Raw genomic sequence first — 144,179 nt, 5'->3', positions numbered from 1 at the left:
CCTAGCAAACTAGGATAGATGATAAATGATGATTGATGATAGATAGATAAATAGATAGACAGATAGATAGATGGATAACCTGGCCCAGATAGACCTGCTTTTTTTTAAAGATTCTGGTGCTCAAAGTGAGCAAACCCAAGTAAGGAGCATCCCTTTTGGTAAAGCTGTCCTGGCAGAGTCAATAGTCTCTATGTGACTGTGTTAAATATTACAAAGGCTTGGGTTGCATTTTCAAAATGTAAAGAGCTGGAGAGTCACACAAGGATTCCAAATCCCTATTTTTTCAGTCCATCATCTGTTTCCAAAGGCTCACAAGGGAATTATGAAAACAGGAAACTCCAAAATGATGTAAATGCCTTGTTGCCAACTGGACCGGGGGCCTGAGTCCTAGCTGATGTGGACCAGACATGTAAACAGGGAAGACTTCAGTTGCCCAGGAGATTTAAACAGCCCAGACCAAGAGCAGCACAGGAGCTACCCTGGCCTCTTCCCTATGGCACACACTCTCACCTGGGGTGGGGGCTTGGGGGAAGGTGGTGCTAAGGTCTTAACAACTTGAAAAACAGGAAGGATGAACCCAGGAACAAGAGCTCTTCTCCTGGAGGCTGACAGCAGCTGCTCCAAGTCATCACCCCCTGTACCCTGATCCGTTCCTGTCTGGCCTTCCCAGAATCAGACACTCCCAAATGGGAGGCAGCTCCATGCCCTTTGTACTGCTCCAGAGCCTGGAGAGTAGGATTCCAAATGGGAGGAAAACAATGCAAGAAAGAAAAACCAAAGAATCAACATTATAAATATGTAAGTGCCTTCAAACTCCCCTAATAGTACCCTGTCGCTGGATATGGGTCACACTCCACTTTCTCAGCAATGGAGTTGTGGTGGGGGAATGGAGAACAGAGAAAGTAACCTGGGGAAAGCACTTTATGAATGCAAATAAGTCATAGGCAGGCTTCCCTGGTGGTCCAGTGGTTGGAAATCTACCTGCCAGTGCAGGGGACACTGGTTTGATCCCTGGTCTGTGAAGATCCCACATGCCATGAGACAATGAAGCCCATGCACCACAACTGATGAAGCCCACTCGCCCTAGAGCCTATGCCCTGCAGCAAGAAAAGCCACCACAATGGAAGCTCGAGCACCGCAACTAAGAACAGTCCATGCTCACTGCAGCTAGAGAAAGTACCTCGTGCAGGAACGAAGATCCAGCACAGCCAAAAATAAACAAATAAATAATAATAAATTCTGATAAATAAAATACTCATTTTTAAAAGTCATAGGCTTCAATAACAGGCTGTCAATGCTTTTTCATTAATCAAATACTGAGAACTTCTCTGTGCCGGCCACTGTTCTAGGTACTCTTTCTTATGTTCTAGCTCTAGGACCTCAGAGACTGGCAATAATGCTTTTTCTTACCTCTCTTCTGATATCTTATTGTTCACTCTTTGTATAATTCTTTTCCTGTTGCCTTGGGTTAGTGTCCTCTCCTTCTTTCCCATTTGAAGTCCTCTGGGAATACAGCTATGCTACATTAGCTAAGCAGATTGTCAACAGCTCCCAGCCCAACACCTACTCATAGCACAAGCCGGTTAAACATTTATGGAAGGAAAGAGTGAAGGAAAAAAGAGGAAAAGAGCTTCTTATGGCTTTCTTCTGGAGACTTCTTACTTATTCCAGGGAGAATTAAGTTTCAGTGATTATTGGTCATACATTTTGAACTCTCCACCTCACAACTGCCATACATTTATACTGTGAACCAGTCCGACTGAAATGAACTTACATGTTAACTGTGTCATTTTGCAGAGCAAAGAAAAAAATCAGGAATAGGCTCCCAGAAATAGACCATACTGCTACACCACCAAGAGTGATTACTTCAGCAGCAGACATTAGGGTCTCTGGACACTGCATGCCCTTGATTTATCAGAGGGGCTTTCCCAAGTGTTATTTTCATAAACAGTCAGATTAATATAGGGGCTTTTTCTTGCATTCATTTGGAAAAATCTTGTCCTGATGTAGTACATTCAAGCTCCACTGCCCACAAAGAAGGGAAAATCTTTCTTCTGAGTTGTTACTCCTAAGACTTCAATCTCCCCTTGTCTAAAGCACAAAAAGCAAGCTTAGTTTTGTTTTGTTTTCCTCAAAATATAGAAAGCACTTCAGGTCAAAGAACTAGAGAGGATGTGAATACTGACTGTATTACATTTTTAGTTACTTTTGCTGCAGCTAAGTCGCTTCAGTCGTGTCCGACTCTGAGCGACCACATAGATGGCAGCCCATCAGGCTCCCCTGTCCCTGGGATTCTCCAGGCAAGAACACTGGGGTGGGTTGCCATTTCCTTCTCCAATGCATGGAAGTGAAAAGTGAAAGTGAAGTCGTTCAGTCGTGTCCGATACCTAGTGACCCCATGGACTGCAGCCCACCAGGCCCCTCCGTCCATGGGATTTTCCAGGCAAGAGTACTGGAGTGGGGTGCCATTGCCTTAGTTACTTTTGGTTTCCTTCTGTTCTTACTTTCTTGTGGACTTCCCCCACCCTTCATCCCTTTCCTCTCAAATGTTGTTCTGACCTTGAAGAAATAGCTTCGTAACCTACCTACAGTCATGAGAGGCCCACCAGATTCTCACAGCCGTAGAGCTCCATCAGGAGTCGAGATTTCTGGACTTCCCTGGTGGTCCAGTGGTTAAGACTCTGCCTGCCAATGCTGGAGACACAGGTTTGATCCCTGGTACGGGAACTAAGATTCCACATGCCAGGGGGAAATTAAGCGTTGTGCCACAACTACTTAAGCCCACACGCGCTAGAACACATGCTCCACAGCAGGAGAAGCCACCGCGATGAGAAGCCCACGCTCCATAACTAGAGAGCAGCCTCCACCCGCCGGACTAGAGGAAGCCCGCGCGGCAACTAACACAGAGCACAGCCAAAACTAGATGAATAAATAATGTGTAAAAGAAATCACAGTTTCCCAGCTACAAGTCCAAGGGGTCTTCCTGGGTGCTTTGGGCTCAATGCTGGCTCTTCTTCCACCACAAACTACCCAAGACGGGTGGTCATCAGTGCCATCCTTTTCCTTTTCCAGCCACCACCAACAACAAAAAGGGCCTCTTGGAACGCACCCATTTCTTTCCCAAATAATTCTATTTAATGAATTCCCTATTAGGCCAAATCCAATGCCCTGAAATATCTGCCAAGCACGTCATGCTGCACAAAAGGGGGTTGAAAATAGCCAGCAGCTGGTTTGAGGGAAGAACACGTGAATAGGACTGACTGAGGCATTTCCCATCCATGGCCGGAGGTCTGCCACGGCCTCACTGTGTGCAGCTTCGGGCTGAGTTATGCATCACATTGTTCATGTAAAGAAAAAGCGACTGTTCTCCCCGAGCGCCCCTTCCCCGCTCCGAATGGCTGTGACCAACAGCCCCAAGACCCTAATTGCCACAGCCTATTAGAAATAATGAGACTTACATGGCAGAAGCCAAGGGTAAAAGCGACATCTCACAACACGAAAGGTTAATATCAACATATACCGCTAGTGAGTGCAAAGGGCACATCAATTGGTGACTCATTACTGGGGGCTGACCCATGGGGAAAGTGTCATTCAGCAGAGGCTTTCTCAGGATGCGGCAGCAAAAGTTACAAAAGATAAGGACTTGCCTGTGGAACGCGCTCAACTAATGAGAGCTGAAAATTGTTTGAAACATCCCAATGACCTCACAGATGGGGGATGCTGATTAAGGTAGCTACATGAGGCTCCTTTTTTTGTCTGACAGCCCATTGATAAGCTTTGGTGAGATGTGACTAACAGGCCGTGAAGGTGTCTCCATCTTCTCTGACATGGTCCATGCTTTGGGCAAAACAAACACGAAAAATAAGTCCAAACTGACACACATGTTTGAGTTTAGTTTCCAGAGACATGTTTTGGGAAAAGAGCACTGGTGGGGCCGTCAGCTAGGATTTCTTCATGGCAAGGGGGTTTGTGACTCCTTGCGTGACTAATCGCATGACTGCGCTGGGGGTGAGCCAACGGCAAATTTAGGTCTTGAACACTCGACAAAACAACCCCACTGTTCTGTGGGCAAAATTCTATGGGGCTTCATGTGCAATTAAATGAAAGCCTCACAAGGGTCTACACCTTAATCATTCTCAGTGCTGATATGTGGCACAAAGGAAGGATTTTTGCCACATCAGAATGCATCCATGAAACAGTGGAGAAATGGAACCAGATTTTTGTTTGCTTTGTCCAACATTTACTGAGACAGAGACATTTCACAGAAGAAACCCTAAAGTTCTCTGAGTCTTCATTTAATGTCTGGGAAAAAGACCCACCTTTGAAAAAAGACCACCTTTATGGATGCCCTGCCCCGCTATTTTGTACTAGAGATGAAGATGAGATCAAAACTCTTACAGTTCGTCTCAACTCCTTCTCCAGCATAACCGAAGTAATACCTGTCCATTTGCCACTTCATTTAAAATTACAAGAATCACCCATGTCTTGCAAATATAGTAATATAGCCTTATCAGTCCAGTTCAGTTCAGTTCAGTCGCTCAGTCTTGTCTGACCCTTTGCAACCCATGGACTGCAGCACGCCAGGCTTTCCTGTCCATCACCAACTCCCAGAGCCTATGCAAATGTATGTCCATCACGTCAGTGATGCCATCCAACCATCTCATCCTCTATCGGCCCCTTCTCCTCCCACTTTCAATCTTTCCCAGCATCAGGGTCTTTTCCAATGAGTCAGTTCTTCACATCAGGTGGCCGAAGTATTGGAGTTTCAGCTTCAGCATCAGTCCTTCCCATGAATATTCAGGACTGATTTCCTTTGGGATTGAATGGTTGGATCTCCTTGCAGTCCAAGGGACTCTCAAGAGTCTTCTCCAACACCACAGTTCAAAAGCATCAATTCTTTGGCACTCAGCATTCTTTATAGTCCAACTCTCACATATAGTCCAACTCTCCATAGTCATACATGACTACTGGAAAAACCATAACTTTGACTATATGGACCTTTGTTGGTAAAGTAATGTCTCTGCTTTTTAATATGCTAATAGCTTTTCTTCCAAGGAGCAAGTGTCTTTTAATTTCATGGCTGCAGTCACCATCTGCAGTGATTTTGGAGCCCCCAAAAAATAAAGTCTCTCAACATTTCCATTGTTTCCCCATCTATTTGCCATAAAGTGATGGGACCAGATGCCATGATCTTAGTTTTCTGAAGGTGGAGTTTTAAGCCAACTTTTTCACTCTCCTCTTTCACTTTCATCAAGAGGCTCTTTAGTTCCTCTTCACTTTCTGCCATAAGGGTGGTGTCATCTGCATATCTGAGGTTACTGATATTTCTCCCAACAGTCTTGATTCCAGCTTGTGCTTCATCCAGCCTGGCATTTTGCATGATGTACTCTGCATATATGTTAAATAAGCAGGGTAACAATATACAGCCTTGACGTACTCCTTTCCCGATTTGGAACCAGTCTGTTCCATGTCCAGTTCTAACTGTTGCTTCTTGATCTGCATACAGATTTCTGAGGAGGCAGGTCAGGTGGTCTGGTATTCCCACCTCTTGAAGAATTTTCCACAGTTTGTGGTGATCCACACAGTCAAAGGCTTCAGCATAGTCAATAAAGCAAAAGTAGATGTTTTTCTGGAACTCTCTTGCTTTCTTGATGATCCAGCAGATGTTGGTAATTTGATCTCTGGTTCCTCTGCCTTTTCTAAATCCAGCTTGAACATCTGGATGTTCACGGTTCACATACTGTTGAAGCCTGGCTTGGAGAATTTTGAGCACTACTTTGCTAGCATGTGAGATGAGTGCAACTGTGTGGTAGTTTGAGCATTCTTTGGCATTGCCTTTCTTTGGGATTGGAATGAAAACTGACCTTTTCCAGTCCTGTGGCCACTGCTGAGTTTTCCAAATTTGCTGGCATATTGAATGCAGTACTTTCACAGCATCATCTTTTACGATTTGAAATACCTCAACTGGAACTCCATCACCTCCACTAGATTTGTTTGTAGTGATGCTTCCTAAGGCCCACTTGACTTCACATTCCAGGATGTCTGGCTCTAGGTGATCATACCATCACAGTTATCTGGGTCATGAAGATCTTTTTTGTATAGTTCTTCTGTTTATTCTTGCCACCTCTTCTTAATATCTTCTGCTTCTTTTATGTTCTTTTAGGTCCATACCATTCCTGTCCTTTATAACCTCATAAAAACAGCTTATTACTGTATTAAATAAGATGATACAAGGGTTTTTATAAGAATACTTAGGAAAATTTTTCTCAAGTTTTCCTAACTAGTTGTACTAGTTATCAATTGCTTCATAACAAATTATCACAAAACACTGTGGCTCAAACAACAATTCACTTTTACTATTTCACAAAGTCTCTGTGGGCAACCTCACAAGGTTGTAGTCAAGATGATGACCAGTGCTGTGATATCATGTGATGGCTTGTCTGGGGATGGAAGATTCACTTCCAAGCTGGCTCACTCATGTGTCTGCCAAATTAGTGCCTACTGTGTTACAGAGGCCTACCAGCTTCTCTGTAGAGCTGACTGAGTGTCCATGGGACATGGCAGTAGCTTCCCTCAGAGCAATAATCCAAGAGAGAGAAACGGGGAACTTTCATAACATAGCCTCAGAAGTCAAGCACCATCATATCCAGTACCCAAGTAGTTATGCAGGTCAGCCCAGTTCAGTGTGGGAGGGGATTATTTATAAGTGTGTCTATCAGAAGCAAGAATCTTTGGGTAACGTCTTGATATTTAGAATATTAAAAGTATTCCAGTTTGATTAAAAGATATGAACAATATATGTTGATCTACTCAACCAGAATTCTACAAAAGAAACAAAAACAAAGAAATCCACAGCAAATTTTCTGAAGAAAATATACTCCATTTGAATAAAATTTTGTTTCTCATGCTAATTAAAATAAATCTATATATTATTCCTGTAAAGCCAAAATGAAGAGATGAATTAAGAGATTATTCAGCAGAAGCTGATTTTAGATTTGAAAAAAAAAAAAAAGATTTTTGCAAAACAACTTACTTTTGACTTAAGAGCAGGATCTTTGACCTAAAGTATCTAGAAAATTTCAGAGCTGCCCGTTTTCAGTAGATATCTATGGAATAGTCTACAATCATTCACCAGTTTGCCATGTACGGAGAATTCAGGAGTAATATAGTAGAGAAAATCTAAACTGGCTAATGCTAGAATCCATTTTAGGGAGAGACCCATCTCTTTAGAGAAATGGACTTGGTAAACTTATTTAGGAAAAATGAGTCCTTGTGAGTATGAATGTGACCAAGGTTTATATATGTTCTATATTTATTAGAACTAAACTGTTATAAAATTTATCAGTATTTTATTTCATGAAAGAAATTCTTAAACACTTGATGAACCAGTTTAAATGAATCAACTTATGTCTTTATAAAATATGTGGTACACTTGTTCACCTAACTTGGTATTATCACAAAATTAGATATTTCATTCTTTCATTTATATTTAATTCTTATTTTCTGAATAAGAATCAGACTTTTCTCAGGCTGCTTTTGTTTCATTTCACTTCTATCATCAACACTAGAAGTTAGTCTTCTTTTCTAGGCTATGTTTCATAAAAAAAAAATATATATATATATAGAATTTTCTAAGATACAAATGAACTTACCTACAAAACAAAAACAGACTTGCAGACGTAGCGAACAGTCTTGTGGTTGCCAAGGATGAGGGAGGGTGGGAGACAGATGGATTTAGAGTTTGGGATTAGCAAATGCAGACTATTACATATAGAAGGGGTATACAACAAAGTTCTACTGTATACCACAGAGAATTATATTCAAAATCCTGTAATAAATCATAATGGAAAATAATCTGAAAAAGAATATAAACTTATATGTATAGCAGAATCATTCTGCTGTACATCAGAAACTAATACAATATGGTAAATCAACTATGGTGTGAGCTCAGTTGCTCAGTCATGCCTAACTCTTTACAACCCTTTAGACTGTAGCCCTCCAGCTTCTCTACCCATGAGATTTTTTGGGTAAGAATATTGGAGCAGGTTACCATTTCCTCTTCCAGGGGATCTTCCCAACCCAGGGATCAAGCCCGCATCTCCTGTGTTTCCTACATTGCAGGCAGCTTCTTTACCTGCTGAGCCATTGGTGAAGCCTATACTTCAGTAAAACAAGTTTTTTTTTTTTTAAAGAAGGAGAAAAGTGGAATTTTCATTACCTCATAAGAGTTATTAAATGCACATGAATGAGTAGAGAACGCGAAGATTTAATAGGTAGATAGTCAGCTGGGCTCACCCACAAATTCAAGACTCAAATTCCTGGAAAATGACTCTATGTTGTGTGTTCTCAGGATCACAAGTGAAGAATTAAAGTCACAAATGTTAAATGCACACATACCAAGAGTCTACTATCTACCATATATCTTTTAAATAAAAGTAATAAATGAGTTATTTATTTACAAGTAATAATTTAAATACTATTAAAATTGCTCATTTAATAGATCCACATATATTATAAAGCTAAAATCTAGATCCAAACGACCATCAATACATATTAGATCTCTCCTTTCATTTAAATAGTCAAGATTATCTAATTAGTGATGTAGTTTTAATAGTAATAGAATGTTCTCAGCCCAATAATGGAAATCAAGAAGTCAAGAAAAAGGCATATTTACATAAAGTAATAAGGTTAGTATTAGTCATTTAGGCTTGAGATACTTGTACATGAAAAGACAGAGAGGCCCAAAGGGAAGGTATCAATATGAACCCAGCACTAGCTCAGTTGATGGGCTGAGCATGAAAATAATCATATGCTGGGGAGGAGGGTAGTAGAAAAACTAAAATGAAAGTCACTGGCCAGTGCACAAAGAGATTAGGACCCAGCAAGAACTTTGAAGAGCCAGAATCTAAGCCCAGATTTACTAAAGACCAAAGTGTGTATTTTTTTTACTCTTTGGAATAAAATCCAAGAAAGTCTGTATGGCTCACTAGATAGAGTCACCTTCAAGGTCATAAGCCAAGCATTTAATTTTAGTCTATTTCTCTTTGGTTATGAAGTAAACAAGCCTAAGCTATTACTGTTTCTTTGGCTCTAAGGGCTTTATCATAAAAAACAAAAATGGTTATTTATGAAACTATTCTACCTTCTAGGACAAACAGCTCCAAAATCTCAGTAATTTACATATTAATCTTTAATTTTGTATCACACAAAGTTCAATGTGAACACCCCTGGTGGAGTAGCTTTCCTATTCTTCAAATGTTACTTGGAGATCCATGCCCCTTCCATTCTTGGGCTATCACCTCTTTGACATGAGACTTTCAAGTCACCATGAAAGGTTAATAGATACTGTTAAAATGACAATGCTGTCCCAATTCTCCCCACCATTCAATATAATTTCAGTTAAAATTCCTACAAAAATTTTTGCAGAAATTGACAAGCCAATTCTAAGATTTATATGGAAATTCAAAGAACCTAGAGTAACCAAAGCAATTTTAACAAATAACATAGTTGGAAGATTTATTCTACTTGATTTCAATACTAACTATAAAGCTATAGCAATTCAGACTGCTAGATATCATTTCAGTTCAGTTCAGTCACTCAGTCGTGTCCAACTCTTTTTGACCCCATGAATCACAGCATGGCAGGCCTCCCTGTCCATCACCAACTCCTAGAGTTCACTCAGACTCATGTCTATCGAGCCAGTGATGCCATCCAGCCATCTCATCCTCTGTTGTCCCCTTCTCCTCCTGCCTCCAATCCCTCCCAGCATCAGAGTCTTTTCCATTGAGTCAACTCTTCGCATGAGGTGGCCAAAGTATTGGAGTTTCAACTTTAGCATCAGTCCTTCCAAAGAACATCCAGGACTGATCTTCTTTATAATGGACTGGTTGGATCTCCTTGCAGTCCAAGAGACTCTCAAGAGTCTTCAACACTACAGTTCAAAAGCATCAATTCTTCAGCACTCAGCTTTCTTCACAGTCCAACTTTCACATCCATACATGACCACTGGAAAAACCATAGCCTTGACTAGATGGACCTTTGTTGGCAAAGTAGTGTCTCTGCTTTTCAATATGCTATCTAGGTTGGTCATAACTTTTCTTCCAAGGAGTAAGCATCTTTTAATTTCATGGCTACAATCACCATCTGCAGTGATTTTGGAGCCCCAAAAAATAAAGTCTGACACTGTTTCCGCTGTTTCCCCATCTATTTCCCATGAAGTGATGGGACCAGATGCCATGATCTTCGTTTTCTGAATGTTGAGCTTTAAGCCAATTTTTTCACTCTCCACGTTCACTTTCATCAAGAGGCTTTTTAGTTCCTCTTCACTTTCTGCCATAACGATGGTGCCATCTGCATATCTGAGGATATCATTTAGGGATGGACATTTAGATCAATGGAACAAAATAGAGTCAAGAAATAGACATCCATTTAATATTTGGATTGTTTCCAATTTTTGACAAAGATGCCAATGCAATTCAATGGAGAATGGAAAGTCTTTTCAATACATGCACTAATTATCCATGTTAAAAAAAATAAACATCAATCCTTACTCCCTGTCATACAAAAAATCAACTCAAAGTGTATCCCATAGCTTAATGTGAAACCTGAAAATCTGAAACTTGTAGGAAAGGGAAGAAAAAAAATTGAGACCTTAGGGCAGGCAAGGAGTTCTAAGACATGACACCAAAAACACTAATGATAAAAGAAAAGATATTAATAATTAAACTTTATCAAAATCAAAACTTTTGCTCTTTGAAATGTGCCAATAAGGAAACAAAAGGGTAAATAAAATACTAGTACAAAATATTCACACCACACATCTATCTGATAGAAACTTGAAATGATATGAACAGACTCCTCACTAAAGACTATATATAAATAGCCAACAAATACATGAAAACATATTCAACATCATAGTCATCAGTTGTGACATACGTATAACAATGCAAATTAAACCACAATGAGATACCACTACACACCCATTAGTTTAAGATTAAAAAGACTAATGTATCACAAATATTTGTGAATATAGGGAGGAATTGAAACTCATACCCTGATGATAGGAATATAAAAATGGCCCAAACACTGCCAAACAATTTGGCAATTTCTTAAGTTTAATATATACCTGTCATGCAACAAAGTCATTTCACCCCTAGGTATTTAACCAAAAGAAACAAAATTATATATTCACACAAAGATTGTGCATGAATGTTCTTGGCAAATTTATCTGTAAAAGCCAAAAGTTGGAAACAATCCAAATATCTATCAATTGGTGAATGGATTAATAAATTATCATATATCCATGCAGTAGATACGGTATGTACTATTCATCAATTAAAGACATGAATTATCATTATATACAATGACATGACTGAATCTCAAAATCACTATGCTAAATGAAAGAAACTAAGCAAAAATAGACATTTGAGCTCAAGAATCAACTCCACCTGGCTATGCAACATCAAGCAACTGACTTATTATCTACGTGCTTTAGTCTTCTCACTTGTTAAATAAGAATAAGAATAATAATAATATTGCTACCATTTATTGAGTCTTTACTATGTTTCAAGGTCTTTACTTTCAATGTCCCATTTAATCCTCAAAACCCCATTATATTTGATATAATATATGTTTAGCACTTACCATTATACTCAATAAATTGTAGTTATTGTAAGAAATTGTTATTGTAAGTTATTACTTTCTTACTAATTTCTTATTGAAAGTGAAAGTTGCTCAATCATGTCTGACTCTTTGTGACCCCATCATGGCATTCTCTAGGCCAGAATACTGGAGTGGGTAGCTTTTCCCTTCTCTAGGGGATCTTCCCAACCTAGGGATCGAACCCAGGTCTTCCACAATGCAGGCAGATTCTTTACCAGCTAAGCCACAAGGAAGCCTAAGAATACTGGAGTGGATAGTCTATCCCTTCTCCAACGGATCTTCCCGACCCAGGAATCGAACCAGGGTCTCCCATATTGCAGGTGGGTTATTTACCAACTGAGATATCAGGGAAGCCAATAAATAAATGAATCAATATATGTTGAGACTTAGTTATGAGAAAGACCCAGTGGAATGTCCTGTAGAGAGACATAATGATGAATGAGATAGTATCTTACAATCCTATCCTCCAGAATCTTACAACCTAGACTTGGAAACAAAACATATACACATAAACTATAGCACAAGATAGCATTAAATAGAGACAAACACAGTATTATGAGAGAGGGTCATGGAAAAATCTCATAGAGAAATACAGTGTTTAAACTGAGCCTAGAAGGAAGGTGGCGTCTCACTAGGAAAAGCTGCTGGGGATGAGGAAACTTTGGGTATCGTAGCATGGAGAAAGAAAGCAGGAACGTTGAGAACAACAGCAAGCAACACAGCATTAGTGGAGTGCGGCTTGTGTGAAAGCGTGTGTGAGCAAGCAGGGCCAGATCCTGGAAGGTCTGGGGGAGTTGGCAAGGAGTGGGTTTCATTCTGAATACATAGGGTACTTGGGGTTTTTGGAGATAAGAAGTGATATCGTATTGTTTTAGCAGGATGACTACAGCAGGGATATGGCTAAAGGAGGAATGAGAGGCGGGAAGAGCGACTTAGAAGTGTTTGTGATGAGCTAAGTGGAGCCTGAACAGGGATGGTGGCTGAAAGAATGATAGGTATGTAAGAATTGATTCTAAAGTAGTATCAAATTGATATAGTGACTAATTCAATTGCACCAGAAGAGAGAAACAAATCAAAGGGACTCCAAAATGGCAAACTTGCTGGACTGGAAAGATGGGAAGACCATTATTAGAAGTACCGAAGTCAAGAATAAAAGGATATTTGAACAGGATTAAAGGAGTGCTAACAAGAAACAGGAAAAATGGATATTTGGATTACATTAAAATTAACAGCTCTTTTTCATCCAAAAACACCATTAAGAGAATGGAAAGCAAACCACGAGTGGTTGAAATACCTAACAAAGGAATGACCTCGGGAATATACAAAGTACTAGTATAAATCAATATGAAGAAAATAACTCAATAGAAAAATGGACAGAAAGATGTGAACAGGTAGTTAACAGGATGCCTTGCAAATGCACAATACACATGAAAAGCTGCCTAACTTCATAGTCACTAGGGAAATGTAAATTATAAACCATAATGGGATAACATTGCATATCTACCAGAAATAAGTAAATTTTAAAAAAAATAGGCAATACCAAACGCTGGCAAAAGTATGAACCAATTGGATTTTCATACATTTCTGGTAGAAATGTTAGTTGATATTGGAAGAACCACTTTGGAAAACCATTCAGCAATTCTACTAAAAATGAATTTGCATCTAGAGACCTAGCAATTCCATTCTTAAGCATGAACACAAGAGAAAAGCATATGTCCACCAAGAAAAACTGATGTGAATGTTTAAAGCAGCATTATTCACAACAGCCTAAAACTGGAAACTACCCAGATGTCTATGAAAAACAGAAAGAGTTTTAAGAAATATGGTATATTTGCATAATGGACTATTATTTATTAATGAGAATGAATAAACTATCTCTACATGTAACAACTTGGAATGATACTATAAACATGATGCTGAATGAGAAAAGACAGTCACAAAACATAAATATGATTTCATTTAAGTTCAAAACAGAAAAACTGAACTATTGTATTAAAATCAGAATATTGGTTATTTTGGAGTGGTTACTTGGCGGTAATGACTAGAAGGGAGCAGGAGTGGGATAAAGGGGGTGCTCATAATGTTCTGTTTCTTGATCTTGGTTCTGGTTATAAGGGTGTGTTCCCTTTGTGAAAATCTCTTGAACATGAATAAATTTCTGTTCAGTTCAGTCACCCTGTCATGTCCGACTGTGCAGCCCCATGGACTGCAGCACGCCAGGCCTCCCTATCCATCACCAACTCCCGGAGCTTGCTCAAACTCATGTCCATCGAGTCGGTGATGCCATCCAACCATCTTATCCTCTGTCATCTCCTTCTCCTCCTGCCTTCAATCTTTCCCAGCATCAGGGTCTTTTCCAAGGAGTCAGTTCTTCACATTAAGTGTTACACATTATAAATTTCTGTTATATATTAACAAATATTGTATTCCTTAAAAAAGCAAGTTTGGAGGTTAGATGATGCATTCAGAATTAGAAATGATGATTTTTATAGAAATACAGATGCTAAACAAGCAAGAAATGTGAGTCTATGTTAGGAGATGACAGGATGTTACTGGAGATAAATATATTTGTCATTCACTACAACAATCAAAGATAGTGATAAAGAGAAAGAAGAGAGAAAGCTAAAGAAAGACTTTTGGGGAACATTTACCCATAGGTACTGGAAGAATAAAAATAGAGGAGAAAATGATCAAAAAATGCATGCACATAAGCCAACCCAGAAGAATGCTTCACAGAGAGGAGAAGAGCAGATGATCAGCAACTACAAACGCAGTGCAGTGGATAAAAGCATGGGCTTTGGAGTCAGAGTTTCTGGGTTCAAATCCTCCATTTCCTTGTCTGTAAATTGGGGTGACAAATGGACATCACGTTATTATGTTAATTTATCTGAACAGTGGCTAACAGCCGGTGATCTAAACAGCTCCAGGAGGGTGAGAAAAGTGTGAGGAAAGACTGCTGGATTCAGTAATTACGAGAGTAATCGGAAGAGAGGAGAAAGCCAGACTGCAATGTATGGTAAGAAAATAGATTTTAAAAAGAGTGAATCAAAGTTCAGCAAACAGTGTCCAAAATGCTACAAGTGGATCCTCCAGCTTTCTAGCGTGACACCACTGTCAACTTCTTCAGTTTCCAAGTATTTATTTACTCACACTCCAGCCAGGAGGGTGGAGGCCACAGGTTGGCCAGAGTCTCCATTAGGCAGAGACCTCCAGGCCTGTGGCTCTGAAAGAACCACTGGTTTTCTCAGTTGTCTGAGAAGTCTGAAAGCAGCCATAACTAAAATTAAGAAGCCTCTCGAACAAAACCCATCCAGGAAAAGGAATCCTAGACAACTATCCGCAAAAAGGCTAACTCAACAGTTCCATCTCGAGTTTCTGTTCTTTCCTTTGTTATTTATTTGGCTGTGTCGGGTCTCAGCTTCGGCACTCAGTGCCTCTGTTGTGGAGCATGGGCTCCTCTCTAGTTCTGGCACACAGGCTCAGCAGTTGCAGTGTGGGGGCTTTGTTGCCCCTGCAGCCTGTGGGATCTTAGTTCCCCAACTGGGGATCAAACCTGTGTCCCCTGCATTAGAAGGGGGATTGTTAACCACTGAACCACCAGCAAAGTTCCAGTATTATTTCTTACAAGTGCATATGAATCAATAATTGTCTTCAAATAAAATAATGTTTCCTATACACCCTCTTTTTGTGTAACAAACCCTTTGATATTGAGAATAATGTGTCCAGACTTCCGTGCTTTGTGCTAAGTTGCTTCAGTCGTGCCTACTCTTTGCCACCCCAAGGACTGTAGCTGGCCAGGCTACAGTCTGGCCTGTTCATAGAATTCTTCAGGCAAGAATACTGGAGTGAGTTGCCATGCCCTCCTCTAGGGGATCTTTCTGACACAGAGATCGAACCCACATCTCTTACATCTCCTGCATTGGCAGGTGGCTTCTTTACCACTAGTGCCACCTGGGAAGCCCATCCAAACCTTCAGGAATCCCCAAATTTCAGAAGATGGACGTGCTCCCAAAGGCTTACTCCAACAGGCTTGCTCCCACATCACACTTCCTCTGGAATCACAGGTCGCCTGCATAGTCCCCACTTCACCTCACCACATTTTCACCTTTTGCTGGAGTTCTATCCTTCCCTTTATGTTCATTTCCACAGAGCCATCCTTATTTCCCCAGAATCACTGCATGCAGGGATGAATCAAGAGCTGTGGAGCTGCTTCACAGGGCAGTAGATGCCCAGTCCCGGACTGCTCAGATATTGGCAATAAAATGCCAAATGGCTGCAAGCACTAGTAAGAACCATAGTGTCAAATCTGGAGATGTCTAGGGCATGTCACATCACTTTTTTCTTTCTTTCTTTAAGCATGAAAAAAGGGGTCATTCATATACACACTACTATAGATAGATATATTGATAATAGATAAACTAATAAGAATATATTGTATACCACAGGGAACTCTACTCAATACTCTACAATGGCCTACGTGGGAAAAGAATTAAAAAAAAAAAAAAGAGTGGATTTATGTATAACTGATTCACTTTGTTATATACCTGAAATTAACACAACATTCTAAATCAACTACAATGTAAAAATAAATTTTAAGGGACAGGCATTAAATATCCATTCAGATGTGCCACAAATATATATGTTGCCAGATAGGAATTATTATTTACATTACCATATGTAATAGATAGCCAGTGGGAACCTGCTATATAATACAGGAAGTTCACCTCCATACTCTTTGATGACCCAGAGGGATGGGATGGGGAGGGGAAGGGAGGCTGAGGAGGGAGAAGATCTATGTATACTTGATTCACATTGTTGTACAGCAGAAACTAATACAACAATGTAAAACAATTATATTCCAATTTAAAATTTTAAAAATGAAATTAAATTTTTAAAAAGAAGAAAAAAAATTTTTTTAATAAATAAAGGAATTATTCAGAATTGAGGATGATGGAGGTCTTCTGCTTGTGGCCTGACTCTTTCAATCTGAAGTTTAACTATTTCAGAGCAAAGCTATATCCTAGATCTTCATCTCACTCCATTCAACCTGCAAGTTAAACACCGATCACATCCGGCTGAAAGCCTTTCATTCAGGAAAGATGTTGCCTTAGTCACCTCTGGCTGCTAGAACAAAAATACATAGACTAGGCAGCTTAGCCACAAGAGAAATTTCCTTCTACAGTCCTGGAGACTGGAATTCGGAGATCCCTGTGTGAGCATGGTTTTGTTCCCGTTAGAGTTCTGAGTTATAAACAGCTGTCTCCTCACCCTACCGGCAGGTGCAGAAGGGGCTAGACACTACGCGGTATCTCTTTTATCAGGGCACTAATCTCAATTCTTTTCTTGACGATTGTTTTTTTCTAAGAGAAAAACCAGAATCGGTGCCGAGCTGCTGTCAGAAGCTCATCATAGCCTCAGAGGGGTGAGGCTTGCTGGTGGCAATAGGGAAAAAATGAATGACTCTCCCTCCTGACTCAGACTGACTCGGGTCGAAGGTCCTTGACAGCGGCGGGGGTCCTCCTCAGGGGTGGGAGTCCTGGGCAGTGGCGGGCTCAGAAAGACGGCTTGGCGGCCCCGGAGCAGCTGTGCAAGGGGCCTCGCGGCTGTTGCTAAAGGCCCTCTGAGCGCCTCCCCAGATGAAGTCCCAGCTGGACGCCAGAGCTGTTTTTTTAACCTTAACAAGATCTGTCATTAAACGTTACTGGAGCCTGACTTTGCCTCTTTCCCTCCGGGCCTTGCTAGTGGAGGTCAAAGGTCACATTATCCTTCCACACAGGCTCCTGGGCCTCCGGCTTTTGTTTGCCAGACCTCATGGTGATGATGAGCAAGGAACCCCTGGGTCCTTGGAAGCCACACAAGAAACCAGCGAACCATGGTCTTTAACGAACGGCTCCTCCAAGGCCAGCCGGCAACAACCACTTACGATATTTACAGCTTTCTGTCCGTGCAGATTAAACACAGGCAACAAAAAATGGGACTCTTTTGTCCGGTAAACTTATGTCATTCCTTGTTAAGACAAATTGAGAACAAACCTAGATTTTGTTGGGAAGCACTTTTTGCCTCCAAGGACAGTCTTGGATGAGGATGGGAGGATTTCTGGGGACAAGGACATCTTGTGCAATATTATTATTAAGTGACAGTGTTTTCTGATAATTTCATAAATGGTTTAGCTGTACTGTTTTCTAGCAACAGGCTATATTCTCAGCCAAGGGCAATATTTCTCCCTCGTTCATTGGGAATTCATATTATAAACAGATACCTTGCGGGTGCATTCCTCAGCAGAGGGCCAACACCAAAGCAGCAAGAGCTTAGCAGCCTGAATTGCTGCTTTTTGTTTGAACTGTGAGCATCTTTCCATAAATACATCAGCACGTTGGGTGCTGAGAATGAGGGAAGTGCTTGGTTCACTGTCTTTGCAATCGGAGAAACCTGGGGTTAAGGGCAATGGATTTTAGCAGAGAAAAAAAATTTTTTTCAAAGAAGGCATTACTGTGAGCCCAATATATCAATTTAAGTGTTTTGATTCAAACTAAGTAGGAGATCTGATAGATAGAGTGCCTGAAGAACTATGGATGGAGGTTCATGACATTGTACAGGAGGCAGTGATCAAGACCATCCCCAAGAAAAAGAAATGGAAAAAGGCAAAATGGTTGAAAAAGGCAAAAAGGTCTGAGGAGGCCTTACAAATAGCTGAGAAAAGAAGAGAGGCTAAAGGCAAAGGAGAAGAGGAAAGAGATACGCATTTGAATGCAGGGTTCCAAAGAATAGCAAGGAGAGATAAGAAAGCCTTCCTCAGTGATCAATGTAAAGAAACAGAGGAAAACAATAGAATGGGAAAGACTAGAGATCTCTTCAAGAAAATTAGAGATACCAAGGGGACATTTCATGCAAAGATGAGCTCAATAAAGGACAGAAATGGTATGGACCTAACAGAAGCAGAAGATATTAAGAAGAGGTGGCAAGAATACACAGAAGAACTGTACAAAAAAGATCTTCATGACCCAGAATACCACTATGGTGTGATCATCTACGTAGAGCCACACCTCCTGGAATGTGAAGTCAAGTGGGCCTTAGGAAGCATCACTATGAACAAAGCTAGTGGAGGTGATGGAATTCCAGTTGAGCTATTTCAAATGATGTTGTGAAAGTGCTGCACTCCATATGCCAGCAAATCTGGAAAACTCAGCAGTTGCCACAGGACTGGAAAAGGTCAGTTTTCATTCCAATCGCAAAGAAAGGCAATGTCAAAGAATTCTCAAACTACCGCACAATTGCACTCATCTCATATGCTAGTAAAGTAATGCTCAAAATTCTCCAAGCCAGGCTTCAACAATACGTGAACCGTGAACTTCCAGATGTTGAAGCTGGTTTTAGAAAAGGCAGAGGAACCAGTGATCAAATTGCCAACATCCCCTGGATCATCGAAAAAGCAAGAGAGTTCCAGAAAAACATCTATTTCTGCTTTATTGACTATGCCAAAGCCTTTGACTGTGTGGATCACCACAAACTGTGGAAAATTCTGAAAGAGATGGGAATACCGGCCCACCTGACCTGCCTCTTGAGAAATCTGTATGCAGGTCAGAAAGCAACAGTTAGAACTGGACATGGAACAACAGACTGGTTCCAAACAGGAAAAGGAGTACGTCAAGGCTGTGTATTGTCACCCTGCTTATTTAACTTACATGCAGAGTACATCATGTGAAATGCCAGGCTGGATGAAGCACAAGCTGGAATCAAGATTGCCGGGAGAAATATCAATAACCTCAGATATGCAGGTGACACCACTCTTATGGCAGAAAGTGAAGAGGAACTAAAGAGCCTCTTGATGAAAATCAAAGAGGAGAGTGAAAAAGTTGGCGTAAAACTCAACCTTCAGAAAACTAAGATCATGGCATCTGGTCCCATCACTTCATGGCAAATAGATGGGGAAATAATGAAAATGGTGAGAGACTTTATTTTGGGGGCTCCAAAATCACCACAGATGGTGATTGCAGCCATGATATTAAAAGATACTTGCTCCTTGGAAGGAAAGCTATGACCAACCTAGACAGCATATTAAAAAGCAGAGACATTACTTTACCAACAAAAGTCCATCTTGTCAAAGCAATGGTTTTTCCAGTAGTCATGAATGGATGTGAGAGTTGGACTATAAAGAAAGCTGAGTGCCAAAGAATTGATGCTTTTGAACTGTGGTACTGGAAAAGACTCTTGAGAGTCCCTTGGACTGCAAGGAGATCCAACCATTCAATCCCAAAGGAAATCAGTCCTGAATATTCATTGGAAGGACTGATGCTGAAGCTCCCAATACTTTGGTCACCTGATGCAAAGAACCAACTCATTGGAAAAGACCCTAATGCTGCGAATGATTGAAGGCAGGAGAAGGAGCTGATAGAGGATGACATGGTTGGGTGGCATCACGGACTCAACGGACATGATTTTGAGTAAACTCCAGGAGTTGGTGATGGACAGGGAGGTCTGGCATGCTGCAGTCCTTGGGATCACAAAGAGTCAGACACAACTGAGCGACTGAACTGAAGTAGGAGACTAGAGCTCGCCTGATCAACAACCCTACTTCTCATGTGTATCCCAACCCACCGCCCATACCCGTGGGTGTCCCCAAAGAGACTCAGTAGAGCAGAGCTTGAAAACCACAGTTCTATCAAATGTGCCTGGACTGGTTGCTAGGAGAACTCACTGCCGAATAGACCTGTAAACCACAATGAGCCCAGGGAAGCCCCATGGTCTCACTGAGTCTGGCTTTCTCATCAGGTAAATATGAACCCCTTATTCCCTGGGCCCAGTGGGCCTGGAATCAATTTGGAACAGAGAGGAAAATCTGCCCATAAGCCCATGGCACCCCACCACTGCCCATAATGGTTGTTTCTTTTTTTTTGCCACAGGGATGAAACATGTGCCACCTGCAATGAAAGCATAGCATTCTAACTACCAGACCAAACGAGAATTTCCCTAATGGTTGTTTCTTAAAAATAACTTTATTGAGCTGTAATTTACATACCATAGACTTCACCCACTGAAAGAATACAACCCAATGACTTTAATATGTTCATAGAGTCAATATTAGAACATTTTCATCACCCCCAAAAGAAACGCTGTTCTCATTAGCAGTCAATCCCCATCTCTGCCCACCCCACATGCAGCCTTAGGCAACCACAAATCTACTTTCTGCCTGTATAGGTTTACCTATTCTGGACATTTCATAAAAACGGAATCATATAATATACAATTCTTTGCAACTAGTTTTTCCACTCATAATGTTTTCAAGGTTCATCACACTTCAGAATAATATTCTATTGCATAGATAGATGTATCTGTTTTGTTTATCATTTATCAGTTGAAGGACACTTGGACTGTTTTCATGTTTCAGCTACTTTGAATAATGCTGCTATGAACATAACTGAACATTCAGTCAGTTCAGTTCAGTGGCTCAGTCGTGTCTGACTCTTTGCAATCCCATGAATCGCAGCACACCAGGCCTCCCTGTCCATCACCAACTCCCAGAGTTTACCCAAACTCACGTCCATCTAGTCAGTGATGCCATCCAGCCATCTCATCCTCTGTTGTCCCCTTCTCCTCCTGCCCCCAATCCCTCCCAGCATCAGAGTCTTTTCCAATGAGTCAACTCTTCGCATGAGGTGGCCAAAGTACTGGAATTTCAGCTTTAGCATCATTCCTTCCAAAGAACACCCAGGACTGATCTCCTTCAGAATGGACTGGTTGGCTCTCCTTGCAGTCCAAGGGACCCTCAAGAGTCTTCTCCAGCACCACAATGAGGTAGTACTTTGTATCCACTAGGACTGCTGTGATCAGAAAGACAAACAATAGCAAGTGTCAGCCAAGGTATGGAGAGGCTGGCATCCTCACACACTACTGGTGGGAATGTGAAATGGTGTCACTGATTTGGAAGTCTGGGGGCTCCTCAAAGGTTAAATATATAGAGTTACCATAGGTTAAGCATAGAACTAATCCCAGGTATATATCCAGGAGAAATGGAAATATATGTCCCTTAAAAAAACTGTATGTTTTTAATGTTTTTTTTTTAACTGAACATTAAAAACATACAATTTTTTTTATGGACATGTATTTCCTTTTCTCCTGGATATATACCTGGGATTAGTTCTATGTTTAACCTATGGCAACTCTATATTTAACCTTTTGAGGAGCTGCCAGACTCCAGAACAGCGACACCATTTCACATTCCCACCAATAGTGTGTGAGGATGCCAGCCTCTCCACACCTTGGCCGACACTTGCCATTGTTTGTCTTTCTGATCACAGCAGTCCTAGTGGATACAAAGTACTACCTCATTGTGATGTGATTTGCATTTTCCTGAGGGCTAGTGCTGTTGAGTGACTTTTCATATGCTCTCAACAGGTCTGTATTTGTAAGATAAATAAACTGGCAGGAAATTTAATAGTGAAACATGTCAAGATAGATGAAACTCTGTAAGTATTCATTGTTTTCTATGTCTAAGTGTGCTTCTCATTTCAAGACTTGAAAATATTCTTAAGTTATGGGAATTCTCTGTCTCCCCCACGACCTCCTCCTCCGCCAAATTCACCTAACTCCAATACTATACCTTGAATTGAGCCAAACTCTACTGCAAGACAGATTATTTCTACAAAACTCTGAAAAACAGATGAGCTCCAAAACCCTGCCAATAATTCACTTTCTCAATAAACCATAGCATGCCAGAGCATCTGAATTTGACAAGGCTGCTGCTCTGCAGAGCCCTAGAGGTGCTCCTCACAATGTCAGCTACGTGTCTGGAGCCCCCGGAAGCTGGGCAGGCTCACTTTGTGAGGCAGTCTTTCCCAGCACACTTCTAACAGGACGCATCCCAGAACGTTGCTGTTTAGTCAGCCTGGAGTGATCTGCACTGACCTCAAGGCTCTGCATCTGCAAGATGGCCAAGTCGGGGGTAGGGCAGAGTGAGCGTCTGTTCTGTTGATTAGACGAACAGATCTCTTCTGTTCGTCTAACTGTTGATTTAACAGCCTTACCTGAAGCAATGCCCCCCACCCCCAGCATCCTCAGAAAGCTCTTTCTCAGCTATATGTGTGCATGCTAAGTCGCTTCAGTCGTGTCTGACTCTTTGCGACCCCATGGACTGTAACCTGCTAGGCTCCTCTGTCTATGGGATTGTGCAGACAGGAATACTGGAGTGGGTTGCCATGCCCTCCTCCAGGGGATCTTCCTGTCCTAGGGATCAAACCCACATCTCTTGGGTCTGCTGCATTGGCAGGACCCACTTTCTTTACCTCTAGCACCACCTGAGAAGTCCTACTCGGTCACAGTCTGTTACTAAAGGCAGCCCTGTACAGGGTTAGGAGCCAATGCTGGCTCTGGTACCCAAGTCCTAATGAAAGTCTCTCCCACCACCCACCAGCTCTGTGATCTTACAGATTTCTTCATCACTCCAAGTCTCGGTTGCCTTATCTATACAACTAATAAGACATTGCTCAAAGAGCTGTGAAAATCAATAAAACAATGTATTTACAGCATTTTGCAGCATGCTCAGGACATAGTAGGTCTACAACAATGTTGCTATTGTTGTTATTTTTATTACCAACAGTCCGTTAATGCATAAAGAATTTCACTTCCAGGTACTTACTATTTCCTCTGTCCAATATACTGCCCCATATGCTTTGTCCAAGTAATTCTTATTAATTTTCTGACCTAGGTTTATAGGAAGTTGCCTCTAGGAACATTCCCTTTGCTGTACCCCCAAGAGTGGGTGCCCCTGCCAGGACCTCACAAACACCCAATCTTACTCTTATTATGGTCACTATTACCCTGCCTCTAATTGCCTGTGTGCTTGTCTGCATCCTCCACCAGACCCTGGGCTCTTGCACTCGGTGGGAACTTCATAAATATTTGTTCAGTTTCTGCCTGCATCTGAATCCGAGCTATGGTCTCTTTGCCATCCTCAGTATCTCCACGAAAGGAAAAGAAGCCAATATTGACTGAGTTCACCCTGGGCCAGTACTGTCCATATGTTAGTTCATATAATGTCCAACAGAAGACTAGGTGGGGCAGGTATTCCTTGCTCCAAGGATGAGGAACTGTTGGCATGGGAGGTTAATTAACTTAATTAACTCCCCTTAACTTGCCTAAGGTCCCACAGGTACCAGGCTGGGACTGGCATCCAGATAGAGCTCCCTGCACTATCCCCACAAAGATTCTCCCTGTCTTCTTTAAGATCTAATTCCCAGTGATCCGCAGAGCTCACTTCAGTTACTGCTGGAAACAGGAACCACGTTTTGGGCTCAAAGAACACAGTTTCCCCTTACCCTTTATTACAAAAACACTCAGTTACTTACTAAAATCTGTTCCATTCGTTTAACTGATTTTGAATGTTTAGAAGGAGATGGAGTAAATCCTCTCTGGGGCCCTTTCTCAGGTAAGACAGTTCAGGTAGAGTTAGAAAGGGGCTGGGGTCAGGGATGGGTGCCTGGGGGAGAAAGATGGGGTAGACTGGTTAGAGGGAGGTGAAGGTTTGGCAGGAAACTGACCCTGCAAACCCCACACCCATTTCCTGAGAGGCTTTGTGGTCTGAGACGACTGTGCACCTGTGGGTCTGCATGCCACAGCATCCTAGGACCTTCTCTGTGCTGTCCCAGCCCTGCTCAGCAGGCAGGACTGTACATGCAAAATTGCATGGAATTGTACAAGCCTGGGGCTCAGGGGACAAACTCCCTTCCTTATCTGGAGACTCTCGTAGACGTGGCTCTTCCTAGGGAAAGACTATCACTGTGAATAAGGACTCTTTTAAATTTTTTTGGCAAAAGGAAGGACTCCAGAAGCAGCATGTGCATTGGCAGCACAGCTGCTATGAGCCAGCATCTGCTCGTGTAATATGATTGTTAGTGAACTGAAAAGGATCCTGCCGCTCTGATTTCAGGAAGCAAAGTGAAGAATTTATTTATTCCTTGGTTATTTTTTTCAACAAATTCAGATTGAACACCTCCTCTATGCAAAATAGAGAAGAAAACAGAAATTAAGTTATGGTCTGTGTTCTCTGGGCAGCATGTGGCGGGGGAGGTGATGTGGTTGACGAATTACACCACTGATGTGTCTCATGCATGTTAAGTACTCAGCAGGGGAACTTCTATTCTGAAAATGACAAAACATTGTTGAAAGAATTTATAAAATCTAAATCAATGAGAAAATATCTGTTTATGGGCTGGAAGATTTAATATGGTTAAGACAGCAAACTCCCCAAATGATCTACAGATTCAGTGCAATCTCTATCGGAATCCCAGCTGAATACTAAATTCACATGGAAACTCAAGAAAACCAGGATAGTCAAAAAAACTTTAAAAGTGAAAAACACACGCAAAACTAAATAAATAAATAAAGTGAAAAACAAATTTGGAGGACTTGCACATCTTGATTTTAAAATTCATGATCAACAGTATTCAATACAATGTATTACTGGCAAAAGGATAGCTAAATGGAACAATGAAATAAAATCAAGAATCCAGATCTAAACCCATGTATCTATACAAAAACTTGTACATGAATATTTACAGTGGCATTATTTATAATCGCCAAAAGATGGAAGCAATCCAAATATCCACCGATTGATGAATGGGTAAGCAAAATGTGTTATATCCATAGAATAGAATTTTATTTGGCCATACAGAAGAATGGAGTACTGATACATACTGTAACATAGATGAACCTTGAAAACAGTATGTTAAGTAAAAAAGAGTAGTCACATATAACAATATACATATTTTATGATTCCATTTATAGGAATTGTCCAGAATAAGTATATACAGAGAACCAAATGAAGAGGGAAATGGCAACCCATTCCAGTATTCTTGCCTGCACACATCTGAAGCCACTGAGCATGCACGCCCATAGAGAAACAAAAGTAGATGAGCTTGGTGTCAGGAGGAATGGCTACAGTGAAGGATGATAGCTAGTGAGGATGGAATTTCCTTTTGAGTTGATGAAAAGTTCTAAAATTGATTATGGTGCTAGTTGCACAAATCTGAATATATTACAACCATTGAATCGTATACTTAGAGTCTGTGAATTATATCTCAATAAAGCTGTAACAAAAAATCGAGAAATGAACATTGCCTTAGAGCACTTTATGTTCTTTTTAAAATATGGCCTCAAATTGCATTTAGCTAAGTTGTGCATTAGACACCCTTCATTCCACAGGATGGAAGTGCACAACTGACTTCTCTAGGTTCCCGTACCCATAAAAGGGGAGAGCAGAATGTTTGCACTATCTCTGACTTCAGTACCCAGACTTCTACTCAGGGTTTATCCATCATACACAGTGGATTCCTAGGAGTCCCTGTTGGTCTGGGTGAAAAATATAACTGTATCTTTGTGGCATAACAAAGCCTGATATTCCCAACACCCACCACTTGGTGCAGAACTCTGCCGGGAAGGAGATGGGAAATGTTAATGGGGCTCAAAATACTTCTGAGGAGGAAATTGACCAAGACTTATGCCTTTTCCCTCAAAAGATCAATGTTATTAGATCCTGTGTAATATAGTGAGTTCTTACAGAGGTTCTCAGGCAAGAAAGGACACCTAAAAGAATCTAAACAGGAAGGAAGGCGACTACAACAGAGACTAGTCTAGAAGAGAGATTGCCTCAAGAGCAGGCTCTTGGTTGGGGTGGGCGTGGGGGTGGAGCAGAGCCACCCAGGTGTCCCTCATGCCCCAAGACAGGAACAGGCAGAATGATAAAGAACATTGAACATCCAGTCTGGGAGGGGAGTTTGGGGAAGAATGGATATGTGTATATGTGTGGCTGAGTCACTTTGCTGTGCACCAAAACTATGGCAATATTGTTAACCAGCTATACAGTAGCTGGTTATTTTTTATTCAGTATAAAATAAAAAGTCCAAAAAAAAAATAATAATAACATCCAGGGTCATGGGCCTATAGGTAGAGGGACTCTTTCTTGAGAGGGAGAGTCTGGAATTTCTGCCCAGAATACACATAAGCATATCATACAGAATGGTACAACTAAGGCAGAGCTTTGTTTTCTGGTTTAGGATACTGAGATTTCTTCCTTAAGGAAAATTCTGCCAGCAGGCAAATTCTCCAGTGCCAATTTTAGTAAGGTGTTACCTGCTAATTAAGTAAAGATGATTATCTTTCACTGAAGACAGATTAGCATTGTGATATTTACTGGAAGCAGCATGAAATGGGTATCTAACTTTATTATTTCTGGGACAGAAATTAGAAATGAAATTAAAAAGGGTTTTGAATGTGGTCATTGCCATGGTCACTACGGTTGTTACTGAGCTGTGGCAAGTCAGCACATATACAGATAAGATACCCCAACATGGTGTGGGCCCCCAACATGAATCTGGTTCTGTCTACTTCAGGGCAAGATCTTCTGCACATTGCATGATCCATTCTCAAATTTCTCATGTACTTACTCAATTCACTCTCCATGTTCTTAATGTTAAATTCCCAAGAAACCTAATTTGTAATCTTCATTTGGCCTCATGATAAAAAAAACACACAAACACTGGTGCTGAAATCATGTGATCATAAGCATCTATAGATCTTCTAGAGTAAAGACAGTGAACTCTTTTGGGGATGTGCCAGATGTGAGTATTTTAGTCATCACGGGCCATATACTTTCTCCACCATTTTCAGCTCCACCATTGTAGCATGAAAACAGTCATAAACACTACATAAACACATGAGCATAGCTGTGTTTCAATAAAACCTGTTATACAAATAAACAGGTGGTGGGCTGGATTTAGTCCATAGGCCATAATTTGCCAACCTCTGTTCTATAATATCCTTAAGCTATCCTAAATTTTATGTTATAATTAAAATGCAAGCATAAAATTTTAAAGTGTTCTTGGGGAACTCTTGAACTCTTGAGAATGTGGATCAATGGATTTGTTTGAGAAAAAGTTGCCTGAGGAAGTCAGAATATAAACACACAGACCAGGAATGGGGAACCTTGGCTCAGTTTGACAGACAAAGTATACACCATGAAAATGACCTCAGATGGTCCCTAAGGATAGAGGCTTGGACTGGCTATGCCTGTGTCCCAACCAGATTAAGTATAAGGTCCTAGCAACAGATCATGCTCAATAAATGATCATTAAATGGATCAGATGAAAATCAATAGAGGACCTTCTAGTTCAAATGTTGACACTAACAGAGCTTGGAAGTCATAAACATTGCACTCACAAGAAAAAAAAAAAAACTAAGTAAATTGAAAACCAACAACTTTTCTTAGAAACATCAGAGAATTCAAAGCACAGGGCAACTCACCATCTTGAAATCTGAAGAGACAGGTACATATGGAAAACCAGAGCTTCGATCAGCTTACCTGAAGCAGAAGCCACTAGAGGCAGTGGCTAGTTGGAACACTTTAATGGCAATTTTGAATAATTAATAGAGGATGAGTGTGGACACCTTGAGATTTAAAAACTTCGGTGGGGGAAGGCAGGTTTTGAGGGTGGGAGGAAGAGGCTACATTTTCGTGGCTTTTACCTCAAAAATCCCTACCAGGTTCTCACAGTGAGGGTTGGAGAACAATCCCTTCCTATTTGCAGCAGAGGAAGGAGGGGAGTAACCACTTTTAAATATGCCAGGGGAAAAGTACCTTTGTGACATGTATCCAGAGCATTTTCCATAAGAAAGGCCTGTACTCCAAGGGAACTTGTTTTTACCAGAGCCTTATCTGACCTAGTAGAAGGGAAATTCAGTTCAGTTCAGTCACTTAGTCGTGTCCAATTCTTTGCGACCCCATGAATCGCAGCACACCAGGCCTCCCTGTCCATCATCAACTCCCGGAGTTCACTCAGACTCACGTCCATTGAGTCGGTGATACCATCCAGCCATCTCATCCTCTGTCGTCCCCTTCTCCTGCCCCCAGTCCCTCCCAGCATCAGAGTCTTTTCCAATGAGTCAGCTCTTGGCATGAGGTGGCCAAAGTACTGGAGTTTCAGCCTCAGCATCAGTCCTTCCAATGAACACCCAGGACTGATCTCCTTTAGGATGGACTGGTTGGCTCTCCTTGCAGTCCAAGGGACTCTCAAGAGTCTTCTCCAACACCACAATTCAAAAGCATCAATTCTTTGGCACTCAGCTTTCCTCACAGTCCAACTCTCACATCCATACATGAGCACTGGAAAAACCATAGCCTTGACTAGATGGACCTTTGTTGGCAAAGTAATATCTCTGCTTTTTAATATGCTATCTAGATTGGTCATAATTTTCCTTCCGAGGAGTAAGCGTCTTTTAATTTCATGGCTGCAGTCACCATCTGCAGTGATTTTGGAGCCCCCAAAAATAAAGTCTGACACTGTTTCCACTGTTTCCCCATCTATTTCCCATGAAGTGATGGGACCAGATGCCATGATCTTCGTTTTCTGAATGTTGAGCTTTAAGCCAACTTTTTTTTTTTTTTTTTTTTTAAGCCAACTTTTTCACTCTCCTCTCTCACTGTCATCAAGAGGCTTTTGAGTTCCTCTTCACTTTCTGCCATAAGGGTGGTGTCATCTGCATATCTGAGGTTATTGATATTTCTCCTGGCAATCTTGATTCCAGCTTGTGTTTCTTCCAGTCCAGCGTTTCTCATGATGTACTCTGCATATAAGTTAAATAAGCAGGGTGACAATATACAGCCTTGACGTACTCCTTTTTCTATTTAGAACCAGTCTGTTGTTCCATGTCCAGTTCTAACTGTTGCTTCCTGATCTGCATACAGATTTCTCAAGAGGCAGATCAGGTGGTCTGGTATTCCCATCTCTTTCAGAATTTCCCACAGTTTATTGTGATCCACACAGTCAAAGGCTTTGGCATAGTCAATAAAGCAGAAATAGAGGTTTTTCTGGAACTCTCTTGCTTTTTCAATCATCCAGCAGGTGTTGGCAATTTGATCTCTGGTTTCTCTGCCTTTTCTAAAACCAGCTTGAACATCTGGAATTTCACGCTTCATGTATTGCTGAAGCCTGGCTTGGAGAATTTTGAGCATTACTTTACTAGCGTGTGAGATGAGTGCAATTGTGTGGTAGTTCGAGCATTCTTTGACATTGCCTTTCTTTGGGATTGGAATGAAAACTGACCTTTTCCAGTCCTATGGCCACTGCTGAGTTTTCCAGATTTGCTGGCATATTGAGTGCAGCACTTTCACAGCATCATCTTTTAGGATTTGGAATAGCTCAACTGGAATTCCATCACCTCCACTAGCTTTGTTCATAGTGATGCTTTCTAAGGCCCACTTGACTTCACATTCCAGGAGGTCTGGCTCTAGGTGAGTGATTATCTGAGTCATGAAGATCTTTTTTGTATAGTTCTTCTGTGTATCCTTGCCACCTCTTCTTAATATCTTTTCCTTCTGTTAGGTCCATACCATTTCTGTCCTTTATTGAGCCCATCTTTGCATGAAATGTTCCCTTGGTAATTAGTCAAATTTAATCTCCTCTAGTCTTCTTGTATTATATAAAGTAAGGGGAAAAAAGAAATAAAGTAAGGGAAAAGACTAAGGAACCTTTCCGAAGGCCACAGCCCAGGGACTCAGGCTCACTAAAAAACTAAGTTCTAATCATAAGATTATAAATCACCTTCCCCTGCCTATAGCTAACCACTACATCAGCAGAGTTCCACCACAATTACAGTGGCATACAACCGAGAGCTATAAGACACAGATTCTACGTAAGAAGAGTTTAGGGAGACATAAAAACAATGTGAGAAGGAAAACAAGTAAGGAAACTAGAAGAAAATGAAGCCTCTGGCACTACAGCTGCAAAAGACATCAGACATACCACAGCTCACACTAAAAGCCTAATTATCTCAGTTTCTTTACCCAATATATCATGTCTGGATTTCAACAAAAAAGTAGATGATATGCTAGAAAGCAAGGAAAAACACAGTCTGAAGAGACAAGAAAGCATAAGAGATAGACTCAGGCATAGTGTAGCTTTCAGAATTACCAAATAGAGAGTTTAAAATAGCTGTGATTAATACATTAAGGGCTCTCAAGGAAAATGACAAAACATGCAAGAACAGATGGGTAATGTCAACAGAGCAATGGAAACTCTAAAAAGAATCAGTGAGTTTGAAGATAGACCATCCTCAAATAGAAATGCAAAGAGAAAGAATGATTTTTTTAATGAAACAGAATATCAAGGAACTGTGGAACAACTGCAAAAGGCAAAACAAATGTGAAGTGGAAACACTAGGAGGAGGAGGCAAAAAAGAAGGGAAAGAAAGAGAGAAAGGAAAAGAAGATATATTTGAGGTAATAATGGCTGAGAAATTCTCAAAATTAATGACAGACACCAAACCACAGATCCAGAGAAATTCAGAGAACACCAAGTAGGATAAATACCCCAAAAACTATACCCAAACATACCAAACTATAGAAAGCCAAAGATAAAGGTTAAAGAAGTTAAGAAAATAAGAAATCTGATTTGTAGAAGATCAAAGACAAAAATTACCACTGGACTTCTCTTCAGAATCCACGCAAGCCGGAAGAGAATGGAGTGAAATGTTTAAAGTACTAAAGGGAAAGCCATCAACCTAGACTTTTGTAGCTGGTGAAATTATCACTGGATACAAATAATGCTTAAAACTCAACCATAAGAAACAAACAACCCAATGAAAAAATAGGCAAAATATCTGAACACACCTCTCACTAAATAAAAAATACAGACTTCAAATAAGTGTGTGAAAAGATGACAACATACATCATTAGGGAATTGCAAATTAAAACAAACAGTGAGCTACTACTACATACCTACTAAAATGGTTAAAAAACAAAACAAAAAAACTCACAGTACCAAATGTTCCACATTAATGCAAGATGTTAATAATAGGGAACCTGTGCTGGTGGAGAGGGACTGCATATGGAGACTCCCTATATGATCTGCTCAATTTTTGTGTAAATATAAAACTGCTCTAAAAAAATGAAGTCTCCTAATTAAAAAAAAAAACAATCAGTGTAAAGTGGAGACACATGAAAGAGTCACAGAATAAAAACATGATAAAGATCAAATGGGTTTAGAGCTAGAAAAGACCTCATGATTGGCCATTCATTCATTACACAATTATTGGGTACTTCCAGAGGGTCACTCTCTGTGTGAGACGTGGCAAGTACAATGAAAACAAGATGGTCCCCTCACAATACAGTACTAAGTGAACAAAGTCAAAAGTTCCCACTTCTGATACATGTGTGTATGTATATGTTTTGGGGATGGAGGAAAACTTTGAGAGGATGGTCACTAAAACATTAACAGTAGTTCTTTCTGAATGGGCTTTGTTTCCTTTTACCAGTTCATATCATTTCACAGTGTTTCTGTGATATACATGCTTTGTTGTAATAAGAAAATAAAATAATAAAAGTACTTTTTCTTTTATTCTAAAGATGCTACTTTACAGAATACACCAAGGCAAAGGTGAATTTGGAGCCAGGATTGTGAAAGCACAGGAATTGGACAGGAGTGAGACAGTGAGTGGGGTAAGGTCATTTTTGGCAGGGGAAGTATACAGTGAGAGCCCTGGGTACTGCACAGGAGTATGTTTGGTGGCCCCAGAGGGCAGGAATGGGGCTTCTGTGGTGGATTTCACTCAATGACAGCAACTCTTGACCACAGCTAACCACAGCCAGCTTTGTGACCTGAGAGTTTTTAAAACTTGTTCACTTACACTGAGTTTCCTCCACCAATGTGTTCCAAATGTATTTCACAGAAAACTAAGTATCGGTAGGTAGGTTTCCTACTGATGCTTTTTATAAATACTATATTGAACAAAGAAAGAATACCACGATTATTGATAGCTGCTGCTGCTGCTGCTGCTAAGTCACTTCAGTCGCGTCCGACTCTGTGTGATCCCATAGACGGAAGCCCACAGACAGAAGCCCACCAGGCTACCATTCCCAGGATTCTCCAGGCAAGAACACTGGAGTGGGTTGCCATTTCCTTCTCCAATGCGTGAAAGTGAAGTCGCTCAGTCGTGTCCGATTCTTAGCGACCCCATGGACTGCAGCCTACCAGGCTCCTCCATCCATGGGATTTTCCAGGCAAGAGTACTGGAGTGGGGTGTGCAGAACCTATCAAAAACTTTTTTATTCTATGATATAATACATGACCCCCAAATAGAGTATACAATATTTCCCAAATTTATTTGAGAAAAAAAAATCAGCATCTCCACTTTGTTTCGGTGGGAGCAAAAGAGTTGTACGGAATTGGTGTCATCATTTGATACACAGTTTGAGAAGTGTTACTCTGCCATATGTCACATCAGTGATTCATGGGCCATGATTGATCTTTTTCATTTATCCCCTAGTATCTCCAGCACCACGCACAACAGGTAGTATAAAAAAGGCTCTCAAATATTTGCTAACTGAGTGAATGAACTTCATTAAGAAAAATTGACTTCTCAAAGCTCTACATCTTGTGTATCTCTTCCAGATTTTATTTACACTTCCTTACAGAAACCATCCCAACTTGATCAATCCATGTAGGTGTGGAAGAATTAAAAATCTAGATCCTTTCAACAGGACTCTCTCTCCCAAGGGTTTCTGACACTTGCAAATGAAATTCTCTTCCCAGCTGAGAGTCGGGAACAAATCAAGGAAGATGTGCTGGTGGTTAATCTTACCACTTCCCCTCCAACAAATTCAGCTTGCTTCCCAAGAGTCAGTTGAGAATGGCCTCCAAAGAAAACAACCAGTTGGATGATAGGAAGTGAATGCGTGACTGTCAGAGCAATAAAGCCTTGCCCTTTGCCTTACTCCATCAAAAGTTTAGCAAGGACATGCTTTCCCCACATAGTCTGATAACAGCTGTCCCAGAGGACAGATTGCACACGGATTACAACTAATTGGGGTCAAGAAGAGATCGCCTATAGTTTTGCCAAGAGCTCTTCTTGGGCTGAGAAAGTGTGTGTTCCTGCAGATGTTTTCCTGTCCCCTAGGAATTTGTCCCTACGCTCTATGGGCCTGTGTCATCGAGCAACTAAGAAGCTATTGATTTCATTTCTTCTAAGGGCCGAAGGAGTTCATGAGCCCCTCAACGTACAACAAAGGGAAAAAAAACTGCTCAGCCAGAATTTAAGCCCAAATGGTTCGTAATGTCCACGTGTTACAAAAATATAACTTTCTTGAAAAACAAAAAATTTCTGGTGATTGTACAATTTTTTGCAGAAGGCTGTTCAGTCTAGAACTATTTCAAATTCTCAAAACTTTATACATGCAAGGCAAACAAATTGAAAGCGAAGTCGCTCCCTTTCCTCTTATTTCTTTGTTTTTTTTCCTAAGATTAGTTGCAACCTCCCTGGTTTTCAACACACATGCCAGTGTCCAGACTACTCAAGGGATTTCCTCAGTCACATAGAGAACCTGGACTAAATTAGTCCAGAGGGATGTGTGCCATTTCTAAGTTTGTGGTTGGCTTCACTGTGTTTAAAGCAAAGGTTATTAGACACCAATGGTGTGCAGATTTTCTCAATACTCAGGACTGCCAACAGCAGAACCAGATGTGAACTATATCAGGAGAGACATGCGTGACAGCGTCTTCCTAAATGCCTATGATGAATTACAACCTGCAGAGGAGAAAATTGCAGCTGTGTGGTGCCAGGGTAATTTCCTCCAAATACCCCTTCCATCATGTTATTTTCTGTCAGGGAGAGCTAGGGCTCTGTTGTGTGAAATCTAAAAACCAGTGTTACGGACCTCAGTCATCTGCCTGTCCTACCTTGAGACAAGCCAAAAGGACCCCTAAAACCCAGAACAACCTCTTTATTCTCCTCCTCTATACTTTGCTTGAGTGCCCCCCTCTGGAATCCATAGCTCCAGTGTCCATCAAAATCTGGCTCAAACCTCATTATTGTCAAGTCACCTTCCCTATCCAGCCCCGCTCCCTCCGTGCTGATCCTTCTCCTTTATTTGGCATTCCTTGTAGTTGTCTGTAAGTTGTCACTGTTTCTATTGGTGGGGCCACTGGGAAGCTTAGCACTGAATGAGTACCCCGTAAAACAAGTGTGTGGAAAAGGCTCCTTGGTGTGCATTTTCTGCACTTCCTTCTTCCTACCTTCACTGTGAGGGTCACCCTTGATTTTTTCTTTGCTTTTCATCACTTCTAAGTTGTTACCTTGCTCTAATTTAACTATTTTACATGCTATCTTAAATCTTTTGTGGATCAAAACAGAGTGTCAACATGATTTTTTGGACCTTATTCAGTTCAGTTCAGTTCAGTCGCTCAGCTGTGTCCGACTCTTGGTGACCCCATCGACTGCAGCACGCCAGGCTTTCGTGTCCATCACCAACTCCTGGAGTTTACTCAAATTCATGTCCATCGAGTCAGTGATGCCATCCAACCATCTCATCCTCTGTCGGCCCCTTCTCCTCCTGCCTTCAATCTTTCCCAGCATCAGGGTCTTTTCTAATGTGTCAGTTCTTCGTATCAGGTGGCCCAAGTATTGGAGTTTCAGCTTCAACATCAGTCCTTCCAATGAATATTCAGGACTGATTTCCTTTAGGATGGACTGGTTGGATCTCCTTCCAGTCCAAGGGACTCTCAAGAGTCTTCTCCAACACCACAGTTCAAAAGCATCAATACTTCAGTGCTCAGCTTTCTTTATAGTCCAACTCTCACATCCCTACATGACTAATGGAAAAACCGTATCTTCGACTAGATGGACCTTTGTTGGCAAAGTAATGTCTCTGCTTTTTAATATGCTGTCTAGGTTGATCATAGCTTTCCTTTCAAGGAGCAAGTGTCTTTTAATTTCATGGCTGCAGTCACCATCTGCAGTGATTTTGGAGCCCCCCCAAAATAAGTCTCTTACCATTTCCATTGTTTCCCCATCAGTTTGCCATGAAGTGATGGGACTGGATGCCATGATCTTAGTTTTCTGAATGTTGAGCTTGAAGCCAACTTTTTCACCTTTCCTCTTTCACTTTCATCAAGAGGCTCTTCAGTTCTTTGATTTCTGCCATAAGGGTGGTGTCATCTGCATATCTGAGGTTATTGATATTTCTCCTGGCAATCTTGATTCCAGCTTGTGCTTCATTCAGCCCAGCATTTCGCATGATGTACTCTGCATATAAGTTAAATAAGCAGGGTGACGATATGCAGCCTTGACGTACTCCTTTCCCGATTTGGAACCCGTCTATTGTTCCACGTCCAGTTCTAACTGTTGCTTATTGATCTACATTCAGCTTTATGAACCTTTATGAACTGTGCTTTTCCTTTAGTACACATCCTCTCTGAGGGTCTTACCTCCCACTACCTCATATGCTCCTCAAAGGAAAAAATATTTCAGAAGCAAGTTACCATCTTCTGTTCTAGTTTTTGAAATTAACATTTTTTGTTCTTCTTTTGATTAAAGTATTATATGTACAAGATATCTTTATATATATTATCTGAACCCAGAGTTATCATAGCTTATTACTCATGAGGGCTTCCCTGGTGGCTCAGATGGTTAAGAATCTGCCTGCAATGTGGGAGACCTGGATTCAATCCCTGGGTTGGAAAGATCTCCCTGGGTTGGAGAAGGGCATGGCAACCCACTTCAGTATTCTTGCCTGGAGAATCCCCATGTACAGAGAAGCCTGGAGGGCTACAGTCCATGGGGTCACAAAGAGTCAGACATGACTGAGTGACTAAGTGAAGAAGTATTCATAAAGAACCATATGACTAGAAAAATTAAGTAGTTGGTTCAGTGTTGCCCAGCTAAAAAGGAGAAAGCCAAGATTCGAACCCAGGTCTACCTGACTCTATATCCCTGGACTCTGCATCCTCTGAAAGTTCCTAGCCCCAGAATAGATATTCAGTGTCCTGTACTAATTGATTGTTGAAATACAACTAGGAAAACTTGGTCCAGAATTGAATAAAATGTGGAGGCAAAGCTATCGAAAGTTGAACTTGTAAAACTCAGTCATCAAATGAACTGGCTTCATAAAAAAGACAGCAGAGACCCTAAGTAGGTCTCTCTGGGAAAGTTGAGTCAGACCTACAAAGGTAACCAAAATGTGTAGGGTGTGGGGTGAACATAATATGAAAGAGATACCATGTTTGGATGCAGAGAAAAGAGTGCATGGGGCACACTGGTTTACGTTTAGGTCCTGGACAAACTGATCCCACTGTGCGACCATCACAATAATTCTAGGGCTTCAGTGAGGGTGAAAGTGAAGTCGCTCAGTCGTGTCCGACTCTTTGCAACCCCGTGGACTGTAGCCTACCAGGCTCCTCTCTCCATCCCAGTAGGCTACAGTCCATGGGGTCGCAAAGAGTCGGACACGACTGAGCGACTTCACTTTCACTTTCAGTGAGGGTAATCTTGGTGGTTATCTCCTGAGGGAGGAGGGGTCTGACAAAATGGGATAGACAGACTTTTTACATCTGAAGCCAGAATGCAGAATCTTTGTTCACGGAGACTCTTCACACACGCTGTCTTCTCTGTCACTCTTTCCCTAACTCCTCCTCTGTGCTTCATTTTCATATACTACTTACCACATGGTTTTGTCCCAGTGTGTCTGGGCCTGTCTTCCCCACTACACCATCAGCTACTCAAAGATCATAATATAACCTTTTGGAAAATCACACATAGGTGCTTCTCTCCAAACTGATCTAAAGATTGGCTACAACTCCAACAAAAAGTCAAACAGAATTGCTGAGGAACTTAACCAATAATTCTCAAATTTATGTGGAGAAGCCAAGATCTCAGAATAAACAAGGCACTCCTGAAGAGGAATATCAAGACTTATTATAGAGCTAATGTAATGAACACAGTATTTACTGGCACAGATATAGATACACTGCCCAATGGAACAGACTAGAGAACTCTGTAGAAACAGAAAGAGAAGGAGAAAGGGGTAGGTCCCTGAGATATGATGGAGAAGGCACTGTAGATCACTAAGGAAACAACAAAATTCTTCAATAAATAGTACAGGTCAACTGGTTACCTATATGGAGAGAAAAAAAAAACTATAATCAGATCACACTACACAGAAAAATCAAATCCTGGAGAGTTGAAGACATAAAAGGCAAAAATCAAATTTTTGAAGAAAATGTTAGAGAACATCTTTAGGAACTCAGGGTGGTAAAGACTTCTTAAAACAAAACATGAAAGTACAAATTATGAAAGAAAAAATAATAAATTTGACTGCTTTCAAATTAAGAACTTCTGTTTCACAATAGATCCCATGATGAAAGTGATCAGAAAGCCACAAACCAGGGGAAGATATGTGCAATATATATAACCAATAAAACATACATAAAGAGGATTTCTTTTCATCTTCAAAGTCCAGTGATTAGATGAATAAATACAAAGCCAACAGCCCAGTAGAAAAATATGCAAAGGACAGGAACAGTCAGTTGACAGAGTAGTAAACTTGAGTCATCTCTAAACCCATCAAAGAACACTCGACCTCTGAGACTAATTAAGACAGCAGCGAGATGCCATTTTTCGCCCACTGGATTGGCAAAAATTAAGAAGTCAGACACTGTCATAGTCTTAGAGAGGGTGTGAGTCAACAGGAAGTTTTATATTCTGCTGGTAGAAGTCTAAATTAGTACAACTCCTTTGGAAAAATTAGTTGAATGTTCAAGTATTTTATAGCCTAGTTACTCTACCTTGAAGAAACTCTTGCACACATGCCTAAGATTCAAGTGATTCTACTTCTTTCTCAGTATAAACTCTAGAAGTTTATAGAGTTTTGCACAGCATTTATATAGAGAAATGTTCACTGCTGCTGCTGCTAAGTCGCTTCAGTCGTGTCCAACTCTGTGCGACGCCATAGACGGCAGCCCACCAGGCTCCCCCGTCCCTGGGATTCTCCAGGCAAGAACACTGGAGTGGGTTGCCATTTGCTTCTCCAATGCATGAAAGTGAAAAGTGAAAGTGAAGTTGCTCAGTCGTGTCCGACTCTTAGCGACCCCATGGACTGCAGCCTACCAGGCTCCTCCGTCCATGGGATTTTCCAGGCAAAAGTCCTGGAGTGGGGTGCCATCGCCTTCTCTGGAAATGTTCACAGTAACACTGTAATAATAACTGGACAACTCTTGTCCCAAAGTAGGTCGGTATAGTATAGTATAATAACATTTTTACAAAGCAAAATTAAATATATTGCCTGATGTTGTATACATACGTGCTAACTTATTTTTCAAAACCAAGAGTTTATAGCAATAAAATTCAGAATGGTGGTTACTTCTTGGGGTAGGCAGGGTGTGGTATAGGAAAGAAGCCCACCAGCTGATGCAATGGTATTGACCATGACCTCTAAGGCACACAGATCTTCCTGCTTTCCCTCTGCTTCATCATTACCTGTGTGAGAGTCACATTCTGTTGCCAGTATCAAATATGACATAATAATAATAAAAGGAAAAACCAGGTGGCCAGGCTTTTCTGAGCATATGGAAACAAGATTCTTCCATGATTTTGCCAGTGCCCACAGGCTCGCCAGCACCTAACATTAGAGGTGGATGGAACAGCGCGCTCATTGAGGCCCATCACTAATGTTACTGATGAGGAACCTGAGGCTCAGAAAGCCCAGGCAACTGTTCCGTGATCACCTGGCTAAACCAGGAGCCAAAGCCCAGTCTCCTGACACTTCCTGCCCTGTGCCCTGTCTCCAGGCCATGCCCTCTTGTCTGATGGATAATAAAAAGAATAGGCAACTCTAATCTTCTCTATCTCTGCCTCTCCAAGATCTGGCACAAAGCCTGACAATATGCTGGCTCTCAAAATATCTGTTAACCGGATATTAAGAGATTCTCGACGGTCTGTCCATGAGGTATCTCTCAAGTGATAAAAGGGAACCCTCTCTCCTGGTTCAAGAGCTTAAAAAAAAAAAAAAAAAAAAAAGATTCCTGGAAGCAAAACAGAAGAAGCTACCAGTCCTGCCATTCCCGGGCATTCCCAGAACCCACATGTGAGGGTACACAAGAGAAGGCAACTGAGGGAAGGGTGGCCCGGCACAGCCCGGACGGACTGCCCAGCTGCTCCCAGCAGGCCAGCCTTGCGTGACAGACTGCCTTAGCTTGAGGTGTAGGATTCACAAGAAAGGAGCCAAGCCCTGTGAATGTGTCTTTGTTGCCTCCGAGGCGAGGAGTTGCCAGGATCTGTGGTTTGGCTGTGGAATGAGCAGTGGGAGCACTTTCTCTTCCATTACATGTGCAATAACAGCCTGGCTGATCCCAGTCGTGTGAGTAAGTTCCTGGCAAGGAGAGCAGTTTCCATCTTACTTCACTGATGGCTTCCCTGAACCTCGGGTTTCCCCAGTCCCCAAAGTCTGTGTGGTGAAAGGCCTCTTAGGTATCATCATTATAGTAGTTGTTCTGTGGGGGATATTCATCGAATACTAACCATTTATTCATTCAGTTAAAACATTTTGTTGGAACCCTATTATGTTCTATATGTCTTAAACGTTCATTTGTTAATATGATGACAACTTCAAGTTGATCTTATCCTCAAATTACAGATGAAAAGAGTGAAGCCATGTGAGTTTTGATAAGTCCACGGTGGCAGAGTTGAATCAGTTATTATGGCTATGGAATAAACCACCCCGAAACATACTCTATACATTAAGCTTAAAATTCTGTGCAGCAACAATTTAGAATCTATCTGCAGAGCAACAACAGAGACACAGACATAAAGAACAGACCAGTGGACACAGCAGGGAATGGGAAGTGTGGGATGAACTGGGAGATTAGGATTCACATATATACACTACCATGTGTAAGACAGATAGCTAGTGGGAAGCTGTTATATAGCCCAGGGAGCTCAGCTCAGTGCTCTGTGATGACCCAGAGGGGCAGGGTGAGGATGGGGCAGAAGGGCAGTCCAAGAGGAGAGGATACATGTATACATGTAGCTGATTCACTTCATTGTACAGCAGAAACTACCACGACATGGTAAAGCAATTATATTTCAATAAAATTAAAAATAAACGATTGAGGATGGTTTCGCAGTCTTGGCTAAGTTATATCATACATGGTGGTCAGCTCTGGGTTGATTAGGCAAGAAGTCAAATGATTGACTGGCTGGTGACTGGAGCCCCTCAGGTCTCCTCCATGAAGTCTCCCATCTTCTGTAGACTTACTTGGCCTTGTTCTCACTGTGGATGCCAGAATTGAAAAGCAAATCACCCAGATTCAAGTATCATTATTCTTCCTTCCCTAGTTTTTCCAGACCTTCCCTATCACAAGAAGGCTGAGGCAGGGACCTTGTCTGTGACGACCTGGGCAGCCAGCCTCCTTCTCTAACTCTAACTTCCTGTGAATCTTACTTGGTCATTCACATTATACCTGTTTACATTTCAGCAGCTTTTGTCATTGCAATATATCTCGCCTGATCTTTGTATCTCTACCTTGGGCTCTTGATTTGATTACTTTTGAAATTAATTCCAAAACATTTTGTCATAATTTTTTCCAATAGACTTTACTTTTGAGAGAATTTTTAGGTCCATAGCAAAATCGAGTGAAAAGAACAGAGTTCCCATACACCCCTTGCCCCGACACATGCTTAGCCTCCTCCACTATCAATATCCCCCACAGTGTGGCACATGGGTTACAGTTCACGAATCTACACGGACATACCATCATCACTCAAAGTCCTTAGTTTACACCAAGGTTCCCTGATGGTGCTGTACCTTCTATGTGTTTTGACAAATGAATGATGGCTTGTAGCCACCATAATAGTATCATGCAGAATAGTTCCACACCCTTGAAATCCTCTGCACTCCATCTCTCCATCCCTGCATCCACACAAGCCCCTGGCAACCACAGATCCATTTTTACTGTCATCACAGTTCTGCCTTTTCCAGAATGTCATACTTGTTGTTCAGTCGCTAAGTTGTGTCCAACTCTTTGTGACCCCATGGACTGCAGCACACCAGGCTTCCCTGTCCTTCACTATCTCCCAGAGTTTGCTCTGACTCATGTCCATTCAGTTAGTTTGCTACCCAACCATCTCCTCCTCTATCGCCCCCTTCTCCTCCTGCCCTCAATCTTTCCCAGCATCAGGGTCTTTTCCAATGAGTCAGCAGGTGGCCAAAATATTGGAGCTTCAGCTTCAGCATCAGCCCTTCCAATGAATATTCAGGGTTGATTTCCTTTAGGATGGACTGGTTGGATGTCCTTGCAGTCCCAGGGATTCTCAAGAGTCCTCCAGCACCACAATTCATCAGAGCTGGAATCAAATGGTATGTAGCCTTTTCAGATTGGCTTCTTTCATTAGTAATAATATGCATTTAAGGTTCCTCCAAATCTTCTTATAGCTTAAGCCCATTTCCTTGTAGCACTGAATAATATTCCATTGTCAGAATGTACCACAGTTTATTTGTCCATTCACCTATCAAAGGATGTCTTGGTTGCTCAATAGTTTCGGCAATTGTGAAAACTCTTCTATAAACATCAGTGTGCAGGATTTTGTGCAGACGTAAATTTTCAATGCATTTGGGCAAAGGCTAAGGAGCACAATTGCTGAATTGTGTGAAACTGTCCAACTGTCTTCCAAAGCGGCTGGACCTGAGTCACTGCCATACAGCAGAAATCAGCACAATGTTGTAAATCCACTAAACTTCAATTAAGAAAGAAAAAATGGCTGTACCATTTTACATTCTCACCACCAACAAACGCCAGTTTCTGCGGCTCCATATCCTGGTCAGCATCTTGTGCTGTCTGTGTTCTGAATTTTGGCCACTCTAGTGTAATGTTGTTTTAATGTCATAATTTTATCAGCGGGACTGCGGTGTTTTTCTGCAGCGTGTACTTCATTTAACATTTGTTTTTCCTGTTACTTTCGTTCTTCCTTCTTCTAACATATTTGTACAAGACCCTATGGTGGTTCATTTTTTATTTCTTTTTATAGAAGCAGGTGATATTTTCCTGTAGCAGCTTTTGGCTTTCTTACTCATGTTATTTGCCTGTATTAGTCCACCGCTTATGCTGAAAATTATGACATGGAAAGAAGGGGAGAGATAAAGCACTTTCATAATTCTTTTCCTTTCAGTCCTTCCTTACCCATCAGGAAGTTGAGAACGTGGGCAGAAGGTGCACAGATCAACAAGTGAAAAGAACTAAGTTCATTGTGTGCAGTGTTTCTGCTGTTCTTTATATTTAAAGACAAAATACATCTGCATGTGCAAGCTACAAAATGTGAACTGTGTAATTTCAGTGCGTGATTTAAGGATGAATGGTAACATTCATGCTAATTCTAAATTTTAATCTTTCTTTTCTTAGAAAAACATTAACTAGTAAATTAAAAACATCCTAAGTTGGGACTTCCCAAGTGGCTGACTGATGAAGATGCATGTGCCAACGCAAGGGATACGGGTTCGATTCCTGGTCCTAGAAGATCCTCCATGCAGCAGAGCAGCTAGGCCTGTACACACAACTACTGAACCTGTGCTCTGGAGCCTGTGAGCTCACCACTGACCCCCTGCCGCAACTACTGAAGCCCACGCAGTCTAGAGCCTGTGCTCCACAAGAGAAGCCACTGCAATAAGCAGCCCGCGCAGCACAGCTAGAGAGTAACTGCCACTCACTGCAAGCAGCAAAAACCCAGGGCAGCAATGAAGACCCAGCACAACCAAAAATAAATTGAAAAAATTTTTAAAGACTGTCAATCTAGATTTTTTAAAAATCATAAGTCGAAAGAGAGAGAACACAGGAGAAAGAAAAGAGCTTTATATTTTAGGAACTTTAAGGGCAATTTTCCCCTGATTTTTGAACAAGGGTCTTGTATTTCCACTTTGATTCAGCCCTGCTCAGGAGGTTAGTGCTGAAAAGACCCTGGAGATTATCTAGCTCAGTCCCTTCATCAGACAGGGAAAATGAGGTCCAGAGAGGCCAAGTGACGTCTTGCTCAGGAAATGAAAAGAGAAGCGTGGGAGGGGAGGGCCTTCATCCATCTTCAGGCCTTGAGGAGTGAGCGAGGGGTTTACTGAAACACGCTAAATCCAGAGGGACCTACAACTCTCAGATCTGCCTTTGTCCAGGTTCTCTCACACCCACCCCTTCCCATGATGATCCCAGGGTTCCTAGAGCCAGGCTCAGCCCCACGGTTCAAGGGCAGTGGAACCAAGCCGTTAGTTTCTTTGCAGCTCTGCATATCTTGGCCACATTCCCACCATCCTGGATTCCCCCCCGCTAGGGATCACTCCACACATTCAACAGCCAGACAAGATCTTAACCAACAACGAGTCCCGCCAGCCCTGGGCACCTGGGGACTTTCAACAGACACGTGTTCTGTTCTTGGGAATACTCAGTTTCTAGTAAGGCCATAAGGCCTTCAAAAGTTTGGGAAATGCTGTATAGCTCATGGAACTCTTCTCAAAACTCTGTAGTGACCTATAAAGGAAAAGAATCTTTAAAAAGAGTGGATATACATACACATATAACTGATTCACTTTGCCGAACAACAGAAACTAAAACAACATGGTAAATCAATTATACGACAATAAAAACTTTTTTTAGGCTTTAAACGCTATATTTTATTTAAAATACAATTATATTGGTATGAATAAAAATTATGTAATCATAAATAGAATCAAACATATACATTCAGTTCAGTTCAGTTGCTCAGTAGTGTCTGACTCTTTGCGACCCCATGAATCACAGCACGCCAGGCCTCCCTGTCCATCACCAACTCCCAGAGTTCACCCAGACTCACGTCCATCGAGTCAGTGATGCCATCCAGCCATCTCATCCTCTGTCGTCCCCTTCTCCTCCTGCCCCCAATCCCTCCCAGCATCAGAGTCTTTTCCAATGAGTCAGCTCTTCTCATGAGGTGGCCAAAGTACTGGAGTTTCAGCTTTAGCATCATTCCTTCCAAAGAAATCCCAGGGCTGATCTCCTTCAGAATGGACTGGTTGGATCTCCTTGCAGTCCAAGGGATTCTCAAGAGTCTTCTCCAACACCACAGTTCAAAAGCATCAATTCTTTGGCTCTCAGCTTTCTTCACAGTCCAGCTCTCACATCCATACATGACCACTGGAAAACCCATAGCCTTGACTAGACGGACCTTTGTTGGCAAAGTAATGTCTCTGCTTTTGAATATGCTATCTAGGTTGGTCATAACTTTTCTTCCAAGGAGTAAGCGTCTTTTAATTTCATGGCCGCAGTCACCATCTGCAGTGATTTTGGAGCCCCCAAAAATATACATTACAGACATTATTTTTGATACTGTTCAGATTTTCTTATACTTACTAAGAAGCTATAATGCTAATGCTATTTTGTAATTAATTTATTTACTGAAGGATAATTGCTCTACATCTTTGGCTGCAAAGAATATAATCAATCTGATTTCGGTGTTGACCATCTGGTGATGTCCATGTATCGAGTCTTCTCTTGTGTTGTTGGAAGAGGGTGTTTGTTATGACCAGTGCATTTTCTTGGCAAAACTCTATTAGCCTTTGCCCTGCTTCATTCCGTATTCCAAGGCCAAATTTGCCTGTTACTCCAGGTGTTTCTTAACTTCCTACTTTTGCATTCTAGTCCCCTATAATGAAAAGGACATCTTTTTTGGGTGTTAGTTCTAAAAGGTCTTGTAGGTCTTCATAGAACCATTCAACTTCAGCTTCTTCAGCGTTACTGGTTGGGGCATAGACTTGGATTACTGTGATATTGAATGGTTTGCCTTGGAAACGAACAGAGATCATTCTGTCATTTTTTTTTTAATTTTATTTTATTTTTAAACTTTACAATATTGTATTAGTTTTGCCAAATATCAAAATGAATCCACCACAGGTATACCTGTGTTCCCCATCCTGAACCCTCCTCCCTCCTCCCTCCCCATACCCTCCCTCTGGGTCGTCCCAGTGCACCAGCCCCAAGCATCCAGTATCGTGCATCGAACCTGGACTGGCGACTCATTTCAAACATGATATTATACATGTTTCAATGCCATTCTCCCAAATCTCCCCACCCTCTCCCTCTCCCACAGAGTCCATAAGACTGATCTATACATCAGTGTCTCTTTTGCTGTCTCGTACACAGGGTTATTGTTACCATCTTTCTAAATTCCATATATATGCATTAGTATACTGTATTGGTGTTTTTGAGATTGCATCCAAGTACTGCATTTCGAACTCTTTTGTTGACCATGATGGCCACTCCATTTCTTCTGAGGGACTCCTGCCCGCAGTAGTAGACATAATGGTCATCTGAGTTAAATTCACCCATTCCAGTCCATTTCAATTCGCTGATTCCTAGAATGTCAACACTCATTCTTGCCATCTCTTGTTTGACCACTTCCAATTTGCCTTGATTCATGGACCTGACATTCCAGGTTCCTATGCAATATTGCTCTTTACAGCATCGGACCTTGCTTCTATCACCAGTCACATCCACAGCTGGGTATTGTTTTTGCTTTGGCTCCATCCCTTCATTCTTTCTAGAGTTATTTCTCCACTGATCTCCAGTAGCATATTGGGCACCTACTGACCTGGGGAGTTTCTCTTTCAGTATCCTATCATTTTGCCTTTTCATACTGTTCATGGGGTTCTCAAGGCAAGAATACTGAAGTGGTTTGCCATTCCCTTCTCCAGTGGACCACATTCTGTTAAATCAGATTGATTATATTATTTGCAGCCAAAGATGGAGAAGCTCTATACAGTCAGCAAAAACAAGACAAAGAGCTGACTGTGGCTCAGACCATGAACTCCTTATTGCCAAATTCAGACTTGAAGAAAGTAGGGAAAACCACTAGACCATTCAGGTATGACCTAAATCAAATCCCTTATGATTATACAGTGGAAGTGAGAAATAGATTTAAGGGCCTAGATCTGATAGATAGAGTGCCTGATGAACTATAGAATGAGGTTCGTGACATTGTACAGGAGACAGGGATCAAGACCATTCCCATAGAAAAGAAATGCAAAAAAGCAAAATGGCTGTCTGGGGAGGCCTTACAAATAGCTGTGAAAAGAAGAGAAGCAAAAAGCAAAGGAGAAAAGGAAAGATATAAACATCTGAATGCAGAGTTCCAAAGAATAGCAAGAAGAAATAAGAAAGCCTTCTTCAGCGACCAATGCAAAGAAATAGAGGAAAACAACAGAATGGGAAAGACTAGGGATCTCTTCAAGAAAATCAGAGATACCAAAGGAACATTCCATGCAAAGATGAGCTCGATAAAGGACAGAAATTGTATGGACCTAACAGAAGCAGAAGATATTAAGAAGAGATGGCAAGAATACACAGAAGAACTGTACAAAAAAGATCTTCATGACCCAGATAATCACGATGGTGTGATCACTGACCTAGAGCCAGACATCCTGGAATGTGAAGTCAAGTGGGCCTTAGAAAGCATCACTACGAACAAAGCTAGTGGAGGTGATGGAATTCCAGTTGAGCTATTCCAAATCCTGAAAGATGATGCTGTGAAAGTGCTGCACTCAATATGCCAGCAAATTTGGAAAACTCAGCAGTGGCCACAGGACTGGAAAAGGTCAGTTTTCATTCCAATCCCAAAGAAAGGCAATGCCAAAGAATGCTCAAACTACCGCACAATTGCACTCATCTCACACGCTAGTAAAGTAATGCTCAAAATTCTCCAAGCCAGGCTTCAGCAATATGTGAACCATGAACTTCCTGATGTTCAAGCTGGTTTTAGAAAAGGCAGAGAAACCAGAGATCAAATTGCCAACATCCGCTGGATCATGGAAAAAGCAAGAGAGTTCCAGAAAAACATCTATTTCTGCTTCATTGACTATGCCAAAGCCTTTGACTGTGTGGATCACAATAAACTGTGGAAAATTCTGAAAGAGATGGGAATACCAGACCACCTGACCTGCCTCTTGAGAAATTTGTATGCAGGTCAGGAAGCAACAGTTAGAACTGGACATGGAACAACAGACTGGTTCCAAATAGGAAAAGGAGTTTGTCAAGGCTGTATATTGTCACCCTGTTTGTTTAACTTATATGCAGAGTACATCATGAGAAACGCTGGACTGGAAGAAACACAAGCTGGAATCAAGATTGCCAGGAGAAATATCAATAACCTCAGATATGCAGATGACACCACCCTTATGGCAGAAAGTGAAGAGGAACTCAAAAGCCTCTTGATGACAGTGAAAGTGGAGAGTGAAAAAGTTGGCTTAAAGCTCAACATTCAGAAAACAAAGATCATGGCATCCAGTCCCACCACTTTATGGGAAATAGATGGGGAAACAGTGGAAACAGTGTCAGACTTTATTTTTCTGGGCTCCAAAGTCACTGCAGATGGTGACTGCAGCCATGAAATTAAAAGACGTTTACTCCTTGGAAGGAAAGTTATGACCAACCTAGATAGCATATTCAAAAGCAGAGACATGACTTTGCCAACAAAGGTTCGTCTAGTCAAGGCTATGGTTTTTCCTGTGGTCATGTATGGACGTGAGAGTTGGACTATGAAGAAGGCTGAGCGCCGAAGAATTGATGCTTTTGAACTGTGGTGTTGGAGAAGACTCTTGAGAGTCCCTTGGACTGCAAGGAGATCCAACCAGTCCATTCTGAAGGAGATCAGTCCTGGGATTTCTTTGGAAGGAATGATGCTAAAGCTGAAACTCCAGTACTTTGGCCACCTCATGAGAAGAGCTGACTCATTGGAAAAGACTCTGATGCTGGGAGGGATTGGGGGCAGGAGGAGAAGGGGACGACAGAGGATGAGATGGCTGGATGGCATCACTGACTCGATGGACGTGAGTCTGAGTGAACTCCGGGAGTTGGTGATGGACAGGGAGGCCTGGCGTGCTGCGATTCATGGGGTCGCAAAGAGTCAGACACGACTGAGCGACTGATCTGATCTGATCTGAATTGCTCTACATACAATAAAAACTTTTGATAAATAAAATAGATACTTTAAAAGAAGTTCAGGAAATTAATTGTTCAAGGTGCAGTTTAGGGGACAACAGGGAGTTGTCCTGAATCAGGATGCAGTATCCTGAATCTTCCTCCCTTGGACAAATCTGTTCTTTGAAGAAAAAGCAGTAGGGAAAAGAAGAGAGCAGTAGGAGGGCTGAATTAGGAAAGACCTGACGTCTTTCCCTGTTGTTCTCATAAAATCCTTGCTGGGAAGCTTGATAATGCTGATTCTGAAAATTTTAACAATTTCTTTCAGAGGCAACTGATTGAATAATATATATAACATGAGTCGTTTATCAGATGTCATGTCATCTGATATTCCAGCCAGCACCACACACACACACACACATTCTGCTTTCACTTCTACAGGGAATAAAAAAAAAAAATAGTTTTTCTCAAATTACAGTGAGATAATTTTACCCTCCCCTACATGCCTAGAGCCCAAGCCATTCTTGAAACACAGCACCGTTTGAAAGGACACCATGCACCATTTCATTCCTTTGGGTGAAAATGTGATTTTCACCCTCCACCCTCCCTTCGCTCCACCTTCATTAAAACTCCAGAAGGACATTTTCTTCAAGTGATGTTTTCTGGGATTTCTTGGTTTTCCCTGAAAAGTATTTATTGAATCAAAACATTTTGGCCTAGGCCATGGCTACGTGCAGGGGCAAAGCAGACTGGGGCTGGGATTGCAGAAAAGGAGGAAGAAGGACCTATCTCCCACCCCACTCCACTCCCCCGAGGCCAGGCGCCCAGGGACCACCACACCCTCCCCCAGCTTTCAGGCTGCTCACAGCTTTTTTGCAGTAAAAATGAGATGGATAACGTCTTATCCAGCCACCACCAGCCACAGGGTTTACAAACAAGCCCACAGCCTCTGTGTTGAGCCGGCAGCTTCAGGCTCCACGCACCCCTCACCCCCAGCCCTCCTATCAGCTCCTTCCCTTTGGTCGGGTTCTTTCTGTGCACCAGCTTCTGTGCGCTGGACTTCGGGATTCTCAGGTGATTCCTAGAGCTTCTTTGACAGGACTCAAAGCTCAGTCCTCCTGACCAGTTTCCCTCCTGCTCCAGCGAGAACCGGCTCAAAGGTAACAGCCCCTCCAGGCCTTCCTCATGATACGAGGCCCGTTCTAGCCCATCCGAACAAAACCAGGATCCCAGCATTTTATCTCCCCCTCGTCTTTGCTTCCTCCACTCAGGAACAAGGACATATTTTTCTCCGCCCCGTCCCCTACCCCAGTCCCTAGCGCAGGATGGGTGTATAGGCACACAGTAGGTGTTCAGTGAAGATGAGCTGTACAGATGAACAGTTCTCCACTGCAAGCACAAGGTTCTTTGTTTACTGAGCTCTGTTGCACAGAAACTCGGTTAACATACGCCGTAAAACTTCGATTTCAGTTCGATAAATGTGTCTCAGCTGTGTTCTCAGACCCCCGCCCCCATCACGGCAAAGGCCAGAAGAGAGGTGGGACACCCCTGAGATCTGAAAAGTCACGTGGGCTGCTCTGGCCAGCTGTAGGGCAGTCGGGGCTGTTGTTGAGCTTTGAACAAATCCAGGGATTATTTATAATTGAAAATCAGGCTCTGCGAGCCTTCAGAGCCATGAAGGAGTTTATTATTCTCCACCCCACGTGCTCCGCCTCCCCCTCCGCCTCACATCCGGCCTCACTCACAGCAGGCTCTCTGGCTCGAGCGGGCCTCGGAGCACCTGGGCTGGGCGGGCGGCCGCCTTCCCAGGAGTCGGGAATCGCAGACCACCCTGCACACCCACACGTACCCTTTTGACTGGGACGGAGCATCCAAGGATGGGAATGGCCAGCTGAGGCGGAAACTCCATGAGACTGACATACTCCAGGCTTATCTCAGCGGGGGCCTACAGAGGCTGGCAGAAACGGAGGCCCCGCGGGGAAGGCCCAGATGGGAGCTCAGGCCTGTCTCCACCCAGGTGACAACCTCCTGCCCCATCCCCTGGGCTGCCCGGCCTGTGAACACAGCAATCTCTTAGGTCTCTAATCATGCCCAGGCCAGGTGATTAAGAAAGGGAAACCATAAAGAACATTAGCCTTGGAGAGGCCAGTAAAGATCTTCTCAGCTGGTAAACATAAAACAATTCTAGCTACAGAGCCCTTTCTTCAAAAGAAACTTCCAGAAAATCCAGTAAGCAAAAAGGAGAAAACGCCAGGAAGAACAGGCCACACTTGGGCCCTCCACTTTCACAGCTGTCCAGTCAAAATGTTTTTATTCCTGACCAGAAGAGGCCCCTGGTAGTTGGGAGCCCACCTAGGGTGTGCACTCAGGGACTCTAACCCCAACAAAATCAGGCCAGCAAGCAGCCTTTTCTTGTCCATGCAGGATTGGTATTTATGGAAAGCCCTAGAAGTCAGGCACATTGATGAGAGTGTTAGAATATTCTTTCTTGAGAGTGATGGAAGCCAGTATAAACATGCTTAGTTAAAATGGGGCTTCGTTGTAAAGAACCTGGAGCATCCAAACACATGTCTGTGCTCTCAAGGCCTAGAATTGGGTCTCAATGCCATGAAAACTCCTTTTTCCTTACCCCATACTTGGCTTTATTCCCTTCATTCTGTGTGGCTGAAAACATAGCCTCCGGAATCTAGATTCCCATCCATCCCTCCAGCCTCCCCAAGTTAAGATGACTCTCACCACTAGCTCTTCTTAGATCGTCTGAAGAAAGGCCTCTGATCACCCCAGAATCTGTCATGTGCCCATCCCTCAACCAATCACTGTGGTCTGAGAGAAGGATACCCATCTAAGCCCTGGACAAGGGCATGGAGTTCTGGGCTTGCCAGGCCCTCAGAACCACAGGGAAGGGAGACTGGGAGAAATAATTCCCCAAAGAAACATGGGTCCCTGGTAAGTTAATGGTGATGAACAGCCCCGACTTTTAGCATTTTGACCAAGACACTCAGAAAGAGTGCCCTAACCAAAAGGAATGATCCCCACAAGTTCACTGGGGCAAAGAGGGCCTTGCAGAGCCCCGCAGACCACCCACAGAGGGCACCATCTACTCTTTCTTCCTACACAACCAGAGCTAAACCCAAGCATTAGCTGGGAACATGTGTGTTGCTTTTCCTTTTAAACTTAATTCAACTTGAAAGGACTCTTCATCTTATCTTGTGCAAGTGAGTAAGGGAGAGTGTGTTGGTTCAGTGGTGCAATAAATAACCTCTCCTTATGAGAAACATGATGCCTCAGCCCCTAAGCCATTTGGTAACTATAATCTGACATTACAGAAGCTTTTCTGGTGAGACCAGAGATATCTGAGCCACTTCCCTTTTCAAACAACTTCAGCTAATGGCTTTCCATGCTATTAGTGGAATGAGTCCAAGCTATCTTTGATTTGTGGTCGCTTGATTGGATCCTGAAAGGGGAGGCTCAGCTTTGCAAGGAGAAATAATTGCCTGGGAACACTGCAGAGTGATACAATTCCTGTGGAGTCAGAGGAACCACAAATTTGGAGAAGCTTGACTCCTCTGGAGAGATGAAAATACTTATCAAGGTTTCTAACTCTCCTGCTGGCCCCTTCCTCACTCTGACAGCTCACTTCAGCCCCCTCTGCTTCCCCAGTGTTCCTGATGCTGGTTTTGTTTTCTTTAGAGAGAAGGGGGGTCCTTCTTGGATCCTGCTACACAATGCCAGAAGCCATTTAGAAAATGACCCAGCCACACAACCTGGCTGACAGGTCCAAGTGTCCTTAGGCAAATGTCAATCCTGGGAGTGCATCTGAAACTCTAGTGATGAGTTTCAAACTGACTCCAGTCACTGTAGGGCAGTTGGAGTAGGGACAGGGCTGTGTGTGTGGTCATTAAACAGAGCTTCTCTTTCTAGTAGAAAGAGAGGCACCATTTTGTAACATTGCCTGACCCCCTGCATGTTTCTGGGCTCGCTCACAGGCACATCTTAGGGGTCCCTGGTCCCATTTGAGCTAAAAGAAAATGACAGTTATTTGACACTGTACTATGCACACATCACTGAGTGGAAGAGAGACCACCAGTGGGTCAGCATTTGTTGTAACATTGGAAACCTGGCTTCATTTTCTGAACCATAACAACCAGAGGTTATCTCAGGCTTAGAAGGGACTTTTTCTTTTTAGTAAACTTTTGATTTTGAAATAAATTTATATTTACAGAAGAGTTACAAATGTAGTTCTGAGGGTTCCCATGTATCCTGTGCCCAGTGTCTGCTAATGGTAACATCTTTTCTGACCATGCCGCTTTTGTCAAAATTATTAATAAGAAATTAACGTTGGGATCATGCCATAAGCTACACTCCAGATATGATTCGGATTTCACCCACTTCTCCATTAACGTTCCAGGATCCTACGTTGAGTTTAGTCATCGTGTCTCCTCTGTCTCCTCCAATCTGTGCCCATTTTTCTGTCTTTCCTTGTTTATCACGACTTTGACCATTGTGAAGATTCCTGGTCATACACTGTCCCTCCCTCCGAGTTGTCTGATGTTTTCTTTGAATTGATTAAAAGTATGGGTTTTGAGAAAGAAGATCCAGAAGTGAAGTAACTCAAAGATTACTTCACACAGATGAGCAGAGAAGGCTGAGCCATAAATGTTCTAAAAAAATGTTCCAGAGACCACTTCCCTGGTGGTCCAGTAGATAAGAACCCACCTGCCAGTGCAGGGGACATGGTTTCGATCCTTGGTCCAGGAAGATTCCCACAGGCCCCAGAGCATCAAGCCCGTGAGCTGCAGCTACTGAAGCTCACGCGCTCTACAGCCTGTGGTCCGCAACGAGAGCAGCCCCGACTCACCACAAGTAAAGAGAGCCCACACAGCCACGAAGACTCAGAACAGCCAAAAATAAATAAATAAATAAATCCTATTTTTAAATGTTCCCGAGGAGTAAACCTTCAGCCTGACATGTTATTGCTGGAGCTGAGGCCCAATAGTCTGCGGCCAAAGCAGGAGCCCTCCCAGGCCTCTCCATGAAGAAGGGCTGGCTGGTTCTGCAGGGCTGGGAACCCACCAAGCCAGGAAATGGCCAAGCTCACAGAAGGTGGAAGTGCAGACAAATCACATGAGCAAAGTGGCAAAACCAAGGGAGGGAGGCACAGCCGACTCTGGGCCTGACCAGTGGGATCCTGGTAAGAAAAGATTCCTCCTGCAGGAACTCAGATGGGGTTTGTCATAAGATTATGACATTTCATAAGATTATGAAACATTGTGGAACTTGTGGTTCCTATAATTTGTCTGCCAAGGAGGCACTAATGTTTATTGATTTTCTTCTGGAAGAGGCAGAATCATCAATTTGGGTTGCAAGTATTGAAAGTTCTCAGGTTTCTGGAAGAAGCTTGAACGAAAAAAAAATTAGGCATCTCTATATTGGTGTCATTCTTAATCACAGAAATTGTTATAGTGACATTATAGGCTTCGCATATAGTGATATATAGGCTTCACAAACATCCAGAATCTTACTGTTTTTCAAATTCTCAGAGGTTGAAAGTGTTGGAAGGAATGAGCAGTTGAACCGAGTGTGTGTCAGGCCACTGAGCTGGGCCCTTTGACAAGAGTGGAGGGAATTTAATATGTGCAGAATCTCCAAAATGATTATTATATCCGTTTCACTGAAAACTGAACTGTAAAAAAATTAAATAGCTTGCCCAAAGTTCCACAGATGAAATGGATACAAAGTGAGATTTCGATCCATGTCTGTGCATTTCAAGTTCTGAATCTTTCCGTGGCTCATCCTGACTCTCTGTGACTGGTTTTTCTCTAACATTCTACATATTTTATTGTCCTATTGAATTATTTGAAACTTCCAAAACAACAGTAACAATAAAAGTGGTCAATGCTATTTGTTCCCGATTTTAAAGTGGCTTCTCTATTTCATAATTCAATACAGCCATCAGCATGTTTTAAAAGCCTTATTTTATTTTTAATTTACATGGGATTTCTATTAGTAATTGTTGCTAGATTTTATCAATGCCTTTACTTTCTACTGCTGTAATAATGCAGGTTTTTTTCTCTTTTCATCTGAACACAGAAATTTTTTGCTGAATTTTCAACTTTTAGACTATCTTTACAAATCTGAAATAAATGTGAGCTTAATTTCCTTTCATTCTTTGTATAACTTTCTACTGGATTGTGCTTACTAATTTTTGTTTAGTAGTTTAGCTTCTACATTCATAAGTGAAATTGTCTAGTTTTCTTCTTTTTCTGTCCTTCTCAAGTTTTAATATTAATATTACTTGGGAGCTATTTCCACCTGTTTTCTCTGGCCTAGGACAGTTTAAATAGTAATGTGCCACAGTTTCCCAGTCTTAGGCCAGAAACAAAAGGCAGATTGTTACTCGCAGCCATAGCAGTAGTGAGAAATCAGCATTTAGTAGCTCCAGTGCAAGACAAACTCTGTCTTCCAAGATTTTAAGAAATCTGCCCTTTATTCTGAAGGCAACCACTATCTCTACCTTCCACACTTATTGACCATCCAAACGTCCTTGAAAAGATGGCCCAGTAGTTCACTCCTATACGTGCAAAAAGGTGAGCGATCCATGGAGAATTATTCCCCAGTGATGGATGACTGAGGTCAAACAACAAAACATTAGTACTTGTTCATTCCAGGCTTTTTCTATATTTTTTAAACACCCTCCTGCCGAAAAGAAGGAGAGAAAGAAGAAGGAAGGAAGGCGTTGTAGTACTGGGAGAACTGTCTCAAGACTTGGTAAGTGCTTCAGCAGATTATGCTGACTTCCTTTGGAGACACTGTGGGATTCCTGACTTGGACGGTGGCAGGCTAAGGCCCTTCTCATTCAAAGAGTCTACAACATTGGATAGGGCTTCCCTGATAGTTCAGTTGGTAAAGAATCCGCCTGCAATGCAGGAGACCTGGGTTCGATCCCTGTGTTGGAAAGATCCCCTGGAAAAGGGAAAGGCTACCCACTCCAGTATTCTAGCCTGGAGAATTCCATGGACTGTATAGTCCATAAGAGTCGGACACGGCTGAGCGACTCTCACTTCTCTTTCATTTCACGATATTAGATGGTCAACAAAAATTTATTTGGCTGGCGTCGGGTCTTAGCTGCGGCTTGCTGGATCTTCGTTGCCTCATGTAGGATCTTTCCTTGCAGCTCATGGATTCTGTAGTTGCAGCATGTGGGCTTAGTTGCTCTGTGACATGTGGGATCTTAGTTTCCTGACCAGGGGGTCAAACTTGCATTGCAAGGTGGATTCTTAACTACTAGACCTCCAGGGAAGTCTCGTAGATGGTCAACTTTGAAGACATTTCAGGACTCCTTGTATTGTGTGTGTGTGTTTAGTTACTAAGTCATGTCTGACTCTTTGTGACCCCATAGACTGTAGCCCACCAGGCCCCTCTGTCCATGGGATTCTCCAGGCAAGAATATGGGACTGGGTTGCCATTTCCTTCTTCAAGGAATCTTCCTGACCCAGGGATTGAACCCAGGTCTCCCTCATCTCCTTCCTTACAGATGGATTCTTTACCATTGAGCCTATTCAGAATTCCTTAGCTATTCCTGCTCATTACCTATTTCATCATACTCATAGGTGAACCAGTGACAGGTGATTGGAAATCAGTCACATACATGCACACATACAATTCCAAATAACTCATGGCTGGGATTATCCACATTTTTTAATCTCTTTAGGCTTTTCTTAATGAGGTCAGTGGGAGGGCTGTTATTTATGCTCCTAAACACTGGTGTGTGAAAAATGTATAGGCACAGCAAAGTCAGTGGTGAGCAAGATAAACACGACCCTGGGCCACAGAACTTACTATCTATTGGGGAAGAGAAATAATTCAACGGAATAAGAAGATGTGATTGACTCTCAGATTCACTAGAGATTGATTTAGCTCCCTCCCTTTCCACTCACCCACTTGCTGCCTAGGAAGTCATTGCCAAAGAGAGTTGGTGCACTTTGACCCATGGACAGTAACAGAACAGGAGGGCCAGGGAAGCCGTAGATTAAAGAACGAGCCCAGCAAGGTGCTGGTTGATAAAAGGCATCTGCTCAGGTATTTCTCCTCTCTAGCTCAGATTTTCCTTTGTGTAGAAAAGCCCAATGCCTAGCCTCATAGCTCAATTGAATACTTACTGCTTTAGAGTACCCAGCAAACCTAATGTACCATTAAAAAGTCCAAAATTAGAATAGTCTCTCAAGGTCTTTGGCCAAAATGCAACACCCCACATCCCTGGTCCTTTCCTCTCTTCTGCTCCTCTGATGCATTCTCACGGCCATAACACTATGTCACACACACACACACACACATACACATACACGCATGTGCAGTTTCTTTCTCTACATTTCTAACGTTTCCTCTCATTCACTCTGAAGGGATGTGGGAGTGGCTACTATTTCTGAAATGGGAATAAGGTTAGCTAATGAAAACAATGGCCTCTTTACTCATCCTCTCATCAAAAACCAAAGCGTGGCTACAACTCAGTTTAAGCAAACATCTAAATTAAAAAATCAGATTTGTAGACAATATTATATGTTAATATTAAATCTACTTAATAGTTGTTATTTTTTAAAGCATTGAGAATAAAATCCCTTTACTTAGCAAGCATCCCTCACAACCATTCCCCAAAAATACTTACTCTGAAGTCTGAATTCAGATGTTCATTGAATATGAAGAGAAAATGTTCCTGTAGTTTGACTTTTTCCCAGATTTGATACCAGAGATACCTAAAGTCAGGTAAGCCCTGAGCAAAATGCAAAACTAGATTCCAGCTTCTTTCAAAAACTGAAGTAACAATTCTAATCTGCTGTCATCTAAAACGCTGGGTTGCCCCCTGCTGTTTTCTAGGTAAATGACAGGACATCCTAACCAGCAGGAGATAGAGCTGCTTTTGGTGTGTACTAGCATCCCTTGCTAGAATGGAAAGGCTATGGCAAAAAGACTGTGCGGGCGGCTCACCAGTGTGTCCCCAGCATGAAATTAGCTGGAATGTAGCAGGCACTCGATTAATGTGCCGAATGCATACACAAACAGAAAAGAAAATAGGCTTACATACTCTGTTTGCAGAGGCATAACACAGAGAGTATACAGGCCCAAGGAAAGAAATGCTTTGCAATTCTCTGTTCATAACTGTTTGAAATAAATTGGTGGCAATTAGACATGCCTGATGTCCTCTAATAATTCCACTGGGTTAAACAAATTAATAAAGTGGAATATTTAGACTTAACAATAAAGATATATTTTCTGAATGTTGCTTACTGCCAAAAAATAAATATTTGAGAGCTTAGGATCTAAAAGCTGCAAGGTTAAAAAAAAAAAAAAATGATGGTTTCCAAGATGGCAGAGCTGGTTAAGATATAAAGTTCTCAGTGTTATCTTTCATCTGTTCTCCGAGATCCCTGCTGCTAGTCCTAAGGTCACAGTCAGTCACAATCCGTGTATCTCTCAAGCATCAATGAATGCAAGGACAGAAATAGATCCTTTGAAACAGAAGGGCTTTACCCTGACCCACCCATCCAACTCAAGAATTCTACAGTGTCCTGGGATTCCCTAGTGGCCCACTGACTCTTTCATCCCAATGCAGGGGGGCAGGTTCAATCCCTGATCAGGGAACTAGATCCCACATGTTGCAACTGAGACCCAGTACAACCAAAAAATAAATAAAATAATAAATATTTTGTAAAGTTTAAGATAAAAGAATTCTATAATGTCCCCAGAGGGAAGTCACCATATTCTTCTGGACACTCATCACATCTTGAGGCAGCCCTTCCGTTACGAAACAGCTCTTCTCTCTTCTTTCTTTTTCTTACAGGCATCATCTTTAGTTGGGGGTGGATTTATTGAATATGAAAAGAGTCACGTTAGGAAAAAGATTTTGACATTTGATATACCTCTGTACCCACCTGGAAGCTTAGGTTTCTCTGATGAGTCAAAACAATCAGTGTAGGCAGAACAGTTCTGAAGGGAATATAAATATGTGCCAGTGCATGTGATACAGAAAATGTCCAGAAGAGAAATGTTTCCACCGGGGGTATCTACCAGTGGAGACTGGCGCTTGGTCGTTTCAGGTTCTGTACACCACATGACTAAATAAGCAAATAAAATGGGGTGGAAGGGGGAGGGTTGACCGTTTCAGCTGGGGTCACTGATCCTGGCTGTTAGGGAAATAGCTCTGCTTCCTGAGACAGGCTGGAGGAATGTTCAAAACTAAAGTGCCCTCCTTGTACTTCCCCATCAAATGGTGAAAATTAACACAACTAAAGCAACCCCAGAGAAACAGAAGGTCACCCCAGACTCACATCCTCAGGAATAAAAATCCTCCACCAGGTAAAGGATGCTAGCAAAGTAATGCTCAAAATTCTCCAAGCTAGGCTTCAACAGTATGTGAACCAAGAACTTTCAGATGTTCAAGCTGGATTTAGAAAAGGCAGAGGAACCAGAGATCAAGTTGCCAACACCCATTGTATCATAGAAAAAGCAAAAGGATTCCAGAAAAACATCTACTTCTGCTTCATTGACTACACTAAAGCCTTTTACTGTGTGGATCACAACAAACTGTGGAAAATTCTTAGAGATGGGAATACCAGACCACCTTACCTGCCTCCTGAGAAATATGTATGCAGGTCAAGAAGCAACAGTTAGAATGGGACATGGAACAACAGACTGGTTCCAAATTGGGAAAGGAGTACATCAAGGCTGTATATTGTCACCTTGCCTTTTTAACTTATATGCAGAGTACATCATGCGAAATGCCGAACTGAATGAAGCACAAGCTGGAATCAAGACTGTCTGGAGAAATATCAATAACCTCAGATATGCAGATGACACCACCCTTATGGCAGAAAGTGAAGAGGAACTCAAAAGCCTCTTGATGACAGTGAGAGAGGAGAGTGAAAAAGTCAGCTTAAAACTCAACATTCAAAAAACTAAGATCATGGCATCTGGTCCCATCACTTCATAGCAAATAGATGGAGAAACAATGGAAACAATGAGAGACTTTATTTTGGGGGGCTCCAAAATCACTACAGATGGTGACTGCAGCCATGAAATTAAAAGACGCTTGGTCCTTGGAAGAAAAGTTATGACCAACCTAGACAGCATATTAAAAAGCAGAGACATTACTTTACCAACAAAGGTCCATTTAGTCAAAGTTATGGTTTTTCCAGTAGTCATGTATGGATATGAGAGTTGGCCCATAAAGAAAACTGAGCACCAGAGAATTAATGCTTTTGAACTATGGTGTTGGAGAAGACTCTTGAGAGTCCCTTGGACAGCAACGAGATCAAACCAGTCAGTCCTAAAGGAAATCAGTTCTGAATATTCATTGGAAGGACTGATGCTGAAGCTGAAACTCCAATACTTCGGCCATGTGGCGCAAAGAACTGACTCTTTAGAAAAGACACTGATGCTGGGAAAGATTGAAGGCAAGAGGAAAAGGGGCTGACAGAGGATGAGATGGTTGGATGGCATCAACGACTCAAAGGACATGAGTCTGAGCAAGCTCTGGGAGTTGGTGATGGACAGGGAAGCCTGGCATGATGCAGTCCATGGGGCTGCAAAAGGTAGGATATAACTAAGCGACTGAACTGAACCAGGTAAAGGCAAACCAAGTTATGGCTGAGGGCAAAGCAACATGGAGTAATAAATATTAACTGTATTCTTATATTTCCCCTTGTTGGTGAGTTATGTTATATAAATGTATTGCTAAATCTTTCTCCTCTCCCTTTCCCAATATATATTGTATATAGTCTCTGTTGATATATTTTATAATTTATCCAGGGTAGGGATTCCCCGATGGCTCAGACGTAAAGAGTCTGCCTGCAATGCGGGAGACCCGGCTTCGTTCACTGGGTCAGGAAGATCCCCTGGAGAAGGAAATGGCAACCCACTCCAGTATTCTTACCTGGAAAATCCCATGGATGGAGGAGCCTGGTAGGCTATAGTCATGGGGTTGCAAAGAGTGAGACACGACTGAGAGACTTCACTTTCACTTTCCAAGGCATTAAGAAAAGAATGTGTTTAAATTAGAATGAACAGCAAACCAAAATCCTGACTATAGAGCTGAATGCAATCCACTGAAACTAGGGGCTTCCCCTTTTGAGGAGCGAGGCTGTGTTCTGCAGGCTGGGGGTTTAAGGATGGAGGAAGGGTGTACACTGATGTAGGGCATCCACAGAGTGACTGCGGCGAACATTTATCCTTTCCTGGATCTCTCAAACAGCTTCTTCTCACTTGGATAATTCCCCCCATATAAATCTTACCTCCCTCATCGGAAACAGATTTTTTAAATGCATTGAAATTTTGAATCCATTTCAAAATGCATTTTGAATTCATTTCAAAGATACATTTGAAATTTTGAAATTAATGTAAGTGTATTAAAGTCTACCAACCAGAAATACACGTGCAAGACTTTGTTTTGAAAGCAAGTTTTCCGGAAAAAAACAAAAACAAAAACAAAGAACGTCCAGGGAAGCAAAGGTAGCTGGTTCTGAAGTCAGTGGTGATGGAACCGTCTCCTCTGTCCACAGCAGAGTCCCTGTGTTTTGCCTGCGGCTCCATTACCGGTCGAATCTGATCTGTGGTTCTGTGATCTGTTGTTCCTAGCAGCTCAGCCTAGCTTCTCCAAAAATTCTGCAAATTTTGAAGAGCCTTTGTGAATCCCTTCCCATGTAAACTAGCTAGAGAGGATTCTATTGTGAGAACTAAGACATCTGATTAGTATAGAAAAATTCAGTAGCCACGTGCCTAAGGCAATTTGTTTTGCCTCTCTCAGACTCAGTTTTATCATCCTTGAAAAATTTCAAGCACTGTTGTAAAGACTAGAAATAATACAAAATGTCTTATATTTTTTAAAAAAAACATTATATTATGGCTTATTATTTCATCAAACTATCAATTCAGTTAGCTGTTCACTCATGTCTAACTCTTTGTGACCCCATGGACTGCAGCATGCCAGGCTTCCCTGTCCATCACCAACTCCCAGAGCTTGCTCCGGGATGAACCCAAGTCCATTGAGTCAGTGATACCATCCAACCATCTTATCCTCTGTCATCCCCTTCTCCTCCTGCCCTCAATCTTTCCCAGCATCAGGGTCTTTTCCAATGGGTCAGTTTTTCACATCACATGGCCAACGTATTGGAATTTCAGCTTCAGCATCAGTCCTTCCAATGAATATTGGGACTGATTTCCTTTAGGAGAGACTGGTTGGATCTCCTTGCAGTCCAAGGGACTCTCAAGAGTCTTCTCCAATGCCACAGTTCAAAAGCATCAATTCTTCAGTGCTCAGCTTTCTTTATGATCCACTCTCACATCCACACATGACCACAGGAAAATCCATAACTTTGACTAGACAGACCTTTGTTTGTCCTTTGACGTTTTTCAAAGTATATCCCTAATCTATTTCTTACCATCTGATCCACAATCATCATCATCTCTCATCTGGACTATTTCCATCACTTCCTAATTGATCTTTCTTTTTCTGCCCTGCCCAACCCCCTACAATCTAGTCTCATTCCAACAACCAAAATGACCCAGTCACAATCAGTTCCTATCACTCTTCTGCTCAAAATGCCCTAATAGTTTCCAGTTTGCCTTCTACTAAAAATTTCTTTTAACTGTGTAGAAGCCCTACATGACCTGACCCCTAAGAGCCTGACTGATCCCTTTCACAGGATATGCACCCTCATTCCTCAGGCCCCAGTACTTCCTTTTTGCTGGCATACTCTTCCCTGAAACATCTGCATGGTTCATTGCCTCACCTCCTCCAAGTCTTGGTTCAAATGTCACCTTGACGATGAATCGTACCGCCACCATCCCACTTAAAACAGTAAACCTCTACAACATCATTAAAGTACAGATTTTGTTAAAATTTCACAAAATTTTATGCTTGTGTCCATTATTTGTTTTCATACCTTATTCAAGATCCCCCTTGTATTTAATTGCATTGAGCAACTTCAGCTACATGCAGCAAATTCTGGTAAATACTCTTTTTATTTTTATTCTATTACAAACGTTTTCTCATTTTCCTTGTTATGGCTTCTTAGATGCAACCATCATTTAAAAGTGGACATTTAACTTCCAAATACATGGGATTTTGTTTAAAGTATCATTAATATTATCATCTTGATACTAATTTCTCGTTTAAACACTTTCTTCTGTGCAGTCACCCAAGGTGTTTTTTTCAGTCTAACTTTGAGGCTTTTGATGCCTAAGTCGAAGATCTCTCTTGGTAAATGTCACACCACACTTGAAACCATGTGGGTTGTTTTCGAATATCTTTAGATATTGATTTCTAGTATAATTCCACAGTGATAAGAGAACAGACTTTATATGATTTTAGTACCTTTAGACCATGACAGTTTTGCACTTTTTATATCCCTGGATGTGTTCCAGTGTCTCCTAGTTTACAGTCTATGGGAACTTGAATAGAATTTGTATCCTACTGTTGTGTGAAAATTTTATAAATATTAATTATGTTGAATTGGTTCACAGTGCTTTTCAGGTCTACTATATCCTTCTACTTCTCTGTATATTCATTCTATTAATTTTTGAGAGTTTGACATTGAACTCTCCAACTAAAAATCTTTTTGTAATTATTTGTTTATTGGCTGTGCTGGGTCTTTGTTGCTATGTGGGCTTTTTCTCTAGTTGCGGTGCTCAGGCTGCTCATTACAGTGGCTTCTCTTGTTGCAGGGCACGGGCTCTAGAGCACAGGTTCAATAGCTGTGGCACACAGGCTCAGTGAAGAGCCCACGTGCATTGGCAAGCAGATCCCTTACCACTGAGCCACCAGGAAAGTCCTCCAACGAAAAATCTTAATATACAGTGGAATTATATGTAACCTTGTTCTGTATTTTCCAAGTCTCCTGAAAATGTGTTATTGTACTTTCATAATTTAAAGCAAATCTTTAAAAAAGAGAGAGAGAGAGAAAGAAAGAAAGTACTCTAGGTTATGCCTCAGGCCCCTGGGCAAAGAGGTGAACAGGACCTTCCTTGGTCAACCCTTCAACTAGGCAGTTCCTCTCCTACAACCCACCCAAGAGACATGCACGGGAATGTCACAGCAACCCAAACTGGAATCCGTTCAAATGTCATCCATGGACATATACATACATATCTACCAGTGGGATGCAATAGAGCCTACTAAAGCGTGAATCCTGGCAACTCAGCGCTACAAACGTTCAGTGTTGGCTGAAGCTGAAGGAAAGCAGACCCAAGCATACATATGCATGAATTCATGCAGATAATGTTCAAAATCAGGCAAAATAGAGTAACAGAATATAGGTCAGTTCCCCACCCCCCAATAACAGGAGGGTTGACATGGAACTACCTATGGAAAGGGAGCACATGGGAACTTTCTGGAACAGTGGAAAGCTTCTATATTTTTACCTAGGTGGTAGTTACGTAGGTGTGTACATTTGTGAAAACTGAGCTGTACAAGATGTGTGCATCTTATGTAAATTATGCCATAATTTTTAAATTAATTAATTAAACCTCCCCACCCCTAGCACTCCTCATCCTGATCCTTTTTTTTTTTTTTTTCTGTAGCACTTACCACATTCTTGTGGCTTCTCAGGTGACTTAAGTGGCAAATGCAGGAGACACAAGAGACACAGGTTTGACCCCTGGGTTAGGAAGATCCCCTGGAGAAGGAAATGGGAACCCACTCCAGAATTCTTGCCTGGAAAATGCCATGGACAGAAGAGCCTGGTGGGCTACAGTCCATGGGGTCACAAAGAGTCAGACACGACTGAGCGACTAACACGCATACACACCACAAAGAGACTAAGAATATACGTACAAGAATAACTGGAACTTCCCTGGAGGTCCAGTGGTTAAGACTCTGCACTTCCAATGCCAGGGCCACGAGTTCCATCCCTGGTGGGGAAACTAAGATCCCACATGGCACGGCCAAATTTTTTAAAAAAGAGAAGAATGGTTGTCTTGCTGGACCACTGCATCTAAGCTGAGTAAGAAAGGAAGTGAGATGGGTGTGATATGTATGAATAAGTGGTAAGGCCAGAGAATAAGGTTTTGGTGAGATCAGAGGATTGCTTGAAAGGAAATACAGGAGTAAATGAGTTGAAAGGTTAGGAGTGATAACTGTCAAAAATTTAGATTTGGGAGGCAGTATGGATATAGTAGGACAGTGTGACTGAAGACTAGTCCTACTTAGGACTAGGTGGAAATGGAGTGGAAAAAAAGATATCATGGGAGCTGAAAAAAAAGTTCAGGTATGTGATGGGTCATTTCTGTGGTGTTACAGTTGCCAACAATGACCACAGAAGGAGCAGAGAAGAAGCACTGCAAGCCAAGTGCTGTAGTTATTAGTGAAGGTGAGAGGTGTGGCAAATGCCAGTAGCAAGTTGGGGTGAGGAGTGGAAAAGTCTGACAGCTCTGAAGAAGCTGGTTTGTTTGTGGGTCAGTTAATGGAAAAAAAGATTTGAATCAGCAATAGAGCACAATTAATCTAACCCTACTTCAGGACTTGAAGAACACACGTATGGAGAAAACCAGCCTCGAAGACATATAGGGAGACATTCTACTGAGGGAGTGCAAGAGGAAACCCAGTTTCAGTTAAGGCAAGACATGAAGAGAGAACACAGAGGGACTGAGCTGTAGACAGCACAGAGGAAGGGGCAGGAGGGCAGGGGAGGGTCTTCAGTCCTAAGTGCACAACAGAATCACCTGGGGAACTTTTAGAAAATGAAGCCTGTGCCGCACACCCCCTGAAACACAATCTTGAGGGTTGGCTGCGTGTGGTGATCCTGTTATACGGACAAGAATGAGAACTACTGGATTCAATGATTAATGAAGCAGTAAGAAGATAAATGACTTCATTTTCTGATGGTAGATGGATGACAGGAACATGATGGGGTTGGTCCTAAAAGCACTGGTCATGGGTCAGTATTCTCAAACACTGCTAAAGGAGGTGTGGACTGGTACAAGACTTCTATAGGTCGGTAATTCTATTTCTAGGATTTGTCCCAGTCTCCACATTATTAGCAGAGATGTCCACAAAGAGATAGGTACAGAGTTATTCACTGCTGTGTTATGAACACACCAAGAATGAAGATGTCAAGCATACATTATGAAACTAAGTAAATAGATTATAACAAAATAAAATAGCTGTTAAAAAACTTAGGACATGATTTACTGTCATGAAAAAGGCTTGTGATATGTTAAATTTTAAAATATATTAAATTTTTTTTAAAAAACATGGTCTCAAATTCAAACATATGCTTACTTTTATACACCTACACTGCCTGCAATGCAGGAGACCCTCGTTCGATTCCTGGGTCGGGAAGATCCCCTGGAGAAGGGATAGACTACCTACTCCAGTATTCTTGGGCTCCCCTGGTGGTTCAGCTGGTAAAGAATCCTCCTGCAATGCAGGAGACCTGGGTTTGATCCCTGGATTGGGAAGATCCCCTGAAGAAGGGAAAGGCTACCTACTCCAGTATTATGACCTGGAGAATTCCACCATGGGGTCGCAAAGAGTCGGACATGGCTGAGCAACTTTCACTTTCATTCTATATACCAACACAGATGACAGACTGAAGGAAATTAAAAAAAGAAGGTATCAGTGTTTACCTCCAGTAAGTTCAAAGTACTAGAGATAATTGTCTTTTATATTTTCTGAATTTTGTGCATTTTACACTGAGAGGAAAAAAAGACATTTTTGCTTGGGGGGATTGTTTAAAGAAATGTGTTTACAATGTAGTCCCAATTCTCACTGTTCACAAATGGAATTTGGTCTGTCTGACCCAATCTGTTTCTGGTGATAGGAGTATAACATAGGCTTTGAAATATAAATAAGAAAAATCATCCAAACCTTGGAAATAAGCAAAAGACAGTACAGCATGTACTTTCAAAGTTCTACTGGGGCATTGTTTAACATGCCTGCCAAGGGTATTTTTTAATAGTGGTTCTCAAAGTGTAATCTAAGGACCCCTGAGATTTCCCAAGACATTTTGGGACTCTGTAAGGTCCTCCCTTTCCAACTACATAAGTGTGAGGTCAGATTTTCCTCATATACTTCAACCAAAACAACATACTGCAACATGTGAATGAAGAAATTGATATAAGAATTCAGCTGTCTTCTGATAAGCCAGTTTAGTGTTCTTTTTGCCAAAGTGTAAAAATGCCTTTTTTCTGAAAACATATCTCAAGTTATTTTTCATTTAAAAATGTTAATAGGCTTGTTCTTCTTATTTTTAAAATATGGTTGACCTTTGGGACTTCTCTGGTAGTCTAGCAGTTAAGACTTCACCTTCCAATGCAATGGGATCCTTTGTCAGGGAACTGAGATCCTACATGCCTCATAGCAAAAAAAAAAAAAAAAAAAACAGAAAACAAAAAATATTGCAACAAATAAAGACTTTTTAAAAAATAATGGTCCACATAAAAGAAAAAAATCTTTTAAGAAAATACAGCTGACCCTTGAAAAACATAGATTTGGACATCACAGGTCTGTTATACAAAGATATTTTTCTGTAGGGTCTTCACTGGTGTCTGAATGGTAAAGAATCCATTCTGCCAAGCAGAAGCAGCGGGTTCAATCCCTGGGTTGGGAAGATCCCCTAGAGAAGGAAATGGCTAACAACAACAAATTTTTCTGTAGATACCAGCTGCTGTGCTACATAATCTGTGGCTGGCTGAATCCAGAGAAGCAGAATCCAGGATGAAGGGTGGACTCTAAAGTGATTCCTGGAGTTTTGACTGTGGGGAGGGTGGGTAACCCTAACCCCCACCTTGTTCAAGAGCCTACTATAATATTTAAACATTTTTGTTTTAGTGTCAAATAAGGTTAATACTGATAGATCACTTGGGATCCTCAGTTTTTAAGAATATAAGGGGTCCTAAGAATAAAAGTCCTTGAGACTCACTAACCTAGAGGTTTGACTTTGCTATTCACTTTAGAAGGCTTAGATCACTCAGCACACTCATTTCAAAACACCCTTTCTGGTAGACTACATAACTCCTGTTCCTCCAATTCTGCTTCCAACCAGCTTTGCCACCTTATCAGCTTCCTCATTCGGAGAAGGCAATGGCACCCCACTCCAGTACTCTTGCCTGGAAAATCCCATGGACGGAGGAGCCTGGTGGGCTGCAGTCCATGGGGTCGCTAAGAGTCAGACACGACTGAGCGACTTCACTTTCACTTTTCACTTTCATCCATTGGAAAAGCAAATGGCAACCCACTCCAGTGTTCTTGCCTGGAGAATCCCAGGGACGGGGGAGCCTGGTGGGCTGCCGTCTATGGGGTCGCACAGAGTCGGACACGACTGAAGCGACTTAGCAGCAGCAGCAGCAGCAGCAGCAAAGAGATCAGAAGCACAAATTCCTATCCCAGAATGGGCTCTGGTGTCCCCCCATCCTCCCTACTGCCTCAAGCCCTGTGCTCTTTTAGTTGTACATTTTATTTCAAAGGAAAAAATATTTTCAATTGCCAACGGGGAAAAAAACACCAGAAGTTGATTACCCTACTACGCATTAGGAAACACTTCTCAAAGATACTGGATATTAAGCTCCAGTACACATCAGAATGATCTGAGAGGCCTATCAGAAACAGATTTGAGTTCATTAGTGTGGGGCGGGGCAACAATGTGCATTTAAAACAAGCACTTCCAGGTGACTGATTTAAAAATAAAACCGTACTTTGAGAAACCAAGACAATTAAAACCACTGCTAACTGACTGCCTCTGTTTTTCTAAGAATCACCCATGTATCCTTAACATCTACATGCCAAGTCCTTCTACGTGGTCTGTAAAAGGACTTCACAATCTGACCAGGGTCTTCACAACTTTCTCTCCCACCACTCCATCCTTCTCCACCCTACAACCACCTCCTACACTGGAACCCACTGCTGCACTCCTCCTTACTGTTGACCTCTTTCCTTCTCCCTTGCCCTGCCTATGCAGGACTGCTTATTCTTTACAACGGTGCAATAGAGAGGGTTTGGTTCAGTTCAGTCGCTCAGTCATGTCCGACTCTTTGCGACCCCATGAAACTCAGCATGCCAGGCCTCCCTGTCCATCAACAACTCCCAGAGTTCACTCACAGACTCACGGCCATCGAGTCGGTGATGCCATCCAGCCATCTCATCCTCTGTCATCCCCTTCTCCTCCCGTCCCCAATCCCTCCCAGCATCAGAGTCTTTTCCAATGAGTCAACTCTTCCCATGAGGTGGCCAAAGGACTGGAGTTTCAGCTTTAGCATCATTCCTTCCAAAGAAATCCCAGGGCTGATCTCCTTCAGAATGGACTGGTTGGATCTCCTTGCAGTCCAAGGGACTCTCAAGAGTCTTCTCCAACACCACAGTTCAAAAGCATCAATTCTTCGGCGCTCAGCCTTCTTCACAGTCCAACTCTCACATCCATATATGACCACTGGAAAAACCATAGCCTTGACTAGACGGACCTTAGTTGGCTAAGTAATGTCTCTGCTTTTGAATATGCTATCTAGGTTGGTCCTAACTTTTCTTCCAAGGAGTAAGCGTCTTTTCATTTCATGGCTGCAGTCACCATCTGCAGTGATTTTGGAACCCCAAAAAATAAAGTCTGATAGTTTCCACTGTTTCCCCATCTATTTCCCATGACGTGGTGGGACCAGATGCCATGATCTTCGTTTTCTGAATGTTGAGCTTTAAGCCAACTTTTCCACTCTTCACTTTCACTTTCATTGCTATCTAGACTCTAAAGCCAGTACACCTGGCTTCCAATCCCAGAACTGTTTGGTAAAAGTGGCCAACCTCTGAGTCTCAGATAACTCCTCTATTAAAGACTGTTTAAATAGCCACCCCAAGGTTATTAGTAGGTCAGCACCAGCGGTATTTCGTTTAGAGGCTAAATGTATTAATTTGGTTTTCTTACCTCCTGTAAAACCTTCAACACTAATAGAACTAACAGCTCTCCCCTCTGTTTTAAGCAGTGTTAGCATTCCTAGAGACACAATGAATATAAGAACTCTAAACTCCTTACTGTGCAGGTCTATAAATCCAGTTCTGTAAGAACTTAAAAGAGTAGACACTTAATTTGAAATGACTTTTTACAACTGGAGTTTCAGAAATAAAATTCGTGTGTCAGTTTAAGTAATCACACACTCATTTTTCCATAAATACTTTATAAATTTATACATACACACACACAGATACTTAAGAAGCTGCATTAAATCAGTATAAGTTCTAAAGATAATCCAAATCCCTAAGGGTAGCCTACCCTCACTTCCTCAGTTACGATTTTTTTAGTTAATAATCATGTTCCTTATTTTGAGGTCAAGGTGGAATAATACAACTACTGATACTTAGGGCCCATAGCTGCCACATGACCGCCTTGCCCATCTACAGCAGATGGTATAGCTCATCTATAGTGGATGTTTAAGTACGGAAGGTGGGTGAAGGGATGCAGTTGCCCACTCCAGCCCATGTTCAAATATTCTGAGCATTTACCATGTATAAAAAAAATACTAGACAACATGAAAGGCTAAAAGATGCATTAAGTATAGTTTCTTCTTTCCAAGGAACTTAGTCCTATTGAGGAAAGGAACTCCTGATACCGCTTTTCTCCACAATGACTATCACCCTCCAAGAGTCATCATGGTTTTTCTCTTCAGAAAGCAGAGGGTGTAAGATTAAGAGTAGGTATGATTTGTAAGACAGATGCACATTTACAAATATCATCCCCCATAAAAGGGATTCAAAAGAATGTCTATGAGGATTTTATGTTCTCATCCTATTCTCCTAACAACCCTGAGAGGTAGGTATTATCTCTATTTAATAGATGAAAGTGAGGCTCAACTGTTACTAAGTGTTGGCCCAAGTTCACAAAGCTTGGAAGTGGTGGTGCTAGGAACAAAGCTGTTTTAACCCCAAGGTTCATCTCCTTTTCCCCCGAGTTTAAATTCAAGTATTCTTCCAGCTCCAGGTCACCCAAGCATTTACAGAGTCTTCACATTTTTCGATTGGAAAGTCTAAACTATGACATTTTAGATGACCTTTGTTGCTCTGTCAGTAGCTACAGAACCATTTTACTCAATGACCACATTCTTTGACATACAAACTTTCAGAAAGTTTAAAATTGTTATTTAAAATAAGAGCCCAGGTGGTACAGTGTAAAAAATCTGCCTGTCAATGCAGGAATATTTGGGTTCAATCCCTGGGTTGAGAAGTTCCCCTGGAGAAGTAAATGGCAACCCACTCCAGTATTCTTGCCTGGAAATTCCATGGACAAAGGAGCCTGGTGGCCTACAGTCCATGGGGTTACACAGAGTCAGACACAATTGAGCACACACACAAATCACAGTCCAGATAACCCCCACACCCTATCAAAGTATGGACAAGCTTCAGGAAGTAGTCATTAGTCTACTGGCCAAATAGAGCCAGCAGACAAACAAAACGGAGTACAAATTTCCTACAGTACCTGTTTCCCAAGCACCCTCCACGTATCTGATTCTCTCACCAATCCTGTGGTAGGGGGCAGAACGGCACAAAAAGTAAGATCCAAGGTCTGGGCTCTCCCCACAAAACCCCATCGACCCTCAGAAGGGTCAAAGCCACTGCATGAGCATTGAAGAATTACTTAACAGCCCAAGAAAATGTCAGTGTTGTACGGGGAAAATATATAATGTACAGGGTAATTCTATTTTTGTGTAGAACAAAAACCATGTTTTATACATACATAAAGATGTGTCAATAAGCACAGGGGAAGTTTTCCATAGCACACACACCAAATACATGGTTACCTCTGGCACATACAATCAAAAGGACAGGGAGACTTTCACTACTTGATTAATACCACTTTTTAAACGTGGTATTATGGGTCATTTTCACCGTGCTTCAGTATTAACAAATTCTTCTCCAGCTTTAGTAATTTTAAAATGCAGGTAAGACAATTTTGAGTTATGAATATCACTGTCTGTCTGAAACTTTCCACGGACTCAAACCCCTGGTGTGGAGTGGCAGAATCCTGGTTCGCAAGCCTGAGACACCCGAGACAGCTTTTTTTAAGTGGTTTCCTACCACACGACGGTTGAACAGAAAGTACTAATGTATGTGCAAGTGCTTGACTGACTACACGAAGGCTGTGATGCCCCCCTTTCTCCTAAGCTTGTTTTACACTCCTCTTCAGGCACTTTTGACCTGGTCAGCTCCTAGCTTTCACTGAAGAATGTTAACAGGATCTGTATTGCCCTCAAGTATGTCAAGGGTAGATCAATTCCTCATCCTAAATTACAGCAAACTGCAAATCTGGAGAGGAGAAATTCCTAAAATCTGATAAAAGACTTAGGTAGAGAAGGTGGCATTTCTCTGTCCTGCATGAGAAAGCCCTCATGTAGCTTTGTTTGCCCCAAAGCCAAGAATTCCCCAAAGTTAAGTTCCCTTTCTGACAGAGGCTCCAGACTGAATCCAAGAGTCATTTGATGAGTACATTCTGGCCAAGTAGATGGCTGCCAGGAACAGCTGCCAGCTCTCCAAGCCGACGTTCGCCATCACCTCACAACTAGGACACAAATGGAAAAATATTTAGGTGCACAGAGCAATCCTGGTCAAAGTAGGAAAAAAACCCTCATGCCAAGAATGAAACTGCTGAAACCTAAAAATGTGTGCAACAGACCCAGGCAACCCACAGTGGCAAAGAAACAGCTAATCGGAAAGCCAAAAGACTAAGCAACTGCTTAAAAACTTTCTATAAGCCCATTTTGACCTTAGGGAACCATTAACAGTAACATTATAGTGCTTTCTGCAATTTTATGATATATTTATTCCCAATAGGTTCTTAACCAAGCTAAGTCCACCCAAAAAATGTTTAACCCTGCAATAATCAAACAATGTAACAAACTCCAGCAGCAGTCACACCTACACCAAGAGTAACTGCTCAAGCCGCCCAGTTCTGGAATAAAATGACTAATTAAAGTTCACCAAATAATATAAATTCTCAAAAATCACTGCTACTCCATTTCACAAGCAGAATATACTTAGTCAAGCAAGGATGACTATTTTCATGAGGAATATATAAGGCATACTCAATAGTAGGGTCACAAATTTTATCTCTTCCACAGAAGTAAGTTATTTATATCTCAATGGGGAAGACAGTTTGCTTTAAAAAATAAAAAAAAAACACCTTGTAATATAAATTACTAAAAAATTTTACCACAGAAAATATACTAACACCAAAATTATTTCAGGGAACAGTTTGAATTTGTCTTTAATCCCTTTTACTGCTTCTTAACAACATTCAGTCTTCCAGCTGAAACCAAAGTACTTTCTTGGAATCCTTAATAGAATTGTTATCTTTGGGAAAAATACTCTTTCCAACAAGAAATATTAAGAAATCCAATGGTCTAGATTTCACAACTCTTTTGTTAAAAAAACAAAAAACAAAAAAACAAAACAGTTACCTGTGTCTCTTTAATTTCAGAAGAATTGCTATTATACAACAAACTTTTTATTTTTTCCATTCATAAAAACAGTCCACAACATTCATAAAACATAGTAAAATGAGACACTTTTCAGGTGGATTCTCTTAAAGAACAGATGAGTTGGTAGCAGTTTAATAATAGATGGAAACAAACACAATCCATATAAAAACAGGATTTGAAGCGGGAGGGGGAAGATATATACCAAAGTAAATTTTGAGCTTTCGGCCATGCAACTCAACATCTGAGTCTCCATTTAAAAACCAAACTAGGTGCTTTAAACAGGTGTTCACAGAAAAGGCTACAAAAGTACTGCAAAATGTTAGCCTTACATACACCAGAAAAAAGAGAGAGAAATGAAAATTAATAAATCCCCTAGCTAATCACAAGTTTTCCCTGACAGAGACAGACAGAAAAATAACTGTTTACAAGCTTAGCTTCGAGGTACAATGGCTTACAGCTCTCACATGGGTGTTCCTCACTCATGCTCTTTTCAGTATAAACAAATAGGTTTACGTAATGGAATACATATTTGAAGAATTCCTTAAAAAAAAAAATCACAAGTTCCATTTTATATATGCAACAAATTTTTAATTATGTACTGAAAATAAATTACAGAAAATAACTTTAAAATGCAACAGAGGACAAAGTCACAATAAACATTCCCATTGAATTCCCTCAAGGGTGGGGGGTGGGGTGGGGAGTGAGACTGCAGTGCTCAAGAAGATAAATATCACAAATATATCAAAAACTTCAAATTGTCTATGCATTCATACACTGACATGAGCCACAAACACTCCTTCACAGGGACTGTACTCATTAGCCTACCACAGAACCAGATTTTGCCATAAACTACAAAACTTTTAATACAAAATTGTATTTATATATTTATAATTCATATACATGCCCTATCTGTGATTTTAGAAAATAAAAGCTACACACTGTACAGACACTCTTAACTCATAGCTGTAGGCAACATTTTTGGATGGAATTTCTCCCCCAATAAAATTAATGGCATATTTTATGTACATGAAGGCTAAACTGCATAAAGACAGTTTAGTTTCCCAGATATGCATCTCGTTTTAGGGCAGGTTTATAAATTTAAAAAGGCAAGACAAATGTACACTTCAGAATCACTTTCTTAGCTACAAGAGTTGTCGTGTAATTTCTGTGAAATTTCTGATACATGCATTTATGTAATACTGGTATTGAAGGCAGTAAAGCAATATATACTTTTAATGTCGTGGCTCAATAAAGGCTTCATTGTCATTCCAATCTGAATCTTGCTACAGTGATTCATTAACTTCTCTAAAAATTAAAATTTCAATGGGACACTGTGTTAAAAAGACTCTAAATAGATTTCTTAAAATATTTCCCTGAAATATCCTTTTACATAAGACAAATTTCACTAACATCAAAGAAGGGAAAAAGAAAAAAAAAGAATTAAACATGGCACCAGTGTGCATGATAAACTAATGCTCCTCAGCCAATCATCATGTCTCAGGAGCCATGAACAGAATGCTTAAAACCAACAAACAATTTCACACTCTGTGGCAGCCATCTGTGAAGCCAGTTATACTAAACTACTTCTACAGTTGATTGTAAACTTTGGTTTATTTTTATTTGAGTTCTCATTGTACAGCAAGCATGAAAAAAAGGGAGAGTGGAGTCCATGAGGAGATGAAGTGTCAGTCTGTCTTTAATCTGGCATGATGAGACACCTGGTCAGTCAGGCCTGCTTTGATAGAGTTTGTTACAGACTGCCTTATGTTTTCCTCCATCAAATTATCACCCAGGGGCTTCAATACCTGTGGTATGAGAAATGTGCAAAACAAATAAAAACATGAGGTAAAAAAAGAGTTACATATAAAAATAGATATAAAAAATTCAATTCAAAGCAATGAAGAAAATAACCAGGAATGTGGGAAATAAAAAGATGCTTCTCCCAAAAAAAAAGTTATGATGCTACAAATAATGCAGTTAGACATTTTATAATGTAACAAAAATTACTTTCCTCCTATTCAAACCATTACAATTCCTATGAGATGGATGTGCAATTCCATACCCTATATGCAGCATCAAATCTGGTATGTATACAGCATTTATGCAGACCGGCCCAGACGGTCCTGCTTATTGTCCTACATGTATAAGTGTGAACACTTCAGATAGGGAAAAAAGTTAAAAATACTGTCTAATTTTTCTTCTTGTTATTGTTGGATGACAGTCTCTGTCGCTGTGCTGACGAAAGAACACGATGAACCATTCGACGTCTAGTAACTTCGAACAGTTTGGAAAACACCTAAAACATGGAGTGATTCGTTAGGAGAATGATTCAGAGGGCCTTGAACTTAAAGAGTTTAATTAAGACTATAAAAATTTGAGACTTCATAGTTTCTCACCTTCCTGGGACTCCTCTGAAGCAAAAGAAAAGAGAAATGCAAAAAAATTTAGACAAGGTTTGTTGACACTGCACAGACCTTCCGCCTAGTGATCATCTTACCTCAACTGTACTAAAAATACTTGTACACACTTTAGATTCTTCCATTGACTTGTTTTGTGATAGTGGCACCTCTAAAATCCTAGAATCAGCGCTGTACTGGAGATGACTGATTTTCAGAAGACTCTGTACAATTATCAAAATTCCATGTGGCAGAAAATTAATAATGATTCAACACTTTTAAAGTAGATACTATTTTAAGTGATGCTGTGACAGCTTTTTTTTTTTAGGTTGTGATAGCTTTTAATCCATCTTCTGTCAGAACATATCAGAGGAATATAAAGAATGAACTTTTTAAAGATATAAAAATTTAATAAATATCCAGACATAAGGTTCCAAATCAGATCTGAATAGAGCATTTCTCTAAAGAAATATAAAATGGAAATTAATATAGCAGGTCACTGTATAAAATAGTAACGACATTATTAGTAGAAAAATCAGCATCAATCAACTTCTTCAGTCTTTGACTTTAAAACCAAAACCAGCATGGACCTGCATTATCTTAAATCTTCAAAATAAGCCCAATACTTCATCGGCCCAGAAATGGTATCTGAAAACGCCTTTCATATTGTCCATCAGTAATAACTGTAGCTTTCATTCTTGATATGATGCTCAGGTATTTCACGATGACCATTTTAATGACAATATCCTTAAGTGGAATTTTCTGAACACAGGCAATTCCAGACAACAGTTGGCTGATACACAAGGCTTTCCTTAGTAGATACTTGTCAGGCCCAACTTTGAATTCTGGTTTAAGGTAAAAAATCATGATTTGAATTCTGGTTGCGGCAACAGATTATGATTAAGAAAAGCTGGCTCACTGTGGTGCTTTGCTTTGCTCATTAGCATTTCCATAGTACAGAAGTAAAAGATTATTTGCTGTAAGAATTCCCTATAAGATTGTTCTTTGTAGTAAGTACATCAGTAAACCACTACTATCTTCATGGAAGGCAATGAAGACCTGAATATCACCCATTTTTCCTGGAATATAAGCATGCATTGCTTCTTATCAACCCTAGTAAGAAACTTCAAGGGAACTGCACTTCCGAACTTACTTCCTTACCTTCATTACTCCTGCACTGATATTTTCTTTTCTCAAAAAAACAAAAAAAAAGGGGAAAATCCTTAAAGACTCTGGTCCTGCCCACTTGTCTGGTATAATCAGGCCTATAACTAAGAAACTATCCAGAGTATTACAGATATAAGTTAACCAAAGCACACTAAAACTTTCAAGGAAAAAAAACTCTTCAGTTTATACTTTATATTTGGATTATGCATCTAAACAAAACAGAAAATATCCTTTTGCCATTCTCCATATAAAGAAAAAGTAGGTGTGGAAATATTGGGGGTGAGGGTGGGGAATGGGGGACTGGAGGAGGGGTGGGGAGCCACAAGGATAAGGTTAGTCACTGAAAAACCGAAAGAGAGATACCAACCTGTTCCCATAGTGTTTCAGCAATCTGATCGATCATTGTTCCAATTTCTCTGAACTCCCCAGAGTATTTAACATATGCCCAAGTACAAAGAGACGTCAGTGCTAACCCCATGACAAGGTTACACAAGACGGCTATAGAGTTTAGGCCAACGAAGCCAGTCAGTCCTGAGATTATATACATAGCAAACATGACCGCAAACAGTGTGGCAGGGGTACGAGCAGCATAGAAGATATTTTTGCCATCATTGTGCTTTATAAAATTTGCATAGGTTTCTTCAATTTCAGCCTCAAGCTGGTCCTGATAACGACGGCAGAATTCATCTCCACCCATTTTTTTCACTGAACGAAACTGTTTAATCGCCACTTCCTTAAGATCCAGGTGTTTTCGCTCCAGATCTGAAGGTGCAATGTAAGGCTTGTCCCCACCACATACCTGTGCAGACAGCAGGACAGATTACATGCTGGAAATAAGTCACACTTGAAAGAAATTCCCCATCAGTGAAGTTAAACCACCTACATGATTTAGTTTTAAATTTGTTTGTAATACTCCACACTTCATCATAATCTATGCATTTCTTATATATTTAACTGACTCAGGCAAAATAAATTTTCCCAATTAACTATATACCAATAAAGACAAAAAGAATTACACTACAATCTGTATTGATGTCAGCTGACCCAGCAATACACCACAAAAGACTGCTGGCAAGAAAGTGTGTTAAGAGCTGTAACACATAAAAAAGGTACTTGAATATTTGAATTAGCAAGCTTAGCAAAGAAATTGCTATTGGTCTTAGGACAATGTTACTAACATCAGAAGCTACTGATAATAGCACTCTGAATCATGTGTCAAAAAATATTTTATTGTGGTCTATGTAAATAACTTACTACTCTCATCCTGCACTCTAACGATGGAAATTATAATCTTAAGTTTATTTTCAGTAGAGATGATAAAAGAAGATTTGGGAATGATGTAACATGACAATGTATAAGGAGTATGAATTGGTTCAATGATTTTAAATATAAAAATCTTCTCACTCTAGTGTCTAATATAAATGTTAGTCACAAACCTGCTCCATACTTTTGCAATAGATCTCTCTTGCTCCTGCTACTGCAGCAAGATTATTAGCTTCAGCTGTTGCCTAAAAAATAAAATAAAATGTGCCAACTTTATGTGAAATAACTGATGACTATAAATGCTTAAGACAATAAATTATGTACAGTGACCAAGTCTGAAAATGAAACAGAAAAATATTATCAACTTCCAGTTTTCCTTTCTAATGGAGGAAACACTAGTAAAAATGATATAACAACTGCTTCTAATAGGACTACCTGATTAATTTTGTTTTGCTTAGATTTGTTAAAGTGGGTTTGTAGAATAGAACACATATGCCCAGGAAATTATAAGAGAATTAAATAAATACAGCCCTAAAATATGTCCCGTCTCCAGGTGCAAAGAATCAAGGGTTACTCATATGGTCCTCTCTCTCATAATCAGTATGACACAGGATACATTTTTAAATCCACAAAACTGTTTACTACATGTATTTTATGAAAAAAGTTTAATCCACTATAAAACTGGGAAATTGCCCAAAGTAGCAAATTTTTAAAAAATGAAACAGGTTAAAATAACATTGTCCCTAAAGAATACCTTTTTTTTTAAAGAAAGGAAAAAAAAAAAAAAACTATAGTCACTAGAAGTAGCTGTCATTAATTAAAGAGAAAATAAGCCTATTTCAAACAACATTCATTGTCAAAGACCCAGAGAACAGAAGCAGCTTGGTTCAGCATGGCCCACACCAAGCTATCTTCTGAAACAGAAATTTTCCTACACTTCTTGAGCGACTGAAGAGAAAGCACCAAGGACCTTCATTTCTATGAACTGTGTGTGTACAAGGTCTGCAATCTGTAGTTACAAAAACTCAAAAACTTCAGGACCCATGCCTTGAGTATCTAAAATGTATTTGCATGCAAAGAAGCACCACCCCATTTCCAGCATTTCTCTCTAAAGCAAATTTTTTTTCTACCTCATAAATAAATGTATGTACAATGCACACACTACCTGAAGCATGGACTTTGGATGTGGAAGTTCCTCTCCTTGATAAATTTTAATGTAAGCCTAAAAATACAGAAGACTCATTATATTGATAGGTTATGCAATTTGGCTCCATATCCCCAAAGAAAAATCATTAGATAGAAAAATGATTCACACTATTAAAAGGAAAGTCTAAACTTTAAAAATCATATACTCTCATTCCAACGAAGTTAACCCTATTCTCAACATTATTAAAAACGTGTGTTGCTAAGTAATATCCTAGAGAAATATCTCTAAATGTAACTCCAACTTGGCAGAAAAGTTGTTTCATATTTAAAGTTATATATAAAATGCTATCTACCCTATGAAAAGAAATCCACAATTCTCTCCTACTGCCAAACTGCCAATGTTTCAAATAAATATGTAACAAAACATTTTAACTCAGTATTTTACTTTGATCAGATTAAAGTATATTTCAGTTCAAGAGCAAAAAAAATTACCAAATTTGTGGTTTAAGAGTAAGAAAGATGAAAATTTTTAGGTAAGTTCCATATAGGAATCTTTCATCTCAACTTTCATCTGACTCTTAAATTATTTCATAACTAAACAAAGACAGTATGAAAGTGATCAAGTGTCCATTAAATAACATAAAAATACACTCTTTCATTAACTGTGTTTTCCCATCCATCTACAACTACTACAAATAATTACAACCCTCAACAGTGGCCTTGCTCTGGCAAGTAAGCTATAAAGATTAGAGAGCAGAGGGGGGGGAAATAATCTATGAATAATTTACTTGAGCTCAGAACCCAGTTTTGATAACTTTCAAAGGCTCTCATCAAGTACTCAGACTCTGAGACAAGGTTTTTTATGAGAACTCAAGATGCAGAATTATGCTCCCAATATCTATTATTATTTTCAAATGATAAGAGTGGTATTATAATATTATGAATGGTTCTTCTCTGCATATCAGAGCTGGAGAAAAAGTAAGATAACTGTATAAACAAATAAAATCACTGTGTAGAAGATATGTGTTACAATCTGCTATAATCTTCAATATTCTAAAATATTGATACATCCAATTCAAGGCAAAAAAATACATTATAAATTTTACTTCATTGTTTTAAAATACAGATAAATTTTTATACCATACAGATGAGTTTTAAGTCAACTATATTTCTAACTTACACAAAGTCATTTAATATAAGTATTTTCCTACCTTAAAGTATTCTACAAGATCTCTACAAGTGACTTTAGATCCACTTATCTCTTTTTCTACCAAATTTTCTGGGGCAAGGAGCAATGGAACCAGATTTCGAAGCTCTCGTTTAAACTCTTCATCAATATCTGATGGGCATGAAATTAGTCAACATATTAGTAAAATAAAAAAAAAAAAAAGAAGAAGAAGTAAAGTCACCATTGGTAAGAGTTAATGAGATTCTGTTTTATAGAACAAGAGTATACTTAAGTATAGATTCATTTCAAAAAACTCATCCAAATCTGTCATACTGACACATCTCCTAGGAAAAAATATAATGCCCCCACCCAACTCTGTACCCCATTTTCTTCATCTTCCAATAATTCTGTCAGCTCAAATAATAAAAAACTGTGAACTATCAAAACAAATTCCACATCAAGTATTTTAAGTAAACTATCCTTTCCAAATGGCAGGCAATTCATGAAACTGTATTAAATATTAAAACTAAATTTTGTTTTTCTAGCCATACTGTTAAAGTTTTGTTAGTCCCCAAGTCTTCTGCTATCATGCTCAAAATAATCCTAAAACATACACAGAAAATTATACCATCACCCCGAAACAGACTTAAATCTAATTATATCAATACAATACATTGGTAATGCTTTTTAGCAGACTGCAATCAGATGAAATACTGAAATGTTCTTAGTCTTCAGTGTTTTTAGGACATCAGTGCTGAGCAACAGACATTAAAAAATATGTTAATCAATATGCTAGGTGTTTGCAACCAACCAATGAAATGGAAAGCTACAAAGACCACACAGAGCACTACAATCACTTCATTAACAATGCACTGAAATATCCTCCAGTACAAGAGAGAAATTTTAAGGAACCATATATATATATATATTATTTTTTTTTAACTTTCAGTCTCTAAAACTTCAGTTCTGATTTTAGCAAGAATGGGAATTCCCACCTTTCAATCTCCCATCAAAACTAGGATTAGTTGCAACTTTAAGACCAGGATGTGGCAAAAGGAAGCAACCAAGATTTGAGAAACAATTGTGAATGTGCTTCCTTACATTCTGCAGCTCTTCATGTTGATTCTGTTTTACCTGGAGGTAGGAGGAGACAGGGTAAAGGAGCAAACAAGAGAAAAACAAATTTTTTTTAAAAAAGTACACACACATACTCACAAGCATGCACAGTAATTCAAATGCTACTCCACATGGGTGTTTTTTGACAATATAAAATTTTATTAAAGACCCATTTCTAACCATTGGGTAAGACCCACCTCCTCTCCTAAACCAAGAGATTTTTTTTCCCCGTTAGCTACCAAAGAGAAAGTGAAATTCCGAATCTGACTCTTTGCAACCCCATGCATTATACAGTCCATGGAATTCTCTAGACAGAATATTGAAGTGGGTAGCCTTTCCCTTCTCCAGCGGATCTTCCCAACCCAGGAATCACCCATGTCTCCCACACTGCAGGCGGATTCTTCACCAGTTGAGTCACAAGGGAAGCCCATTAGCTACCAAGGATATGAATAAATACAAATAATAATCAATCATAATATCTAACACCAGAACAACAGGTGTGACTGTGATTTATAAACCCGTCTTTAAAGTACTTATAATGGCAAAGAGAAAAACAAAGTACTAATCTGCCTACAAATAAAAAGGTCAGCCCTCGGGCAAAACAACAGATAAGGTGAAAACTACCAGTACAGTCTAAAGAACTGTAAGATTTCAGCACTCATCCCAAGTGATTACTTATGACATATGCTAGTCATCAGTTTTCTGCAGAAGAGAAACTGCTATGTGTTTTCTGGAAGAATATACTATAGTTAGATTTTTAATAACTACTTATCCCAATATAATTCACATATTCCCTCCTAAACTCTTCTCAAAAACCATTCTAAAATACATGTACTGTTAGTAATCAACAAAACCTGGAAACTACCCAAATCTCCATTGAGAGTAGAATGGAAAAATTATTGTTATTCTTACAATGGAATACTGAATATCAATGAGAATAAGGGAACTAAACTACAGGCAACAATCTGAACTAATCTCAGAAACGTAATACTGGGCAAAAGAAACTGGACACAAGAGAATACATATCATGTGTGATTCCTTTCATAAAAAGTCCAAAAACAAAGCCTCATGAAGGTCTGAACAGCAATGAAGGGTTTGGGGACCAGGGGGAGTTAGCAGACAGAGGTGGGTGCTTCTGGGTCATTATATGGCTATGTTCAATTTGCACAAATTCACCAAGGTGCATACTTATGGTCTGTGTACTTTTCTGTATCACTTTAATAATGTATTTAAAAACCCCTTTGTCTTTGAAGTCCATAATTCTGAATTTAGTTAGTATGCCTAATGTACTTCGTGTTAATTTCTTCTGAACAAACCAAAGAAAATGCTGATGAATGAAAATCTTTGACAGTCTAGAAACGCCTTTCATATAATCTAAGAATAAGGATTTGGTTTTAATCTCAGTTTAGGATCAAGAAAAATTATATTATACCTTCAGTCTTTGAATATGGTTGCAAAACTAAATTCATCCTTCCACAGGGAAAAAACAAAAGTTTATTACCCCAAAGAAAGAAATCTCCTATTTATGAATAAAGGGATTTTTATACATCTTTTATTGATGTCAGTAGGCGGGTAGTATTTGACCTGAGGGTTTCCACAGGAGGATACCTCTAGGAATAAAGGATCATGGTGGTGAGTTTATTTTCCAGGACTGCCTTGGTATGGCATTTTGCATGGGTCAGAACAAGAGTCTGGATATTTGGGTCCTATTATAGTTACTGATAATGTGTTAAATAAACAAAGGCAAGTCACTTTTCTGGGTTCCAGTTTTGAGGTGTGTGTGGAACTGTGGTTTTGGAGAAGACTCTTGAGAGTCTCTTGGACTGCAAGGAGATCAAACCAATCCCTCCTAGAGATCAGTCCTGGGTGTTCACTGGAAGGACTGATGTTGAAGCTAAAACTCCAATACTTTGGCCACCTCATGCGAAGAGTTGACTCATTTGAAAAGACCCAGATGCTGGGAAAGATTGAGGGCAGGAGGAGAAGGGGACGATGGAGGATGAGATGCTTGGATGGCATCATTGACTTAATGGACATGGGTTTGGGTGGACTCCGGGAGTTGGTCATAGACAGGGAGGCCTGGCGTGCTGCAGTTCATGGGGTCGCAAAGAGTCGGACACGACTGAGCGACTGAACTGAACTGTGTATAAATGCTAAGCTAGATAAAATGTTTAAGATCCCTTTTCTAGCTCTCTATATGCTGCCACTCTATGAGGCAATATTCCTTGGAAAGAAAGTCTCACATCATTTGCGTTCAATGCATGCACACTAGATTATCCATCCTGTCTCAAATGTTCAGAAGCTCAGCTGGGCCAGAAAGAGACATGCATGCAATCTGAACAGATCAAAAGGTTAGTCTACCTCAAACTCTTATCCTGTGAATATTGATTTATTGAAATGTCCCTTCAATATGTCTCTGGAGAAATATCTGTTCCTTAATTTCTATTCAAGGGCATTTCTACTGTTCTCTTTCTCAGGAGTGCTACCAATTTATACCTCATCAATTATGTATGGGGTTACCTAGGTTAACCAGGGATACTCTATTTGTCCCGATCATACTTAGACATTGGTGGTCTAAGCAGCAGTCCAGGCAGCCCACTCCTTTGCCTGACTCGGTGCTTATGCTCTCCTCTCTCAGAAATAGGCTTACCTGCAATCTCTTTTCAAGGAATTGTTTGCCACCTTCCAAACCATATGAATGTTCATAAGGATAACTCCAGTCTCGAATCAAAAACATTAATGTCTACAGAAAAAAGGAAAAACATAGAATCATTTCTTATAAAATTTTACCAAAAATTACTACCTTAACAACTGAAGCATCCCTTACTCCCCAGAAACAATCCTTATCAAAAGTTACAGCAACCAAATGGTTTCCTACTAATCATAGTTATATCAAGAGCCTACTACATAAACCAGTAACACTCCCAACTCCTATCCAAGAATCTACATCCACTTGAGAAACTTACTCTATATATTGTCACCACAAGTAATAACACAGGGATTTTTAAGAAGAAACAAAAGACGTATCAGGGTATACAGATCATAATTTTAAGCCAAGATTGTATAATTAAAAGACCAAATAATTCACAGAATTTTGTATTCTTACATGCTTAGGTTTCTCAATTCAGCATTATTGATGCTTTGGGTCAGATAATTCTTAGCTGTACACACTTGTCCTATGTATTACAGGATGTTGAACAGCATGTCTGGTCTCTAAAAACTAAATACCAATGGTATTAACTTCCTCCCCAAAACTGTGATAACCTAAAATGTCTCCAAATATCAGCAAATGCCATTTGGGTGGCAAAATTACCCCAGTTCAGAAAAACAGATATAGGCAAAATAGAGTACATTTTATCATATACAAAAAATGACACCATAACCTGTCTAAATATTTCATGAAAGTAATCACTTGAGCCAGGCAAGACTGAGGCTGAATCAGTGTAAACCCACTGACAGTAAGAAGCACCAGTGATGCTTTCATGTAAGGGAAGACTTCACACACGGATGAGCAAACAGGGTGGAGTCATTCTTACCTACTGTAACACAACTAACCAAGTAACACTATGTCAACTTATAAACCACTTATTTCAAAAAAGAAACTATCTAAAATTAGCTTTTTTTCTTTTAAATCTCCGTAATGTTAAGACTCCAAAGAAGCAATATCAAATTATGCTTCTCAAATAACTCCACCCAGATTAATTTCTGACTTAATATTCTGCATCTAGCATTTAAAGGTAATGAAAAAACATGAGGGAGAGACATAATAAATTCTGAAACAATTCTGAATTAATTCTGAAATAAATTCTGAATCAAAAATGAACAATAACAGGTCTAACTTCAACTTGTAATATACTCCCCCCCACACACACAACCAACAATATGGCAGTAGTTTATGATGTATACAAGAAGTTCACATGACTATCTCAACTCTGGGAATTAACACCTAATTAAGAGAAATGTTATTAACTTCTTTAAGTAAAAATTCTAAGAATCAATCTATAATCATTTGTTCTATTTCCTATCTTGTAAATTGCTACTGTTAAGTTGGTAATGACTCTACCATAAATTAGTTTCAATTCCACTGGATCTGTTGCTAAAAATGAGTTTGGCATAATGTCCTTATGTCTTCAGAAATACAAGATGACAGCTTTTCACAGATAAATTTCTTTTAATGATAAAATACTTAATTTACCTGAAATGGTTTCTGGTAGATTTCTTCCATTGCAAGTCTGCCGTATTCTGTAAATAACTATTAAATCAAATTATTTAAAATAATGCCCCCAAAGACGTTGAAAGAAGACATCTGTAAAGCTGTTCTATATCAGAGCACTAGATGTCAGGGCCTTTAAAATCATTTGAAAGCCAAGCATTTAATTTTTAAGACCAAGTATACATCAAAATTTCTTTTAGTTAAGAAATCATGTATCTGTTTAAAATCATATAATAGTCAATCTTCTTACAATATTATAGATTCTTGGTGTAAAGTAACAATAATGTAGGAATTAAATTTTCAATACTTTGGCATACATTCTTTGAGACATACATACTTGTAAGTGTTGAAGATCATCTTCCTGAATATTTTGAGACAAATTATATACCTGTTAAAACAGAATATGGTTTTCATTAGTGCTTTACTTTGAATACCCATCTGTGTGTAACTTTACTTGTGGAAATGAAGGCTATTTTATACCTGAACACATATGAATGACTCGATCATTATCTTAACTGGTGATGAAAAGGATTTCTTTTTCCCTAACTATAAAACATTAAGGGGGGAGCAGTGGTGGTAAACTATGTAAAAATCATGAATACATGCATATGGGGCCAAGAGAGCAGCAGACCTTTTTTTTAAAGTATATGTAGTATACTTATATTGTACGTTTACATACTTACACTTAGCTAGTAAGTTTCTTTAATGTTACACCATGTTTTTTTTTTTTTTTCTTAAGTATAGGATTTCCCCAATTATTTTTCTAAGTGAATGATGTGAAGGGCATAGTTCTACAAAGATCAAATTCCTCCCTGGAGCATTCACAATATATATGGGTGAATATATGTATCACCCATATATCATGGGTGCCTCAACTACCATTGACTCTAATATGATTATCTTTTTACTTAAGCAAACTCAGTCTAAATAACACGAAAATTTTACCAGACTGTAGTAGCTGTTTAAAAAAAAACACACACAACAGTAGGTGGCACTCTTGCCCTTTCCACAAATTTTTAGGAGGCTTTCCAAGCCACACAGACCAGAGCTGATAATGGTAAGTTAAGTAAGTATAAATATCAAATAGGCTAAGTTTTCAAACTGAGTACAATGACATATAATCTTGTATGCTAAGTCACTTCAGTCGTGTCCGATTCTGTGTGATCCTATGGACTACAGCCCGCCCGGCTCTTCTGTCCATGGGACTCTCCAGGCAAGAATACTGGAGTGGACATCCCTCTCCATGGGATCTTCCTAACCCAGGGATTGAATCCGGTCTCCTGCATTGCAGGCAGATTCTTTACCATATGAGCCACCAGGGAAGGTCTTATAATTTATTAAGTGATTTCTTAAGTGCCTTTGGTTGGGTTTTTTTTGCCTGTTGGAAAGAACCCCCATTATATCGAAAAAAAAAAATCTTAAAAATTGCTAATTTAAATACTGATTATATTTGAAAAGTAGCTTTTCAAAAGAATTATGATATATTATACATTTTATAGCTTCTTTATTTGAAAATTACTGTTTTTGCACATATTTTTGAAGGAATGTGAAAAATGCACAGTTATCAAAAACAGAATTTTAGAACTAGAAGGAGCATTGAAGGAGCATCTGACCCTAACTTTGTATTGTCCATGGGTAAAACTGAGACCCTTTGGGTCCAGTTTGGGTCCAGAATCCTGTTTGCTGAAAAACATGGAGAACTCATGGCTCCTGACCCCTTTTCTCTCTTCAGTCCCCAAGTCTGGGGAAGGAGTGTTCAGTTCATTGGGAGATGGACCAATGTGACCTGGCATTCTGGAAATGGAATGGTTTGGGTGGGGGCAGGGGAAAGGTAAGAAGAACTGGGTTTGAGACCTAATATCTGTGGAGCATCAGGGTACCTTCTGAAACCATTATACCCTAGAATGGAACCGCAAGTACCTCATCCATGCAGAATTTTAGAGGCTTTGTGAAAAACCTGGAAAGTGCCACTGGCCAGTGGGAATTAAAGGGATGTGTCTTGGGACTGGAGCTGTGCTTAGGGAGGATAATGAACAGTCAGACTTGACTACCTATCTACCCACCATGCAGGTTTCTGAGTGGATGCAGGCAGCACCCCAGTGCCCCAAAATTCCACCATGAGGGATTGCTCCTTTTTGTGAGAGGGGCATGAAGGTCATTTGGAAAAGGAAATGGCAACCCTTTCCAGTATTCTTGCCTGGAGAATTCCATGGACAGAGGAGCCTGGCAGGCTACAGTCCATGGGGTCGCAAAGAGTTGAACACAACTGAGTGACTATCACTCACTCAAGTACTCGCAAGAAAGAGAAACTGGAGAGAAGATTCACTAGGTACAGTCCTTCTGAATCAAATCTTTTAAGAGGTCAACTAGGCCACCAAAGGAGAAAAGTAGTAGGTGTCCATAGTTGCAGCCTCTGCTAAGAAATAACATATCTAAGAAAACAGGGTTACTCCAAATATAGAACAAGCTATTCTAACCACAACAAAATGCCGATCAAACTTAATCACTTGGAGGTCAAGAAAATAAACAGCCACTATAAGCCAGCAAACTTAAAATTATTTTCTCAGCTAATTTCAAACAGGTACTTACAAAGAAATTAATGATTGAGGTGGTTAAACTCTATTTAAACTTAAAATCTGAGAGCATGACCAACCTATTCTCACTGATATGGGCCTTAGTGTTTAGAAAATAGGCCCAGATCCTTTCATTGTCAGGGCCAGGTTATAAACAGCAAAGAGAAAAGGTTTGTTTACTGTAGACCATTAGTACTTAGTATACCGTGCTGTACTTAGTATACCACACTGTATTTAACAAGATGCTCAACAATTATTTTTTGAAAAAATAAATGACAAAGGGATCAATCTGTCATTAGCCTATCAATCATATAACTTATATAATAAGGAAGGACAGAAATCTGGCCTCAAGAATCAGGAAAGACGCAATAATAAAAAATAATTTCAGGGACTTCCCTACAAGTTCAGTGATTAAGACTCTGTGCTCCCAAGACAGGGGGAATGGGTTCGATCCCTGGTTAGGGAACTAAGATCCCAAATGCCAGTCAGTTCAGCCTTAAAAAAAAAAAAAAAAATCAATCTTTTTGATTATTTAGTTTACAAAGCACTTTTTTATGCATTATCGCATTTGGATTTCATTTCTGACTGCACATAAAACCACATTATGAGACAGTCAAGCAAAGCAAGAATTTTCATTTTACAGTAAGAAAGTGGCTTTAAGTTTCCAAAATTAGGCCTCTCACTATCATAAAGTTAAACAAACAACAGAACACCACGGTATATAAGTTTTAGGACAGAGAGCTTATAATTTAAAGCAAGTCAGAGAGTCAGCTAATCTGAAGGGCTATAATGTGATAATACAAACACAAAGATGCATTTTCTGGTTGCCTCAGGAAAATGGCAGTTGTGCCACCCTGTAAGATTGGAGGAAAAAAAGTAGAACATATTGGAAAAGAGAGATTCTGAGGGTCCCCAATAATATCATTTAGTTTATAGAGACAGATATTTCCATCCCTATAATAAAAAGAAGCCCCTTCTCTTTTATCTCATAATAATATCCAAAAGTTGTTTCCACTGACAGCTAAATACTTCGAATTGAGGAAGGAGATGGGAACTTTAATCGAGACAAGTCATACATTCCAGATACTAATAGAAAGCACAAAAACCAAGACACTGTGACGGTATCATCTATAATCTCTCATCAGTAAGAAATATTTCTTACCTCAGAAGAGGCACATACTTTTTAAAATATTTGCAAATATGTATCTCGAAACACCACCACCAGCTGGACCTAACCACCATACTTCAATAATTCTTTTTTCAGCCAGAGAAGTGTCAACCACAAATGAGCTCATAAAAGGGAAAGTAAAAAAATACAAAATGACCTGTGGTGGTTTAATTCAGTCCAATCAGTCTAAATTATACAGAAAAAAGATGGCCTAGCTCAAAGAGACTAGAACTTGACAAAACACCAAACACACCTAGGGTACAGCATAAGTGAAAGAGAAAAGAATTTTACTTCTTTCTAAGTGAAACAGGTGCTATCCTAGATTATATAAACATCACTCAGGTTTCCTAAGTTACATAGGACCCTAGTTTATTATATAAACATACCTCCATTCATTCAGATAATCAAGTACTAGTTGCCATGCACATCAAGTAGAAAACTAAATTTAATTACTTGATTTTGCTGTTTGGTTGATTTAGCCAAAAAATAAAAATATACTCTACATTTTACTGTATCTGGCAGCCACAGTATCAACTGAATATCCTAGAATTCAATTAAGGATAATATACAATATATACTCCTTAAAAAAAAAGAGCATTGATGCTACAACAAAATACCAAAGGCATTGGCTGTTGGTTCACTGCTTCCCTGGTAAGCACTTAAAAGTACGAAATTTCACACTGTAAGCCAGGACAGCAAGCACAGAAATGTAAGTGAGCGATAAGAAATGTAAATAGTTTCTCTAATTTTAATCCGTCTTTTCTTCAATCAAATGGCATTCTGAGGAAGAGCAAAGGTACTGGAGTTCTGTGAACTGATCATGCTGGAGCATCCCTGCGTCTCACCTGAACAGAGCTAGTCATGAGAACTGATCATGCTACAGCATCCCTGCGTCTCACCTGAACAGAGCTAGTCATGAGAACTGATCATGCTACAGCATCCCTGCGTCTCACCTGAACAGAGCTAGTCATGGTGCTCAGAGCAAACACTGTGGCACAATCCTTGATCGTCGACTGGCTGTCAAAGGCACCCTGGGTATCCATTAGCAGCACAGCCACCTAGGAATTTAAAAGTTAGAAACACTACGTAAAAACTCACCGACAGTGATTTATAAAAGTCAAATATAAAATGGTTACTATAAAAACCAGTAATTAAGTCAAGAAAAGTACATATCTCACACATTTTGACATAATAGTCCACATGTTTAAGTTATCGGATAATAAGATAAGAGTTCTGCATTGTTTTGCTCAAGAAATAAGGAAGAAAAAATAGTTTAAAAAAAAAAACTCTAAAAAGAATTTTACTTTTGTTCCATTAGGTCTCTCGATCACAAACACTTCATTCCAGACTTGTATGCCTGTTGTTTCTCTTTCGCAACCACCTCGCCATGTAAAGCCAGTCAATGGTTCATTGTTTCCACCAATCCAACTCTGAGAATCCTGTTGAAATCAAGCATAAATATAAAATAAAACACACAAAAATAAGAACTCAAAAGGAAGGTAGGAAATCACCCACTCTTTACAACACTGTAAATCAACTACACTTCAATAAAAATTTTAGGAAAAAAAGAAAGAAATCATCCACTCCTTATTTTATAGATAAGGACGGTACATCCAGGGAGATAAAATATACTGTAACATTACACAAGTAGTTACAAAAAAAAATCCCACATCCTTCACAGAGGGACCTGAACCTTCTCACATCTGCTCCCATTTTCACACTCTAGGCTTCTAGATAAGTGGGGTCACACCCACTTTTCCCACTTTGGAAAGACTTCCTATGTTCAAAATCATAAAAATAAGATACCAGCTATTTTGACACCTCCTTCTACAAAACCAAGTTCCAGACAGAATGACTGTCAAAACAGCACTGCTCTCTTAGAATAGCTTATATACTAAAATGTTTTCACACTGCCTTAATTTTCTCTTTAAAAAACATCAACTTTAAAAATAACCACAAGATTTGTATAAAATCTGATTCAAACAATCCAACTGTAAGTCTTTTTCAAAACCCAAAGGGAAATCTGAATCCAGACTGGGTATGGTATTAGATGGTGCTAAGTTGGGGTAAAGATGATTGTGTGAGGTAATAATGGCTTTGAGGTTGTACTAATAATAATAAAGTCTTATATAGTTAAAATAAATAAGTAAAAGGGCAGAGAGGAAAACAGATGAAATAAGACCAGGAAAATGTTGGCGGGTACACTGGAGTTCATTATATTCTACTATTTTGGGGTATATTTAAATTTTTCTATAATAAAATGTTTTAGCACATACATTACGGGACTAAACTGTTGTAATATTATAAAATTATATGAAATTTAATATACCATAGGCTAATTTATCTAGAAAATTAAATCTAGAATATGATAAATGAGTTAACTTTGACATATATTAAGAGCCCTCTACTTTAAGTATATTTAAAGCCCATATATCCTTTTCTCAAAGTACCTTCCCTCACAGGAAAAATTCCTTTGTTTCAGAAATACTTATAATAAGCTTTACTACATAGTCCAAAATAGATAACAAAGGTCCAATTAGGGGTGGAGAAAGATGTATAAGGTAGACTTAATGAGGAAAAGGCGGGAGACAAAAGTGTTGCCCAAATTATCACTACTTAATATGAAGATCAGTCTTAAACATCAGTGGGCTTCCCTGGTGGCTCAGATGGTAAAACACAAACCATCTATAATTATTATTCCACAGAACTCCATCCCCAGTTGTTACCAATCCTATCACTTACAAAATTCTCTTGGACTCTCTTCACTTTCAGTATCTTCAACTTAAGACCCTCATCCTCTGCTGGTCACAAGGCTGACACATGGTACAGCTCTATTTATACTATATACTACAGACTTGTGCTTCAAGAAGCACCCTTCACAGGGATCAGGGGATTAACAGTACACCCTAGATAAGCCCAGTTACGGTCTTGCACTGACTATACTTTTTAGATGCTCCAAATCACCTTGAACCTCCCTGTTGTACCCTCCAACCCATCCTTCCCAACTGTCACTTAATGTTCTCAACAAGAAATCTAAAATCATGCCATGGTCCCACTAAAAAGCCATCTGTGGCTCCCCATTTCTTTACAGGACCATCTGGAGATGTGTTGTATACAATCCACCTTTAATTTACATTTCCTATCTCTGCTCCTTATGTCCCCCCAACACACACACCTCTTCCAGTTTGTCCCACAACAAAAAAGGTCAATATTCCCAAATACATAGGTTGCTTAGCATCTCTATACCTTTGCTCAATCTGCTCTCAGCCTGGACTGAGTGGGTGGTCAGGAAAAGAAACTCCAACTTTTCTGAACTCTTAAAGCCTATTATTGACACTTCAGGTGGCTCCCTTTAAATGGCTTTGCACTGCAGTTCTTGTGTAAGTATTGCGAGCACGGGCTATAAACCCATCTGATTTACAAAACTGTTTCTACCAAAATGCCTTCCATATTCTAGTTCCTCACACATAGCACTTCATTCCCCGAAAGTGTCAAAGTGATATTTAATGAACTGATTCAACCTACACAAGTAACTTAAAAGAATTTATCCTATTAGAGAAATCTACTTTTATTCTACATATTACTTTTTACTTAATTACTTAATTTTACTTATTTTTTTCCCTATCTCTTCTATGAAAATTTAAGTTCCATGAAGAAAAAAAGTTTTGTCATTTTTTTCCTCTCAAAACACAGGATAGTATCCCCAGAACATAGAATAGTGCCTGGCTCGCAGTAGGTACTCAAAATATTTGCTCAATAAATACGTTAAATTTTTAAAATTAGTAAGCTTCAACATGTTCCTTTTTGCACATGGGTAAGAGAGATGGAAGAAATAAAATCCTTTCAATCACTGCTAGAAATAATACATGAATAAGAGTAAAACTGAATTTTAAAAAGTACAGATGACTGAAATCATAAACTAAGTAAGATGCTTGTTAACCTTACTATCTCCAAAAGAACTTTAAAAAGAATTGGTGTCTCATTAAAAAAGATGTACTAACTATATATTATCTCTTCTTGGTTTACCCTGTAATGGAAATGTTTACTAAATTGCTATTGTTCAGTCACTAAGTCGCCCAACTCTTTGTGACTCCATCCACTACAGCACATCAGGTTTTCCTGTCCTTCACTATCTCCTGGATGTTGCTCAAACTCATGTCATTGGGCTGGTGATGCCATTCAACCATCTCATCCTCTGTTGCCCGCTTCTCCTCTTGCCCTCAGTCTTTCCCAGCATCAGACAGTCTTTTCCAATGAGTCGCCTCTTCACATCAGATGGCCAAAGTACTGAAGCTCCAGCTTCACCATGAGTCCTTCAATGAACGTTCAGGGTTGATTTCCTTTAGGATTGACTGGTTTGACTCCTTGATCTTCAAGGGACTCTCAAGAGTCTTCTCCATCACCACAGTTCGAAAGCATCAATTCTTCAGCAATCAACTGTAGCCTGCCAGGCTCCTGTGTCCATGTAATTCTCCAGGCAAGAATACTGTAGTGGGTTACCATTTCCCCTCTAGGGTATCTTCCCAACCCAGGGATCAAACCTGGGTCTCCTGCACTGCCGGCAGGTCCTTTACCACTTGAGCCACCACAGCTTTCACTAATACGGACCTTGGTTGACAAAGTGATGTCTCTGTTTTTTAATGCGCTGTCTAGGTTTGTCACAGCTTTCCTTCCAAGGAGCAAGCATCTTTTAATTTCATGGCTGCAATTACCATCTGCAGTGATTTTGGAGCCTAAGAAAATAAAGTCTGTCAATATTTCCACTTTTTTTCCATTTATTTGCCATGAAGTGATGGGACTGGATGCCATGATTTACTTTTTTGAATGTTGAGTTTTAAGCCAGCTTTTTAACTCTTCCCTTTCACCCTCATCAAGACACTCTTTAGTTCCTCTTAGCTTTCTGCCATTAGAGTGATATCATCTGCATATCTGAAGTTGTTGGTATTTCTCCTGGCAATCTTGATTCCAGCTTGTGTGCTTCCTTCAGCCAGGCATTTCGCATGATGCACTCTGAATAGAAGTTAAATAAGCAGGGTGACAATATACAGCCTTGACATATTTCTTCCCTAATTTTGAACTGGTCCATAACTCCACATCCAGTTCTAACTGTTGTTTCTTGACCGGTACACAGGTTTCTCAGGAGGCACGTAAAGTGGTCTGGTATTCCCATCTTGTTAAGAATTTTCCAGAGTTTGTTGTGATCCATACAGTCAAAGGCTTTAGCGTAGTCAATGAAGCAGAAGTACTAAATTGATCAGTCAATAAAAGAATGAGAGAAAAGGTAAATCAGAGAACCTAATTAAAACCAGTTAAGTTTTGACATTTCAAAACATGAAATTAAGAAGTCTTGTTATTTCTCTAACATACTGAACACTGGTAAATTTAATATAGTCATTCAACAAATATTTATTGAACCCCTACTGTGTGCCAGCCACTGTTCTAGATTCAAGGGACAGAGCAGTGAAAAAGAACAAACATCTCTGCCCTCAGGAGGATGCTAATGAATTTGAGAAGGAGCCTCGCCCATAACAGAGACCGTCTGCTGTCATGAGTAGAAGCAAACTTAAGAACTTGAAAAACAGTAACCTGATACCATTTATTAATACAGGGACAAAAACTAAAAATTTAAAAAATTATCTTAATCCTCCAGTTCAAAAAAAAAAAAAAGCTTACTGAGTAAGTTCCAGTTGCAAAAGGCATCTCAGCTGAAAAGACTTGAACTTTGAATGTAGTCAAATATTACAGTGAATAAACAGAAATCCTTGCCAAAAAGACTCAGCAATATAATTATCAACAATAAAGAACCCCTACCTGCTCTAAACAATAAGAAACAAATTCTTATTTCACCATAGGAAAGATAACATTCTCTAGCAATGGAGATCAGAGAAGGCAATGGCACCCCACTCCAGTACTCCTGCCTGGAAAATCCCATGGACGGAGGAGCCTGGTGGGCTGCAGTCCATGGGGTCGCTAAGAGGCACGACTGAGCAACTTCACTTTCACTTTGCACTTTCATGCATTGAAGGAGGAAATGGCAACCCACTCCAGTGTTCTTGCCTGGAGAATCCCAGGGGCCGGGGAGCCTGGTGGGCTGCCATCTCTGGGGTCGCACAGAGTTGGACACGACTGAAGCAACTTAGCAGCAGCAATGGAAAAGGCAATGGCACCCCACTCCAGTACTCTTGCCTGGAAAACCCCATGGATGGAGAAGCCTGGTAGGCTGCAGTCCATGGGGTCACTAAGAGTTGGACACGACTGAGTGACTTCACTTTCACTTTTCACTGTCATGCACTGGAGAAGGAAATGGCAACCCACTCCAGTGTCCTTGCCTGGAGAATCCCAGGGACGGAGGAGCCTGGTGGGCTGCCGTCTATGGAGTCACACAGAGTCGGACACGACTGAAGCGACTCAGCAGCAGCAGCAACAAAGTGAAACAAAAGCTAGGTAAATTTGCACACTGAGTTGGTAGTCCAGCCAGGTCTCCTAACTTCAACAATGGGCATGCCAGAAGATAAAGGTGCACTGAGAAGCCGTAACAACTCAACACAGCTATAAGGAAAATGGACAGAAGGATGAAATTAAAGATCCAAGTAACTGTACAACAAAACAGCAGATCCTTCGAGCTATGAAGCATTCCCCATAAAAACATAACAGATAAAAATCTTAATCTGTATAAACTAGTACTTAACTTAGGAGGTAGGTTATTAACACCAAACGCCAAACGATAGAATAAGCTAATACTAACATTCTGACCACCAAGCATAACTTAGAGTTTTCGTTTGAATATGTAAGAATACTCTGCAAGTCCTAGAGCAAATTAAGAAACATTAGACTTTTAAAACAATTTTAAAACTGTCTAACATCTTACCCATCTTCTCATCCAACTCTTCCCTTTTGGGGCTGGACAGACAGATAACATAATGACTGACCTAACTCACAAGTTCAGACAAAGGACAACTATATCAACTTAGCTACACGCGAAAGAAGAATAAGTTTAAATAATCTTTTTTTCTTATGATTCTGGTTAAAAGCTGACCTTGACCTGGAAGACACACTTAGTAAAATAAGCCAGATACAAAATAACAAAATTGTACAACTATACTTAAATGAAATATCTAGAGCAGTTAAACTCATTGAGACAGAAAGTGGAAAAGCAGTTATCAGGGGCTGGAAGAAAGAGTTTATTGTGTACAGATCTTTAGTCTGGGAAAATGAAAAAGTTCTGGAAATGTATTGGTGATGATGACTGCACAATAATATGAACAGTCTTAATGCCATTTAAATTGTACACTTAAAAGTGACTAAAAAGGTAAATTGTTATGCATTTTTTAACCACAATTTTTCAAGTGTACTTAAGTGCTACTAGAACAGGAAAGGGAAAACACTTCTAGTTATTGATGTTTGGTGTTGAGATCTGATTTTATAGCCTTCCACTGGACTTCCAGTCTCAGTGCTCCCATGTATAAAGCTAATATAAAAAAGCATATCAGCCTCGAAAGAAAAAGCTCAACATGAAAATCAATGACCTTTCTTTCTTTTTGATCAGAGAATCAAGGTCACAGGGCAAATTGCACACTGAACTCTGGAGAGAGGCAAATACAAAGAATTGCAAGCTGAAAATCAGTTTACCAGAAGCAGAAACTGCTAGAGCAAACTGAAGAAACACTTAAATAAATACGGACAAACTGCTAAAAGCTAAAAGAAACTAGCTTGAGACCTAAGAGCTCTTCATTTTTACCACAAGAAGTTCCCTGAGGTTCTCTCTTTCTGTTTGTTTTGACCCTGCACATGGTTTGCGGAATCTTAGTTCCTCAACCAGGGATTGAACCCAAGCCGTGGCAGTGAAAGCACTGAGCCCTAACAACTGGACCACCAGGGAATTCCCTGCAACCATTTCCAAACACACAGAGGGGCAAACAAGCCCTGAGAGCAGTCCCCACTAACGAAGGCCAGCCCTTCAAGGCAAACTACCTGATCAGAGCTTTATCTAACCCTGGGAAAGTCCAATTCATCAACTCCAGTTCCCTCTAGCCTTCCTGTTTCAAGTAAAGGGAGAAAAAAAATTTCTGAAGGTCATAGCCCAGGGACTCAGGTCCACTTACAAAACTGAGATTTAATCATAAAATGATAAAGCTCTCCTCACGCACACATTACCACCACATCAATTAGTGGATTACAACTGACACATCGGCAAGACACAGATTCTATTTAAGGAGTTCTTAGGGAAACCCAAGGACAATGGAAGTGGGACAGAATACTGAAGTCTCTGGGATCTAAAGCAGCAAACACTAACCACATCTCTGAGCTAGAACTAGATGAACAAAACTTCACAGTAAAAGCTTAACTCTCAGTTCCTATTTTCTGATAGTTCACATCTGATAAGTACAAGCCATGTACTTTCCTCAAAAGTTGAGGAAAAACAGACTGATGAGACAAAGCAACCTTAAGAATCAAACTCAGGTATGTTGCAGATTTTGAAATACTAGACAGGAAATTTAAAGTAACTAAGGTAAATATCATAAAAGCTCTAATTTTAAAAAGTGGAAACCGTGCAAAAACAAGTAATGTAAGCAGAGAGATGGAAACTCTAAGCTAGAATCAAAAGAAAATGCTAGATAGAAAAATACTATTATAGAAATAAAGAATACCTTTAATATACCTGGGCTTTCCTTGTGGCTCAGCTGGTGAAGAATCCGCTTGCACTGCGGAGACCTGGGTTCAATCCCTGGGTTGGGAAGACCCGCTGGAGAAGGGAAAGGCTACCCACTCCAGTATTCTGGCCTGGAGAATTCCATGGACTGTATAGTCTCTGGGGTCACAAAGAGTTGGACACAACTGAGCGACTTTCACTTTTAATATACTTATCCACAGACTGGACACATCAACAAAAGAATCAGTGAACACAAAAATGTATCAACAGAAACTTCCCAAACTGAAATGCATAGACAAAAAAGGATAAGAATAACAGAAGAAACTATTCAAGAACTGTGGGACAATTACAAAAAGGTATAAATAGGCATGGCTTCCCTGGTGGCTCAGTGGTAAAGAATCTGCTTGCAAGCAGGAGACGTGGGTTCGATCCCTGGGTCGGGAAGGTATACTGGAGGAGGAGATGGCAACCCACTCCAGTATTCTTGCCTGGAAAAGCCTATGGACAGAGGAGCCTGGTGGGCTATAGTCATAGTCCATGGGGTCATAAAGAGTCGGACATGACTGAGTGACTAAACCAGTAAGTAGGTATAATGGGAATACCAGAAGGAGAAGGGGAAAAGGCATAAAAGAAACATCAGAAGTCATCAATTCAGTTCAGTTGCTCAGTCATGTTTGACTCTGCCACCCCATGGACTGCAGCAGACCAGGCTTCCCTGCCTATCACCAACTCCTGGAGCTTGTTCAAACTCATGTCCATCGAGTCTGTGATGCCATCCAATCATTTCACCCTGTGTCAGCCCCTTCTCCTGCTGCCTTCAATCTTTCCCAGCATCAGGGTCTTTTCAAATGAGTCAGTTCTTCACATCAGATGGCCAAAGTACTGAAGTTTCAGCTTCAGCATCAGTCCTTCCAATGAATATTCAGGACTGATTTCCTTTAGGATGGACTGGTTGAACCGCCTTGCAGTCCAAGGGACTCTCAAGAATCTTCTCCAACACCACGGTTCAAAAGCATCAATTCTTCAGTGCTCAGCTTTCTTTATAGTCCAACTCTCACATCCACACATGACTACTGGAAAAACCATAGCTTGACTAGATAGACCTTTGTCAGCAAAGTAGTATCTCTGCTTTTTAATATGCTGTCTAGGTTGGTCATAACTTTTCTTCCAAGGAGCAAGTGTCTTTAATTTCATGGTAATAATGGCTGAGAATTTTCTAAAATTAATGACGAATACTAAAGAACAGATCTAAGACAATCAGATAACACCAAACAAGATAAATATCAAAAGATCTATACCAGGCGTATCACAGCCTAAATGCAAAATGACAAAGACTAAAAGGAAATCCCAAAAGAAAACAAAGACAAAAACACATATCTACAGATGATCAAGGAACGATAAGAATCACTTTGGACTTCTAGTCTGAAACCATACAAACAGGAAGAAAATGGAATGAAATATGTAAAGTGTTAAAAGAAAAAAGCCACCAACCTAAAATTCTGTATCCAGTAAAAGTTACCCTACAAAAGTGAAGGAGAACTAAATTCTTCCTTAGATAAAAAATGAAGGATGTTGTCACCAGTACACCTGCCTTGCAAGAAATGTTAAAAGTTCTTCACACAGAAAGAAAATAATACACGTTGGAAACTCAAACATATATATATATATATATAAGAGTATCAGAGAAAGACAAGAAAATCTTTTATTCTTCTCTTAATTCATTTAATAGACAACAGCATATCCAAAGTTCTAATTGCGACAATGTATTAGGCGATTATAGTACATACGGAGGACTGGGAATAAGATACCTGTACTACCCATAAAGCAGTATAGTAATATTCTAAAAGCAAACTTAGATCAGTTGTAAATGTATATTGCAAACTCCAGGCAATTAGATTTTTTTAATGTTTAAATAAATATAATAGATACACTAAGAAAGAATAGAATGTGGAATCATATAAAATAGTCAATTAAAGCTAAAGAAGGCAGAAAAAGAGAATAAAAAAGAACCAAGTATAACAAGTATCAATAATCACTTCAGACATGCATGACTGAAATAAACCAATTAAATGAAAGAAACTGTCACTGGATTAAAAATAAATCCAACTATCTGCTGTCCACAAAAAAACCCAGTTTAAACATAAAGAAAAGGAATGGAGAAAGACATACAATGCTAACACTAATCAAATAAAAGCTAGAGTAGCTATACTAATTTCAGACAGAGCTGACTTTAAGACAAGGAAATTATCATTATAAAGAGTGGTAATACATAATGATAAAAGGAGTCATTCATTTCTCCAGAAAAACTTGACACTCTTCAATGTGTATGTGCTTAATAAGAAAGCATCAAAATATATGAATTCCAAGGAGAAACAAGAAAATCCACTATTACACTTGGAGACTTCAACACCCCTCAATCAGTAATTGACGGATCCAGAAGACAAACTATCAGTTCCCTGATAGTACAGTTGGAAAGAATCCCCCTGCAATGCAGCAGACCCTGGTTCAATTCCTGGGTAGGGAAGACCCACTGGAGAAGGAATAGGCTACCCACTCCAGTATTCTTGGGCTTCCTTTGTGGCTCAGCTGATGAAGAATCCACCTGCCATGTGGGAGACCTGGGTTCGATGATTGGATTGGGAAGATCCCCTGGAGAAGGGAAAGGCTACCCACTCCAGTATTCTGGCCTGGAGAATTCCATGGACTATACAGTCCATGGTTGCAAAGAGTCGGGACATGACTGAGCGACTTTCACTTTCAAAGATACAGCTGAACTAAACAGCACCAACATTAAAGCAGATCTAACTGACCTTATAGAATCCTTCATCCAACAACGGAATACACATTCCTCTCAGTCTCATACACAACATTCCCCAATAGAATAGAACCCTGGGCTTTAAAACACACCTTAAAATAAACTTTAAAGAACAGATCATACAAAGCATGTTCTCAGACCACAAATGAATTAAACTAGTGACCAATAATGTAAACATAGTTGGAAAACCCCAAAACAGTAGAAGTTTACACAACACACTTCTAAATAACACATGGGTCAAAAAAATCCCAACAGAAATTTTTAAGTATTTTGAACTAAATGAAAATGAGAAAAACAACTTATGAAAACATGTGAAATGCAGTGACAGCAATGATTAGAAAAGAATTTATAGAAATGGGTGCACATATTAGGAAAGAGATCTAAAACCAAAACTAGAAGAATAATTTAACCTAAAGAAGCAGAATAAAATTACAGCAGAAACCTTAATAACACTGAACATAAGAAAACAGGATATCAAGACAACAGGAAAAAAAAAAAAATCAAACCAAAGCTGGTCCTTTAAAAGATCAATAAAATTGTTTTGAGCGAGAAAAGATAAATTAAAAATATCAGAAATCAGAGGAGTCAAAACTACTAATCTCATGGACTTTAGAAAGATAATAAAAGAATATTAAGAACAATTCTATGCCCACAATTTTGATAACTGACTTGAAGTGGATTGATTATCTGTAAGACATAACCTAGCAAACTCACATGAGAAAAAAATACATCATCTGAATAGGTCTGTATCTACTAATGAAATTTAATCAACAATTAATAACCTTCAAAAAAAGAATGAACTAAGTTCAGACAGTTTCACTGCTAAGTTCTTCCAAACATTTAAGGAAGAAATGATACTAGTTCTCCCTAAACTTTCCCAGGACATAGAAGCAGAGGGAATACTTCCTAATTCCTTCTATGAGGCCAGTGCTATCTTAATATCAAAACCAAATGAAGACATTACAAAAAAGAAAACTAAAGACCAATATATTTCAGGAATACAGATGTAATAATACTCAACAAAATATTAGAAAATTGAATCCAACAATGTATAAAAAGAATTATATACCACAACTAAGTGGACTGTTCTCGGGATGCAAGGCTAACTGAACATTCAAAAAATATGATCCATTTCACTGAAAAAGTGAGAGGATTCCAGAAAAATATCTATTTCTGCTGTACTGACTATGCCAAAGCCTCTGACTGTGTGGATTACAACAAACTGTGGAAAATTCTTAAAGAGATGGGAATACCAGACCACCTGACCTGCCACCTAAGAAATCTGTACGCAGGTCAAGAAGCAACAGTTAGAACTGGACATGGAACAACAGACTGGTTCCAAATTGGGAAAGAATTACATCAAGGTTATATATTTTCACCTTGCTTATTTAACTTATATGCAGAGTACATCATGAGAAATGCTGGACTGGATAAAGCACAAGCTGGAATCAAGACTGCCAGAAGAAATATCAGTAACCTCAGATACGCAGATGACACCATCTTTATGGCAGAAAGCGAAAAAGAACTAAAGAGCCTCTTGATGAAAGTGAAAGAGGAGAGTGAAAAAGTTGGCTTAAAACTCAACATTCAAAAAACTAAAATCATGGCATCTAGTCTCAATCACTTCATGGCAAACAGATGGGGAAACAATGGAAACAGTGACAGACTTTATTTTGGGGGGCTCCAAAATCACTGCAGATGGTGACTGCAGCCATGAAATTAAAAGACGTTTGCTCCTTGGAAGAAAAGTCATGACCAACCTAGACAACATATTAAAAAGCAGAGTCATTACTTTGACAACAAAGGTCTGTATAGTCAAAGCTATTGTTTTTCCAGTAGTCACGTATGGATGTGAGAGTTGCACTATAAAGAAAGCTGAGTGCCGAAGAATTGATGCTTTTGAACTGTGGTGTTCGAGAAGATTCTTGAGAGTCCCTCGGACTGCGAGGAGAACCAACCAGTCAATCCTAAAGGAAATTAGTCCTGAATATTCATTGGAAGGACTGATATTGAAGCTGAAGCTCCAATATTTTGGCCACCTGATGCAAATAACTGACTCATTTGCAAAGACCCTAATGTTGGGAAGGATTGAAGGCAGGAGAAGGGCCTGACAGAAGATGAGATGGTTAATGACATCACCGACTCAATGGATATGAGTTTGAGTAGGCTCCAGGAGTTGGTAATGGATAGGGAAGCCCTGCGTGCTGCAGTCCATGGGGTCACAAACAGTCAGACACAACTGAGAGACTGAACTGATCAAATCAACAGACTAAAGAAAAACCATATGATCATATGAATAGATGCAGAAAAGGCATCTGACAAAATCCAATGTCCATTCATGATTTTAAAAGCAAACAAAAACTGTCTTAGCACACTAGAAAAAGAGAACTTCCTGAACCTAACAATATCTCCAAAAAAATTCTACAGCTAACATCATACACAGTGGTGAAAACCTAGGTGTTTCTCCCTAAAGGTTAGGAAAGCAATAAGAAGACATGTTCTTATCACCTGTATTGTACTGGAGAGTCTAGCCAGCACAATCAGCCAAGAAAAAGAGATAAGAGGTACTCAGATTAGAAGGGAAAAAGGAAAACTATATTTACAGATGACATGGTCATATATATATATATACACACATATATATATATGTATTTCTGCTTTATTGACTATGCCAAAGCCTTTGACTGTATGGATCACAATAAACTGTGGAAAAATCTTTAAGAGATGGGAATACCAGACCACCTGATCTGCCTCTTGAGAAATGCGTATGCAGGTCAGGAAGCAACAGTTAGAACTGGACATGGAACAGCAGACTGGTTCCAAATAGGAAAAAGAGTTCATCAAGGTTGTATATTGTCACCCTGTTTATTTAACTTATATGCAGAGTACATCATGAGAAACACTGGACTGGAAGAAACACAAGCTGGAATCAAGATTGCCGGGAGAAATATCAATAACCTCAGATATGCAGATGATACCACCCTTACGGCAGAAAGTGCAGAGGAACTAAAAAGCCTCTTGATGAAAGTGAGAGTGGAGAGTGAAAAAGTTGGCTTAAAGCTCAACATTCAGAAAATAAAGATCATGGCATCCGGTCCCACCACTTCATGGGAAATAGATGGGGAAACAGTGGAAACAGTGTCAGACTTTATTTTTCTGGGCTCCAAAGTCACTGTAGATGGTGACTGCAGCCATGAAATTAAAAGATGCTTACTCCTTGGAAGGAAAGTTATGACCAACCTAGATAGCATATTCAAAAGCAGAGACATTACTTTGCCAACAAAGGTTCGTCTAGTCAAGGCTATGGTTTTTCCTGTGGTCATGTATGGATGTGAGAGTTGGACTGTGAAGAAGGCTGAGCATTGAAGAATTGATGCTTCTGAACTGTGGTGTTGGAGAAGACTCTTGAGAGTCCCCTGGACTGCAAGGAAATCCAACCAGTCCATTCTGAAGGAGATCAGCCCTGGGATTTCTTTGGAAGGAATGATGCTAAAGCTGAAACTCCAGTACTTTGGCCACCTCATGCGAAGAGCTGACTCATTGGAAAAGACTCTGATGCTGGGAGGGATTGGGGGCAGGAGGAGAAGGGGACAGCAGAGGATGAGATGGCTGGATGGCATCACTGACTCAATGGACGTGAGTCTGGGTGAACTCTGGGAGTTGGTGATGGACAGGGAGGCCTGGCGTGCTGCGATTCATGGGGTCGCAAAGAGTCGGACACGACTGAGCGACTGATCTGATCTGATCTGATAGAGAGAAAACATTTAAAAAGTCCACTAAAAAGCTACTGGAATGAATAAATGAGTTAAACAAGATTTCAGGATAAAAGATCAATATAAAAATATCAATTGTATACTTACAACGAACAACCTGAAAATGAAATTAAGAAAACAATTATATTTATATCATCATCAAATCAGGAGTAAATTTAACAAAAGTATAAAAAATACAAACTACAAAACATTCTCCCCCCCCAAGCTGGATTTATTTATTTAAAGACGACCCACATAAATGGAAAAACATGTCATGTTCAAAGATCAAAGTGCTTAATATTCAGACAACATTACCCAAACTGATCTTTTAGATTCAATACAATCACCAACAGAATCCCAACTAACCTCCCATAGAATCAGAGAGACAGTAAATAAGATTATAGTTCCTTAGGGAGAGAGGCTGGGAGAAGAGGTTATAGGGGATAGGTGGGTTAACAGCTTAAAAGTACAGGGCTTCATATTTTTCATTCTGAGATGGTAAAAATGTTCTAAAATTTATTGTGATGATGATTATACAACTGTGAATATACTAAAATCATGGGACTGTATACTACAGGTTTCAAGTAGATGAAATTATATATTATATATGAATCATACCTCAATAAAGCTGTTAAAAGAAAAACAAAGTATCAAATACACTTAGTACATGAACTTAACAAAAGACTCCCAGCCATACAAAACCCACCCTATAACACTACAGAAGTCTAAGAGGAAAAAGAATGGTCCACTGGCAGTTCTGTTAAATGTCCATATACTACTGCAATGTGGCATAAATTGTTATTTTAACTTGCTTCTTGACAAAAGGATTACAGTGAACATTCTCTAAAGCATCTATAGAAAATACATCCTATTAACTATAAAAAGAAACGTTGCAAGAAAAAAAAAAGTTTTAAGAGAAAAAAGAAATCTTGAACTAGAACTCATGAGTCAAACATCAAAATTGTCCCAGGGGGAATAGGGGAATGAAGCAGGGAGTTATTAATTACTTAAAAATTTCTTTCTCCTCCAAAAAAAGTTAGTATTAAGGAACTTGAATTCTATAAAACTGTTTTAACTCCCCAACTGTTTTAAAGCTGGTGTTTGAGTAATTAGTGCTTATGTATAACAGTATTATTACTTGAGATATTCTTCAAAAAATGACCTCATAAAGTCAATTATTTTAGAGGAAGTAAACTTTCACTTGCAAGAACAAATACTTTGGAGTAGGAAAAGGTCTACTGGAAAAAATAATTAATGCTCTCTCAAGTACAAAACTGAAATAAGTGATAACATAGGTATAATACTTTTGATATCACAAAACAGGCAGTACATACATTTGGGGCTTAAAGCTAGAAAGGTATTTCAAAGGCTACAGATGACAAAACATTTTCAGGGAACAAGTACAGAAACGCAACCAAGAAAGGCCCTCCTAAAACATGGCAGTAAGGACTTTGAACAACGTATTGTAGCCTCCTCCACGTCATCTGTTTCTGATTCCTCTGGCTTTGGCAACATTTGGTGAAGCCTTCTAAGTGAAATTACACTAATTTTAAATCTGCATATGAAAGAACAGAAATATACAATTCAGAAATCAAGGGGGGAAAATCTAATATGCTAACAGAAAGAAAGTAGTCAATAGTCCACATAACCTCTATACCCAACTCTTTAGCATATTTTCAGCAGACAAAATTAGACCACCGATTTTTATTTTTCCTTACTGAATCTTAAAACTCTGACCAAGTTCTGCCTGCTTCTTACATAAGCAAAAATAGTAACAATATCAAATTTTCAATTTCACCAGTTTGTTACATAAGTTATATTCAGTGTATCACTTGGAATAGGTGAAATATTCAAAAGCAAATTCAGTTAAAGCAATAATTAAATGAATAAGCTATACTTCTACATCAAATCTGGCAATTTTATGAGCATATGAACCCGAACAAAGTGATGCCTTAAAATTTTAAAAATGCACATCTATCAGAATGGCTAAATGACAGTATTGTTTTATAAAATGTAAAGGAACTGTAAGTCTTTACACATAGCTGATGGGAGTACAAAATTGGTAAACCCACTATTGAAAAAATTTTGATCCTAACATTCCTACTCCTGGGTATAAACTCAACAGAAATAAGTGCTTACTTCACCAAGACTTTTATAAGAACATTCATCATAGCTTGATCCATAACAAACAAAAATTACCAACAACCCATAAGACTGTCAATTCAAATTCAGATCAGTTCAGTCGCTCAGTCATGTCTGACTCTTTGCGACCCCATGGACTGCAGCACACCAGGACTCTCTGTCCATCATCAACTCCCGGAGTTTACCCAAACTCATGTCCATCGAGTTGGTGATGCCATCCAACCATTTCAAACTCTGTCATCCCCTTTCCTCCCGCCCCAAATCCTTCCCAATATCAGGGTCTTTTCAAATGAGTCAGCTGTTTGCATCAGGTGGCCAAAATATTGGAGCTTCAGCTTCAACATCAGTCCTTCCAATGAACACTCAGGACTGATCTCCTTTAGGATGGACTGGTTGGATCTCCTTACAGTCCAAGGCACTCTCAAGAATCTTCTCCAACACCACAGTTCAAAAGCATCAATTCTTCGGCACTCAGCTTTATAGTCCAACTCTCACATCCATACGTGATTACTGGGAAAACCTTAGCCTTGACTAGACGGACCTTTGTTAGCAAAGTAATGTCTCTGCTTTTTAATATATTGTCTAGGTTGGTCATAACTTTCCTTCCAAGGAGTAAGCGTCTTTTAACTTCATGGCTGCAGTCACCATCTGCAGTGATTTTGGAGCCCCCCAAAATTAAAGTCTGACACTGTTTCCATTGTTTCCCCATCTATTTGCCATGAAGTGATGGAACCAGATGCCATGATCTCAGTTTTCTGAACGTTGAGTTTCAAGCCAACTTTTTCACTCTCCTCTTTCACTTTCATCAAGAGGCTCTTCAATTTCTGCCATGAGAGGTGTCATCTGCATATCTGAGGTTATTGACACTTCTCCCAGTAATCTTGATTCCCAGCTTGTGCTTCATCCAGCCCAGCGTTTCTCATGATGTACTCTGCATGTAAGTTAAATAAGCAGGGTGACAGCATACAGCCTTGACGTACTCCTTTCCGGATTCGGAATCAGTCTGTTGTTTCATATCCAGTTCTAACTCTTGCTTCCTGATCTGCATATAGATTACTCCAGAGGCAGGTCAGGTGGTCTGGTATTCCCACCTCTTTCAGAATTTTCCACAGTTTATTGTGATTCACATAGGCAAAGCCTTTGACATAGTCAATAAAGCAGAAACAGATGTTTTTCTGGAACTCTCTTGCTTTTTCCAAGATCCAGTGGATGGCAATTTGATCTCTGGTTCCTCTGCCTTTTTTAAAACCAGCTTGAACATCTGGAAGTTCACGGTTCACGTACTGCTGAAGCCTGGCTTGGAGAATTTTGATCATTACTTTACTAGCGTGTGAGATGAGTGCAATTGTGCAGCGGTTTGAGCATTCTTCAGCATTGCCTTTCTTTGGGATTGGAATGAAAACTGACCTTTTCCAGGCCTATGGTATCTTCATCCAATGAAATACTATTCAGCAATTAAAAAAACAATTACTGATACATGCAACAACATGAATCTCTTAGACTTAATATTAAGTGAAAGAAACCAGACATGAGCGCACACTTTATAATTACATTTACATGAAATTCAAAAGTAGACAAAACTGATCGATGGCAATTTAAGTCAGAACAGCAGTGGCTCCTGAGAGCTGGAGATAGTAGTAACTAGGAGAAAGAACAAGAGAGCCTTCTGGAGTGCTGAAAATGCTGTTTTTCTTTATCTGAGAGGCAGTGGTCACAAAAGTATAACTCAATGAAAATTCACTGGCTGTACTAAGGCTTACATACTTTGCTATATTTTATACCACAAAATAATAATAATAATAAAAGTGACCCTAGGAAGAAACTTATAAAAACATTATTCTTCCTCTACATACATTTCTTTCTTAGAAAGCACAAGAAACCAAGTTTTTTTTCATAGATTAACATTTCCAAGTCTTAATCTCAGATATTACTAGCCTTAGAGAAAAAAGTGAAACCAAGTTCAACATCCCATATACTGATCCTGATATAGTTGTGCTTTTGGGAAATTATATGTAGCAGCACATATAATCCTTAAAGATAGTTCCTACTCTTGATCTCTGGAAGAAGTTCTGGGAGCAGCTCTTAAAATGGAAAAGAATAAAAACTACAGATAACTCCCCTTAAAGTGCCACTAGCAATTATGATACAAACAGTCAAAACTCATACTTATTAAGCAAAGATACCAGTGGGCAGCAAGAAAAGTTATCAGGTATGTACTCCTGTCAGTCTCTTTCAATTTCTCAAGTAAACAATAAAAAGTAAACACTTACAAAAGAACAATTGAGGATAAGTATATAAATGGACCAAACATCATTTTACATAATAGTTTTTAGAATAAAGGCTTTGGCATCAAATTGCCTGGCTTGGAATCCCAGCTGTGCCACTTACTCTGAGTTTCATTCTTCAACTCCAAGCTGAAATACTAATACAACTCCATAGTGTTACTGTGAATACTGCTATTGCTGCTGCTAAGTCGCTTCAGTCGTGTCCGACTCTGTGCGACCCCATAGACGGCAGCCCACCAGGCTCCTCTGGAGAATCCCAGGGACAGAGGAGCCTGGTGGGCTGCCATCTATGGGGTTGCACAGAGTCGGACATGACTGAGCGACTTCACTTTCACTTTTCACTTTCATGCATTGGAGAAGGAAATGGCAACCCACTCCAGTGTTCTTGCCTGGAGAATCCCAGGGACGGGGGAGCCTGGTGGGCTGCCGTCTATGGGGTCGCACAGAGTCGGACACGACTGAAGCGACTTAGCAGCAGCAGTAGCAGTATTCACAGTAACACTATGGAGTTGTATTAGTATTTCAGCTTGGAGTTGAAGAATGAAACTCAGAGTAAGTGGCACAGCTGGGATTCCAAGCCAGGCAATTTGATGCCAAAGCCTTTATTCTAAAAACTATTATGTATAATATCTATTAAATGCTTAGTAATCAGAATACCCAGAAATCAATAAAGATTCAAAAACTGTTACGTGAAAAGATAACATATGCCTCCTCATAGAAGAAAATATCATCTACGAAATGCTCTTGCCAAAAAGTCAAATCTGAGTCTGATCTAGGTTCAACCAACAATTTACAGGAAATTCACAAAACAAAAGAACAAGAAAACTGCACCAATGGGGTAAAATCAGCAAACCCAGACTGGGAAACTCTGTAAGACCAACAATCACATTTTTCAACAAATAAATTTACCAAGAAAAAGAAATGGAGGAAAATCTTAAAAGAATTAAAACCACTTTTTGCTAAAAATTATTAAGTACATGGGCATTCACTGTCTACTTTCATACATTAAAAATTGTTCACAAAAGTTTTTTAAAAAATAAGGAATGATTAAAAATAAATTAAAAAAATAAGAAACACTTAAAAAGGGAAGCAACTCTATAAAGGATCAAGAATCCTTACCTAGAACAGCTCCCATTACTTAGTGTTCAATATATCCCCAAAATTAAGTTTTACTAATTTAATTCTACTACATTAAGTTTCTACCTTCCTAAACTGATTCTTGAAATTGGAATCACTTTTATATGACCACTTGATCAACATTTTTCTAGCAATTCCTACTGACTGTTAACAGAGTAACCTACTTTTCTTTGGAAACATGTGATTCAAAAATCAGCTTACTAAAACTTATTAAGATTATCCATTGACAAATGGATTAAAAAAATGTGGTATAATCATATAATGGAATACCAAAGTAACAAAAACAATGGACTATCACAGATGCAAAAACTTAGGTAGTTCACAGATATGTTAATGAATAAACCAAACATAAACCCATATGGTATGATTTCATTCATGTGAAGTTCAAAAACAGACAAAATTAGCCTGTGGTGAGAGTTCAGAACAGTGGTTACCTTTGAAGGTATTAACTGAGAAGGCTACACTGTCTATTAGTTCAGAAATAACAAATATGACACATGTGTGGGCTGCTACTCCCCCTCTGAACAGCCACTACTAACTGATCAGAGATCAAATAAGAAATTGCACCTAAGGTGAAACTTGCTAGACAAGTGATCTAAGTTTCCTTCCCCTTCTAACATTCTGTCACCTACGTGGAATCAAACACACTTGCAGTGAACAGCCAGACACAGATAGATACAATATATACAAGCTAACTTAAGAAGTTAGAGCCTCAAAATACAGAAATTCATCATCTTTAAATGTAGTTTTTCTTTTTTTTTTTTTTTTTTAAGAATAAGTCATTATACATTTCTCTATTTCAGATGTAAAATTCTGGAAAATAATCAAGTGGAAAAACTTTACTGTATCTTTCTCAACTCCCAATTTCTGCAAAATAGTGTTCTTTAACATGAACTATATCCTTGATACTCAGGTGTATTTAAGTATGCCTGAAAAGATTCCTAGAAAAAGAATTCTGAAAAGCTTCCTGGAAAATCAACTAGGAATGTTTGCCTTATTACTTAATTTCAAGGCACATACACAGCCAGTTACAGATTTTACACAGAATTCGTACAGATGAACACCACGACAGATGTTTAGACAATTACGTAATTCTAAGTGTCACTTCCAGCACCTTCACGTGGCCTTCTGAACATCTAGCCTCTTCCTATAAAGCCGTTCCCCACTAAGTGTTCCACTCCAAAATTTCAATTCCTCCTTCTTAGTTCCTACCAAACTCTCATTCCCTCAGCCCAACTATTAGAAAAATATTCTGACTCAAGTCGGGGAGAAATTCTTTTTTTTTTTTTGCTTTTTTTCCAGGGAAGAAAGTTGAAGTCAGGGAAAGGGAAGGAAATAACAATTGTCTGGAAAATAACAACTGTCAAAAAGTGAAAATAGAAAGGGTGATTCATTAGTCAAAATAGAAAATAAGTGCTTACTATGGGCCAATTACTGTGCCAGGCACGAGAGACATGGTAATCAAGATAAGGCCACTCCTGACAGAGGTTACACTAGCCAGGAAAAATAAGTAACTAAAGTAGTATCAATGCAACACATGACCTGAGCCATACAGTCATAACATAGTCTTAGAAATCATGGAAGGCTTTCAGTGAAAAAATAAGCCAACAATACAGCAACATTTGAGAGAGAATATGGCATAGTCAAGGAACTGCAAAAACTACAGAGGTGAGGAATGAGGCTTAGAGATCATGGAAGGCCATGGAAGTCACTTTAAGGAACTGAATCTTACCTCAAAAAGAAAAATTCTCTAAAGGAGACTTATTTGAGGAGCATAAGTATACCTTTTCAGAAGTCTCTATCAGCCTACTTCACCCATTACTGCAAAGGTGATCAAGAAGGGGAAGGTGTGAGGAAATACAAAATAGGAGAGACTGAACAATACTCAGGAAATTTAAAGTACACTCAGACATTCTGAGTTAGAGTTACAATGCTTGGAACACATTGTACACAGGTGCTCAATCATATGCCTCAATATGTACTACCTGCAAAGAGGAATTATGGAGATGGGAGATGAAGAAGAATCAAGAGCTCAAACAAACTTACATTACTGTCTTAACTGAGAAGTCTTATCAAGAACTATATTTTTTAAAACTAAAGATACAGTTCTTACTGCTTTTTATCTATTATTTTTAAACAAGACTGGTTGGTAATTTTTGTGTTTAACTTGGTTCAATTTAAAAGACACTATTCACCTTGTTATACATATATCTAAGCATGAAGTCCAGCAGAAATGATTTCCCTTTACGGAAAGCTCCTGCCACAGACACCACTACTATGTTTAGGTCTCGTATGTGTTCCTGTAGTAATATCTGCTCCAAAGCTTCTTCATCAAGCTCAAAGTTATGGTCATCTTCATGTGCAAGGACAATCTGTACTGGACATGGTTTCTTCATAACCTCATCAGAGTTTACTAGGTCATCATCTTCATAATTCTCACCTAGAGTTAAAAAAGAGAGAAACAGGTTACTTTAATTCCTGCATTCTGAACTTTTTCCTAAAGGACCACAACTAAAGCAATATTTCAAATAACTTCTTCCCCATTATAGGTCATTTGGAAATAGTTACAAAAGTGATGCTCAAATACATACTGAACGTCTCACTCCCTCTGTAATATTAGGACCAAGAATACCAGTCACTTTCCTACTATATATACAGATAAGCAGCAATACTAAATATGGCCTCAATTAAGTCTTAACAGCTAAATGTGAGCATCACTGTTCATGAACACTGTATTCAGCCATAAACAACTCCTGCTACTGGATGCACACAGAAACTATCAATTTCACCTAATAATTCAGATTCCATTCTTCCCCCCAGACTCACCTGGAAAAATTCCAAGTTACAAAGACTAAAATATATATATTTATTTATGTGTATGAATATATATAAATATATACATGTGTGTGTATATATATATATAATTGTTAGGATCCTAAAAAGTTTTCCAAAATGGCATATGATAAAGCTAATGGGTCCTAATTTAATAAAAGTTACCTAAAAGAATAGCCTTCCTTATTAAAACAGAGCACATGATTAATGTTTCAGTGGAAGACACAAGAAGGACAATTAGTGAGGGACAGAGTTTCGTTTGCCTCTAGGACCCTTTCTCACCAAACACCATAAATACCCTTTCAAAATTACATAACTCCTAAGAAACAGCTAGCTCAGTTGGTAAAGAATCTGCCTGCAATGCAGGAGACCCCAGTTCAATTCCTGGGTTGGGAAGATCCCCTGGAGAAGGGAAAGGCTACCCACCCCAGTATTCTGGCCTGGAGAATTCCATGTCCTATATAGCCCATGGGGTCGTAAAGAGCAGGACACAACTGAGCGACTTTCACTAAGAAACAGCTACATAAACTCTTTTGTTCACCCAGCACACAACAAGAAGTTAACCTTTGCAGAAGAACTTCACTGAATAGTGGTGGAAAAGTAACAATCCTAAAGTTAAGGTTTCTATTTTGTTCCGTTCTGTTTTTTAAACCCACCGAATAGCTAGTGGTGGCCCAGTGGTAAAGAACCTGCCTGCCAATGCAGGAGACGCAGGTTAAATCTCTGCACAGGGAAGATCATCTATCTGGTAAAGGAAATGGCAACCCACTCCAGTATTCTTGCCTGGGAAATCCCATGGACCGTGGAGCCTGGCAGGCTACAGTTCATGGGGTCACAAAAGAGTTGGACACAACTTAGCGACTAAACAGCAAATGGCTAGTTTCAGAGGCTATGTACCATAATCCCTTGTCTGCCTTTCTTCCCTATCAACTGCTTGATCCCACTAGTACACTCCTGGGGGATCTTATCCTTTTCCCACATGAGTGTCTTTAAGAGACTCTCCCCCTCGCGCTTGTCTAAGTGCCAGTTTCCGATCTAAGGAAATATATAGCATCTACTACGTTCAACCCAATGACAGCCTCTCCTCTCAGAGGAGGAGACAGCCAGTCCACTGAGGAGTGGCTCATTATTAGTGTGCCAATATCAGTCCACAGAGACACTATTCTCAGAGCAAAGATCACACACCCACTTTAATGAATTTTTAGTCTCTTTACAAAAAGAAACATCTAGCTTATGTGATTTCCAAAGATTATTAGAGACTTCAGGCTTCCCAGGTGGCAAAGTGATAAAGAATCCACCTGCCAATGCAGGTTCAATCACTGGGTGGGAAGACCCCCTGGAGGGGGAAATGGCAACCCACTCCAGTATTCTTGCCTGAAATATTCCACGGACAGGACAGCCTGGCGGGCTACAGTCCACGGGGTCACAAGAAGTTGGACACAAGAAGTGGAGCGACTGAGTATGCACGCACATTAGAGCCTTTACCTTCACTTTATGAGCCACATTTAATGTACAAAGTAAAATCAACACTATTTCAAAAGGTGCTGCAAACAGTAACAATACAAAGACCAAGCAATTTCAAAGACTTAGGGTGGCACTAGTGGTAAAGAATTTGCCTGCCAATACAGGTGACATAAGAGATGCAGGTTCGATCCCTGGGTCAGGAAGATCCCCTGGAGGAGGGCATGGTAACCCACTCCAGTATTCTTGCCTGGAGAATCACATAGACAGAGGAGCCTGGCGGGCTACAGTCCATAGGGTCGCAAAAAATCAAACACGACTGAAGTGACTTAGCGCACACACACACATACACACATACATAAAGACTAAGCAATTTCAAAGAATTTTAGAAAATAAAAGAAAGCAATATTTAATTAAAGAGGATATTACCACTGCTTGTTCCAATGCTATAAAGATATAGCCAGGTATGCTATCTGAATGCACAAAAAAAGTAAACTTCCCAGGAAAAGTCTAACACAGTTAAATGCCAATTTAATGTATCATTAGGTGAGTCTAGATAATTACCACACAGTATGCAAACTGTGTGATTAAAACCTTCTAAGCCTAATTAGTAGTTAAGAATGAAGCAGGAAGCAAAACTGTCTAGATATATGTCTTTTAACTTCTCTGTGCCTGTCTTCTCATCTGTAACATGGGGATAGTCACAGCACCGACCCCATTAAGTCATCAGGATTCAATGAGTTGAAATATGCTTAATACATAGTAAGCATTATATGTGCTTGTCATAAGGTGACAGTAAATGGCTCAGGGGTAAAGAATCCGCCTGCCAGTGAAGGAGACACGAGATGAAAGTTGGATCCTTTAGTCCGAAAGATCCCCTGGAGAAAGGAAATGGCAACTCACTCCAGTATTCTTGCCTGGAAAACTCCCATGGACAGAGGAGCCTGATAGGCTACAGTCCACAGGGACGCAGAGTCAGACGTGACTGAGCACACACTGCACTGTAATTTTAAAATAATCAATCCCATAGGAGAAGCTTTTATTTGCAACCTTAGAATGCTAAATCTCTGCAGTGACCTTTAATTGACCAGTGTCGCTATGTAACATCACCATCTACCCATTTGCAGGTACACACCTGAGGCCTGTCCATGATACATTTCTCCTTTTCCATACCCCTAAATCTAACCAAGGTCCTAAATCTGTCTTCACTCAAAATCTCTACTGATACCATCCGTATTCTCATCACCACCATCTGTCAGGGAAATTAAATAAATAGTCTTGTTTAGGCTTCAGAGACAAAGCAAAGTAGACCTCTGACCTAGCTTCCAAACTGCCGGGACACTGCTTGGTCTGTGAGTGACCTAGAGTGACTGCCTGCTGTGAGTGCAAGAGTTGCAGACAAAAGGGGGGAAAAATTTTGAGATGGCTGAGCCCCTGAAGTGGGCCTGGCCAACCAAGCCTCAGGCTTAACAACATTCCAAGTTTTACAAGACAAAACAAACAGCATTAACAGGAAACTAGGCTTGCAATTGGAAAAGACTCTGATGCTGGGAGGGATTGAGGGCAGGAGGAAAAGGGGATGACAGAGGATGAGATGGCTGGATGGCATCACCGACTCGATGGACTGAGTGAACTCCCGGAGTTGGTGATGGACAGGGAGGTCTGGCGTGCTGCGGTTCATGGGGTCGCAAAGAGTCGGACACAACTGAGCGACTGAACTGAACTGAGGCTTGCAATTTGGTCACAGATTGATTATGATATCAGTGTGCATCCTGGGATTATAAATGGGAACCCCAAACTGCAATCTTTGACATCTCACCCACAGAGTGGACCCCTGGGACCTTTTCCCAATTGGGACTCCAGATGTGCTGCATCACGAGACTTTCTAGAGTTGTTTAAGTCTGAATGTTGGTTAAAACCAATTAGGTAATGTATCTTCTGCTCTATTTCTCTTTTCTTTTAATGTTAGTATATTCTTTTAATGTTAGCAACCTAGATAGCATATTGAAAAGCAGAGATATTACTTTGCCAACAAAGGTCCATCTAGTCAAGGCTATGGTTTTTCCAGTGGTCACGTATGGATGTGAGAGTTGGACTGTGAAGAAAGCTGAGCACCGAAGAATTGATGCTTTTGAACTGTGGTGTTGGAGAAGACTTTTGAGAGTCCCTTGGACTGCAAGGAGATCCAACCAGTCCATCCTAAAGGAGATCAGTCCTGGGTGTTCATTGGAAGGACTGATGCTGAAGCTGAAACTCCAGTACTTTGGCCACCTCATGCGAAGAGCTGACTCATTGGAAAAGACTCTGATGCTAGGAGGGATTGGGGGCAGGAGGAGAAGGAGATGACAGAGGATGAGATGGCTGGATGGCATCACCGACTCGATGGACGTGAGTTTGAGTGAACTCCGGGTGTTGGTGATGGACAGGGAGGCCTGGAGTGCTGTGATTCATGGGGTTGCAAAGAGTTGGACACGACTGAGCAACTGAACTGAACTGAATGTTAGCTAGATGATTCTCTAATAAATATTTGTATTATTTATTTATATATAATGAGTGGCTTATTTTGTTTAATAAATCCTTTAAACTTGAGACAAAAGTGAAAGCAAAAACACCATCCTAGCTCACTTAAAGTGGAACCAAACTGGTCTCCATTCTCGCCCCCTTCTCCAATCTAATCCTCACAGAGTAGCAACTACTAATAATATTAAATGCACTAGTGATTAAGTTACTCTCATTAAAATCACTGTTACAGAGGATTAACAGCTAAAATCGTACACGTGCCTCATAAAATCCTGTTCAATTCAGTTCAGTCGCTCAGTCATGAACGACTCTTTGCTACCCCAAAGACTGCAGCATGCCAGGCTTCCCTATCCACCACCAACTCCTGGAGCTTGCTCAAACTCATGTCCAACAAGTCGGTGATGCCATCTAACCATCTCATCCTCTGTCTGCCCCTTCTCCTACCTTCAGTGTTTCCCAGCATCACGATCTTTTCCATTGAGTCAGTTCTTTGCATTAGGTGGCCAAAGTATTGGAGCTTCAGCTTCAGCATCAGTCCTTCCAATGAATATTCAGGACTGATTTCCTTTAGGATGGACTGGTTGGATCTCCTTGCAGTCCAAGGGACTCTAAGTGTTTTTTCCAACACCACAGTTCAAAAGCATCAATTCTTTGGCGCTAAGCTTTCTTTACGGTCCAATTCTCACATCCATACATGATTACTGGAAAAACCATAGCTTTTGACTAGACGGACCTTTGTCATAAAACCCTGTACTCACTGCCAAATCTCTCCTGCCCCGTTTGGTGCTATTTCCCCTCCATAAACTACAAATAGACAAGCTAGCCTTTTTCAGAGCCTTATGCCACTAAGCTCTTTCTAGACTCATATTTCACCATGCTATTCCTCTGTGTGGAATGCTCTTTCCCATGCTGTTCCCCTAATTAATTCCTTACGCCTCAGTTTAAACGTCACTGCCTCATGAATGTCTTCTCCCAAGGTTCCCAGTCCCCCCACAAGCCCCCACATTCTATGCACCCGTCATTTGCATATGTATGTCAGTGCTCATTTATTATATGCCCCCTAGATTAGCAACCCTTGCGGAACACCCTCAGCTAGTTTCCCACTGTAACCAGAAAATAGAGGGGAAAAAAATCTAAGTTCCTGATCACAGCCTCCACAGTTCTGGGCAATCCAGCCCTCCTGCTGTTCCTTGAATAGGCCAAACCTGTTCCCTACCTTAAAATCTCTGTCTTGTATTCTTCCCCATCTGGAAAGCTCTGTCCCTGGAAATTCAAGTGGCTTGCTTCTCCATCATTTAGGTGTCACTGCAAATGTTATCTCCTCCATGTGGCTTTCCTTAGTCACTCTGTCTAAATTACAGATCCTACCCATCACTTTAACAGAACAGGGTTTTTCTCCCCCAGAGCCTTTTTCAGTATTTAAAAATGACCTTTTTTCATTCATTTACATGTGTACATCATCGCTCCCCCTCCTGCATAGAAGGTGCAGGCCACCAAAAGAAGGATCCTAATCACCCTGTTGACTACTCTTGCTCTTAGCATTTAGAAAACCGCTTGGCACCTAGCAAGTGTTTAATAAATATTTCTTGAAGGAATGAAATGTACATATTTTACTCAGGAGTTTTACACATGCCCCTTCCCACCCATTTTATAAGGAAATTTAACAATCATATAATTAGTTTGGGGAAATACTTCTAGCAACTCAAGAGTAGTATATTTATCACAAAAATCACAAATAAAAGTACAAAGATCTAACAACACATTTTAATTAAAAAGACCCTGGAGTAAGAAATGGCAACCCACTCCAGTACTCTTGCCTGGAAAATTCCATGGACAGAGGAGCCTGGTGGGCTACATACATACATGGGACCACAAAGAGCCAAGCACAACTGACCACGTACTCACGTGCACAATTAAAAGAACTCAAAACCAGTAAGTGCTAAAATATCACAATGACCAAATATGGAGATTGCTGATTTTGTTAAAACCAACAAGTAGTCTTATCTTTAATGTAAAGAAAGTCTTAGTTGGTTTCTTAAAAATAAAAACAAAAAATAACCATCTGGCAGGAAATCTTTGTTATCTTGAAATTTCACCTAAATTAGTTGGCTACAGTAGCCTGTTTTCCTTTAATATCATGGATAAAGATAGATATTACAGATACACAGGCAGCGTATTTGTCACTATTTCCAGTCAACAGATAATAAAAGGAGGTGTCGCCAATGCTGCAAAGATATTCTGGAGCACAGTCCCATGGCTCAGCTAACTTCACTCCCACCATACTTGCTAGACCAAGTCTGGACTACATATAGGCAAAGTATTTCATTCACAAATACTGATTTAGGCCACTGGAAAAAAAATTAAGAATTATATGCAAATTTATTTAGACTACCTGTAAATATGAATAGTGATCACCTACAAGCGGAAGTCTTTTTAAATTTAGCATTACTTAAGATTTTACGTAACATAACGTGTAACATGAAGTTGCTCAGTCGTGTCTGACTCTTTGCGACCCCATGGACTGTAGCCTACCAGGCTCCTCTGTCCATGGGATTTTCCAGGCAATAGTACCGGAGTGGATTGCCATTTCCTTCTCCAAGGGATCTTCCCAACCCAGGGATCGAACCCTGGTCTCCCGCATTGTAGACAGACGCTTTACCATCTGAGCCACCAGGGAAGTTTTTAAACTGAAGTTAAATTCTATGTGGAGAATACTGATTTCAATTTCCACTTTTCAGTACTAAGAGATTGCTGGGAAAGTAGGTTTCAGCCCGCCAATATAGCTTTCCTAATATACTTAACCTATTTGCTACAAATACTTAACCTATTTGCTACAAGGCCTACAAAAAAAAAAAAAAAAAGACACTACCTTTGTTTAAAAACAAAAGTCAGTATTTACCAAGGGTTGGGGAAAACAGAGATGAGTAGGTGGAGCACAGAGGAATTTTAGGGCTATGAAACTAATGTTACAGATATGTCATTATACATTTGCCAAAACCCACAGAATATACAACTCCCAAAAAAGTTGAAACCTACCGTAAACTCTGGACTTTGGATGATAATAATGTGTCAATGAAAGTTTGCTGACTATAACAAATATACCACTCTGGTGTGGGATATTGATAGGGCTGCAGGTGTGTGAGGAAGTGGGGGGCCCAGCATTCTTTGTGCTCTATTTTGCTGTGAACCGTTTTAAACTGCTTTAAAACGTAAAAGTCAATTATTAAAAAAAAAAGACACCTATCATTTTGCTTTTTTTCTTATATTTGCCAAACTCATACATTCAGTACATATTCCAACAGGAAAAGTGACACATCAGGACTGACCTAAGTACATTTGAAAACTTCAAGCTTAAGTAGAAGCTATACAATAAAAGGTGCTGTAAATCTACATTACAATAAAATGCTACTAGCATTAGGTTACATCAACCCAAAACTCAACTTGTAGAAAGAGAACCAAGTAAAAAGTATTTCACTTTTCAGAAGCAATGAAAGTATATTTTATTACTCACATTCCAAATAAAAACTTAAAACAAATTTTTGTGGAAAGTGGCCTGGACTCAGTGCATTTAGTCTATTTACAAAAATTAGCTATTCAACAAAAGCAAAGTGATATTTTGGTGTCTGGTATTTATTTGTTCCACATCCACACTCTGTAACAAAATAAAAATAGTATATAAGTGCTCAAAAGTTTATTTCAGCACATATTTTAAAAGCTTTAAAGACGTTATATCATGGTAAATCTATTTCTAGATATTTATTACAAGAAAATAAATAAAGATACTAACAAAGATATACAAGTTGGTTTATCAGTGTTATTTATGGTAGGGAAAATTAATGCTGAATGTCTCAAAACTGGAAACTGGCCTAATATTTTAACTACATATTCACATATTATGCAGTTTTAAAACACATATACACATTTAAGAAATTAAAGATATCTTTAAGACTGGTATAAAATCACCAGGAAAAAGGCAGATCACAAAGTAGTACAAATCTTCCCCAATTCTGTTTTGCTTTGTTTTTAAAAACACAGGCTCACTTGGGAGTTGCAGTGGGAGACAGAAACATTTGAGGCTTCTTCTTTCAGTCATTAGAATAACTGCTACCAGACTGGCCCTCTGCCACAAACTATAAAACTAAACTAAATATACAAGGCATCTTTTTTCAAGCACTGTACAACAGACAGAAGAATCCTTGGGAAAAGATCACACCCCCCACCCCCCCATCCACAGCCACTCTGCGCACGCACACATACATACATCCACGGCCACTCTCTGCCTAGGAACAATTTCCTAAACTAGAGTGGGGAACCAAAGCACAAGCAAAGATCTGAGTTCAGGACTACTAAAGGCAGTGGGATGGGAAGCTGTGAGGCAGGACAGAGAAAAAGGAACTATGCAGAAGTATTCATTGGAAGGACGGATGCTGAAGCTGAAGCTCCGATACTTTGGCCACCTGATGTGAAGAGCCATTAGGAAAGACCCTGATGCAGGGAAAGGCAGAAGGCAGGAGGAGAAGGAGCTGACAGAGAACAAGATGGTTGGATGGCATCACCAACTCAGTGGACATGAGTCAGAGCAAACCGGGAGACGGTGAAGGACAGAGAAGCCCACCATGCTGCAGTCCATGGGGTCGCAAAGAGCCAGACACGACTGAGACTAAACACCACCAACACAGAGGCAGAGCCCAGAAGTCCCTGGCCAAGGGTGATAAGCTTCCCAGGCACACTACACAAGGCTCACCAAAAAGCAGCAACCACAGGGTTGCAAGAGCAACAGAGATACCAGAAGTCAAACTGTACTGGGACGCTGTGACATTTTGGCCCAGCCACTGTGGGCAGAACACCTCAGGCAGAAAGCTAAAACACCAGGAATGCCATACCTTAGATTCAAAGCCCATGCTTATCTATTTTTAGATCTACTGAAGATTCACCCAAACAAAGCCTAACACTAAGACCTGAAAAGAGAGGAGACACTTCGGAGATTTAGTATCCCCAAGTTAGGAGGATTTCCTCTAAGCTTTCTACAGAGTCATACTAAAAAGATAACAAAGTCAAGCCTATAAAAGGTCAAGAGCAATTCGTAACTGAACTTTGAGCCACAACACAAATCAGACAACAGAATCCAGAATCTCCAGAATGCTAATGTACAATTAAAGAACATGATCAGAAATCATCAGAAATGCAGAGAAGAAAATGTGGCCCACAGTAAAGAAAAAAAAAAGCAGCTGCAGAAAAACAATCCTGCAGTGGCCCAGATGTTCAACAAAAGCGTTAAAGAAGACATTACAAATATGTTCAATAAGCTCTTAACAAGTGAACAGTTAGGGAGTTTCAGCCAATAAATAGATGAATAGAAAACAAATGAATATTCTAGAGCTGAAAAGTACAATAATTAAAATGAAATATTCACTGGACAGACTCTGGTCACTGATGAGAAAGAACTGACTCATTAGAAAAGATCCTGATGCTAGGAAAGATTGAAGGCAGGAGGAGAATGGGACGACAAAGGATGAGATGTTCAGATGGCATCACCAACTGGATGGACATGAGTTTGAGCAAGCTTGGGGAGTTGGTGGACAGGGAAGACTGGCATGCTGCAGTCCATGGGGTCGCAAAGAGTCATACATGATTGAGTGACTGAACTGAACTGAGTCAAATGTTACTAAATTTGGTGTCAGAGACTTAAAGATCCAAAAAGCAAACCTCAAATAGGGTAAACACAAAAAGAAAACCACATCAGTCAGACTGCTAAAAACCAAAGATAAAGGGAAAATTTTTAAAGAAATGATGTGGTGAAGAAAGTGAAAGTCACTGAGCTGTGTCCAACTCTTCGAGACCCAATGGCCTATACAATCCATGGAAATCTCCAGGCCAGAATACTGGAGTGGGCAGTCATTCCCTTCTCCGGGGGATCTTTCCAACCCAGGGATGGAACCCAGGTCTTCTGCAGGATTCTTTAGCATCTAAGCCACCAGACAGTAAAGGGAATAATTCAAATGACTACTTTTCATCAGAAGCAATGGAAGCCAGAAGACAAAAAAATAATATCTTTAAATTAAAAAAAGAATGCCAATTGAGACTTCTATATTCAGAAACTATTATTGAAAAATGAAACCAGTATATAGACAATGAGCAAAAAAGCTACACAAATTTGTCACCAGAAGATATGCTTTACATGAGATGCTAAATGATGTTCTTCATTCTTCAAGCTGAAAAGAAATGATACCAGATGGAAAGCCTCCTCACTCCTTCCTATAGTATCCAAAGTAGCAAATAAATGGATACAAAAATAAAAAACTGGTTGTTTCCCCCAAGTAATGTCCTTAAAAGGTAATTGATCATATAGAACAAAAATATAGACTGCAATGTGGGGTTTATAAAGTATGTAGAAGATTTTTAAAAATTATGACAAATAGTCAATATTCTCATTTTGACTCAAAATCAATGTTTTAAAATTAAGGCATATACATTTCTCTTTCACACTGTCTTTGAAATTCACTGTGTATTTCACACTTATAGCACCTTTCAACTCAGACATTAAATGCTTATTAAAAATACATGATCACTCAGATTTCATAAAATTTACAACTCAATAAGATTCACATACACAAGGTGTTCCCAACATAAGTTTTCCAATAACTGAATCAAATACCAAAAAATCACTTTCCATTCATATGTAAACCTATACTGACAAAATTGTTTTTAAAACATAAACTAAAATGAAAATTTAAAACTCATTTCTTTAGTCACAGTATCCATTTTGCTTTAATACGCATATCCTTGACTGAGACTGATCATTTTTCTATGCATATTTGTTTCCTCTTGTATGAACTGTCTATTCATAATCTAGGCAGCTTTAAGAAAACACATAGTCATAAACTGTAACCCAGAAGTTACTTTAACTCTATGTTTAGTCGCTAAGTCGTGTCTGACTTTTGCGACCCCGCGAACTGTAGCCCACCAGGCTCCTCTGTCCATAAGATTTCCCAGGCAAGAATACAGACTGGATTGTCATTTCCTTCTCCAGGGGATCTTCAAGACCCAGGGCTTGAACCCACGTCTCCTGCTTGGCAGGCGGATTCTTTACCACTGAGCTACCAGGGAAGCCCCTTAATTCAACAGTAGCAAATTATTAAATGCTTAAACAGTATATTTTGCAGACAGTTTTTTAAATTCAAAAACAATCATGTGCTGCTTGCATATTTTAGAGCACAGAGGGGTACCTTGTATACAACACATAATTTAACGCTGAAAACTAGAAGATTTAGTTGATGTACAGCTGCTTGCATAATATATCAGTGATTTACTTCTTACAGAATGCTCAGTCAAGAATGTTTCGTTTCAATTTAACATTATAAAGCAAACTGTGTTTTTCCCATTAGAATAATTGTGGTTCTCTCAACTGAATGGGGTTAAAAAGCTGGAACTGGCTGTAAACACACAACAGAACTAGTTAAAGTCCCATTGCTGCCTCTCTTACAGACATACAGACAAAGCCTCAGAAAGAAATGGTTCTATTTTCAATAACCCTACTCTGCTTCCATGACCTTTATTACAATTAATATTACCACAATCAGGGTCAAAATTCAAATCTATAACTATAAACACTGTGAACAACTCAAAATTAAGGATCATCGGCTAATGAGCTGAGGTTAATAATCCAGCAAAAAAAAATCTGGAGTCAGTGCTCAACATAAATACATACTCTGCTCTCTGCTTTTTGTATATTTTCTTCAAACTCTGGAACTTTTTTGCTTTAACTATGATCTCAAAAAAAAATAAAAATAGTAGATCACCCAAAAAAAATCTTAAATAAAAAAATTGTCACTCTAGAAATAAAGGATGGCATTTAAATCTACAGAAGTGAGTTATGACAGAGTACGAGTTATCTTTCAGGTTCAAACTATCATGTTCAACAAAATACAGTTGTGAAAGACAAGAAAATATAACTGAAGGCTGCAGAGATCTGTAGGTCAATGTAGTCACCACTCAAAATAGTTCAGCTACAAAGCACTTTCAAAGTGGAAAAAGCAAGTAATCACTGAAGACATCTGCTATTCAAAGTTTTAAAGAATCACCAAGAAAAATATGAAACAATTTTAATATTAATTTTGGAAATAATTATAAGATCTTTGGAATAATGCAGACTTAACTTGCTAAAGCAAATTCTACCAAGGAATGAAGGACTCCTGACTTGCACTTTATCTTGCTCTTAAGAAGAGGCTGGTTATAGGGAATTCCCTGGCAGTCTGGTGGTTAGGACTCCATGCTTCCACTGCAGAAGACACGGGTTCGACCCCTGGTCCATCTAATAATTCAGCAACCCTAGTTTAAGAAAAAATATTCCTTAAAAGGTTGTAGTAGCAGTAAATATATAATCATTATTATTGTTTAGTTGCTAAGTCCTGTCTGACTCTTTTGCGACTCCATGGACTGCAGCCCACCAGGCTCCTCTGTCCATGGGATTTTCCAGGCAAGAATACTGGACTTAGGTTATTTCCTTCTCCAGGGGATCTTCCCAACCCAGGAATGGGACGTTAAGTCTCCAGTACTGGCAGGTGGATTCTTTACCACTGAGCCATCAGGGAAGCCATATGATCATTACTAAGTAATAATACATTCATTTATTTATTTATATGTTACGTGTCTAGTTTATATTCTTAATCAATGCCTGAAAAATTTTTGTCCAATTTTCTTTTCATTTATTTTCAAGATCAAGCACGATATAGAAAGATTCTCTAAAACAAAACTCAACTGAAAATAAAACACACTTACAGGAACTAATGATCTGACTTAAGACTGTTTATCCAGGAAACAATTAAGTAGTAAGGTCTTGAAGAAAATCCAGGTAGTCTTCATTCCCTAGAAATGAGGACTTCAAAAGGCAACAATGCATGAAGACTACTAAGACTACTGAGTCAAGACTACTAAGATAACTGAGTGAAAAGCAAAGGGGATAGATTACAACGGATAGATTAACCCACCCTTAACATCCAAAGCGGAGAAGACAATGGCACCCCACTCGAGTACTCTTGTCTGGAAATTCCCATGGACGGAGGAGCCTGGTGGGCTACAGACCATGGGGTCGTGAAGAGTTGGACACGATTGAGCGGCTTCACTTTCACTTTTCTCTTTCATGCACTGGAGAAGGAAATGGCAACCCACTCCAGTGTTTTTGCCTGGAGAATCCCAGGGACTGTGGAGCCTGGTGGGCTGCCATCTACAGGGTGGCACAGAGTCGAAACACTGAAGCGACTTAGCAGCAGCAGCAACATTACAAAGAGACAATCAAAAGTTTCATGGACATCATGCGAAACACCGGGTTGGATGAAGCACAAGCTAGATTCAAGACTGCCAGGATATGCAGATGACATCACCCTTATGGTAGAAAGCAGAGAAGAACTAAAGAGCCTCTTGATGAAAGTCAAAGAGGAGAGTGAGAAAGTTGGCTTAAAACTCAACATTCAGAAAACTAAGATCATGGCATCCGGTCCCATCACTTCATGGCAAACAGATGGGGAAACAATGGAAACAGTAATAGGCTTTATTTTGGGGGGACTCCAAAATCACTGCAGATGGTGACTGCAGCCATGAAATTAAAAGACGCTTACTCCTTGGAAGTAAAGTTATGACCAACCTAGATAGCATATTAAAAAGCAAAGACATTACTTTGCCAACAAAAGTCTAGTCAGTCAAAGTTATAAAGTCAGTCTAGTCAAAATTATAGTTTTTTCAGTAGTCATGTATGGATGTGAGAGTTGGACTATGAAGCAAGCTGAGCGCTAAAGAATTGATGCTTTTGAACTGTGGTGTTGGAGAAGACTCTTGAGAGAGTCCCTTGGACTGCAAGGAGATCCAACCAATCAATCCTAAAGAAAATCAGTCCTAAATACTCATTGGAAGGACTGATGCTGAAGCTGAAGCTTCAGTACTTTGGCCACCTGCTGTGAAGAACCGACTCACTGGAAAAGACCCTGATGCTGGGAAAGATTGAAGGTGGGAGGAGAAGGGGACGACAGAGGATGAGATGGTTGGATGGCATCACTGACTCAATGGACATGAGTTTGAGTAAACTCCAGGAATTGGTGATGGACAGGGAGGCCTGGCATGCTGCAATCCTTGAGGTTGCAAAGAGTTGGACGCAAAGAGTTGGACACAAAGTGACTAAACTGAACTGAAGTGTGATGTATCAGAAACCAAAAGATACCACCAAAGACATATGTTTGAGGAAAATTTTTAAAAACATCAAACTGATCAAGCCTCTAGATCTAACTATGGGAAAGAAAAGAGACACATTCACTACCACCACAGAGATGGAGTCAGAAAACAAGAATATAGGAAATTTCACTGGACAAGCAAACCTGGACAAACAATTGAAAAAATAAAGGCGGGAAAAAAGAGAAGGAGACTTAAGAGCCGTATCAACCAAAGGCAGCGAGGGGGCCTTGTTCAAGCAATCAGGGAAATATGAACTCTGGATATGTGGTATTAAAGAATTATTTTTCTAGCATGGTAATAGTACCAAGGCTGTTTCTTTAAAAAGCTTTACTCTTTTAAAGACACAGAACATTCATATAATCTGTTATTTGCTTCAGAGTAATCTGGTAGGGAGGCTGGGTATGGAAAATAGATAAAACAAAGTGGCCATTATATTGATGATCGTTTAATCTTGGAGATGTTTATACACAGGTTTCTAACGTTGTTCTCTTCTGTACATATCTGAAATTTCCCATAATAGTAAGTTTTTTATGTGGTGAGGCTAATAGTCTTTATTAGGAAATGAAGTAGATCTAAGTACAAAAGATAGAAATATAGACCAGAGCTATTAGAAGTGAGAAAAGGTCTCTCAAACTGTACCTCTCAATGTTTCTGCTACTTCCACAGCATTTTAGTGACCAGGAGGGGCAGGATGGTGCCACGAAAGATTAAAACAAAAAAGGTAATTCTGAGTATCTCCAATAGTGACAAATTCACTCCTTTGTGAATCAATTCCTGTGAGTCCTCATCACACCAAGATATTATGGTTAAACAATGAATATTTTTTTAAAAGAACTCAAGAAACAGCTTTCTTAATTGGAGAGGGGGACATGTTTAAACTCCTTACAAGTGTTTACGCATAAAGAGAATATATGAATACACTCCCCAGAATGTCAAGAAATTTTAGGGCATTCAAGTTCTAGTACAGATGCTGAAAAATTAGCCTCCATATTTAAAATTAAATCTAATATATCACTCACAGGGGCTTTAGAGATTATGCAGCCAAACTCACTCATTTTTAAGACAAGGAAAACACATGATTGGACCACCGTGTGGAGGGAGACCTGACTGTGGTTTTATTTAGTGTTATTTCCTCTACATTAGTGTTTCTCAAACTTTTTAAATGCATATGAATCACCTGGCTCTTCTTGAACATTCTGATTCAGGCAACCTGGGATGGGAGGCTAAAACTGCATTTCTAACTCCCAACTTGATAATGTTGTGATGCCAACATTGACAGTCCTCTGAACAGAACAGAGTACTGATGATCACGGTATTGTACAGGTATTTAGAAGGTAAAGACCATTCATTTTATTTTATTTCATGTAGCATTCAGTGATGCTAACGTTTTCAGTAAAGGAAAACAGGTTTTCAAGCTATGCTATAATCCTCCATTTTCCTGAGAGACTGCTAACCACTCTAGCTGAGCTACTCTGGATGCTGTATAAAGTGAAAAGAGGTAGTGTACATAGACACCCCTACTTTCAAAATATAAATATAGAATTTTTTCTAATGTGTTAATATGATATATAGCTAGGGTTGAAAAGTATTGGCCTGGAGCCATCATCAATCACCTGGTGAGCGTTTAATAGCAGGCTTCCCTTTCCCTGCCCAAACAGATGCAGCCCAGAATAAGCATACTGACAAAGACACAAACTTGGACTTCAAACATTTTTAAGAAGAGAAGTAGCTATTAGCCAAACAGGTACCACAAAAAAGAGTTTAACAATTTGCTCCTATAAAATACTGTTATTAATAACTTAAATTTCTCTCCTATAAAACTGGAACTATGATGCAAATGGTAAAAATGAAAACTTTAAAGACTCCAGGAGACCTTCCACTAATGTCATACATCAGATACTTTCCCCCATCAGCTTTGCCCATCTGACCAACAAGACCATCCTAAATCACCAAGCTTTAAAAATACTTTTAAAGAGCATATACAGTAGTTCATATTTCCTTCCTTCATTACTCTCAAATCATGAGATAAACAAAAAAATGTTTTCCTATAAGACTCAAACATTATTTCCCACTTGTAATCTACTGTTTCCACAGTAACCGGCAGTGATGACATAGAATTTTTGCTGTTTCCAATTAAAGAATACTGAACAACCCACTTCAGTATTCTCGCCTGAGAAATGCCATGGGCAGAGGAGCCTGTCCATTGGGTCGCAAAAGAGATGGACACAACTTAGCAACTAACAACAAGACTATGCTAAAAATATTTTCAAGAATGAAGGATATTTTCTTATTGCCACTGCTGCTTTAAAAATAGGATTTAAAAAAGATAAAATTAGTATGCCCAAACATTGTTAATAAAAGACAAGGTAACTAAAAGTTATTGTATATACAGGGTTTCTCTGGGAGACAAAAATGTTGTTCAGTCATGTTTGACTCTGCAACCCCATGGACTGCAGCATGCTAGGCTTCCCTGTCCATCACCAACTCCCAGAGCTTGCTCAAACTCATGTCCATCGAGTCGGTGATGCCATCCAACCACTGCATCCGCTGTCGTCCCCTTCTCCTCCTGCCTTCAGTCTTTCCCAGCATCAGGGTCTTTTCCAATGAGTCGGCTCTTCACATCAGATGGCCAAAGTATTGGCTTCTGATTTAAAACTGTTCATTATATACTCACTTCTAATTTAAAACTGTTTATTTTATCAAACATGATTTGACTCTGGTTGGCTTTTAAGTTTATATAAAACAAAGTTGACTTTCCTCAATATGGAGGACTTAGATTATTCCCCACACTGAGCAAACAATAAAATCTGAATCTATTAAAAAAAATGAATAAAAATGTTTTTATGCATTTATCTAAATAGAAGAAAAATGTAAAATAGATCACAAAATATTTCTCTCAAAGTTTATCATCAAATATTAACCAGCTCTTAAAGCATACATTTAAATATACATGCATATACTTTAAGATTACAAATTTTCAACTGAAATTAAATTAGATTATTTTTTAAAAGGTGGCAGTTTATGAAGTGAATTTTGTTGACTAGCTAAGAAATGCTAGAATAAATAATGGCTTGGGAGGCTCTAAGCAACAAGACAGAAACTCAGAAAAATTCTATTTAGGTTCTGCAACTTAAGAGTCCTCAGTAGGAAAGGACGTTCCTAAAGGAAAGTCTTACAGAAAATCTCACCCAAGTCACCCCAAGGGGCCTGCATCTTTTGTACCTTTAAAAAAAAAAAAAAAAAGGATGGGAGACACATTTTTGTTGTGTGGTACACTATTTTAGAGAATTTGAGTAAACAGTATTGAAACTTTTTAAATTTAATTTTAGATAAGTTACTTACATGCCAGAGGAATTCTTACCCAAATGCACAGAAGAGACATGGTTCCTTTTCAATGGAGGACTGTCTCTAACTGCAAAAAAAATTTGGAACCTGAATATCTACTGATAAATAAAGTATGAAAGAGAATTAAAATTAGTGCATAAGATCCAAATGTGAGAGGTGAAAAATGTTAATCACTCAGTTGTGTCTGACTCTTGGAGACCCCAAGGACTGTAGCCCACCAGGCTCCTCTGTCCATGGAATCCTCCAGGCAAGAATACTGGAGTGGGTTGCCATTGCCTTCTCCAGGGGATCTTCCTGACCCAGGGATAGAAGCCAGGTCTCCCACATTGCAGGCAGATTCTTTACCATGTGAGCCACCAGGGAAGCCAATGCTATAGAGAAAAATAAAACCAGTCAAGGGAAATGAAAACAGGGGTTGCCATTTTACAGAACAGTCAGGCAAGGCTCCTCAATAAGGAGGCATTTGAACAGAGAACTGAAAGAATTGGGTACTGGGAGAAGGGATATTATTAAGAATTTTCTCATTCCTTGAAATAATTTACTTTACGAAATAATTTTAGATGTTACTTTAGAAGAGAGAAAAGCACTTAGAATGCCTACTCTATGCTAATAACTATATAAGCCTCAAAAGCAGCTAAGAGTTTTCGTATCTGTACGAAGGAGGACACTGAGGTTTGCTTAATGTAAACAAAATCTAACATTTTGAAGTGGTCAGATCACAATGTACACCCATTCTTTGTAACTGTCAGATCCATCATTCTCCAACTATGCCAAATGAGCATGTTTGTTGAACAAACTCACAAGTCAATTCTTATGTGCTCAAGATCTTTATAAAGTTATAAAGTTTAAAAAAAGTTACCAAAAATACAGTTTGTTTAAAAGCAAAGAAGTTTATTTCTCATTTTTATAACAAATCTTAGCATACAGCTATCTTTCTCTTTATTTTTTCAAAAAATTTCCTTGTGAAAACTTAATCATTTATAGTTAGCAAATCATTTATACAGTCCTCCATTAGGAAAAAAATTTTTTCTTCATAACTTCTAGAAGGGCAGGTTTTAATTGAAGACTTTAAAAACATAAGATGCAATAAAATTATACTTTCCCATCTTTTGTAAGATATGCATATATATGTATATGTAAACAAATATGCAACTTACTGTTTCATATTCACTGATTCCAACGATGCTCAGCAATGTGTCATGAAGATTCTCTCAACCTAACTACTTCAGACTAATCATCAGAGAGCAAGGCACTATTGCTAGACACTAGAGAAGTACAGATGTGAGAGTTGGACTGTGAAGAAGGCTGAGCGCCAAAGAATTGATGCTTTTGAACTGTGGTGTTGGAGAAGTCTCTTGAGAGTCCCTTGGACTGCAAGGAGATCCAACCAGTCCATTCTGAAGGAGATCAGCCCTGGGATTTCTTTGGAAGGAATGATGCTAAAGCTGAAACTCCAGTACTTTGGCCACCTCATGCGAAGAGTTGACTCATTGGAAAAGACTGTGATGCTGGGAGGGATTGGGGGCAGGAGGAGAAGCGGACGACAGAGGATGAGATGGCTGGATGGCATCACTGACTCGATGGACGTGAGTCTGAGTGAACTCCAGGAGTTGGTGATGGACAGAGAGGCCTGGCGTGCTGCGACTCATGGGGTCGCAAGGAGTCGGACACGACTGAGCGACTGATCTGATCTGATCTGAGAGGAAGTACAATTTGCTACTAACAGTCCTTACTCAAAGTTCTGACACAAACGAGTATAAAGTGACAGTATAACGAGAAAGAGATAATATGGGATTATTTAAACCAGGGTTATCGATGAAGATACCCTGGAGAAGGCTGCATTTCTCTAAGTCATGAGAATCAGATTAAGCTAAACAATTTAAGCCAGGACTTCTCTGGTAGTCCTGTGGCTAAGATGCACTCCAGTGTAGAGGGTCTGGATTCGCTCGCTGGTCAGAACTAGGTCTCACATGCAGCAACTGAAGATCCTGCATGCTGTAACAAAAATGGAAGATCCCATGTGCCACAGCTAAGACCCAGTGCCACAAAATAAAATTTTTAAAACAAAAGAATAAAAAAGTTTAAAAATGCTAAGCATCATCCTGAGGAGAGCCATGGAAAATTCTGAAGCAGAGTGATAGGATCAAAGCTGTGCTGCACAGATAAACTTAAAGTGATGAGTGAGTAAGAAGTATAATAATGAGTCTAAAAACAGGGAAATCAGATATAAGGCAAACGAAGGAGCCTGAGTATAAGGTGAAAAGCTCAAAGTCAAGAGGTGACAGTAAAAATAGAAAAGTGATGCATGCAAGAACTAGCTAGCTTCAACATCGTTCTTAAGAGTAGGCAACAAATAATACCAAATTATTCCATATTTTTTATAAGGGACATTCTCTTCTCTATAAGCCTTTATAAAGCGACAAAGCACTAAATTCCCATTTCCAAGTGTACTGTTGCTACAGTGACTCCCAAGACTTTAACAAAGCAATCAGGAATCCAACAAAACCAGAGTGCGTTGCCTCAATTTAGGCAAATGGTTTAATCATTTACTCTGAAGGCCTCCCAACTAACTCTGCAGTAAGATAAAAGATATTAAACTCATAGAAGAGCTATTGAAATTTGGGGTAGCAGGCTAGCAAAGAAGTTATTAAAAAAAAAAATACACTCAAGCTTAAATTTCGAATAGGCTTTTCATGACAAATCTCAAACAGGTATGTGTCAAGTCTCTATAAACAAGACACTACGTTCCACTTTGCTTCAACTCTCAACCTCAGATGACTTATTACAGCAACAGTTTAAAGAAAGGAAAGCAAAGAGTATACTCAAATCCCAACCCTGGCTCAGTGCAGGCAAAATCCTATTAAAAGCAGGGGTAAAAAGGAAGTAGAGCCAAAAGGGACAAATAACCATCTTTCCAGCTAGATAAAATGTGATTAATTTGAAAAAAAAAACAAAAAACAGGATAAGAGTGTCAAAGGTTCTCACTATCCTCTCCTTTGTTCTTTCTCTAAGTTTGGCAATTTTAGAGTAAGTGTCAGGATTTCCTGCGGCAGAGAAATACACACATAATCAAAAATAGCGGCATGGAGCACACATCTTTACAGTTTTTAGGTACAGCTAGGGGGGCTATTCAAACAGTTTTTCTAGTAGTTATTCAGTTATTTAAATCAATTCTTTGCTGTACTTGGCTACAGAAAAACTCATATCCTTTTTTATTAAACATGCTCTAACAAATTTGATCTTCCAGTTGCTTCTAATTGCTTTTAAATATTTCAAGCATCCTTTTTAGAAAAATTCTTAGAAAGCAGCAACAAGTACTTTAAAGCTTCCCAACATAAGCCTATCTTTCTATCTTCAAACAAGTGGTATATCCTACAACTCTGCTAAGGACTTCAAGGACTGATAAGCCCAACTTCCCCCAAGTCTTCCTTAACAATATTAACACACTAATTTCTACTTCTGAAATTAGAAACTTCATGATAAACTTTACTCACAAATATGCATAAGGTCTATCTGATCTCCCAACTACATGAAAGCTTTAGAAAAGAGTGATCTCTTTTGCACTTTTCTACATAGGTATTCACTACCAGAAACAGAAAGCCTTTTTATAAGGTGTCAATATAGCAACATAACATCAAGGGGAGAAAAAAGCTAGTTCTTTGTCCAAGAATGGCCCTCTACCTGACTGTCCTACTCCACCTCTTTACCCCCAAAAGAAAAAACTAGCCGCAGCCCCTTCAGGCTCTCCTTTACCCTGAGGAGTAACCCTGTACACTCAATAGACGTCAGGAGCTTTGAAAAATATCATCTTTGAACCTTAAATTTCTAAAGTAGGGTTTGTTTTGTTAAGGAAGCCAAAGCTTAAAAACGATGGTGATCTGAATCCAGCTCCTAAGTTTGGATGCTTCTACCACCCTACTAAGCACTGAAGCAGATGCCTATGTGAGTGAAAGTCGCTCAGTCGTGTCCAACTCTTTGCAACCCCATGGACTATTATATTATAGTTCAGGGAATTCTCCAGGCCAGAATACTTGAGTGGGTAGCCTTTTCCTTCTCCAGGGGATCTTCCCAACCCAGAGATTGAACCCAGGTCTTCCACATTGCAGGCGGATTCTTTACCAGCTGAGCCACAAGGGAAGCCCAAGAATACTGGAATGGGTAGCCCATCCTTTCGCCACAGGATCTTCCCAAGCCAGGAATCAAACCAGGGTCTCCTGCATTGCAGGCTGATTCTTTACCAACTGAGCTATCAGGGAAGCAGATGCCCATACTTTGGTATTAAAAAGAGATGGGAACAATATCTCACAAAGAATTCAAAACAAAAAAGAAGGAAAAAACCTCCAGGTGTGCATACCTAAATATTCAAGAGACTAGCACTAAGTTACTAAGTTCAGACATGCCATCAGAGATGCCAATTTAAGGAAAGAACTCATATCGAACCATTTTAAGTATTTTCTTTAAATATAGTATTTCGCAAAAACAACCCACAAAGTCAAAAAGCAAACAGGAAAAAGAATTTCTTGTATATAAAAGAACTTTTACAAAGATAAGATAAACACTGACAGCAGGTCAATTACCAAAAATTCACATTCAATTACCATGTTAAAATTTCAGTATCAACTGTAATCAAAGAAATGCAAATGAAACAAACAGTGGGATCCCCATTTTTCCCATTTGTTGGTATTTATTTTTAATTAACAACACTCATTTGTGAACAAATGGAGACAGAATAAATGGGTATAACCTTTCTGAATGGATATGCTGATGTGGTCTTCAATCTTGAAACTGTACAGGCCATTTGAACCCTGAAAACTACTTTTAAGACCTTACCCTGTAAGTCAAGATTTATCTAGAAAGATGTTTGGCCAGCATTATTCAGTAAGAAATAACTCCATAATCAAAAGGAAGACTGAACAGATGTGGAAACAGTGACAGACTTTATTTTCTTGGGCTCCAAAATCACTGAGGACAGTGACTGCAGCCAGGAAATTAAAAGGCACTTGCTCCTTGGAAGAAGAGCTATGACAAACCTAGACAGTGATCACTTAGCATCACTTAGTGAACCTAGCATCACTTTGCCAACACAGGTCCATCCAGTCAAAGCTATGGGTTTTCCAGTAGTGAAGTACAGATGAGAGAGTTGGGCCATAAAGAAGGCTGAGTGCCGAGGAACTGATGCTTTCAAACTGTGGTGCTGGAGAAGACTCTTGAGAGAGTCCCTTGGACTACAAGGAGATCAAACCAGTCAATCCTAAAGGAAATCAGTCCTGAATATTCACTGGAAGGACAGATGCTGAAGCTGAAACTCCAATACTTTGGGCACCTGATGGGAAGAGCCAACTCATTGGAAAAGATTCATGCTGGGAAAGACAGAGGGCAGGAGAAGGGAGTGACAGAGGATGAGATGGTTGGATGGCATCACCCACTGACATCAAAAAAACTAAGAACAATGGTGAATTTCATTCAAATTTCATCAAAATTTCTCTCCAACTTATTCAAAATTCAAACCCCCTCCCACCATTCTGATAAAAGTGAACTTAATCCAGCTTTTAATCCAGCTCATAAACCCAGTCATTCAAATAGGAAAAGAGCAACTCAAGGGGTGCCAATTTCACCCCTTTACAGAGTTTCGTTATAGGAGGCTTTAAAGTGTCTAAAGTACCTCCACAGATTAACTACTTAGTAATCCAAAAAAAAAGACACCAGCTTGCTAGGGTAGATATTTCCTTCGGGAAGGAAAAAATGTTATTCCATTCCGAAGGCCATGGAAGTCTACACTACTCAAAATTCAAAATTAAGTCTTGAGTTAAAATAAGTACTTTCTTATCACTACCCAAGACTCTTCTATGAATGACAACTACAGAAAGGGGGGAAAAAAGCTTTTTATGGGATTCATGATTAGTGTGGTTTCAAATCAATCACTGTTTCAGGCATTCTTGTGCATACAGACATTAATTAGATTTCGCACCTTTACTGTTTGAAAAGCCAATGTTTTCTACTTGAAAACTGCCATGATTCATATTGAATCCTGAAACTGAAATAAACTTCAGAAGATTATCTGCCACATGATTAAATGATTCTCTAAAATGCAAGTTTATTAAAATAAAGGTAGCTGAGAAATATGTTTATTTTTATCTGATAAAAACTAAACAAAGACTTTTCAAATCACCTATTTTAAAAATTAAATGTTTAGTTCAAAGTCTCATCTTAAATAACCACACATTATAGTAAGTACCACCAAATAGAATGTTTGATACTGAGTTAAGCACTTTAATCACATTTAATAACCCTAATCATGAACACATTATCAGCATTTTATAGATAAAGTTAAAAATTCACCCACCACTCTTGACCACACTAAACTTTCACATTACAGGGGAAAAAAAAGAAACTTTCTGACTGCAAATATACACATACATTAATATAACAGCACAAGTAGTCCAACTGGCATATTCTTACCTATACATTACTGTATCTTACACACAGCTTTATAATTTATGAAACACTGGTACCCTCACCTCATTTGTTTCCCACAACAGCCCTTATGGGATGATTATCACTACTGCGTGTGAGGGGTTTCAAGCTTAGAGTTTAAATGAAGTCACTCAGCTTTTGAGTCCTCATTTTTTTTCCACTGGACTTCCCTGGTGGCTCAGGTGGTAAAGCATCTGCCTACAGTGCGGGAGACCTGGGTTCAATCGCTGGGTTGGGAAGATTTCCTGGAAAAGGAAATGGCAACCCACTCCAGTATTCTTGCCTGGAAAATCCCAAGGACGGAGGAGCCTGGTAGGCTACAGTCCATGGGGTCGCAGAGAGTCGGACACGACTGAGCAACATGGTAAAGAAACACTGCCCCCACAATCAGTATTATATAATAAAAAGGCAAAACCACTAGAGAGCCTAAATTATCTTTCATCAGTTACACATTTCACCAAGTTATTAGTCACTATTTATTTTGATGCCAATCATAGAAATACAAGTTGTACAAATAACTTTACTAAACTGGTAAAGGGAATCCCCTAGATTCTACTTGTACTGGCCAGAAGACTAACCCCAACATCTACATTATTAATTCTTCTTTCTACAATATCCACCTTTTCCCTTCCTACTTTAAAATTTCCCACTCCACTTAAGTGATTTGCCCTACCTTTACTTTTTAACTGCTCCATCATCTCATTAGTATGATTTCAGACTTCATTCAACAAAATTTTACCCGGTCATGACTATGATACATGACAATCTGAATGAAAAGAGGCCCCTACCCTCCTCCAAGTCTGGTGAGGAGCAGTAAGAGCACCTCTGAGTCACTTCTGTGACTGTAGACCAGTCTCAATCACTCCCTTCAGCGGCAGTAACTTAATTCCTCCAGAGGAAGGTTTTAAGAATAAAATCAAAGCACGATGTTTGAAGTGCTTTATAAAGTATCAAGTATTATCCTGCTGACACTATATCCTCAGGTTGGTCTTTTTTTCTGGATATCCACTTTTAAAGCTATGGAGAAAGCCCTCAATAGGTCTTCTGTATTATGGGTGATAAAGAAGAGTAAAGGATAGCAAGAAACTTACATCAGTAATGAATTGGAGGATCAAGTTTGGTTATTCTATATTCACATCTATCTTCCTAAAGTTAAATAATGCCCCAAAGAGTAAACAATACAACCCCAAAATGGCTAGACAATACCATCACACTTTTTTAAAAAAAATTTTAAAAAGCTGTTTCCCTGCACCCACTCTAGAGAAAAACTCCTTCTGTAAAGCTATAAGTCACTGTTATAAAAAGTCTAACTTCTATTCCCACCCCGTACATTTCTGGCCCTTTGACAGACTGCCAAACAGCTTTACTTACAACTGTGTCAAAAAGGTCTCCCAATTAAGCATAAACAACATAAACAATGTGCATCTTACTACTAGGTCTCACAATTTTAAATATGTCTTGAACTCCAGCATCAAACTAGGCGATAGTCCTCCAAGTATACTCTTCAGTTCAGTTCAGTTGCTCAGTCGTGTCCGACTCTTCACGACCCTATACTCTTAGTAGCTGCTTAATAGCGGATAAATGGAAAAGGCACAATTTTGGAAACGGGTCTAAAAATTTCAAGGAACTTACTTGCACTTGTGAGTATTCCAAAACCCTACCCTAAAGTTAAAACAGAGAGGCAACCTAAAAATGAATTTGAAAACAGGTGCATTCCATTTAAGGACTGAATCTCATTTTAAGTCGTGGTTTATTTGCCCTATAATAAGTGCCTCTTTACTATAAGGCAGCTCCATCTTCCCCAAACGAAAAATCTGAAGGATTTCAAAACACTTTACTAAATATATTTAATCACATCCACAGATTCTTATCATCCTACAAAGTCAACGGAAGAGTTCCTAGGTCTTTTATAAAGGTCTTACAATCCTAAAAAGAATGAACACTGAAGAGACACAGCATCTTCCTAAGAGTGAACTACAAGAGCAGCACCTGACTCACCCCAACTCTTCAACTTTATCCAGGAAGCAGAGGGAGACAGAGTTTCTACAGCCGAAATCTAACCTGCTCATTCAGAGCCTGTTTGCACAAATCTCAGCCAATTTACTTAGTTTTTAATGTAGTAAAGGGTGATTCAGAGAAAATCAGCAGGGAGAGGGACTATTTTGGGCAGTCATTTGATAGAAATGGCTTTCAAGTGAAGGACTAACTTCACAAACACACACACAAGACAAAAACCTGTGAGTAGCAGACAGAGCATTTAATAAATGATGACCCCGATATATCAAGTCTTAAGAATAGCATCTCTTCTCAATATGCCATAGCCTAAAAACGATGTTCATAACTGTGAGTCATAAAGCAACGTTTCTCCTAATAAGGCAAGCACATAAAACGCTCCTAAACTACATCTAAAACGGTATAAGTAAACAAACACGTGCACACACATTCCCAGGTCCAAAAGAGCTAAACTAACCAATCCATCGGCATTCCAGAACAACTAATGACTTGAGAATTCCAACCAGAATAGACTTAAGGCGTACCTCTCTTCTCTGGTGGCATTTTTTTCCTGCATAAACAGCTCTGTCAAGTGCTTTGGTTGGCAAGCAGTAATAAAATCAACTTTATTTCCTGTTCCCTGTACCTTAACAAAACTTCCAGTTTGTCCTTACCTCTGACATACGTTCAACACGTCCAAGGGCTAACGTAAATGATAAAATATATTTCACATAAACTTTTCTATTAAAGGGAGTTTTTCATCAAAATGTTTTACATTTTACCTCACAAAACCTTTATCAGACTGTGGAGAGAAACTTGAAAAACACAGTTCATACTTAATATACTTAATAAACTCTTATCTATGTCATGGCCACACTTGCCTAAGCTCAAGCTTTTACTAATTATAAGCCTTGGGAAAACTTCATGCCTTTAAGTACCATCAAAATTCTCAATCAAGATTTCAGGCGTTCAATTCACACCACAGTGAAAGATCAAATGCTAAACTCCTAAAAATAGGGTGTAATGAGTAAGAGAGACACACAACACTCTGCTGCCAAAGCAAGTGCGTCTTCCAAGGGGCAGGGGCGCTCCTTTACCCGTACAGTAGGAGCTCACATTCAGCAAAACCGGCGAGCGAAGGATCAGGTGACTTCACACCACCGACACTTTCAGCCCGACTGGGCCTCACTATGGTCTCAGAACTAGTAAACAGCTCAAAAGCCCAGTTTTGACAATTAAATCTGAACTTGCATCCTAGCCACGCACTACCCGCAGGAATAGGTTCGGGAACTGCGGGGCCCCGGAACCCAAGCCCCGGGACGCAGCCCTGCCCTGCGGGCTGCGGTTCCCTCCTGGAAGGGTGTCTGGAGAGCCTCCCGACCTGGCAGCGAGGTGTCTGCTCCTCCCGCGCGCTGCGCGTCCTCCTCCACCGCCGGGCCCATCACGACCTGGTTAACCCTTCCTCCCTCTCCGCGCGCGAGACACAGGGCAGCGAGTGGCGGCGGGTGACAGGTCGCCCGGGCGAGTCCGGAGCTCCCGAGGACAGAGCCGCGCCGCCGCCGACCTCCCCTCGCCCTGGGTCTGCAGCCCCTGCTCAAGGCCGCCCCCTCAGGTCGGGGCGGACACCGCGACAGCCACGCGGCGGCGGGCGGGCAGGGGGGCCGGGTCGGACGCAGACGCGCGCGCCGCCCGTTCACCCGACAGCTGCGGGAGCCGCGGCCCCAGGGCCGCCTTTTTCAGGCCGCGCGCCGCGGGAGCTCGGGGCGCGGAGGGGGCTAGGCCTGGCGGCCAGACGCGGCGGCGGGAGGAGAGCCGAGCCAGCCGCGGACGACGACCCCGCCGCCTGCGGCCGGTGCCCGCGAGCCCGAGCGGCCCGCGCCCTCTCCTTGCGCGGGCCTTGCGGCCTCCACCCTGCCGGCCCGTACCTAGGAGGGTCGTGGACGAGACGTGGTTAACCCCGGTGTTTGAGTCGCTGGTCCGCCGCCGGCGCCGCAGCCCTTGGTGCGGTTCTTGGCTTCGCGTTACCTCGTCCCCCTCCGCCATCTTGTACCGATTTAAAATTAACTCCCCACTGACGTCAAACGCCGCCGCCGCTTTATCAACCTCCCGGGAGCCGGCGGGGAGCCGGCAGGTCCTAGCGCCGCCCGTAATCTGTGCCTCCTCCTCCTTCTGCCCACGCCCTCCCTCGTCCCGCCCCTCGGCGCCCTCGCTCCGCCTCCTCCCTGCTAGCCTGCTTGCCTGCCCCTCGGTTTTCCCAGGCTTCCACTTCGGGGAGAAATTGGGCGGCGCCCTCACCGCAACCTTCTCGCACTCCCACCGCCCTAAACTCAGGACCACACCCCCCGAGCGCTGTGTAATCGCAGGATTCTCCGGAGAACCAAGTTCCCCCTTCCCAATTCAGTAACCCAATTCTCTTTACCTTTCTTCTCCATAATCGTTGACTCGTGCAACGCAAATGTTTCATACTCCTTTCCTTCTCTCCTTTTTTATCCCCTACCTCCTCCCCCAGTGCTAGTCTCTCCCTCCTTCCCTCGCTTTCCCTCCATTCCCGAGCTATTGCTGGTGGCCTGCTTTTCCTTTTGGTCTTTCTTCGCACAAGTCTCTCATACCGTTTCCCATCTAGAGACCATCCTCTGCTTTGTTTATCATAGCTTCCTTCTACTTGAGACCCTCCTCCTATCTTCTTAACTGCGCATACCCTTGCCCTTCTGCTCCTAGCCCCTTATAGGGTCAACCAGAAAGCGCTGTAATCAGAAAATGAATTGTAACAGGTCCTTTCCTAACTGATGCACCTTCTTGTGGGGATCCAGTGACATCCTAGAGAAAGTTCGGGTCACTTTTAAAAATAAATATCTGCCTGTGCAGGCTTCTGTGAAACATGGTTTCTATTCTTTTGGATCTTTGCCCTATCACCAGCTTCATCAGAAATTCCTTCTCTCTGGTAAAGGCATGTGTCCAGTGTCCAATTGCAGTCTTGTCCTGGTCTTTTCACAGCCTTTCATCTAGCATGACCTCTAGAAAAGCACTGGTGTCATCAAAGCTTGCAGAGTGTCATTCTAGAGGGGGTTTTGTTGAACTCTTTATTCATCTGTTTTCTGTATCAATGGAAAGGGATTTGGAGTTCCTCCTGCACGTGATAACTCTCCATCTTGGCTCAGTGACCCTGGGGCAACCCCCCAAGCCATGAGCCCTGCTTGATGATGGATTTTCTAATTTCCTATGATGGATTCCCTACATTTCCTAATCTCCTATGAGACATCTATTTAATATTGCCCGCAGTCTGCATTATGCATCCTCTAAGGTGTGAGAGAAGATGCAAAGATGAGTTATTTTTGTCATCAAAGAATAAACTTCCAGTTACAATTAGCAATAAACTTAGCACCAGCATGCCCCATCAGGGACCCCTGGGGGGTTAAGGCTGCACTACTAGTCAAGAGACCTCCCAAGCAATGTTGTTGTTTTTCAGTTGCTCAGTCGTGTCCAATTCATTGCGACCCCATGGACTGCAGCATGCCGGGCTTCCCTGTCCATCACCATCTCTTGGAGCTTGCTCAAATTCATGTGCATCGAGTCGGTGATGCCATCCAACCATCTCTCCTCTGTCCCCTTCTCCTCCTGCCTTTAATCTTCCCCAGCATCAGGGTCTTTTCTAATGAATCCACTCTTTGCATCAGGTGGCCAAAGTATTGGAACTTCAGCTTCATCATCAGTCCTTCCAATGAATATTCAGGATTGATTTCCTTTAAGATTGCCTGGTTTGATCTCCTTGCAGTCCAAGGGACTCTGCTGCTGCTGCTAAGTCGCTTCAGTTGTGTCCGAGTCTGTGCGACCCCATGGACAGCAGCCCACCAGGCTCCTCTGTCCACGGGATTATCTAGGCAAGAATACTGGAGTGGGTTGCCATTTCCTTCTCCACCAAGGGTCTCTACGACACCACATTTCAAAAGCATCAATTCTTCAGTGCTCAGCCTTCTTTATGGTCCAGTTCTCACATCCATACATGACTACTGGAAAAACCATAGCTTTGACTATACGTACCTTTGTTGGCAAAGTAATGCCCCTAACCAGTGTACTTTCCAGTATTAGACCGTTTACCTCATGGGCCACTACAGTGTGCTGGACAGGGCCCAGTCTCCTGACTCCAAGGAGTGTAAAGAAGCCAAAAGCAAGTACAGTCAGGAGATTGAGCACTGTCCCGTGGTCACCTCAAATCCATAAGTTTAAAAGGCCATCCTTGGGCCTCCCTGGTGGTCCAATGGTTGGGAATTCACCTTGCAATGCAGAGGACACAGGTTCAATCCCTGGTCTGGGAAGATCCCACATGCAGTGGGGCAACTAAGCCCATTAGCCACAACCACTGAAGCCCCTGCACCAAGAGCCCATGCTCTACAAAAAGAAAAGCCACCACGGTGAGAAGCCCATTGCACCACAACTACAGAGTCGCCCCTGCTCACCACAGCTAAGAAAAGCCGGAGGGCAACAATGAAGACCCAGTGCAGCTAAAAATAAGTAAATAAAATTTTTTTGTAAAGCCTTTCTCCATTTTCCCCATCAGTCATGCCTTTTCAATTTCTTTCTCTTTTTTTGGCTGTTCCAAGAAGCATATAGAATCTTAATTTCCCAACCAGGGATCAAACATATGCCCCCTGCCCTGGGAACACATAGTGTTAACCACTGGACCGCCAGGGAAGTTCCTGTCTTCAGTTTCTCATCGCAGTGAAATCTCAGTGATGCTGCAGCTTTCTTCCTCCCTCTACACCCAGCAAGTCCGGGTGATGTCAACTCTGACTTCTAAACCTCCCTTCAGCTCATCTCCTCTCCATCCCCTCAGCTTCCCGCTTGATTTGGACCTCATCATCTTGCGCTGGACTTATTATAACAACCTCCCTGTTGTTCTCCCCCTTGTAGATCCTCCACACAGACCGACTTGAGTTTCTTAGATGCAAATCTGTTTCACATGATTTCTCTGCTCAGGATGAAGTCCAAACTCTTCAAAAGAGTTGACAAGGCTTTTCATGATCTGGGCCCTACCTATGCATCAAGCCTCATTTTCACTACTCTGTCATTTCTTCCTTCATTCTTTCATTTAAACAAACGAATTTTGACACTGTTGTGTGTGCTGAACAGACTATTGATGAACAAGACAGACAAAATTGGTTTCCTTGGGGACTTCCCTAGAAGTCCCGTGGTTAAGACTCCATGTTTCCAATAAAGGGGCTTCAGGTTTGATCCCTGGTTGGGGAACTAAGATTCCACATGCCGCATGGTGTGGCCAAAAAACAAAATTGGTTTCCTTCGGTTTTCTTTCTTTCCACACCCTACACAGGCCTCTTCCACCACAAAAAAGTGAGCATTCAGGAGCCCAAAGATCTGTCTTGTTCAGACTATATCTCCAGCACCTAAGCCAGTGCCTAGTAGGGCCTCAAAAAATAGCTGAGAATAAATGAATAAATTAATTAATTAATGGGTTACAATTCTGATTCTATCTACTGATTCACCTA

General features: G+C 40.1%; 1 protein-coding gene across 6 annotated transcripts; it reads right to left on the bottom strand.

Annotated features, from left to right (window-relative positions):
* Positions 1-73,408: 73,408 nt before the first annotated feature.
* On the bottom strand, positions 73,409-140,751 carry ATL2 (atlastin GTPase 2). 6 transcript variants are annotated; one of them, XM_086327403.1, is made up of 14 exons: positions 140,604-140,751; positions 112,029-112,273; positions 90,357-90,491; positions 90,006-90,110; positions 85,649-85,699; positions 85,294-85,350; positions 83,749-83,841; positions 80,978-81,116; positions 80,026-80,153; positions 78,834-78,890; positions 77,842-77,913; positions 76,773-77,204; positions 75,239-75,253; positions 74,899-75,138 (listed from the first exon to the last, which is right to left on the bottom strand). In XM_086327403.1, the coding sequence occupies exons 1-14, from the start codon at positions 140,719-140,721 to the stop codon at positions 75,031-75,033; spliced, it is 1,755 nt and encodes a 584-aa protein (XP_086183529.1). In that variant the 5' UTR covers positions 140,722-140,751; the 3' UTR covers positions 74,899-75,030. The 6 variants fall into 6 exon arrangements, with proteins under 6 accessions (XP_086183523.1, XP_086183524.1, XP_086183525.1 ...); XM_086327397.1 differs by lacking the exons at positions 74,899-75,138; positions 75,239-75,253 and adding an exon at positions 73,409-74,647; XM_086327398.1 differs by lacking the exons at positions 74,899-75,138; positions 75,239-75,253; positions 140,604-140,751 and adding exons at positions 73,409-74,647; positions 140,060-140,536.
* Between the last annotated feature and the right edge of the window lie 3,428 nt (positions 140,752-144,179).

This window comes from Bos grunniens, chromosome 11 (assembly GCF_055505025.1).
Source record: "Bos grunniens cultivar Pamir isolate PY7600 chromosome 11, Bosgru_T2T1.0, whole genome shotgun sequence".
NCBI lineage: Eukaryota > Metazoa > Chordata > Mammalia > Artiodactyla > Bovidae > Bos > Bos grunniens.
The sequence above is the reverse complement of the archived record's forward strand: the minus strand, read 5'-3'. Positions and strand labels throughout refer to the sequence as shown.

Coding starts and splice junctions, on each gene's coding strand:
- ATL2 (XM_086327403.1), bottom strand. CDS start 140,721: ATGGCGGAGGGGGACGAGGTAACGCGAAGCCAAGAACCGCACCAAGGG. Junction 112,274..140,603: donor CTCGTCCACGACCCTCCTAG/GTACGGGCCGGC, acceptor TTTTAACTCTAG/GTGAGAATTATGAAGATGAT. Junction 85,700..90,005: donor CCATGACTAGCTCTGTTCAG/GTGAGACGCAGG, acceptor CTGTTTTAACAG/GTATATAATTTGTCTCAAAA.